At 41.7% G+C, this 144,179-nt stretch overlaps 6 protein-coding genes and 1 long non-coding RNA gene across 19 annotated transcripts in view; 5 read left to right on the top strand and 2 right to left on the bottom strand.

The window, feature by feature from the left end:
* The window catches only part of fyb1b (FYN binding protein 1 b), a 10,032-nt gene extending 7,796 nt beyond the window's left edge, over nt 1–2,236 (top strand). For 6 of the 7 annotated variants that reach the window (XM_071350212.1, XM_071350210.1, XM_071350209.1 and 3 more), the window contains 7 exons: nt 175–215; nt 331–412; nt 769–868; nt 954–1,116; nt 1,211–1,244; nt 1,398–1,429; nt 1,604–2,236. In XM_071350212.1, the coding sequence (XP_071206313.1) occupies nt 175–215; nt 331–412; nt 769–868; nt 954–1,116; nt 1,211–1,244; nt 1,398–1,429; nt 1,604–1,626 (475 nt within the window). In that variant the 3' untranslated portion in view covers nt 1,627–2,236. Of the gene's footprint in view, nt 1–174; nt 216–330; nt 413–768; nt 869–953; nt 1,117–1,210; nt 1,245–1,397; nt 1,430–1,603 lie in introns of those variants that run through there. The other variant, XR_011668762.1, reaches the window with a different exon arrangement.
* Nucleotides 2,237–7,942: 5,706 nt separating this feature from the next.
* LOC139543791 (uncharacterized) lies at nt 7,943–9,081 on the top strand. Its single transcript, XR_011668761.1, has 4 exons — nt 7,943–8,080; nt 8,642–8,696; nt 8,801–8,899; nt 8,997–9,081. It is a non-coding gene; the product is annotated as an uncharacterized lncRNA (long non-coding RNA).
* A 5,506-nt stretch (nt 9,082–14,587) lies between these two features.
* On the bottom strand, nt 14,588–29,825 carry LOC139543789 (rod cGMP-specific 3',5'-cyclic phosphodiesterase subunit beta-like). The gene is made up of 22 exons (XM_071350205.1): nt 29,301–29,825; nt 28,388–28,540; nt 27,916–28,005; nt 27,607–27,747; nt 23,041–23,115; nt 22,854–22,918; nt 22,311–22,377; nt 22,123–22,170; nt 21,861–22,010; nt 21,447–21,590; nt 21,284–21,349; nt 20,743–20,889; nt 20,444–20,551; nt 20,207–20,316; nt 19,641–19,728; nt 19,402–19,502; nt 18,791–18,898; nt 18,601–18,664; nt 18,410–18,484; nt 18,002–18,085; nt 17,633–17,756; nt 14,588–17,514 (listed from the first exon to the last, which is right to left on the bottom strand). Exons 1-22 carry the CDS (start codon nt 29,769–29,771, stop codon nt 17,489–17,491), a joined length of 2,505 nt encoding a protein of 834 aa, XP_071206306.1. The 5' UTR covers nt 29,772–29,825; the 3' UTR covers nt 14,588–17,488.
* Nucleotides 29,826–35,627: 5,802 nt separating this feature from the next.
* Nucleotides 35,628–40,407, top strand: LOC139544629 (purpurin-like). The gene is made up of 3 exons (XM_071351947.1): nt 35,628–35,665; nt 35,985–36,298; nt 40,250–40,407. The coding sequence occupies exons 1-3, from the start codon at nt 35,628–35,630 to the stop codon at nt 40,405–40,407; spliced, it is 510 nt and encodes a 169-aa protein (XP_071208048.1).
* Nucleotides 40,408–50,112: 9,705 nt separating this feature from the next.
* On the top strand, nt 50,113–58,225 carry LOC139543788 (sulfate transporter-like). The gene is made up of 3 exons (XM_071350204.1): nt 50,113–51,735; nt 52,839–53,486; nt 53,710–58,225. Exons 2-3 carry the CDS (start codon nt 52,893–52,895, stop codon nt 55,231–55,233), a joined length of 2,118 nt encoding a protein of 705 aa, XP_071206305.1. The 5' UTR covers nt 50,113–51,735; nt 52,839–52,892; the 3' UTR covers nt 55,234–58,225.
* A 550-nt stretch (nt 58,226–58,775) lies between these two features.
* Nucleotides 58,776–75,516, top strand: LOC139543786 (protein regulator of cytokinesis 1-like). 7 transcript variants are annotated; one of them, XM_071350198.1, is made up of 15 exons: nt 58,777–58,981; nt 59,584–59,716; nt 59,814–59,936; nt 60,058–60,291; nt 60,469–60,639; nt 60,759–60,908; nt 61,212–61,362; nt 62,990–63,126; nt 67,282–67,377; nt 70,174–70,326; nt 70,785–70,886; nt 71,226–71,327; nt 73,273–73,377; nt 74,749–74,817; nt 75,281–75,516. In XM_071350198.1, the coding sequence occupies exons 1-14, from the start codon at nt 58,965–58,967 to the stop codon at nt 74,812–74,814; spliced, it is 1,740 nt and encodes a 579-aa protein (XP_071206299.1). In that variant the 5' UTR covers nt 58,777–58,964; the 3' UTR covers nt 74,815–74,817; nt 75,281–75,516. The 7 variants fall into 7 exon arrangements, with proteins under 7 accessions (XP_071206301.1, XP_071206299.1, XP_071206300.1 ...); XM_071350200.1 differs by having other exon boundaries at nt 58,776–58,981; nt 71,238–71,327; nt 74,749–75,516; XM_071350199.1 differs by having other exon boundaries at nt 71,235–71,327; nt 74,749–75,516.
* Nucleotides 75,517–76,539: 1,023 nt separating this feature from the next.
* On the bottom strand, nt 76,540–124,649 carry LOC139544627 (5-hydroxytryptamine receptor 4-like). Its single transcript, XM_071351945.1, has 6 exons — nt 124,645–124,649; nt 124,426–124,572; nt 123,091–123,291; nt 114,592–114,745; nt 112,587–113,170; nt 76,540–76,726 (listed from the first exon to the last, which is right to left on the bottom strand). The coding sequence occupies exons 1-6, from the start codon at nt 124,647–124,649 to the stop codon at nt 76,669–76,671; spliced, it is 1,149 nt and encodes a 382-aa protein (XP_071208046.1). The 3' UTR covers nt 76,540–76,668.
* Nucleotides 124,650–144,179: the final 19,530 nt, after the last annotated feature.

Genomic DNA, 144,179 nt, shown 5'->3' with positions numbered 1-144,179 from the left:
AAATCATTGTAATTGTTGGCATTTGTCTACTTTCTGTGTGGTTGTTCAATTATCTGTGTTGATTCATGTCCATTTGATCGAAATTGACCTACAGCACAAGCAATCAAATCAAATTACACAAGAGACCAGGCATAACATGGACTAAGATTTGAATTAAGTTTTTGTCATTTTCAGAGTACCTCCACCTTCCCAGTTTGATCAGGAAGGAAATACTGGTAAAGTATTATGTTTAATATCATGGGTGACTGTGTGCTCTGTGTCAGTGGGATTACAAAAACGTACATTTTCAATGTTTTTACTATTCTTTCTTTGTATCTCTTGCTGTTATAGAACAATCGGCTGAGGTCATTGATGAGGAAATCTATGATGATGTGGATGTCACTAACTTCCCTCCGACTCCACCTGTCAGCAGGTAATGAGAGAGAGAGAGAGAGAGAGAGAGAGAGAGAGAGAGAGAGAGAGAGAGAGAGAGAGAGAGAGAGAGAGAGAGAGAGAGAGAGAGAGAGAGAGAGAGAGAGAGAGAGAGAGAGAGAGAGAGAGAGAGAGAGAGAGAGAGAGAGAGAGAGAGAGAGAGAGAGAGAGAGAGAGAGAGAGAGAGAGAGAGAGAGAGAGAGAGAGAGAGAGAGAGAGAGAGAGAGAGAGAGAGAGAGAGAGAGAGAGAGAGAGAGAGAGAGAGAGAGAGAGAGAGAGAGAGAGAGAGAGAGATAAGAATGTCCTAATCCCCCACTGGGAAAAATGTTGATAATGTCACATTTCTTCTCTTTTCAGTCTCCCACAAAGTAAAACCAAGGATAAGGCTGAGGACAAAGATCCTAAAAAGCTAAAGAAATTTGAGAAGGAAGAGAAGGATTTCAGAAAGAAGTTTAAGGTAAGTAGTATATTATTACAATTTACATAGATTTGACATTTTATGTATTTGTTTGACCCTCAATCCTGTTCTCTCCCACCAATAGCATGATCGGGAGATCCAGGTATTGTATCAGGTGACCATCGTTTCCACCTTGGCCAATAAGAAGTGGAGCAGTAAAGATCTGCCGTTGAGACCTGGGGAGACTGTGGATGTCATCGTTGAGCCTGTGGACAACAAGCTCATCTGCAGGAACATGGAGGGCAAGTGTGAGTAACAATGAATCCACACATAGGCATTCTGCAATAAAACCATTTTTGCAAGGGGGCTAACTTTAATGATCTTCATCTCTCTCTCCTTTAGTTGGCTACGTCTTGACTAGCCATATTGTAGTAGAGTAAGTACCACACAAAAACAGATCATTCAAAAACAGATCCAGAAATACACAACATCTAAAGTATGTTATTGACCAGTTCACTAAACTGCAGAGAAAATGCTTAGATATGAAATGCCCTAAATTTGATATAAATGATCTGTTTTGCTTTTACAGAGATTCTGATATCTATGACGACATTGGTGATGGTACGTTTCAGACTTTTGACATGAAATAATGGCATTTATACAAAGATCAAGTGATCAACTATATCAATTTATTCTTCCAATATGGTGCTGATATGTTCTTTATGTCAGAGGATTTTTATTTATTTATTATTTCTATCATTTCTAGTGAGCCTAATAATTCACATTTCTTTGCAGATTGCATCTATGACAACGACTGATCACTGTGTGCCAATATCTTGTTTTTTGGTTTGTCTCTTGTTTTACATCAATCTTTATCTTATTTATTGTGGTTATTTTTGGGGTGATATGACATTTTCATTCAAGAACAATACAGTCCACAAATTCAGTACTTTCTCTATGTTTTCCCTTTATGAATAACTGTGACTACAATGTATAGGCCTAAATTACATACAATGTTGCATTTGTATATTGAAATGTAGGTTACATTACATGGCTTTATCACATTGAATACTTATATTCTATATTTAACAAGACACATTACACACTGATTGACAACAAAGGTGTGATGATGATGAGGATGATAAACTTAAATAGTCATCATAAATTAATTTACTATGTGATGCCAAATAAAGCATTTCAGATCAGTTGTCATAGTTGGCTGGTTATCACCTGACAGGTGTGTTACCTATGTCATATTGTACTGAAAGTCAGAGGCCATGACAACCTTAGAGTTTATGCGATAGGTCTGACCTTTCTGACTGAGAGTGTGAGGGAACAAATGCCTTGGTTTCTTAAAAAGCCCATGTCATAGAAATGCATCTGATTCACATAATAACAAATACAATAAAATAAATGATTTGCCCTTCATTGTTGCATTTTTCTGCATGAAATTCATGACTGCTTTCTCTGAATAATGATATTTGCTAGAATGGCAGTATTTCACTGGGACTCTATTTGCCTACAACACACACAGGCTACATAGTCTATCTAATGTTTTCTTTAGATAAAAAGGAATGGTGATTAAATTAACCCCTTGTGGGAACCCACTGAGCTCTATGTGGTATTAAAAAAAGATGTATGTGCATTCGATTTGATCTGCTATCAAAAATCACTGAACAAGTTAATAAGAAACATCTTATGAGTGTTTGGTCAACGAAAATTGTTATTGTTAATTTGCTACGTGAGGCTTATTTGATCAAATAGAATATTCAAATATTCAAATTCCTAGTTCTGTGCACTGATATAAGTGGATGCACATGGCACACACCTACTCTCATTGCCTGCTGCACTCCTGCTTGGATTCCACCTGGCGATCTGTTCACCGTCTGCCCTGGCCTGTCTCCCCTTGTCTGGTACCCCCATCCCACTCACCCCTCTCTCCCGAGCATTCGCTCGCCTCCAGCACACACGCACTGTTGGGGCGAGTGACTCTGAACTTACAATGGCTAGCCCAAAGTCGTTATATGTATATTTTTTTAATCTTGTGCATTTTGCTATTTTCCTCATGACTCCTGCATACTTTGTTGGCTACAAACTTTCTTTACCCAACCGTGGGACAGACTATGTTTGTTCCCACACTCGGGACTCTGACTCTCTATTGGTTACACAGACTTTTGGCCTCCCATCCTATTCTAACCACCTCTCGCCGGCTTTGTATTCATGTTACCTGATGAAATTGCTGTACAATATGATCTTGTTGCCATCTCATGCACATTCAGATGTCTTAAATCAGCACTACAGAGCTCTCCCTGTACTATGCCGTGCCTTGATTGTATTACTGTTTATGATATCTGGAAATGTGCATGTACACCCTGGCCCACCTACTGTTGCTAGCGTCAATTCTGACTTGTGCTCTGATATCTGCTTCACTGTTTTCTGTTCTCGTAATAGCCTGGGTTTTCTGCATGTTAATAACATTAGAATGTATCAATTGAAAGTGTGGGTTCACAGCTCCAATCCAGATGTGTTGGTCATTACTGAGATGTGGTTAAGGAAGAGTGTTTTGAATACTGATGTTAACCTTTCTGGTTATAACCTTTTTCGGCAAGACAGATCTTCCAAAGGTGGGGGAGTGGCAATCTGTACCAAGGATCCCCTTCAGTGCTCGGTTGTCTCCACCAGTCTGTCCCCAAACGATTTGATTTGCTGGTTTTAAGCATTAAACTTTCAAATAGCTCTTTGTTGACTGTTGCTGGGTGCTATTGTCCTCCATCAGCACCGGACTGTACCCTACCTGCCCTAAGCTCTCTCCTGGCCCCTTACATTAAGTCTGAATTTGTCCTGCTAGGTGACCTAAACTGGGACATGCTTAAACCACCTGACCAAGTCCTAAAGCAATGGGACTCCCTAAATCTTTCTCAGATTATCACCAATCCCACAAGGTATGACTCCAAACACCCAGAAAATCTCAGTGAAACAACCTGTCCTGATTTGTCATAGACTTTAATGAGCAAGCCTTCCTTCATGAACTGGCCTCTGTAAAAGGGTATAGAATCAGCTTGATCCCCTCTGTCGAAGACGTTTGGACCTTCTTCATTGATATTTTCAGTGGTGTTGTTAACAAACACACCCCCATAAAGAAAATGAGAATTAAAAACCGGTTCAGCCCCTGGTTCGATCATGATCTTGCAGCGTTACTCCACCTCAAGAACTGCATTTGGTGAAAGGCTCGGCACACGCATACTCAGACTGACTGGCTCTCGTTCAGGCAAATGAGAAATAAGTGCACTCAGGCTATCTGCAGTTCTCTCTCTGTGGGTCTAACCCCAAGAAGTCCTGGAAAACAGTTAAAGACCTGGAGAATAAACCCTCCTCCTCACAGCTGCCCATGTCCCTTAAAGTTGATGTGGTTGTTACTGACATGATGCACATGGCTGAGCTCTTTAATCACCACTTCATTAAGTCAGGATTACTATTTGACTCAGCCATGCCTCCTTGCCCGTCCAACATTTCATCATCTCCCACCCCTTCTAATGCGACTATCCCTGATGCTTCTCCCTCTTTTTCCCCTGCCCCGCTACAAAGTTTCTCCCTGCAAGCAGTCACTGAGCCCGAGGTGCTAAAGGAGCTCCTTAAACTTGACCCCCAAAAAACATCTGGGTCAGATGGTTTAGACCCTTCTTTAAGGTTGCTGACCCTATCATCGCAAAACCTTTCTCTCCTTGCTGGGGAGGTTCCCATTGCTTGGAAGGCAGCCACAGTTCATCCTTTATTTAAAGGGGTAGATCAAGCTGATCCTAACTGTTATAGGCCTATTTCTATTTTGAACCTGTTTATCAAAAGTGTTGGAAAAACTTGGCAATAATCAACTGACTGTCTTTCTTGATGTCTATATTATTCTCTCGGGTATACAATCTGGTTTCCGCTCAGGTTATGGATGTGTCACTGCAACCTTAAAGGTCCTCAATTATGTCACCATTGCCCTTGATTCTAAGCAATATTGTGCTGCTATTTTTATTGACTTGGCCAAAGCTTTGATACGGTAGACCATTCCATTCTTGTGGGTCGGCTAAGGAGTATTGGTGTCTCTGAGGGTTCTTTGGCCTGGTTTGCTAACTACCTCTACCAAAGAGTGCAGTGTATAAAGTCAGAAAAACTGCTGTCTCAGCCACTGCCTGCCACTGCCAAGGGAGTACCCCAGTGCTCAATCCTAGGCCCCACGCTCTTCTCAATTTACATCAACAACATAGCTCAGGCAGTAGGAAGCTCTCTCATCCATTTATATGCAGATGATAGTCTTATACTCAGCTGGCCCCTCACCGGATTTTGTGTTAAATGCTCTACAACAAAGCTTTCTTAGTGTCCAACAAGCTTTCTCTACCCTTATCCTTGTTCTGAACACCTCCAAAACAAAGGTCTGGTAAGAAGAATGCCCCTCTTTCCACAGGTGTTATTACTACCTCTGAGGGTTTAGAGCTTGAGGTAGCCACCTCATACAAGTACTTGGGAGTACGGCTAGACGGTGCACTGTCCTTCTCTCAGCACATATCAAAGCTGCAGGCTAAAGTTAAATCTTGACTAGGTTTCCTCTATCGTAATCGCTCCCCTTTCACCCCAACTGCCAAACTAACCCTGATTCAGATGACCATCCTACCCATGCTAGATTACAGAGACATAATTTATAGATCGGCAGGTAAGGTTGCTCTCGAGCGGCTAGATGTTCTTTACCATTCAGCCATCAATTGGCCACCAATCCTCCTTATAGGACACATCACTGCACTCTATACTACTCTGTAAACTGGTCATCTATGTATACACGTCGCAAGACCCACTGGTTGATTCTTATTTATAAAACTCTCTTAGGCCTCACTCCCCCTTATCTGAGATACCTACTGCACACCTCCTCCTCCACATACAACACCCGTTCTGCCAGTCACATTCTTTTAAAGGTACCCAAAGCACGCTCTTCTTTTCAGTTCACTACAGCTAGCGACTGGAACGAGCTGCAACAAACACTCAAACTGGACAGTTTTATCTCAATCTCTTCATTAAAAGACTCAATCATGGACACTCTCACTGACAGTTGTGGCTACTTTGCGTGATGTATTGCTGTCGCTACCTTCTTGGCCTTTGTGCTGTTGACTTTGCCCAATAATGTTTGTACCATGTTTTTGTGCTGCTACCATGTTGTTGTCATGTTGTGTTGCTACCATTGCTGTGTTGTCATGTTTTGCTGCCTTGTTATGTTGTTGTCTTAGGTCTCTCTTTCTGTAGTGTTGTGTCTCTCTTGTTGTGATATGTGTTGTGTCCTATATTTATATTGTATTTTTAATTTTTTAAATCCCAGGCCCCCGTCCCAGCAGGAGGCCTTTTGCCGTTTGGTAGGCCGTCATTGTCAATAAGAATTTGTTCTTAACTGACTTGCCTAGTTAAATAAAATAAATAAATAAATACATTTCAGCCTACTTTGAAAGAAAACAACTTTATATCCGAGTTGTGCCTATTGTTTACGGGTATCTACCCTCTCATTGGCTAGAATTCCCCCACCTGATCTCGCCTTCCTTCTTTGAGGACATATATTTCCATTGTAGAGCGGTCACTCGACTATCTTGTCATTATAATAGATTGTCTTTCTTTGACATCCTCAAACCCAGATAGGGGTCTTACAGGAGAGGAGCAGGCGTTTACATTCCTGAACTTGATGTGAAGATATGTCAGATGAACTGTCAGTAAACTCAGTTGAACTGTTGGCGATAGTAGCTGCCCTCTAGTGGGTGGAGGATGCTCAACCTGACAGAATTATATTATGCTTAATTTCCCTGTCTGTATTGAATAGCGTATCATCTGGCAAATCAAAAAGGAGTGACCAACTATTGGAGGCATTAATGTTATTATCGGGAATTGAGAGACTGGGTCTAGTTGTGAGATTCTGCTGGGTCCCAGCTCACTTGGGAGTGGGTGGGAGTGAAATAGTAGACCAGGTAGCAGAAAAGGCTTTAAAACAAGATAGAATTGGGTAGAAGTGGGTAGAGGTGAGGCCAAATGTAAGATTAGAGCCATTATGATAGATGTGTGGCAGAAGAGGTGGGACAACGAGCCCAAAGGCCGGCATTTGCCCTCCAAAGAAAGGTTGGTGGAACAAGATTCAATGGTCAGATTAGGAAGGAAGAGATGGTGCTGTTTGCTCAGTTGCGTCTAGGGCATTGTACATTGAACTCGTCATTAGATCTGTTTGGCAAGCATGGGAATGGTTTGTGTACGGAGTGTATGGTTGATGACACAGTGAAGCATGTGTTGATGTATTGTTGTAAGTACCGGTATTGTTGTAAGTACTGGTATGTGGAAGAGAGGGAAAGATTGAAGTGTAGGGTTATTGAGGTTGGACGAGGATGTGGAGTTGGAAGGGATTTCAAATCAAATCAAATTGTTTTTGTCACATGTGCCGAATACAACAGGTGTGGACCTTACCGTGAAATGCTTACTTACAAGCCCTTAGCCAACAATGCAGTTCAATAAATAGAGTTAATAAAATATTTACTAAATAAACTAAAGTAAAATAAATAAAAATCTATCAAAAAGTAATTCAAGAAATGTACATAACAATAACGAGGCTATATACAGGGGGTACCGGTACCGAGTCAATGTGCGGGGGTACAGGTTAGTCGAGGTAATTTGTAAAGTGACTATGCATAGATAATAAACAGCGAGTAGGAGGGGAGGGTCAATGCAAATAGTCTGGGTAACCATTTAATTAGTTTATTTGTTCTAGACTTGACTTGGCGCTCAGGTACTGTTTGCCGTGCGGTAGCAGAGAGAACAGTCTTAATTTTTGGGGCCTTCAGCTGACACCGCCTGGTACAGTATATAGGTCCTGGATGTAAGGAAGCTTGGCCCCATTGATGTACTGGGCCGTATGCACTACCCTCTGAAGCGTCTTACGGTCAGATTCCCGAGTAGTTGTCATACCAGGCGGTGATGCAACCGGTCAGGATGCTCTCGATGGGGGATGGGGAAGGGTTTGTTAGAAATTACTAGGGCTCTTTTTTATTTTCTTAGTAGTACATGATTAGATAGGAGGGTTTAGTTTATTTGAATGTTTATGTATTTATTAATTTAGTCTGTAAACTGTGATAGACTACACACTAGGTGGCGGCATGCACCTCTAACTTTTGTTTGCGACGCCCATCATATTATAGAAGAAAAAGAAGAAGACTTCCTCAATTTCTCACTAGCAAAATGGTTCCCCCAGTTGCAGTCTCGCCTGTCATCAAGGTAAATCTATATTCGTTTTAATAACTTGTGTTGTACTAACTCATTTGAATGCATATGGTGAATACAGCAGGTTATTTTATGTCATGTTTAAATCAGACGTCTAGCTTGTTAGTAAGTTTAGCTAGCTAGCTTCTAACATAAATGTTAATCGAATGACATTGACTGGTTCAATTCAATGAGGGTTAGCTAGCCAGCTAAATTACGATATACCTGCCATAAAGATAGTATAACGAAATAATCCAGCCAAAATTGATGTTAATATGTTACTTTGACCCAGGTTTAATAGTTCAACTCACTAGTCTATAATAATTCTGAGGCAAGGTCATAGTATTGGCTACTTGCCGAGTACGCTCGCTAACGTGCTAACGTATTAGCTAGCATGGCTAACTCCAGGTCATCTCACATGTAGTCTAACGTTAGCGTGCAAGACACGAATTAAATCCTCTGCCAAAAGACGATTGAAAGTCACTCAGCATAAATAGATAGTGGTCAAGGCAATCGCATACGTTTGAGCTGTGTAGCTAAGTTAACTAACTAACTAATCAATTTTCTTTATTTCAGACGGCCAGGTGGTCATTCTTGCTCATTGGCATGTTTTATGGCAAACAAAGATATGGTAAGTAGCTTACTACAAGATATACGATTGTTGTAATGTCACCTGAGGGTATTTTGAATGATCATTATTGCAATGTCACAGTGTCATTGCTGTATTTCCCTTAGACTATCTGAAGCCAAGAGCAGAGAAAGAGAGGCTTGTTGAGGAGGCAGAGAAGAAGATCCGAGAGGAGCAAGAGAAAATTGCCAAAGCACTTGCAGAAGGTAAATAAAAAAACTAATCAGAATGTTAGGAGGGATGCAGTGAAGATGTAACTGAGGAAATGTTGTGAAACATGTTTTTCTGTTGTTTTTTTTACAGCCTCTGAAGACACCATCCTGAAATGAACTGCCTATGGATTGTGTTTGAAGAATAATGAAATAAAAAACATAAGTCATTTAATGTATTAAATAACTATTCTTGGATATATCTGTTAAGATAGTAATGTGTTTTGACATCCAAATTACATTTTTAATATATATAAGCCAGATGTTTCCCAAATATCCTATATGAAACCTAGCTGAAACATTTAGTATAGTTAGAGGCGTTAGTCTCAAATCTGAAAATATTTGTGTATACCCACCCTTGTTTTTTTCTACTGTGTAAATTGAGTGAAATAACTATAAAAGGTACATCTGGTTCCCAGGTGTATATGTTAGGCTTGGGTGGTATACCTTATATGGGTATTTGGAAAAAGCAATGGGATGGTTTGTCAATACAATACCATCAACTATTTATTTGAAGTTTGTCAATACATTTTAATATTTGTAGCTACTGTTTGTTACACTACATGACCAAAAGTGATCAAACATCTCAAACCAAAATCATGGGCCTTAACATGGAGTTGTTCCCCCCTTTGCTGCAATAGCAGCCTCCACTCTTCTGGGAAGGCTTTCTACTAGATGTTGGAACATTGCTGTGGGAACTAGCTTCCATTCAGCCACGAACATTAGAGAGGTCAGGCACTGATGGGCGATTAGGCCTGGCTCGTAGTCGTCATTCCAATTCATCCCAAAGGTGTTCGATGGGGTTGAAGTCAGGGCTCTGTGCAGGCCAGTTAAGTTCTTCCACACCGATGTCGACAAACCATTTCTGTGTTGACCTCGCTTTGTGCATGGGGACATTGTCATGCTGAAACAGGAAAGGGCCTTCCCCAAACTGTTGCCACAAAGTTGGAAGTATAGAATCGTCTAGAATGTCATTGCATGCTGTATCGTTAAGATTTCCCTTCACTGGAAGTAAGGGGCCTAGCCTGAACCATGAAAAACAGCCCCAGACCATTATTTCTCCTGCACCAAACTTTTTGGCACTATGCATTGGGGCAAGTATCGTTGTCTTGGCATCTGCCAAACCCAGATTTGTCCGTTGGACTGCCAGATGGTGAAGCGTGATTCATCATTCCAGAGAACGCGTTTCCACTGTTCCAGAGTCCAATGGCGGCGAGCTTTACACCACCCCAGCCAACGCTTGGCACCGCGCATGGTGATCTTAAGCTTGTGTTCGGCAGCTCGGCCATGGAAACCTATTTCATGAAGCTCCCGACGAACACTTATTGTCCTGACGTTGCTTCCAGAGGCAGTTTGGAACTAGGTAGTGTGTTGCAACCGAGGACAGACGTTCTGTGAACTTGTCTACCACATCGCGGCTGATCCTTTGTTGCTCCCAAACATTTCCACTTCACAATAACAGTACTTACAGTTGAACGGGGCAGCTCTAGCAGGGCTGAAATTTGACCAACTGACTTGTTGGAAAGGTGGAATCCTATGGCGGTGGCACAGCTCTTCGGTAAGGCAATTCTACTGCCAATGTTTGTGCATGGCTGTGTGCTTTATTTTATACACCTGTCAGCAACGGGTGTGGCTGAAATGGCCAAATCCACTAATTTAATGGAGTGTCCACATACTTTTGTATATATAGTATATTACCTTCAGTCAACTTGTGCAATACCTTAGATGAAGCAGATTGGGTTCTTCATTTCACCATAGTTCTCCAGTACAGTTAAGCCATCACGTGTTTGTACAGTAAATAACACAACCGGGGAAAGCGAGCTGGTGAGTCCATAGCGTTCTATATCTATCGGCGAGTCAGTTGTGCGACGCACATGAGATGAAGTTACACTTGTATGCAATTCACTACTAAATGTTTGCCATCAGTTATCTAATAATGGCGATCTGCCAGAAGTCAAAGAGCTGTGCAGCTGCCATTTTCTCCCCCTGTGCTTCCTACTAGTGTTTTTCTCTCCCATCTGCTCCGTACAGGCCTACACATGCTGCTCTTTCTTCAAAGGCATGCATCACAACTTTGGTAATTTGCATAATTTCTCTCGTTCAACTTTCTCTTGTAAATGACCACACTCACCGAAAAGGACATTCGGTAGCTACTAGCTAATCCTGTATGACTTGATGAACTGGATTCACCTACCATTGCAATTAGTTTGTTCGTTTTTGCTCGTTAGCATTCAGCTAACAGTGTCTGTGATTTGAGCTTTTATTGTCTTTTTAGTGCCCTCTTGTGTGCTATGCCAGTAATACCATAAATCCTGGTATGAGAGCAGGACAATATGAAAATCTCTGTCACCCTGCCCTTCACTGTGAGATGACCGGAGTATGGACTAGGCTGTAATCCAGGCCCAGTATAGCATAAATCCCAGGATTCAGGTCATAGGCCAATCTAAGAAAGTGCTGAGTGAACATTACTGCCACACACCCTTCGACCCAGGTTTAACACACAATAGACATATACCTGGTCAATTTGACATTACATTCATGAATATTCAACATGCAGTTTTTTGTTGATAATCTGAAAGCATTTCGTTGGGAGGTTTTCTTCCACTTCTCCCTGTATGCTGCCCTGTAATCCTTAATGACAAGCAGAACAATGGCAGAATTTTACTTATGTTATGTAGGCTAATAACACTGTTTAATGTTAATTAGGCTTTCTCAATGCTATTAGTGAGCTATATCGTGACAATGGTTGTGTGTGTGTGTATATAAAAATCTGCAACAGCCATAAAAAAAGATGGCTTAAAATGTGTTCCTCTGTACAACTCGGTACTGCAACTGTGCCATAATAATGTATATGGGTCAGAAGATTGGTGGAAACTGCTGAGAGTTAGTGCTGGCTAAGAGGCTTTATTTCCAGATGAGTCATGAGCTGGATACTGCCTGGAGATGACGGGAATTTCAGCAGCAAATTATACTGTGGAGCTAATATCAAGACAATACATTCCCAAAATAGAAAAATGATTCACATTGACCAGGGGTGATTTAAACCTTGTTCACATTGGCAGTTTGAAGTGACTAATCCAATGATTTTGCATATCTGAGTCAAATCTGTCTATTTCAAGCCATATTTCAAACCACCTTCGGGGGTTTAAAGTCAGATGTGGATTCCTGGCCATGCGACTTGTCTGAACGGTCAAATCTGATTTATTTGCCCTAAAATGTTTTTTAGACATATTTGGCATATCTTGTTGCTTGCTAGCTACTCTGTTGACAGTTTGATAAGAACATGACATGGTAGCTACCTAGCTTGTTAATTGTTTACAAACATCCTGTCGGGCTGTATCACAGCCTGGTACAGCAACTGCACCGCCCTCAACCGCAAGGCTCTCCAGAGGGTGGTGCGGTCTGCACAACGCATCACCGGGGACAAACTACCTGCCCTCCATGACATCTACAGCACCCGATGTCACAGGGAGGCCAAAAAGACAACCACCCGAGCCACTGCCTGTTCACACCGCTATCATTCAGAAGGCGAGGTCAGTACAGGTGCATCAAAGCTAAGACTGAGAGATTGAAAAACAGCTTCTACAGTTGGAGTCGGAAGTTTACATACACCTTAGCCAAATACATCTAAACTCAGTTTTTCACAATTCCTGACATTTAATCCTAGTAAAAATTCCCTGTTTTAGGTCAGTTAGGATAACCACTTTATTTTAAGAAGTGAAATATCAGAATAATACTAGAGAGAATGATTTATTTCAGCTTGTATTTCTTTCATCACATTCCCAGTGGGTCAGAAGTTTACATACACTCAATTAGTATTTGGTAGCATTGCCTTTGAATTGTTAACCTGGGTCAAACAATTCAGATAGCCTTCCACAAGCTTTCCACGATAAGTTGGGTGAATTTTGGCCCATTCTTCCTGACAGAGCTGGTGTAACTGAGTCAGGTTTGTAGGCCTCCTTGCTCGCACACGCTTTTTCAGTTCTGCCCACAAATTTTCTATAGGATTGAGGTCAGGGCTTTGTGATGGGCACTCCAATACCTTGACTTTATTGTCCTTAAGCCATTTTGCCACAACTTTGGAAGTATGCTTGTGTCATTGTCCATTTGGAAGACCCATTTGCGACCAAGCTTTAACTTCCTGACTGATGTCTTGAGATGTTGCTTCAATATATCCGCATAATTTTCCTGCCTCATGATGCCATCTATTTTGTGAAGTGCACCAGTCCCTCCTGCAGCAAAGCACCCCCACAACATGATGATGCCACCCCAATTCTTCACAGTTGGATGGTGTTCTTCGGCTTGCAAGCCTCCCCCTTTTTCCTCCAAACATAACGATGGTCATTATGGCCAAACAGTTACATTTTTGTTTCATCAGACCAGAGGAAATTTCTCCAAAAAGTACGATCTTTGTCCCCATGTGCAGTTGCAAACCGTAGTCTGGCTTTTTTATGGCGGTTTTGGAGCAGTGACTTCTTCCTTGCTGAGTGGTCTTTCAGGTTATGTCGATATAGAACTCGTTTTACTGTGGATATACATACCTTTGTACCTGTTTCCTCCAGCATCTTCACAAGGTCCTTTGCTGTTGTTCTGGGATTGATTTGCACTTTTCGCACCAAAGTACGCTCATCTCTAGGAGACAGAACGTGTCTCCTTCCTGAGCGGCATGACGGCTGTGTGGTCCCATGGTGTTTATACTTGCGGACTATTGTTTGTACAGATGAACGTGGTACCAGGCATTTGGAAATTGCTCCCAAGGATGAACAGGACCTGTGAAGGTCTACAATTCGTTTTCTGAGGTCTTGGCTGATTTCTTTTGATTTTCACATGATGTCAAGCAAAGAGGCACTGAGTTTGAAGGTAGGCCTTAAAATACATCCACAGGTACACCTCCAATTGACTCAAATTATATCAATTAGCCTACCAGAAGCTTCTAAAGCCATTACATAATTTTCTGGAATTTTCCAAGCTGTTTAAAGGCACAGTCAACTTAGTGTATGTAAACTTCTGACCCACTGGAATTGTGATTAAGTGAAATTATCTGTCTGTAAACAATTGTTGAAGAAATTACTTGTGTCATACACAAAGTAGATGTCCTAACCGACTTGCCAAAACTAACCGACTTGCCAAATCTGCTAACCATGTGTATGTGACCAATAAAATTTGATTTGATTTGAACACCTTAGTGAATGAGCTGGAAAGATAAACGGCTACTGTGGCTATCAAAATTTTGTTGGGGGGATAAACTTATCCTTTGAGCCTTGAAAAGAGTTCTCACACTGTGATTAGGGAACATTCAAAGCAACTGGGAAATGTCCATGGCGGGCTTTGTTGTCACATAACTTGCTACAACTTCTGTGTGATAGGAAGCACGAGCACCACCACCAATCAGCCTACACCACCGTGCACACCCGTCGTTACTATGATAACTAGCTTAGCCATGTCAGCAAATGACTGCTGTCTGAACACACACATCTGATTTGGTCACTTGTAACTTCCTGTTTGGAAAGTCAGTATTCCAAAACAAAACTGATTTGAGAATTAAGGCCTGCAGCATGAACAAGGCTTTAGATACTGTGGCCCAACCTCTGTCCATATCTATGAAAACAATAGGATACAATGGATATTTAAATTATGTTTCCTATTATATAAAACTAACAAGATATCATTAGACGAAATGCATCCTTAAAAATAAATGTACTTTATTTTGGTCATTGTAGACAAAACACATACATTGAGCTTCAGAATTTGTCATATCTACGCTAAAGTATTTTTAACAGCAAATTGTGGAATTAAAATGTTTGTTGCAATGTTTAATGATGTGGAATTGAAAAGATAAAGCACATACATACTGCTTCTAATAAAAGGGTCCTTAATATTTCCCGTCATGCTATAATGTCGGCACAGATAGAACATAACAGTAATGTTGCACTGACACTCATAGAGGAAATTAAGTGTTAATCATCTGGAAAAAATATACTATTATTGAAATATATTTACAGGAGAAGACTATTTACAATTGACTCCATCTATAAAAGCATAGGTACCCCATTGACAGTGGGGCTGCTGTAAGAGCATGATTATCCTCTGTTCACAATGAACACTAGGAGATTCTATGGATCCAGTGAGTAGGCTCAAGAGTAACAGAATCAAGGCCACTGGCTTCAATCACTCTACCGAGGGATTGGACTTTGACCGCTATTCGCAGTGGACTGGACCATATAAAAATCCATCCAATATTGTTAGATATACATATATTGAGACATACTGTATCTTGTTTTTACCCTAAAACGATGTCTCTTTCAAATATTCAAAAATAAACAGTGAACAGTTGCATGGAGAGAACGATGGGTTTGTCAAAATGAAGCATTTCTAGTTAACCGTTGATAGCCAGGGACAGACCTTCCTGAAAATGTCAACTCCTTTCTCTCCTATCTCAGAACAATAAATGATCATGTACACACACAGAAAATATACTTGTTTTCAACTGCCTGACTGCAGTCATTCTATAACAGCACCTCTTACATTGCTGTACTAAAAGTACTACACCCCATTATTTCACCCAACACAGCATGGGACAATAGTAATATACCGCAAAACCATCACTTAGCATCCCACAGCAAGGGGTCACATTACCTTGTAATGAAGTGGAACCATAAAACATACTTCTTATGGCATATGTGGATGCTAGCCCTATACCCTAGTATTGCATAATATACTTTTGATTACCATTTAAAGTAACTGTCCAGAGAAAATCTCACTTAAAAGCTCATTCTGTTAACTCATACTAATAATGTTGTTGACTCGTCCTATTCTCGTACTCGTGTTCAAAGCATGAATAAAAGAAAAAATACTTAAACCCCAGCTCAAAAATGCTTGCTATTTCCTCATTTAACATGTCACGTTGGGTCATTGGCTGAGCTGGCCAATCAGCTGTTTACTTGTCATTCATATTTTTATGACCGGTATATGCCACACCATTCTGTTGTTGGGGTACGCCCACACCCTTCAAATGCAGAAAAGCTTATTTTTAACTACCATTTCTTGGAAGGAAAACTATTTCACTCATTTTGTATTTAATTATAGGTCATATTTCATAGAAATCTGGAAAAACTGGACAGTTATGTAAATGACGACTGACTGGAAGGAGTAAAGAACAATGTAAGTCACGGTTATTACACTGTTATTATAACATACATAAAAGTCAAGTTGGATCCTTGATGAATCCACCAACATTTTGTAAAGTGTTATTTAAAGGTAGACTCAGCGTTCTGACGTAGATGTAGAAAGTAAACACCATAGTGGGTCAATTTCCGCAACAACTAAGAGTGTAGAAGCGCGAGGCTCAATTTAACAGCATGAAGCAAACCCAGGTACAGATACGGTATGTGACCGTGTAAGACCGGGATCTTGCATCTCGCTCATCTCTATCTGTGGTGCTCATCTCTATCTGCGGTGCTGCTCGTGGCAACGTAATTTCGTTGAGTCTACCTTTAATGTGATAACTCTAAAAACAAGCCTACTTGTTTTAAAAACCTATGTCCTTACAACAAATAACAGCGTAAAATATTAATGTAAAACAAAAAAGTATCCCTGTGCATTTCATACAGTATTCTGTACAGAAATGTTAGTTAAGAAACAGTAACCTGTTTTAAAACGAAAAGCAATCATAATAAGCTACGTTTATACCCGGGGTGCTAACATGTGTCCTTTGTTCTGATCTTGTCCACATTCTGATTTTTCCCACAATTTTAGACAAATGCAGTCATAGGTCAGCTCTTCCTGACCACCTCCAGAGTGTCGACTGACCTGCGCAGAGAAGCCATTTAAATAATCATTATTTTGGCCTCTGAAATCATTGACAGGTGGCACCATTGACTTCTGCCATGTGTCTTCAAATAAATAAATATTATTTGGAAAGAATATCTGGGAAATAATTGCATACATGTAGGAACCAGGAAATCTGGTCACAATGCAGACACAGTGGATGGATAAGAGACACACTTTAATACCATATGTCTGAAAATGTGGCCACAATCAGAATGTGGACTAGATCAGGACAAAGAACGTATGTTGGCACCTGGTTTAAACAGGGCTTTAGTGTCATATTAATGACATTATACATACATATGGAAACATTTTAGAAGTTGTTGACTTCTTGTTCCTTTAATTGGTCAATAAAAACCTTCAGGAACCTACTGTACATACGTTAAAAAAGTTAGTACAAACAAAAATTAACTCCACTAAGACCATGAAGGATTCCTCAGAATGTCGTGAAGCATAGTGAAAGGGGTAACTTCCAAAATGTGGATATGCCAATGCAACTAATGATAACTGCTCTTCAGTTGAAGGCAGGAAATTGACTGTTGTGGCCATAATGTGCCAACATGGGTCTGGAACCAGAAGGTCCAACGGCCTTGCTGATAAGGAGTCCCTCTGGCTCTTCTCTAAAGTTCTGATGCTGTGAGGGGAGGCTGTCCTTCCACAGCTGTTCTGAGGTGAGGCTGGTCCTGCCCCGGCCGGCAGTAAGACTGTGTGGCTGTGATGTATCCTGGAGTGACCTACCTCCAAAACAGGTCCTGAGCTTTAGCACACTGAGCACGTCTTGGACCCTTTACATAGCAAGAATACAAAAAAACAATACATGTTTAAGGATAATCTGTATTACTTTTAATGCACAGACAAAATGCCCTCTAAACTAGAGAGCCATAGTATATCCTCCACTCTGACCTGACTGGGCTTTCAGGATGGCCTGTTGTGCCTCGTACTCTTCCTGCTTGGCCTTCCACTCCTTCCTGTTGTTCAGCATGCCATCATACATCGGCTGGATGGCCGGATGGAAGCGGGACAATTCCTGACGGATAAACAACAAAACAAAAACTTGAGAGCTCTATTTCTGTCAGTCTAACCAAATAATGCTTGTCTGAATGGCAACGATTTGTGCATTTGGTCATTCTACACATCCAATAGAAGGTATGCCAACTATTTCACCAAACACTAAGATCTATTGATTCATGGTTTACTTTGTGCTTAGCAATAACTGTGAAGCTGAGTGATGTAGCTAGTCTGAAGGAGTGGTAGTACATGCGGTAACGTTACCTTGTAGACAAATGTGCAGACAAAGTCAATGAAACCACACTGCAGCTTGGGCAGTTCACCAGCGCAGTTTCTGTCCATCATTGTCTGGATGAAAAGGAGGGAGAAACATGGTTTCACACACACACACGCACAAAACAAAACGTAGTTCTTCATCAGGAATCTTGGATGTGTAAAAATGTAGGTGGATATCCGAAGAACAGGCACACACACACACACACACACACACACACACACACACACACACACACACACACACACACACACACACACACACACACACACACACACACACACACACACACACACACACACACACACACACACACACACACACACACACACACACACACACACACACACACACACACACACACACACACACACACACACACACGTTGATATACTCACAATGGGTTGTTTTTCAAGAACTTCTCTTTCCAAGTCACCCTGCACCCAGAACTCAGCTGCTTCAGACAGCGCCACCTGGAACGAAGCCAGGTAGTCCAATGTATTTCACTATATTGGATAGCTTTATTCACTTACAGAAACACACAAGCATCTGCTAAAATGTCGTATATATAATCAAGGGAGGTTCTCACCTTGCTTTGTACCTCCCATGGCTTAGTGAGGGCTGACAAGTCACATGCTGTCATCATCATGGCCCTTTGAGTGGAATTATTGAAGGTTCAGCATAAAATAGAAATGCTAAAATAAGATCCAATGTGCATGTTATAATCCTACATATTCCCCTATCACTACTATCCTCCCCCTACCATGAACTGCACTCACAGGACAATCTCCTTCCTGGTAGTCTCCAGCGACATCCAGTCCACCCACTTCTTCTCATCTTCGTAGGTCTTTGATAGGTCGACAATCTTCTGGAACATTGTTCGCTTCCTGGTGACATTGGAAAATGTCCAAACAGAGATTTATACATTCAGTTAAAGTTATAAGCAGTGCATTGTGAAATCTTGTTCCCTCAACTTTACAGGACGAAGTAGGCTTGATCGTCGTATCTAAATCCGTGCTTTAATATGCAGAAAAAGAATCCACATTGACAACAATACATTCTTCCTAAGATCTGTATGGGGAATACAATATGTATTGCAGTTAAGTAAATACAGATGTAGGATTTTAATTTGATCACTCTTTTGTTGCGGAGAATTTTCCTGCACAGCACGAAATGCAAACTTGTAGTGAATTCAAGCTTTATAAAGTCTTCTAAAGTTTGTAATTTCCACTTTAAAATGTCAGACTAGAATTTCCCTGACAAATAATGTATATACCCCTACAAAAAATATGCATAAATTATAATACACATAATAATTAATATTTTCTGTTGCTGCAGGATTATTTTCCTGCTGTAGCAAACTTAATTGAATTGGAGTTGCAAGTCTTACTTGAAATAGAGTTGCAAGTCTGTTGCAATGATGGCAATGTCCATAAGGTGGATGGCATGCTCGTTCTGTCTTCTGTTGAGATTCTGGTAGATATTCAAGGACTGGGGGGAGGATGGAGGAGTTAGACTAGAGCATGTGATCAACATGGAAGCATAAAGTACAAATAAATAAATAATTGACAAAAAATGTTCTACTGTAGTAGTGAATGTTTATGGCTGAGATACATAACCCTTGCGTACCTCGTCTGCCAGAAGGAACTTGCTAAATTCTAGATGATGCCTCTCCAGGACGGATGAGCCGTGAAGCTTGGCAAGTGGGTTACCAGATCTGTTTGTGAGGGGAGACCAGACCAGACACTGTAAAGAGCTCATCATAAGCCATTCATCACACAGAGCTAATCAAGGTGCTTCTCTACATGCTTGGCCTCAGTTATGACAAGAGAGTGAGTAAAAGAAGAGACCCATAGATAATTTAAGGACTGGTTGCACGGATGTAGGATCCTAATTTGATCACTCTTTTGTTGCTGAGAATTTTCCTGCACTTTCCTGCAATTTTCCTGTGATTTACATAAATTCACTGAAAACCCACACTAACACACCCACACTAACGCACACTAACAGTATTGCACTTTTCATGTAACATACTTTTGGCCAGCTAATAGCCTAACCACCGATCAAGCAACATAGTGGACTAAATCATAATCATTATGTTGCTGTGACAATACTGGTCAAATGAAGATCCAACATCAGTACCAACTTTCAGAAAGCAGCGTAAAAAGAGAGCAGCGATTCCCAGGAATACTCACTTCACCTGGTAGAGGTTGTTGGTGCCCCTGTGGTCGATATCATGGAGGAAAGCAGATGTGATCATTGCCATCACCTCCAGATCTGTGTAATATCTCTTCATGTTCCCTGTCTGACACAACAAAATACAGCAGTTTGACTTTCAGAATTAGAGATCTTTCAATCATGTCTTCAGTTAAGTTTTTTTGTCAAGTAAGAAAACATGTTAAGGTACATTACTGAGGTGTAAGCATTCCTACCGTCAACAGTGTGAACATGGTCTGTCCGACATTGAAACCGTGGCGCCAGTTGTGATAGGGCATTTTCCTGTAGCCTTTGCTGACAGAGTACATGAAGCGTACCAGAACCTGTTGAAGTAAATAAAGATGCCTGTTGGTTTTCATAGGATTTGGAAGTGGATCTGTAAAACTTTAGAGCATATACAGATAGTATGGGAGAGTAATAAAGTAACTAATGACAAACTGCACAGAAATTATTCAGAATTAACACTTTCCCGGCACTGAAAGATGTTGCAGTACAGATCATGATTGCAACAAACCTCCTGTGGAACCTGGAACTTCTTGACCACTCCGACCTCATAGTACATCTGGATCCCACACATCACCAGCTCCAGCTCTGTGCAGTCAAAGTCAGAGAACCCGAACTCGTAGATCTCAAACTTCTTGGGGCCGGGCAGTTCTTTTTTCTGTGTGATAATGCATGATTATTATGGCATTATTAACAAAAACTAAACATACAGATGTAGGATCTTAATTTGAGCTAGTTTGCTACAGCAGGAAAATAATCCTGCAGCAACAGGACATTTTAATTATTATGTTGATAATAATTAATAGGCATTTTTGTCGGGAAAAGCAAGCCTTTTTCAACCTTAAATACACTACACGTTTTACATTTCCTGCTACAGGGTGATCAAATGAAGATCCTATATCTATACAACCATATACATCTAGCTAGAGCTTTCAAATGCAGGCCTACTGTTCCAGTACTTAAATGTATACTCTAGTGACTAAATCAGAGATAATTCTACAACCTCCAGATTATGACCAAATTATTACTCTACAAAAATAAGGTAGCAATACCAGAATCTGCAGGAACTCATCCTCTTCACAGTCACAGGGCTCTCTGTTGAAATACTGTCTGGTTTTCTAAGATACATAAAACAACAATGAGTGTGAAATATTAAAACAACACTTCTCTTGCAAAGGAGGTTAGATCTGTGTATATCTGTGAGCAAGGCTTCACCAGGATATTCTGTATTTCGTCATCACGGCACTTGACGTGGTAGAGCACCATGTCCTGAGCTATGTCTTTCCGGTTCTCTATCATTTTCATCCTGTCATAGGTGTCTGTGTTGAGGTGGGACCAGCCCAGGAAGTTAGTCATAGCCTGGGGAGACCGACAGAAACAATGTCATTCAGAGTAGGTTCACTCAGAAGCCAACATGGGTAGACAGACAATCACACTATCATTCAGAGTAGGTTCACTCAGGTCAATGTGGTGAAGAGAGTGGGAGGCATTTGACTGCCACAGTGCATTGTATAAATTAATGGTCTACACAAAAAATACAGAGAACAAGGCTTTATAGAGCCATTTGACTTGATGACTTGTCTGTGAAGACAGGAGTTGTTGAGAAGACAGTTGTGTGCTGTAAAGTACCTCCATTAGCTCCTCATCCTGCTGATCGAATGGTTTCCCATCTTTCCTGTTGTAGAATGTAGCCACGCCCACAATATCTTCTGTCATGTTGACGATTGGCATGGACAGCACATTCTTTATGGTCCAACCACTATCATCCAAGGGTTCTGACTGTATTATGGGAAGACACAAGGTAAATGGTCAACGGGAATTATGCAAGTTGCTAAACTTTTTGCTAAAACCACATACAAGGATACTTGATTTTATAAGGAAGCAAATGTACCTGAAACTTGAACATCTCCTCTGTTGCGGGATTTATGATGTTACATATCTAGATATTCAAAATAAAGAGTACAGCATCAACACACATGCAAATCATGGCAATTTGAACATTGCGTTATTTTCAAGTCAATTCCAAATTCTGAGAGCATTTCGAACACTTGCTATTGGAATGCCAGTTAAAAAACTTACAAGACCAGTTTCGGCCACATATGTGGGAAGTCCAGTACACAAAACCCAGTGTTCTGGAGTGGGAGTCCTGTTGACAACACAGTCAGACAACACACACTGATTATTCCGCTATACAGTATCAAACACAGACCTGGATTAAAATACTATTTGAGATATCTCAATCACTTTAACATACATTCAAAGTAAGTATTCAGAAATATTATATTTGAAAAGACAAGTAGTTGAACATTTTAATGTGTTTGGAAATACATTTGGAAAGAATTAGAAAGATGTGCATACACAGACTAAAATACACTCCCTTGCGTTTAACCCAGGTATTTGAAAATCCTCTAAAATACAATTTGGTAGACTTTTTGGTCTTTACAAATAACCATTCAAATACTCAAATACAAGTACTTGTTTTGGGCGGTGTATTTAAAAATACTCAAATACACAGAAAAAATATTTATAATACCAACTACTCAAATGCACATGTATTTGAACCCAGGTCTGATAATACAGGGTTGAAACTACTTCAACTGTACATAAGTGAGATAAACGTACGCGATAACTTTGATGTCCTCTTTTCCATGCAAAATATAATCAATGACTTTGTAGAATATGACTTCCTAGAATCACAGATAACAAAAAAAATTATAATCACACACCACAAATGCAAAATTGTAGAAACAAAGGCAAAAAGGTAAAGACCAGTTCATAGGATAATAAGTAGATAGTTGTGAACACTTACTCTGCCATCAGGGGTAAGAGGTCCAGAGTAAGGGGGCTGGTCTCCCATCAACACTGGCCAGATGTCAAAGAACTCCTATAGGAACAAAGCAATAACACAGACGGATTGTCAGACACAGCATATTAATAATATTACAGAGCCTCAGTGGCGGTTCTAGCTTGTATGGCTCCCTGGGCAAACCCCCCCATTAGTAATGTACAAAGTTAGAGGTGCGCCCATTCCCCCGGTCCCCCTACCTCAGGCTTCCAGTGGGGAGACCTGAGGTCAACCTACCCAAGCCTCCCTCCCCATCTCGTACTTCTGAGTGGGAGACCTTCCCAGGCAGTAGCCTGCCAAGCTCACAAACTAGAATCATGGCGCCCACTACCACAGTCCCACACGGTGACATGATATCATTGATGTGATGTGCAAATGAGCGATAGAAAACCGATCGCGTAAATGTCACCATTCCAAAACATTTTGTGCGGGTCCCCGGCAAGATGCCGTCCTGGGCGGCTGCCCATGGAGCCTATACCTAAATCAGGCACTGCAGAGCCTTCAGAAAATATTCATACCCCTTGATTTATTCCACATTTTGTTGTTTTACAGCCTGAAATCAAAATGAATTAAATAGATTATTACACACAATACCCCATAATGACAAAGTGAAAACTTGTTTTTAGACATTTTTGCAAATTTACTGAAAATGAAATACAGAAATATCTCATTTACATAAGCATTCACACCCCTGAGTCAATACATGTTAGAATACCTTTGGCAGTGATTACAGCTGTGAGTCTTTCTGGGTAAGTCTCTAAGAGCTTTACACATCAGGGTTGTGAAATATTTGCTAGACAACCATTTTCAAGTCTTGCAATAGATTTTCAAGCCAATTTATGTCAAAACTGTAACTCAGCCACTCAGGAACATTCACTGTCTTCTTGGTAAGCAACTCCAGTGTAGATTTGGCCTTGTTTTTTAGATTATTATCCTGCTGAAAGGTGAATTCATCTCCCAATGTCTCGTGGAAATCAGACTGAACCAGGCTTTCCTCTAGGATTTTGCCTGTGCTTAGCTCTATTCAGTTTATTTTTTATCCTGAAAAACTCCCCGGTCCTTAACGATTACAAGCATGCCCATAATATGAAGCCTTGTTGCCAACAGGATGCATGTTTTGGAATATCTTTATTCTATACAGATGTTGTTCTTTTCACTCTGTGGATTAAGCTAGTATTGTGGAGTAACAACAATGTTGCTGATCTGTCCATAGTTTTCTCCATCCTCCTTACTGAATGTCATAAAAATGTAAATAGTGAAACATTAACAAGTTATCCTTTTTAGATAAAACTATACTAAATATATTCACGGCACCAAATAATTGATTAAAACACACTGTTTTGCAATGAAGGTCTACAGTAACCTCAACAGCACTCTGTAGGGTAGCACCATGGTGTAGCTGGAGGACAGCTAGCTTCTATCCTCCTCTGGGTACATTGACTTCAATACAAAACCTAGGAGGCTCATGGTCCTCACTCCCTTCCATAGACTTACATAGTAATTATGACAACTTCCCGGAAGACATCCTTCAACCTATCAGAGCTCTTGCAACATGAACTGACATATTGTCCACCCAATCAAAGGATCAGAGATTGATTATAGTACTGAAAGTAGGTGTGCCGACATGGCCATACTTGTATTCGTAATCGTATCCGTAACTTGACAGTTGATTGTCGGATCGGATGATACTTGTGATCTGAAAAAACAGAAGTGTTTTAATATGCCTAAATAGATGTTGGCCAAATTCCTGCAAAGAAGCTACAGATTCAGAGCAGCGCGCGGAGGTGTGTGTGTGTGTGTGTGTGTGTGTGTGTGTGTGTGTGTGTGTGTGTGTGTGTGTGTGTGTGTGTGTGTGTGTGTGTGTGTGTGTGTGTGTGTGTGTGTGTGTGTGTGTGTGTGTGTGTGTGTGTGTGTGTGTGTGTGTGTGTGTGTGTGTGTCTGGTCTCAATTTGCTGCTGGCAGTTTGTCACTCCGCATCAGCATTTAATATTTTTTCCCTACCCTTGCCCCACTTGTGAGATATTATGCACATTGATAGCTTGATAGCAAATGTCCTCGCCATGTGATTTATCATAGTAGCAGCCAGGCAGCAGCAATCTAAATGATCAGCTCAAAAAGAGGAAAACTGATCGGGTGAAATTATGAAACGAGTGGATGGAGAAATATAGTTTCCCTCTATCCAATCAGAACCGCAGGATCAACGTACAGCCTGCCCTTCTCTTTATAGACAGCCAGTTGAGTTATTTAGACCACATAGAACCTCGCACATGACTGACTGACATAAGAAAGATGCGTGCTGGCATCTGAAAATTACTTTTTCCCGATCATGGATGAATACAAAAAATACTCTGATCATAATCGTATACAGAAAATTGCCCATATCCGTTATGATACTCGTTTTGTCCGACTACTCGGCACACCCCTAACTGAAAGCGTAAGCTACAGTTAGCTAGCACTGTAGTGCATGTGGTGAGGTGAGTAGTTGAAACAAATAAAGAGAAAGATAATATTTTAACAGTTTTGATCAAATACATTTCTTTAAAAATGAAGGAGAAGCAAGCGAGAGACAGAGAGAGAGCTATATTTCGTTGTATTTTTCTTTCACTTTCACTTGGCTAGCAAATGCTGCTAGCTAGTTTATCCTACTCAAAAACCCGGCTCAAACAGAGCGGGATGCTATGTTAGCTAGTTGGCTATATCTATCCAACACTGGAACTCTTCCAAGTCAAGGTAAGCGTTTGGTTTTATTCATTTATATCCACCAGGGCCTGCCGGTGTAACTGCTAAACTGCTTGCTGACTGTACACTGTACTGCATGATTGTAGCAGGTTAACGAACACATTAGTTCTAGTAGCTATGTTAGCTAGCTATGACGTTAGCTAATATGGAGATAACGATGTAGGCTGTGTGTAGCGTTTAGCGGTTATGATATTACGTTTTTTTTCCTCCTGGTCACAGACGGCTGATGTGTTGTTCACTGAAGTCCACAAGCAAAAGGAAAAGGTGAGAGGAGAGCACATAGATGCAAGAAGGAATTCTACAAGCAAAATTATCATGCTGTTTGTATGTGGCTGCTATGAAGTGAACTGTGTTCGCGTGTGATCAGGAATTTATTAATTCCACTGATTCTGTTGAAAATCGTTTCTTAAACGGAAGCAAATGGAATGAAACAGAGATAAACATACCTGAATTTGTCTAACAGAAACTCTTGTTTGCAACTGTTGGACTAATGATTACACCCTAGATCAGCAAGATGCAGGCAAGAGTGTGCATGGCAGTGTTGAATGTGTCAATCTCTGTCACCTTGACTACTTTATTTTTTCTCTCGACCTGTGCACCTACGTTGTAAACTTTCATTCATAGGCTAGGTTGTAGCAACCTCATGATGGGTAAATGGAACATTTTAGTATCATGTAGTAGCCTAAACCTATCAATGTTACATTGAGTTGGGTGAATGGAATATGAATGACAGTCATCCAATATGCTGTAATAGAAATAAGGCCATGCTCATAAAAAAAATATCGACCTCGCTCATATTAAATGCCACCGACCGCCACTGAACTTCACTATTCTCAAAGGGATATTCAATGTCTGCTTTTTTTATTTTTACCCATCTACCAATAGGTGACCTTAGTTGCGAGGCATTGGAAAACCTCCCTGGTTGAATCTGTGTTTGAAATTCATTGCTCGACTGAAGGACCTTAGAGATAATCAATCGTATGTGTGGGTTACAGAGACGAGGTAGTCGTTCAAAAAACATGTTAAACACTAGTATTATTATGTCACTTGTTAAGCATACTTTTACTCCTGACGTATTTAGGTTTGCCAAAACAAAGGGGATGAATACTTATTAACTCAAGACATTTCCGATTTTCATTTTTAATTAATTTGTAAACATTCTAAAAACATAATTCCACTTTGACATTATTGGGTATTGTGTGTAGGCCAGTGAACAAAAATCTCAGTTTTATCAATTTTAAATTCAGGCTGTAACACAACAAAATATGCTAAATGTCAAGGGGTCTGAGTACTTTCTGAAGGCACTGCAGTGCCATAGGTGCAAAATATTAACAAATACTGCTAGAGCTACAGTATTACTAGAGGAGACCCATAACAACTATTCTTTATGATGACTAAATGGCTGGATCATTCTTGAATTGCGGTGACATTTACTGTACGTCCCTCACCTTTGCAACCATGAAAAACACTTTAAAATCACACAGAGTTACATATCACACATAAACTGTTTATCAATGATAAAACATAATGCAAGTCCTTTCCTTTATATTGCAAAACGTTATGTTTGTGCATGGTTTAAAGTACTTAGGGCAAGCAAATTGTCTCGTTCCAGAAGTGATGAGTGGAGTTGTAGTGACATGTTTTGGGGATTTGGAGATACCTATTATTTTGAATGCAAGAAATTCAACAAAAGTATTTAATATATATTATAGATCAATAAAAACCTTCGAAGGCTTAAGACAATACCACAATTCAAGAATGGCCAGGCTACATGCAGACAGTGTCACCCACCTTCTCCTTGGTCATGTCCAATAGGCCCACAGAGTACCTGTCACAGTTCAGGTACGCCCGCACTGTATACAGGGCTTTGTGGAACTGTCTCTCAATGTCTGTCAGCTCCTCAAACACCTTGTTGGCGGACCACAACAGGACCTATACCCGACAGAAAAACAACCACGAAGGATCAGCTAATAACCAGTTGGTTAATATATCAATAAAGGTGTGAAAGCAACAAAAACAATAGCCTTTTTTTGGGTGTTCACCATATTGTCAGCTACAACTAGTAATTCCTCTGAATATCAGTACAGACAGCAGACTCACCTGTCCTTTTCGAGTCTCACAGTTGTACAGGTAGTTCAGCTGGTAAATCTTCAGGTTCAAAGTGGCTATTCTGAGATACTTCAAAAAAAGCTGGGAGATCAAAAATATGAATTATTGTTAAAGAGAAACACATGCATCGAGGTGTAATCAAGGTGGTAGAGGAAAGACGAGAGGGAGTATTTGAAAACATCAGGTGTGAATGTGACCTTCCTCTTCATTGAGGAAGCAATGGCACAGTTTGTATGTGTTCCCTGTGCTTGTTTGATGGACATGTTTGTGTTCTACAACATCAGTCAGTGTTTATATGCTGCATACGCTTTGCGTAAATAAACTTTGGGAAGGGGGAAAACCTGTTGATTACTCCTCCCCAACTAATTCATGCAATAACCTCCTCTTAGTATTCCCATTGTGATACTGACACATGGACATGTGTAGATCCTATTCTCAGAGAGCCTTCATCCTCAGTACTCACATCCTCATCCTCAGCGGTGAAGTGTGGTCCAGTGGTCTTGTTCAGGGCCATGATCACAGCCACCACATCCTCTCCGTTCATGATGGGCGAGGCTAAAATGTTCCTGGTCTTGTACTCTGTCAGGTCATCAACGAATGAGCTGAAGTGACTGCTCTGAATAGCAGAAAACAAGACAAATCACCGACATCAGAGATCCCACGTGGATGTGTTAAGACGGGTCTGTCTATAAGTCGGTACATGGCCTTGGTTTTGAGCCTTTTTTCAGTTGGCATATCATTATAGACCACAGATTAATACATGTTAACCTCTGGCATATACAAAGATAAAACACAATTTATTAAAGAGATATAACTGCTCAGGTAAGAAGTACACTCCATTATCAAGAGTGAATGTAAATCTGGGCAATGTGAAGTATAATTTAATTTGAACCGTGTTAGCTTCCTGCTGACCCTAGTGTAAACGCCCCAGAACAGGTGCCCTAATCCCAGTTACAACAGGGGGTCAAGGGATATACAATAACTGGATTACATCTGTCAAGAGGATTTATATTGTCTCCAGATATACATTTAGAAGATCCCCACAGTACTGTATAGTTGCGATACCACTTTGTGTGTCACTGTGTTTTAGCAAAAAACACAATTTTAACAATATGCGTACGTTCGGATAGGCACAGATTAAATAACTATTCACTTTTCTCTCTGGCTGAACATAAACGTGATACATCTATTTATTTTGCAATTGTTTGTTATTTTTGGCCGTTGGTACAGCTAGAAGATGATATCATGTAGGAGCGTATGACAAGGCCCTTGTAAAAGACTATTAACACAATCTCACTGGCTCCTAGGCTCTGGGACACTGTCTGTCCTCATCACTACCACAACGTTTATGCTTCATTTCCCCATCTGACTCTTACCTCATTGACATCTTTCAAATTGATGTGTTTCTTGGTCTGGGCCACATTTCCCACCACCCCAAGGTCCAGGGGGAAGACGATCTCATGGTCAGGGTGCACCACACAGTCGTCCAGCTCTGACTCTGTGGTGATGTTGAAGAGACGAGTGGCTAGCTCCGCGATGCCGTTCCTCTCCCGGTACATGAACAGGCTGCAGCGGTCAGCTTGGATCAGGGCGACGATCCTCTTCAGAATCTTAAACACCACTTTCTCCATGTTCACGTTCTCCTGCATTTCTTTGATCAGGTCGAACAGGATCTGGCCTTCCTCTATCTGGCCCAGCTCCTGTAACATCCCAAAATCCACCTTGGACTCGGAGATGCCTGCCATCACAGAGAGGGTCCCCGGTGTGAGCTTCTTGTTAAAGTAGCCCTGGGCGAAAGCCGGGTTCCCATCCAGGAACTTCTCAACATCTTCCTTCGTCGCACTCATCTTGGGTTAGGGATGTACTGGTTCTCCCCCAGTCCCAGTCTTCAAACCACGGTCTCTAAAAAGACGACAAAACCAATTATCTATTGATTACTAGCAAATAAAAAAGAGGGCAAGTTCAAACTATGTAATCCCCAAACTCCCTAGAAAAGAGGGCAGGCACGTTAGTTAGGTCCTGGTGTGAACAGAGGAGATACTTGCAATGGCAGGAGAGGGAGGGCTGAGTCCAATCCCACTGTCATCAGCAAGCTTTTCTCTTAATAGTGTTGAAGGTGAGCCAGGATCTGCTCATGCAAAACTGATCAGGTGATCTCTATGAAGGAGGCCAACCCAGTCCTTTCATTGGCCGATTACCTCCTCTTCTTTCGCCCCTCGCCAGGTTTAGAAAACAAGCCTGAAGGAAAAGAGATCCGGACTCCCTCAAAGCAGTCACATGTCTGAAAGCAGTTAGCCTTAAGATGTCCCCCCGTTTGGTTTGTCTCCAACTGTAGCCTGCTCTTGCCCCAGGCAGGCACCACACACACAAGCTCTTAACTTTCTTATTAAAAAAAGCACTCCTCATTGCTAAGCCCTATTTAGCCAGGCCACTAGTTGATTATCTCAGCACCCCAATGCTGTTGTCCCCAGGCAATACTATTGCTATGGGATCCTTCACAGGCCTCTACTGGTTGTAGCCTTCAGAAGCAGAGAAATATGTGTTAGTTATATTTCATACACATCTGAAGCACATTACATTTAAGCTTTTACATTTGAGAAAAAAAATGAACACAATAGCCTTACTTACTGCAGTATCTGTTATTATCATCCAATTACAATATTACATTTATAAATAGAAATTGTTAAGTGAGAGACAGACATGTATGGGGGTCTATGAGACAATAAGACAAGCCCGATGATAAAATGCCAATAATCTTTCCACCCCGGCTATATTAAGGTTCCTTAACCATCTTATACAAAAGGTCAGCTGGATAATCTCCACATGAATAGATTCATACTATCAGATCTGCTACCTGTGAGTGAGACGAGGCTGGCGAGGGAGGTGTGTCTGCCTGTGTGCATGTGATATGTACTGTGCAACGTATGTGCACATGCATAGGCATACATTTCATTCCTATGAACCTGCGCCTGTCTTCCTTTACGAGGGTGCGTGCTTACAAGCGTTTACGTATGAGTGTATATAAAACAGTATAGTCTCTAATGTTTGTTATTCAATATTACGTTGGATGTAACTACTATTACTTTATTATCAATATTGAATGAATTAAATAGTTCTTTCATCGCAAACCTCAAATGGAGATGAGGGATTTAACCAATGTACACATTTAATGATACTAACATATTAATCCAGCCATTGCAAGCCTTTACATAATCTGTTTGTCGACAATGAACTGTTGACCCCTTGTGGTGCATTACGTCCAGTGCATGGCCCATATTTCACCCTAGAAATACAGTGCAACAACACAACACAAGATGGCAGCCGGCTTATACTCAGGGCCAAGCTAATTGAACTTCTACTGTTAATCACTGCTGCTGAAGCTGACCATGCCATTGATATTCATGCCGCCAAAATTGTATTCAAAAGATTTAGTTTAACCAGTAAATATTAGAACCATAACTTGTTGGTCATTTACCTTCTGTTATTTTTTACTGCCACTGGAATTTTTTAAATGTCAGTTCAATTAATTTGATATGTCAGAAATAGTCGGCAAATGTATGCTCCCTCTCAGCCTCTTCACCTAAGGTACAAATGAAAAAAGAGCAACAACACACCTATACACACTGTAAAACGGTAACCAAAATGCCAACATTGAACACCTGTACAGAAAAGGCTGTGGACGGTCTGACGCAGTACAATATCGTATGCTATCAACAGACGTGCCAAAAATCTTCCATGAAGCCTTAGATCGAGTATGTGTTTCCAAGCATAAATATAGTACAGCCATCAGCTTGGAGTTTGCCAGCACAGTATGTGGCTTTTAAAAGAACTACAGAACAACAAAATAACTCCAGAAGAACTAAAGAACTCCAGAACAACTAAAGAACTACAGAACAACAAAATAACTACAGAACAACTAAAGAACTACAGAACAACTAAAGAACTACAGAAGAACTAAAGAACTACAGAAGAACTAAAGAACTACAGAACAACTAAAGAACTACAGAACAACAAAATAACTACAGAACAACTAAAGAACTACAGAACAACTAAAGAACTACAGAACAACTAAAGAACTACAGAACAACTAAAGAACTACAGAACAACTAAAGAACTACAGAAGAACTAAAGAACTACAGAACAACAAAATAACTACAGAACAACTAAAGAACTACAGAACAACTAAAGAACTACAGAACAACAAAATAACTACAGAAGAACTAAAGAACTACAGAACAATGAATGAACTACAGAACAACAAAATAACTACAGAAGAACTAAAGAACTACAGAACAATGAAAGAACTACAGAACAATGAAAGAACTACAGAACAACAAAATAACTACAGAAGAACTAAAGAACTACAGAACAACTAAAGAAGTACAGAACAACTAAAACGCTCTCAACAACTACTAATGCCTAAAGAGCTATTCAGGAAATAGGCCATAACATTGTGTGTAATGCCTCAGAGTAGTGCCAAGAGTACAGTACACAACGCTCTAACTACCCGGAAGTGCCTTTAATTAAATGAATGGAGAATGAATGAAGAAGGGCTGAGTAGTGGTGGTACTTCTCTGCTGGGCCCGCTAGCCAATCATTCAGGCCCAAGCCTCATGTTCAGCCTCTTGCCATCATCCCCTGTGTCTACAGCCACACGTAGCCACTCCTCAGAGCCAGGTGTCTCTAGAGAACTACAGAAAGTTCCAGACAGCTCCTGGCAAGAAGCACCAAGTATAGGGATTTCACCTTAGAGTGCACATTGTCTTTTACTGGTAACAGGGGGATATGAATAGCCTCAGCAGAAACTCCATTCAGACAGTAAATGCTGGTGGTAAAAATAGACATGTTATGTAAAAACAGGTTCTTAAATAACTAAGATCATGTTGACTCACATGGCACTGCGTACGTGTGTGTGTGTGTGTGTGTGTGTGTGTGTGTGTGTGTGTGTGTGTGTGTGTGTGTGTGTGTGTGTGTGTGTGTGTGTGTGTGTGTGTGTGTGTGTGTGTGTGTGTGTGTGTGTGTGTGTGTGTGTGTGTGTGTGTGTGTGTGTGTGTGTGTGTGTGTGTGTGTGTGTGTGTGTGTGTGTGTGTGTGTGTTCACACAATACAGCTTCGGGCCCTTAGCAAGTCAATTATCAGGACTGATTAGAACAACACATAGAGCACCAACGGTCAAAACATTTGAAAGCAATAGTTTTGACAGAGAGCGATCCGGCTGGTAGATATTGATGGTTAGGGATGCCTCTCAAGTGGCGCTTCACATAACCCTACATTTAATTTCAATACTATTTTAGCCTGCTGGCTGTTTAATCATACTCCAGGATCTCCAAACTAGTCTCAAGGTCTACAAAGCAGTGCTGCTGGTAGTATTCTATCATCAGCAGTAAGGATTTACGTGCTGGAACACAACAGCTAATGCTCATGGAACACAAGAACTAATGCTCACGGAACACAACAACTAATGCTCACGGAACACAACGACTAATGCTCACGGAACACAACGACTAATGCTCACGGAACACAACAACTAATGCTCATGGAACACAATAACTAATGCTCACGGAACACAATGACTAATGCTCACGGAACACGACAACTAATGCTCACGGAACACAACAACTAATGCTCACGGAACACAACAACTAATGCTCACGGAACACAACAACTAATGCTCACGGAACACAAGAACTAATGCTCATGGAACACAATAACTAATGCTCACGGAACACAAGAACTAATGCTCACGGAACACAAGAACTAATGCTCATGGAACACAATAACTAATGCTCATGGAACACAACAACTAATGCTCACGGAACACAAGAACTAATGCTCACGGAACACAATAACTAATGCTCACGGAACACAACAACTAATACTCACGGAACACAACAACTAATGCTCACGGAACACAATGACTAATGCTCACGGAACACGACAACTAATGCTCACGGAACACAACAACTAATGCTCATGGAACACAACAACTAATGCTCACGGAACACGACAACTAATGCTCATGAGTTGTTGTGTTCCAGCATGTGCTGGGGTATGATTTCTCTAATCCTAATGGTCCTTAGTGTTTGGACAATATATCTTCCCATCGTAAGTGTGTGTGTCTTCACAGTTACATAAAGCCCTAATTGTTTTTACGGGAGGCATGGGCGGATTCAGAAGCGAAGCCAGATTATAGTCAGAACATCACCAACCGGATTAACCCGTGATTTAAGCACCTTATTTACTTACAAGAAGTGAAAATAATCAGTACCCTTGTCTGTGTTCACTGTACATAAAGGGCCCCAAACACAAGAGATTCCAAAACCTAACGGACAACCACAAAACACTGAATTCTACTCGCTGCTCATCCTCACTAAGACAGGTAAGGTCCAGCGTCTTGATGGAGAGGACCCATGAATATATTTCATGCTATTATAGGACTTGATTATCTCACTGAAAATGTAAATATTGTTCTTAAATACAGTATGAATTGTTTTTGGAAGATACTAGCAAGCTAAGAATGAGTTTTGCTTTTGTATAGACATGCATGTGTCACACCCTGATCTGTTTCACCTGTCTTTGTGATTGTCTCCACCCCCCTCCAGGTGTCGCCCATCTTCCCCATTATCCCCTGTGTATTTATACCTGTGTTCTCTGTTTGTCTGTTGCCAGTTTGTCTTGTTTGTCAAGTCAACCAGCGTTTTTTTTCTCAGCTCCTGCTTTTCCCAGTCTCTATTTTTCTCGCCCTCCTGATTTTGGCCCCCGCCTGCCTGACCACTCTGCCTGACCCTGAGCCTGCCTGCCGACCTGTACCTTTGCCCCACCTCTGGATTATTGACCTCTGCCTACCCTGACCCTGAGCCTGCCTGCCGTCCGGTACTGTTTCCCCACCTCTGGTTTACTGACCCCTGCCTGCCTTGACCTGTCTATTGCCTGCCCCTGTTGGATTATTAAACCATTGTTAATTACGTGTCTCCATCTGGGTCTTACCTTCATGTGAAATATGGCATTCATTTCTACCTCACAACCCTATGAATATGTAACGGAAAGAGCATTGTACTTTAGGAACTGTAGTAGTGTGTCCTCATTTTACTCCAACGAGGATACACTACTACAGTGTCTCTGGGAACGCACTGAATGTTTACTAACTTAGAAGCAGATCATTTGAGGTTCTCTCGCCTGATCTGGTGAGCATCTTTTCTGGTGTGGTCAGTTCATCCTCATTGTCTCTCTCCCTCTGTCTTCTGTGCAGCTTGAGATCCTCAAAGCTGTCTCTCCTCATTGTCCTGATGGCCTGCGTGGAACACGCCTGGTCTGCCTCCTGCGTGGTAGACAGCTTCACAGTCAAGGCGGACTTCGACCCCAAGAGGGTGAGCTTTGCTACAGTGCACACATTAGGGGTGACATCCCTAGACAGATAAAAACAAGTGAACAAATGTCCGTTTAAACATGATTGGATAAACATGGCTATGATCATGTGTAATGCAAACGCATAAGCGATGACTACAATGATCCACTGAATAGAGTTTTGAGTCTCCTCTGGATTTCAATCCTCATTGTCTACTGTTTGTGAGTTTTTCCCAATCTTCTCTATCTCTGGTTTTCTCTGTTGCAGTATTCTGGGAAGTGATACGCTCTGCAGAAGAAGGACCCTGTGGGCCTGTTCCTCCAGGACAACATCTCTGCTGAGTCGATGATGACGGCACCATGACCGCCTCCTCCAAGGGACGTGTCACTCTCTTCGGGTGAGTAGATCTGCATCATCGTGGAAGAACTCGCATATAAAGCATACATAGATGCTAAAATAATTGTCTAGTTGTAAGGAAGAATGTGGATTAATATCCATTTAATTGGTGCCGAAACGATTTGTCTAATAGACCACAAAATTATGGCACAGACCAATCAAATGTTAATTGGTGGACAGGAAATATAGACAACATTTTACACTGTAAGTGATGGATCACTATATGTGTTTGACCTCTGGTTTTAAGTTGTGAGAGCTAATATGAGTTTGAGTGTGTTGATATGTTCTGTGCAAATGAGTGTGTGTTGTTGTGTTGACAGGTTCTGTGTTGTGTGCGCTGACATGGCTGCCCAGTACACTGTGCCTAACCCCACCAACCCCAGCAAGATGTTCATGAACTACCAGGGACTGGCCAGCTACCTGGCCAGTGGAGGTGACAACTACTGGGTGATTGACACCGACTATGATACCTACGCCTGCCGTACCCTGAAGAACGATGGACGCTGCGAGGATGGTTACTCCTTGATCTTCTCCCGTAACCCCCGTGGCCTGTCCCCAGCAATCCAGCACATTGTCCATGGGAAACAGGAGGAGATCTGCATGGCTGGCCTGTTCGAGCCTGTCCTGCAGTCCGGTGAGTTGGACACTTGTCTATAGGGACACAGCATGAAAACAAAGGCTAACTGAGATCATGTCTAGATAATATCAATGAGCATGAAGGAGAGCATCATAATTAATAAATGAAAGCTAAGAGGGAGCTAAGAGTTGTAGTTCAATAAGGCTTGAAAATGTTCACAACAATCTGCATTATGCCCCAGTGCAGAACAATGTTCTTAGGCAGATATATCTGGTCAGGGGGCATGAATAAGTTATTTTTCTCTTTCCTCTACAGGAGCTTGCTAAATTGTCAGCTCAGCCTGAACCAAATTCCTTAAGCATTCTGGCATGAGATGAGGCGTCCAGGGCTGATGGATAGGTCCAAAGCAGCGCTGTAGAAATGAATATGTGAATGAATGTTGCAAGGCGGGAGAGAAAAGTCTGCCACCCATTGTCTCAAGGAAAGGGTTGCTCAATCGGGTAAAGTGTGAAAATAAATATCTTTGTTAAACAAATCTCTGAGTTGCATCCATGTTTGATCAAGAGCTAAAATTAATTTAATAAATAGTTTCATATATACAGTGAATTCAGAAAGTATTCAGACCCCTTAACGTTTTTCACATCTTGTTACGTTACAGCCTTATTCTAAAATTGATTAAATAAAAAAAATCCTTAGCAATCTACACACAATAGCCCATAATGACAAAGCGAAAACAGGTTTTTAGATTATTTTGCAAATTTATAAAAACAAAAAACAGATACCCTATTTACATAATTATTCAGACCCTTTGTTATGTGACAAAAAATTGAGCTCAAGTGCATCCTGTTTCCATTGATCATCCTTGAGATTTTTCTACAACTTGATTGGAGTCCACCTGTTGTAAATTCAATTGATTGGACATGATTTGGAAAGGCACACAACTGTCTATATAAGGTCCCACAGTTGACAGTGCATGTCACAGCAAAAACCAAGCCATGAGGTCAAAGGAATTGTCCGTAGAGCTCCGAGACAGGATTGTGTCAAGGCACAGATCTGGGGAAGGGTACAAAACATTTCTGCAGCATTGAAGGTCCCCAAGAACATTTTTGGCCTCTATCATTCTTAAATGGAAGAAGTTTGGAACCACCAAGAGCTGGCCGCCCGGCCAAACTGAGCAATCGGGGTAGAAGGGCCTTGGTCAGAGAGGTGACAAAGAACCCGATGCTCACTCTATCAGAGCTCCAGAGTTCCTCTGTGGAGATGGGAGAATCTTCCAGAAGGACAACCATCTCTGCAGCATTCCACCTATCAGGTCTTTATGTTAGAGTGACCAAAAGACCCCTAAAGGACTCTCAGACCATGAGAAACAAGAGATTGAACTATTTGGCCTGAATGCTAAGCCTCACGTCTGGAGGAAACCTGGCACCATCCCTACGTTGAAGCATGGTGGTTTCAGCACCTGCAGGGACTGGGAGACTAGTCAGGATCGAGGGAACAATGAATAGAGCAAAGTACAGAGGGATCCTTGCACAAAAACCTGCTACAGAGCGCTCAGGACCTTAGACTGGGGTGAAGGTTCACCTTCCAGCAGGACAATGACCCTAAGCACACAGCCAAGACAATGCAGGCTTGGCTTCAGGACAAGTCTCTGAATGTCCTTGAGTGGCCCAGCCAGAGCCCGGACTTGAACCTGATCGATCATCTCTGGAGAGACCTGAACATAGCTGTGCAGCGACGCTCCCCATCCAACCTGACAGAGCTTGAGAGGATCTGCATAGAAGAATGGGAGAAACTCCCCAAATACAGATGTGCCAAGCTAGTAGCGTCATACCCAAAAGACTCCAAGCTGTAATCGCTGCCAAAGGTGCTTCAACAAAGTACTGAGTAAAGTGTCTGAATACTTGTGTAAATGTGATATTTCAGCTTTTTTATTTGAATGAGTGTGGCTTTGTTGTTACAGTGTAGCTAGCTTATTTTGAAGCTATTGTGTTGTTGTTTTGTATTCAAATGGTCCCACTCACCAGTCCCACAGACGCCAGATTGCTGATAAAGGCTTCTCCTCACAGAACCTCTTTGTAAGAGCCATGGTTAATAATATAAGTGGATTTAGCTGCTCAGTTGTTATCCACTAGTCTTGGCTGTGAACTGTGAATAATGGCAGAGAGTCCACTGGTCCAGGTCCAGCTAGGTCCAGTCTAGGTCAGTTTGGTCTCTCACTCACACCAGCTTAACTCCTCAAGCCTCAACTCCTGAACCATGCAACCACAGAGATCCTATTAAATGATCATGTTAGTGTTCTAATACAGTATGTAATTCTATGTGAGATCCCAAAGCCTTTATCTGGAAAGTCCCCAGGTTTAATGAGAATATGGTCAACAGACAATGTCACCTTGAGTATTAACAGAATAGCCGAGTTGTAGTTTGGCAATAGGCTAATCAAGCTAGTTATTCAGGAATTGTTTGCTAGCTATATTTTCTCTACAGCGAATGTAATCCTGAGAATGTAAAATACTTAATTTACCAGTACAGTCCCCTCTCTCGTGAACTCTAACCCCACAAAAAAAATGTATATATCATCATTAGCTTGGCTAGCTCATTTAAAGTGGAACTGACAGCGTTTTAATGACTTCACAAATATGAAATAAACCGTAAATCATAATATCAACCAAAAATATCACATTCCCAATTCATGCTACAAAACCAACTTAATAATGCTCTCTCTAATTCTCTCTTTTTTTCTTTCTTTCTTTCTTTCTTTCTTTCTTTCTTTCTTTCTTTCTTTCTTTCTCTCGGAGGACCTGAGCCCTAGGACCATGCCTCAGGACTACCTGGCCTGATGTCTCCTTGCTGTCCCCAGTCCACCTGGTCGTGCTGCCAGTTTCAACTGTTCTGCCTGTGGCTATGGAACCCTGACCTGTTCACCGAACGTGCTAACTGTCCCAGACCTGCTGTTTTCAACTCTCTAGAGACCGCAGGATCGGTAGAGATACTCTGAATGATCTGACATTTACTGACATTTACTCCTGAGATGCTGACCTGTTGCACCCTCTACAACCACTGTGATTATTATTATTTGACCCTGCTGGTCATCTATGAACATTTGAACATCTTGGCCATGTTCTGATATAATCTACCCTCGGCACAGCCAGAAGAGGACTGGCCACCCCTCATAGCCTGGTTCCTCTCTAGGTTTCTTCTTAGGTTCTGGCCTTTCTAGGGAGTTTTTCCTAGCCACCGTGCTTCTACTCCTGCATTGCTTGCTGTTTGGGGTTTTAGGCTGGGTTTCTGTACAGCACTTTGAGATATCAGCTGATGTAAGAAGGGCTTTATAGATACATTTGATTGATTGATGGTTTTAAAAATATGTTATATTTGACTCAACATAAGGCATTGTTGGCAGAATAGATGGATGCAGTTCAATGCATGATTTATATAATTCACCAATACATTTCTTGGTAATCCCAAAAATATAGAGCCCCACAGTGGAGGTGTCATAATACCCATTAAACCTAGCGGTCAAACAGGGAAATGGTTCCAATCGTTTTTCTACCATTCAGTTTTCCCATAGGGAATTTTAGAAACACTTAAAATAAGGGCTGTGTTTTGTGTAGGCTTACCCTGGTGAGACGTTGTAATAACAATGTAAATCTCTCTCGTAAATCTCTCTCGGACAAGGTGACATTTATCAATATTATTGTAGTTTCATGACCAGAAACAAATCTTTAAAGGCACAGTGTTTATTTACTCGGGGTGGAACATGCCTTCACACAGTCTTGATTTGTGGGATCCTTCCCACTATATGATTGATATGTCAAGTGATAAAATCCCCAAATATCAATTAAAAGTTTATGGAAAAACTGCACTTGTCCTCATTAAATATTCTACAGCTGTAACGACATCAATCAAATCAAACTTTATTTATATAGCTAATTTCTTACAACAAACATATTTCAAGGTGTTCAAAGTCATGCATAGAAAGTCATGCGATTCACAATATTGTCTGTACAGATGTGGAATGCGAGTGGAGGAAGCCAGCCGTGCCCAACCAGGTGCAGTCAGTGGAGGACCTGTACCCGGTCGAAGACTACAACCCTCTGACCCGAGAGCCCACAGAGGAGGATCTTCAGTGGCTAAGGAACCGTCTCCGGGGAGGTTCAGTGGAATGACATGTCTCCTTGAACCTGAGCCAGAACAACCACTACCCTCCCTGTCATCACCGGACATTGTTAAAAAACAAGGGCACCTGGGGCATGCAGGCATCCTGGCTGGCATGGTGCTATCAGTCGAGCAGCAGGAGGCTATACGGCAGGCAACAGTAGGACAGTGCATCAACCCCAACTGGCACACCATGAAGAGAGGGAGGTTGACAGCCAGCAATTTTGGAGCAGTGGTTAGGGCCAAGTTCATTACTCCGTCGCTGCTAAAAAGGGTCCTCAGATCACAGTCGTTGGATGGGGGTGTTGTCTGTAAAGTGGGGCACCGATCATGAAGAGGAGGGCATCAAGGTATTCAAAATGGCTACAGGGATGGATGTGCTGGAGTCACGGCTTTGGGTTATGGGGTCCAGGATCCTGGGTGCCTCACCGGATGGTCTGTTGGGCACCACAGCAGTGGTGGAGGTCAAGTGTCCCTATGGTGCAAGGGAACTTACCATTGACGAGGCAGTGAAGTCAAACTATTTCTATAACCAGGAGGAGGGAGGGTTTTACCGCCTCCAGGAAGACCATCCTTACTGGCACCAGGTCCAAGGGCAGCTCCAAATCATTGGAAGGGACTTTTACTTTTTCGTTATGTGGACCACCAAAGCCTCCATCCCCATCCAGCGTAATGACCTCTGGCAGACTCATATTGCTGGACTAGAGGAGTTTTTCAAGGACCACATGAGTGGAGCTTCTGATCAGAGGGAGAATGTTGAGACAGAACAGCAACTATCACAGTGTCGGAGGCATCCACCTCCATGATGAACTGGAGTTCTGGGTCTGGCTGGGTGAGGATTGGAGCGGAAGTGAAGCAGTGCTTGAGTTCCAGGAAAGCTGCCTCTGCCTCAGGGATCCAGTGGAACGGAGTGGAGGTGGAGGTGAGAGCGGTGAGAGGTGCTGCCAGATGGCTGTAGTTGCGGATGAAACGTCTGTAAAAATGTGCAAACCCCAGGAAACACTGTAGCTGCTTCAGGTTTGAAGGCGCAGGCCACTGTGACTGCCTTGACCTTGGAGGGATCCATACGTAACCAGCCCTGTGTAATAATATAACCCAGGAAAGACAAAGAGGAGGCATGGAACTCACATTTTTCAGCTTTAACAAAAAGCTGGAGAGAGACTTGGGAAGGGAGGCAGTCAGAGGAGGAAAACCAAGCAAAGAAGTTTCACACACACACACACACAGAGAGAGAGAGAAAGAGGGAGAGAGCACTGGGGGAGTGGCGGCAGGTTAGGGAGACAGGATGAGCAGTAGAGGACGTGGCAGGTGCAGATGTAACACTCTGGCTATCTACTCCGATTTCAGAGCACTCTCGCGCGCAGAATAACTGATTAATCTATGAAAGCGCAACACCTGCTGAATATGACCGGCGTCAGTAAACATGGGAGAGAAAAATTATAGTTAGTCAAGAAAACTCTAGATTACATGTAAACAGCCTAACCAGCTCTGCTAGGTCTAGTAAAATGGTCAGAGTGAGGTGTTCTCTCATTTGTGTCAGGAAGTAGCTAGCCAACTTTAGCCAGTTAGCTTGGTGCTTGATTGGGACAAGCATGCATTGGCAGGTAAGCTGCAGGACGAGCAAGCTACTTACTATTCCCCATCGTTTATCAGTGAAGTGAAAAGTTTGAGAGGGTTTATCTAATGTTCCTTCGTTAGATTTGAGCTCATCTGGCTCTGGCTAGCCTTAGTTGTTGATCTTGTTGATGTGGATATAGGGAAAGATAGCCTACCTTTTTATGTTTGTTTGATCAGTACGACTGAAATTTAAGAGGACTCCAATGGTATTTGCATAAATCTATTCACCCAGATGCTAAGTCTTTTTGTTCTGTATCTATGGACGGACACAGTCGTTCGATCTAAATGTTCTGTTGCTATACTGGTAACATTCTTATCCCTTGCTTATTAGCTAGCCAACTACGGCTAATTTACAGTCACCTCAAACAGTGCAGCCAGAATAACAACCAAGTAGCTGCCTTTGTTTAAGCTGTTTTCTAGTGACATTTATTTGGATACATCCATAAGAATGAGCTAATGACTCGCATAGAAAATGTGCTCTCTCGTCAGGACACTGTTGTTCAGAGGAGCTAGCCAACAACACAGCGAACACAATCACTTTAAACTGGAGCTAGAAAGACTGCAAACAAGCTGTACTTGTACCTGTTTTCTATTGACATTTATTTCCATAAAAATTATTCAGGATTTCGACTAGCTGAGAAAAGCTGCCTGTCTGTCTGTCTCATCCAGACTCGTTCATTACTATGGGACAGCTGGAGTTGAATATTGAAACGATGTTTCATAAAATGTCGACGAGACAGACAGCAAGGTTTAAACAAATCTCCGCTGCTGAAAACTAAATGCTAGTCTAAAAGAAAGTAGATAATGTCAAGATGCTTTTTATATCTGAGATCGGCCGCTTTCCCACTCTATATTGCTGTACAATTTTCACAAATTCCTTAGTGTATGTTATTCCCAAACATTCTAAGAATTTATGAAAACATGAACATGACCATATCAAAGTGCTCGCTTGTCAGAAAATGTAATCAAAAATAGTCATATTCTTCCTGGGGGTGTATATGAACAGATTTGAATAAGATTTCATGTTGCTAAAATACTGTCAGTTCCAGTTCCACTATAAAGGCTTAGAGGCCTATCTGGGGACCTACAGTGAGGGAAAAAAGTATTTGATCCCCTGCTGATTTTGTACGTTTGCCCACTGACAAAGAAATTATCAGTCTATAATTTTAATGGTAGGTTTATTTGAACAGTGAGAGACAGAATAACAACAAAAATATCCAGAAAAATGCATGTCAAAAATGTTATAAATTGATTTGCATTTTAATGAGGGAAATAAGTATTTGACCCCTTCTCAATCAAAAAGATTTCTGGCTCCCAGGTGTCTTTCATACAGGTAACGAACGGAGATTAGGAGCACACTCTTAAAGGGAGTGCTCCTAATCTCAGTTTCTTACCTGTATAAAAGATACCTGTCCACAGAAGCAATCAATCAATCAGATTCCAAACTCTCCACCATGGCCAAGACCAAAGAGCTCTCCAAGGATGTCAGGGACAAGATTGTAGACCTACACAAGGCTGGAATGGGCTACAAGACCATCGCCAAGCAGCTTGGTGAGAAGGTGACAACAGTTTCTGTGATTATTCGCAAATGGAAGAAACACAAAAGAACTGTCAATCTCCCTCAGCCTGGGGCTCCATGCAAGATCTCACCTCGTGGAGTTGCAATGATCATGAGAACGGTGAGGAATCAGCCCAGAACTACACAGGAGGATCTTGTCAATGATCTCAAGGCAGCTGGGACCATAGTCATCAAGAAAACAATTGGTAACACACTATGCCGTGAAGGACTGAAATCCTGCAGCGCCCGCAAGGTCCCCCTGCTCAAGAAAGCACATATACATGCCCGTCTGAAGTTTGCCAATGAACATCTGAATGATTCAGAGGACAACTGGGTGAACGTGTTGTGGTCAGATGAGACCAAAATGGAGTTCTTTGGCATCAACCCAACTTGCCGTGTTTGGAGGAGGAGGAATGCTGCCTATGACCCCAAGAAACCATCCCCACCGTCAAACATGGAGGTGGAAACATTATGCTTTGGGGGTGTTTTTCTGCTAAAGGGACAGGACAACTTCACCGCATCAAAGGGACGATGGACGGGGCCATGTACCGTCAAATCTTGGGTGAAAACCTCCTTCCCTCAGCCAGGGTATTGAAAATGGGTCGTGGATGGGTATTCCAGCATGACAATGGTCCAAAACACACGGCCAAGGCAACAAAGGAGTGGCTCAAGAAGAAGCACATTAAGGTCCTGGAGTGGCCTAGCCAGTCTCCAGACCTTAATCCCATAGAAAATCTGTGGAGGGAGCTGAAGGTTCGAGTTGCCAAACGTCAGCCTCGAAACCTTAATGACTTGAAGAAGATCTGCAAAGAGGAGTGGGACAAAATCCCTCCTGAGATGTGTGCAAACCTGGTGGCCAACTACAAGAAACGTCTGACCTCTGTGATTGCCAACAAGGGTTTTGCCACCAAGTACTAAGTCATGTTTTGCAGAGGGGTCAAATACTTATTTCCCTCATTAAAATGCAAATCAATTCATAACATTTTTGACATGCGTTTTTCTGGATTTTTTTGTTGATATTCTGTCTCTCACTGTTCAAATAAACCTACCATTAAAATTATAGACTGATAATTTCTTTGTCAGTGGGCAAACGTACAAAATCAGCAGGGGATCAAATACTTTTTTCCCTCACTGTATCTGGCCTGAGAGTGTCTTTACAAATACACTGCGTTCTTCTTGGACTTAGCCAAAAGGTTATATTCAAACCATGATCAGTGATCACCCACTGATGAATAGTTATATCCTAAGAATATATAGATAAAGTAAACATTCACAAAAACCTATTGCATTGCCATATGGTTTCCATTGCCTCTTCCAACATCCTGTACTATTCAACAGTAGTGGTGGTGATGAGCACTCAAGATAGGATACTGCTCCCTCTAGTGGCACATGGTATTCTCATTTCACCACCCAGTGGAACTACCACACTCGTGGCGAAGAATTAATGATGTGCAATATGGAAAATATTTGTTTTATGAATAGCATCAAACCTGTATGGTATGCATTATTTTTCCCCAAACAACTGCTCACACTCTTAAATGCACAACTCCATAACCATAACGAAATTAGTGACCGATTGAACTTAGTGTGAATCAGCATTCTACATAGACCTAAGGTATTCGATGTAGCAACAAATGATTATATGGTTACAATATAACGCAGACAACGGGACTTTACAACGACAATGACCCTGGACATTTGAGCTGGGAAAAAAGCCTACTTTCCCATTAAACAAGTTGAAATGATCTTGGCTGTTAGAAAATGTAATTGTATGCAAGCCAAAGTATTTTTTGCACCTAAGTATCTCTCTTCTTAAGTACGTCAATGTATGATTCTAATTAATGGGACAAAAGTATGTAAAGATCAGAACATGTTGCTAAGACAAAACCCCTAAGTAAGCAAAAGGATCTGGATAAAAAGTTCCTATCGTCAGTGGGCAGATGTCAAAATACTGGTAACAGTGTGTGAATAATTTATAACATGTTTCCTGTCCTCTTGATAAGGTTTAACCACTATTTGCCCATATAATTCCATTATAGTTAATGGGAGTTTACACCTATGTCATGTGCACAGCAGAAATCTATCAGTTTTAGAGGATCATAAATGTCTCATTAATTTGATGCCATCAATCTTGTTTGGATCAAAGGGACGTTCAACGTTCAACGTTGCTGCTCAAGCCAAGCTCTGGTTCACTCAGTTAGTGTGGATTTCAAGGCCAAGAGTTTACCTGCTGTGAACCTGGATGCACATGTTCAGATGGATGAGAGGGTTGCCAATAGGTTACTTTCCCACTCTCTCTGACTAATCCTATTCAAACATTTACATGCTGATGAAAGAAATCAACTCTCTTCAAAGGAGGTTAATGTGTAAAGGACTTTAAATTACTCTCACACCACATGTACTATGAACGCAAGTGAACTGGCATAAAAAAAGTCCCAGCCAGCACTGCAAACAGGACCCAACAATAGAGTAGAATAGAACACCTGGATGTCATTGCTGAGGCAGCCTTCCTGGGGAGATAATAGGGCACTTGGCAGTGACACGTTTGACAAAGTAACAGTGCTAGCGATATGTCCTAGAAAAAGCGATATATCTTTAACAACCTACATAGCACATTCAACAACGTTTATGAGCATTCTGTGCCTTGGAGAAAGCATTCAATCACTCAACCCCATCACACTGACTCTCAGTCCCATCAGTGAATGGATGCCTCAGTTTCCATGGTTATGAACCAGTCCACAAACCCATCCCCCATCCCCTCTTCTCTCTTTCTCTGATTGGAGGATTAGATGAGCGGGCCCTGGATGAGAATGAGGCTCCTCTTCCCATCATCCCTTGCTCCATCCGGCTGTACTGAATCAGGCCTGTGTGTGAGCACAGTGAAGATCTCAGAAGAGGAGGCATGGCTACTGTATCCTCTCACCAGCCTCCACACTCCTTATATCAGAGTGAGTCCCCTCTCCTTCTACACTGTGTTGACTGGTTCTATGCAGCCACAGATGAACCCCTGGAGAGGGGCTTTTGCAGATAAAACGGATACATTTCTAGACTGAGAATGAATAGTACATCAGACAACACCCCGACTCTGGTGTATTTAAAGAGACGGAGTAGTCATCCTCTCATATCTATAATTTATAGTATGCGTCCTATATAGTTACACATTTATAAAACAAAGTATTGCCTTATTAATTAATTGTATAATATATTTCAATGTTCAATTTAAAAATATATTTTTTCATCAGCATGTTGTATTCCTCTCTTCATGTCTTTCACATATACAGTGCATTCGGAAAGTATTCAGACTCCTTGACTTTTTACACATTTCGTTAAGTTACAGCCTTATTCTAAAATTTATTAAATAAATAAAAAAATCTTTATCAATCTACACACAACACAACATCAAAAAAAAAATTGGGCAAATATATACAAAAAAAATCTGAAATACATTATTTACAAAAGTATTCAGACCCTTTGCTATGAGACTCAAATCTGTACTCAAACATGATTAATGTTTCCATGAATCATCCTTGAGATGTTTCTTCACCTTGATTGGAGATCCCCTGTGGTAAATTCAATTGATAAAATCAAATCTAATTGTATTAGTCACATGCGCCGAATACAACAGGTATTTTACCTTACAGTGAAATGCTTACTTACAAGCCCCTAATCAACAATGCAGTTTCAAAAACAAAAAAATATAGATGAGGATGAGAGATAAAAGTAAAAAGTAATTAAAGAGCAGCAGTAAAATTACAATGGCGAGACCATATACAGGGGGGTACCGATACAGAGTCAATGTGCGGGGACACCGGTTAGTTGGGGTAGTATGTACGTACATGTAGGTATTAAAGTGACTATGCATAGATGACAACAAGAGAGTAGCAGTGGTGTAAAGAGGGGAGGGGGGGCAATGCAAATAGTCTGGGTAGCCATTTGACTAGATGTTCAGGAGTCTTATGGCTTGGGGGTAGAAGCTGTTAAGAAGCCTCTTGGACCTAGACTTGGCGCTCCTGTACACCTTGCCGTGCGGTATCAGAGAGAACAGTCTAGGACTAGGGTGGCTGGAGTCTTTGACCATTTCTAGAGCCTTCCTCTGACACCGCCTGGCATAGAGGTCCTGGATGGCAGCAAGCTTGGCCCCAGTGATGTACTGGGCCGTTCGCACTACCCTCTGTAGTGCCTTGCGGTCGGAGGCCGAGCAGTTGCCATACCAGGCAGTGATGCAACCAGTCAGGATGTTCTCGATGGTGCAGCTGTAGAACCTTTTGAGGATCTGAGGACCCATGCCAAATCTTTTCAGTCTCCTGAGGGGGAATGAGGGGTTCTGTCTTGGTGTGCTTGGACCATGTTAGTTTGTTGTTGATGTGAGTACCAAGGAACTTGAAGCTCTCAACCTGCTCCACTGCAGCCCCATCGATGAGAATGGGGGCGTGCTCGGTCCTCTTTTTCCTGTAGTCTACAATCATCTCCTTTGTTTTGATCACGTTGAGGGAGAGGTTGTTGTCCTGGCACCACACGGCCAGGTCTCTGACCTCCTCCCTATAGGCTGTCTCGTCGTTGTCGGTGATCAGGCAACTGTTGTGTCATCGGCAAATGTAATGATGGTGTTGGAGTCGTGCCTGGCCGTGCAGTCATGAGTGAACAGGGAGTACAGGAGGGGACTGAGCACGCACCCCTGAGGGGCCCCCGTGTTGAGGATCAGCGTGGCGGATGTGTTGGTACCTACCCATACCACCTGGGGGCGGCCCGTCAGGAAGTCCAGGATCCAGTTGCAGAGGGAGGTGTTTAATTCCATGGTCCTTAGCTTTGTGATAAGCATTGAAGGCACTATGGTGTTCAACGCTGAGCTGTAATCAATTAATAGCATACTCACATAGGTGTTCCTTTTGTCCAGGTGGGAAAAGGCAGTGTGGAGTGCAATAGAGATTGCATCATCTGTGGATTTGTTGGGGCGGTATGCAAATTGGAGAGGCACACACCTGTCTATATGAGGTCTCACAGGATGACGGCGCTGATGTCAGAGCCATGACCATGCCATGAGGTCAAAGGCACTGTCCGTAAGGCTCTGAGACAGGATTGTGTCGAGTGCACAGATCTGGGTCAGGGTAGTAAAACATTTCTGCCGCATTGAAGGTCCCTAAGAACACAGTGGACTTCAGCATCAGGCATTAAATGGTAGAAGTCTGGAACCTACCAATACATCGTCCTAGAGCTGCAGTCCAGCCAGACTTGAGCAATCGAGGGAGAAGGGCCTTGGTCAGGGAGGTGACCAGTGAACCCGATGGTCACTCTGACAGAGCTCCAGAGTTCCTCTGTGGAGATGGGAGAACCTTCCAGAAGGACAACCATCTCTGCAGCACTCCACCAATCAGGCCTTTACGGTAGTGGCCAGATGGAAGCCACACCTCAGTAAAAGGTACATGACAGCCCGGTTGGAGTTTGCCAAAAGAACTCTCAGACCATGAGAAACAAGATTCTCTGATCTGATGAAACGGAGATGGAACTCTTTGGCCTGAATGCCAAGCATCACGTATGGAGCAAACATGGCTCCATCCCTATGGGGAAGCATGGGGGTGGCAGCATCATGCTGTGAAGATGTTTTTCAGTGGCAGGGACTGGGAGACTAGTCAGGATCAAGGGAAAGATGAATGGAGCAAAGTACAGCGAGATCCTTGATGAAACCTTCTCCAGAGCTCTCAGGGCCTCATACTGGGGTGAAGGTTCACCTTCCAACAGGACAACGACCCTACGCACACAGCCAAGACAATGCAGGAGTGGCTTCAGGACAAGTCTCTGAATGTCCTTGAGTGGCCTTGATCTTGAACCCGATAAATCATCTCTGGAGAGATCTGAAAATAGCTTTGCAGCAACGCTCTACATCCAACCTGACAGAGATTGAGAGGATCTGAAAAGAAGAATGGAAGAAACTCCCCAAATACAGGTGTGCCAAGCTTGTAGCGTCATACACAAGAAGACTCACGGCTGTAATCGTTGCCAAAGGTGCTTAAACAAAGTACTGAGTAAAAGGGTCTGAATACTTATGTAAATGTGATATTTCATTATTTTTTTTATTATACATTTTCAAACACTTCTAAAAACCTCCTTTTGCTTTGTCATTGCTGATTGACGAGGGGGGAAAAAAACTATTTCATCCATTTTAGAATAAGGCTGTAAACGTAACAAAATGTGGAAAAAGTGAAGGGGTCTGAATACTTTCCAAATACACTGTATAGGTTTTTCAATAGGTATTTTTTTGTCTGGAATGAATGGTATACAAACTGATGATGAGCAGTCTTGTGTTGCACATGAAACAATAACAATATACACATTTCAGTAATTTAGTACTGTTACTCTACTGAAGCCTGTTAGAATGCAACGTCTTCAGCCCACCAACAATGGTGCCATTCACACACAGCCAAACAAAGCAAAAACCTAGACGAAGTGAATAACTGATTAGTGAAAAAGCCCTCTTTAGTTTGCATGTAAGCTATTCCATTATAAAAGGCTATATAATATCATTCTACACACAAAGATTACTCCATACATGTAGTTTATTATGTTTACACCGCTTCTATTTCATATTGATGATCCAGACCTTTTGGAGGGTATGTTTCAACTAAACTGGTCAAACAGAGTGATAAGTTATGGTGTATGCCAAGACCTGGCACAAATCAATTCACACACATCTCACAAGACCTCACTGGACAACGTTTGACTTAATTCATCTGCATATTATGTCAAGGGCCATTGTACAACTTCTCCCTCATGGCACAATAGTGGAAAGACCAGACGACACACAGTCTGTCTTGTGATCCCACCCTGGAGTCATGCCATATCACAATGGGATTTCACATGTGATTTCAAGCTCGGGCATTCTTTAATATTGGGTCCACAGATATGACATCACTGCAGGTCACGAGACAGGAACTATTAGCTAGTCACAGATCGATTTCTGTACCATAACACTGAGCACAATGGGACTTCATATAGCAAATTTGGAGTGATGTGCTCCATGGCTTAATTGGCTAAGTCTTAGCCAATGACATAGCTAGAAACCAGGAACACAACTCATAATCTAGTAGTTCATTAATGATGACTAATATGCAATGTAGAAGTAAAAAAGAATGTGTGAACACGTATTTACCTTTAAAGGCAAACCTTACTAAACCCTAGGCCTCTGGAAACAGGACATTCAGTCAAATGCAAATAAAATCTAGTTCTAAAAAAACATGTACATTTCCATATTTGACACATGATGACAGATGTATTAATGTATGTAATACATAATAAACTGAGAACAGGGATCAGTAATCTGGTGTCAAGTCAATAGTGAACGAACCCCTATCTTATTGCTGTGTTGTAAGACAATCACCAAACCAGGTCACTGTGTCAACTGGAACTACTGCATGTTAACAGTTTGTGACCCTTCTTCTTCAGTTTCCGTTTGTGACCCTTCTTCTTCAGTTTCCGTTTGTGACCCTTCTTCTTCAGTTTCCGTTTGTGACCCTTCTTCTTCAGTTTCCGTTTGTGACTCTTCTTCTTCTGTTTCCGTTTGTGACCCTTCTTCTTCTGTTTCCGTTTGTGACCCTTCTTCTTCTGTTTCCGTTTGTGACCCTTCTTCTTCTGTTTCCGTTTGTGACCCTTCTTCTTCAGTTTCAGTTCGAAAATTAACCAGATCCCAGGTTAGGTCTGAATATTAACAGATAGATAAGCCACACCAGCCAGTAAACGATTGACTTTTGTTACCCTATTGCCCGGAACCTAACTAGATTGCCAAGGGAGGCCTTGCTTCCACTTTATGGACAACCCAAAAGGAGACATTGGCCCCACCCCCCCACGCTGTCCAGCCTATGGCAATGATCAGTGTCAGGACAAGGGTCGCCCTTATCGCTATACTCATCCAACATAGACTTGCGACAACACCCTTTTTGTCATTCTACTCCGGGGTAGCAAGAGAGGCATGTGTATGACACTGCCAGAGAGACAGGAGAGACAGGAGAAGAGAAAAGTAGAGAGAGAGCATGTGACACTCACATGTTGGCTGTGAGGGAGAACACTGATAGCGGTGACTATTTTTAGGTGTACCTGTAGGTTACATGTTCCTGACTACAGAACTTTGACACAAAATTTGCATTCCTCTTTGGGTTGGCAGAACGAAGTGTGGGTGAGTTAATGTTTTGCCTCAGCCTGAACATTGGTAGAATAACAAGTAGCCTACGTTTGTAACCTATGTGTGCCATTTCATGCATTTAATGTGTTTTAAGACAGGTAAACATAGAGCATCTAGAGGAGGGTCTAAAAATGATTTTTGACCTAAAATTGCTATTACTATTTGAGTCCCGTTAGTGCAGTTAATACATGAGGGGTGGGTGTTGACTTTGGTACAAGAAGAAGAAGCAGGAATCAAAGCCCATCAGACAGCTGTAATGAGGTTATGATGGGACACCACGATAAGACTTAATCTTCTGTTTACTGCTACCGTAAAGGGTTATCATCCCACCGGGCACAACGTCTTTTGCACGTTGGTTCAACCTAAGTTCATTGAAATGATGTGGAAACAACATTGATTCACCCAGTGTGTGCCCAGTGGGACAGTTATCTACTGCATAGTTTAGGCTTCTGAAGACATGATAAGACATGATGAGATCTATGGTGAATGTCTGGATCACTCATTCATCTCAATCTAGAGATGTTCAGACTGTCCACAGTGGGAAATGTAGGAATTTCTTTCTTTCTACTGATATCATTAGAGGCATGCTTTGATGCTTGATATTTCCGGTTAGGTCGCATTTAAAATATATTGGAGTTTTAGAATGTTTGTCAATACATTGTCTGCGTTTGTCTTTGAATTAAGGGGCAATCTGAGATGGGTTGATAGATGGGTTGCCTAAGACACCTGTATATTTTCACTGTGGTCGTTGAGTAAGTGTTGCCACGGTTATCACCATTCAGGTAAGACCCAGATGCAGACAACGTCAAAGTAACAACAGTTACTCTGTTGTAATCTCTCACAGATCCCGACATGTTTATTTCTTTTCAATGTTTTCATTTTCACTAAATCACTACTTGACTGAACCTCTGTTACAGTTTCAATGATATAATAAATGCATCAAAGTTTAACGAGAGAACTATGAGTAATGCAACACCCCTTGAATTCAAATGCTAGTTGGGAAGGTGTTTAATCATTGTTTCCTTCGGGGAGGACACACTATCTAATGATCAAAGAGTGTCATGATGAGTGAAGATTCTCTGTCTGATTCATTCCAGGAGCTCAGCTAAGCACCCCACCACCACCCCCACAACCCACTCCTTTCAGAGGCCATGGAGGAAGCCAAGGTCACAGAAGTTCCCTACCTGGAGCGGAGGGTCCGGCAGCGGAAAGAGCCCATGACCCTTCTGAAGACCAAGCTGAGCCGTAGCCTGTCCTGCTCTGTGCCCAGGGTCAAGAACACCTTGACTGGGTTCTTCCCTGTGGTGCTCTGGCTTCCCAAGTACCAGCTGAAAGAGTATATCTGGGGTGATCTCATGTCAGGCCTCATCATAGGCATCATCCTGGTCCCTCAGGCCATCGCCTACTGCCTGCTGGCTGGAGTGGACCCTATCTATGGCCTCTACACCTCCTTCTTCGCCAACATCATCTACTTCTTCATGGGGACCTCCAGGCACGTGTCTGTAGGCATCTTCAGTCTTATGAGCCTCATGGTGGGCCAGGTTGTGGACAGAGAGGTGTATATGGCAGGGTTCGAGCTGGATGACACCAAAGCAGCCACCGTAGATGGATTCTTAAATGTAACAGGAGACTCAGACAGCTCAGCCGCCAACCTGACAATAGGCGCCTTCGGCATGGAGTGTGGGAAAGAATGTTATGCCATCAGCATCGCAGCAGCCTTGACGTTTTTGGCTGGGATTTACCAGGTACAGTTTCAACTACGCTGATTGATTCAGCACTCTCATAATTGCTTTCAACATGTAGTGGAACAGATTTCAACATGTAGTGGAACATATGTAAATCAGTTAGACTTGATAACCCATGTCCTAAACATCATAAATTACCTCACATCAAAGATGACTGTGCTGAATATTGACCTTTAGATTAGATTAAATTAACTATCTGATAAACATGGTTGCCTCCTTCCAGGTATTGATGGCTGTGTTCAGACTGGGCTTCGTCTCCGTCTACCTCTCTGCTCCCATGCTGGACGGCTTCGCCACAGGCGCATCGTTCACCATCCTCACCGTCCAAGCCAAGTACCTACTGGGGCTCAAGATCCCTCGCCACCAGGGCTACGGCACTGTGGTGGTCACCTGGATCAATATCTTCAGTAACATCCAGAACACCAACTACTGTGACCTCATCACCAGCGTCATCTGCATCTCCGTCCTGGTGTTGGGGAAGGAGCTCCAAGATCGCTACAAGGATCGTCTGAAGATCCCTCTGCCCACAGAGCTGGTAGTGGTGGCGGGCGCTACACTGGTGTCCCACTTTGTAGACTTCCACGGACGGTACGACTCCAGTGTCTCTGGTGCTATCCCCACAGGCTTCATCCCCCCTAAGGTGCCCAGTTTTGGTCTGATGCCCCGGGTGACCTTCGATGCCATCCCACTGGCTGTGATCAGCTTTGCCTTCACGGTTTCCCTCTCTGAGATGTTTGCCAAGAAGAACGGCTACACCGTCCGGCCCAACCAGGAGATGTTGGCCATTGGTTTCTGTAACATTATCCCATCCTTCTTCCACTGTTTCACCACCAGTGCTGCCCTGGCTAAGACTATGGTGAAAGACTCCACGGGCTGCCAGACTCAGGTCTCCAGCATTGTAAGTGCCTTTGTCGTTCTCCTGGTCCTGCTCTTCTTCGCCCCCTTCTTTTATTCCCTCCAGAAGTGCGTCCTGGCCTGTATCATCATCGTCAGCCTGAGGGGAGCTCTCCGAAAGTTCAGAGACGTGCCCAGTAAGTGGCGCGTCAGTAAGATGGACGCTGTTGTCTGGATGGTGACTATGAGTGCCTCAGCTCTGATCAGTGTGGAGATGGGGCTGGTGGTTGGGGTCGTTTTCTCTATGCTCTGTATCATCGTCCAGACCCAGAAGCCCAAGGTTTCTCTGCTGGGACAGGTCCATGGCACTGTCTACTACGAGGATTTGGAGGAGTATGAAAACCTCATGTCCCTCCCTAAAGTGAAGATCTTCCGCTTCCAGGCCCCGCTCTACTATGCAAACAAGAACTTCTTCCTGAAGTCGCTGTACAAGGCCGTGGGCGTGGAACCCTTCCTGGAGATGACCAGGAGGATGGAAGCAGAGAAAAAATCTGAAAAAATGGCAGCGAAGGAAGCCGGGAGAGACGACAAGACTAAGGGAGAGGTGAATGTAGGGCTGGTGTCCAGAGAACTTGACTTCCACACTATCATCTTAGACTGCTCTGCCATGCCCTTCGTAGACTCCACAGGGATGCAAACCTTCAAAGGGATCATTAAAGACTATAAGGAGGTGGGTGTCACAGTGCTGCTAGCAAGCTGTAATACAACGGTCGTAGATTCTCTCAGACAAGGCTCTTTCTTTGGGAAGGCTGACAAAGACATGGAACGCTTGTCATTCTATACTGTACACGCTGCAGTTCAATTTGCCAATGACAGGGCAACATCTACATTTATTGGTGACTCATTGGTGTAGACCAGAGCCGTATATATCCAAATAAATGGATATGTAAATAAATGGCTCTGGTCAGGGATGGATTGGCCATCTGGCAATTCTGGAAAATGCGAGATAGGCTGGACAATTTTTTTGTTGGGTGGCTTGGTCAAAATTGACACACACACAACATTTTTTTTATATCAAATAAAACAATCAAAAAGGTGACATCTCCGGCGGTCCATGGGGCTGGTAGCCCTTCACACTCACAGCCTCTGTCATCCCCTATACAGGTTGAAAAGGGCAGATTTGGTCACTCATAAGCACCTACATCTGAATGCAGTGGATGTACAGTAATGTACTATATATAATGTCAGAACTCAAGCTCTTTACTTTACAGCTCACTTTACAGCCCTGTGTGGGATTCAACAGACAGTCGTTCTAAACATGTGTACCACGCACAACAAAAAGATGCCCCCAATCTCTCCTGATAATTGGGCTAGTAGTTAAGCAACATTTTTGTGGTCTGAGTGTGGGGATGCTGTAAATTGAGAGGAGTCGATGTGTTCTGACAGATGACACATGGAGGATTATAATAAATACTGCTTTGATGTCATACAAGCAAACCACACACCCATAAGTCCAAATGTTCACTTCACATTTCCATATTTGAAAACTGATGTAATTTACAGTATCAACAATTATGATAGCTATATTTGATGTACAGTTACAAGGATGACAAGCGTCATACCCTGGGTTGTCCTGAACAGAATGTTTGTCATATTGTGAAGAAAATTTGCTGCGGAACACACACTTGAATGACTCCATTCTATGCGCACCAAAATTACAATCTGTTTGTCTGAAGTGCCTTGTGAAAGCCGAACACTGTAAGATCATATTTTATAACTAGTCATGTTGGCAATAGAACAAGCTTTCAAATGATGCCCACCTGACCCAGATTGGGATTTATAATGGAACAACAACAGTAATTGTGTGATGGTGGGGACGCAGGGCTGTGTTCCAAACAAAACACTGTAAGTGTGCTTGCTTCAGTTCCTCAACGGCAAAGCTAGGAGCCCTCAAAAAAGCACCTTTAAGTCGAAGGCTCTTTCCTTGTGTCATAAAAGTGCATTGAAATTACTTAGGTACTGTGCAGAGTTTGGAGAGGTGTGTGTCCACTTGAAGACACCAGTTAGACCTCTCACTCAAACCCTTGTAATAATGTTTGCACCTACCCCAAAATTGCTATGAATATTCGTATCATGTTACTGAGTGTATTCGTTATCAACAAATGCAGCGAAAACTACAGTAAATGTAAAACGCACATGAAATCAACAGCGTAATGTTTGGATTTGTTTGGTCTTGTGTCAGGTGAACTGTTGTGTTCTCACCTTTGGTCTGATCATTTCTTTCAATTGATACCATGGTCATGCATATACTTTTTATATTTCTTCTGTTAGAAACTATCCATATAGGTGTAAAGGGTTAAATATGTACTAAGCAGAAATCTCTCCAACATTTCCTGGTTGCTAAAATTCTAATAGTTCACCTAATTTCAGTTTGTGACAAAATAAGCAAGTATAGTGTAGAGAATCATTGTACAATCTGTGAAATATATTTTCCATAACCAAAAATATAAAAGTATTTTCAGCTGTTTGAAGTTGGTGTATAAAACCGAAAGTAAAAGACACAAAAACAAAATGTAAGAACGGGAAGCATAGAAATGGCGCTCATAGAACAGATCTACTGCTTCTTAGACTTGCTTTCAATAAGAATGACAAATCTATAACTCACATTTCTATCAAATGTGCCTTTGGTTATTCTGTGGGCAAGGGCCGGCCCGCTTTTCTGATCGGCTGGGCTGAGGTCACGCAAACTCACATTCAAGGTCAAACGTGGCATCAGCAAAGAGACCTTCTCCGACTCTGTCATAAGTTATACAGCCAAGATCATGGATTGTAAAAAACGGAAAGGTGTTTATAAACGTAGCAAGAGCAAGTTGTACATTGTCACCTGACTCAAAACGTCCTATTTTTTGCGCGGCTAAACGATTTGGTCAAACAGTAAAGTGCATTATCCTCATGATTCCTGTAATGAAAGTGTCTGCCATGTGCCTGTGCCCTCGCTGGTGTCTGCCTCCGTGATGAGCACTCTCTTCTCCCCCATGCGCTCGATAAAATTTTTTTTTTAAATGCTTTGGAAGCTTTGTGCCCTTCGCCCCCTTCTTCCTGTCGAAGGGAGGAAGGTCTCTGGTTTCTGTAGGTATAATTTGATTTTAAACAACCAACATGTACGCGTTCATGAAAGACTCAGCTTTCGATGGTGGGGTCAACCATTCGGACGCTACAGACAGAAGTTGGCACATCAGTGGCACCGACTTCAGATTATTTTTGGGGGGGATGTCTCCTGGTCGGACAAACACCGCTGTAACTCTGCCTCCTCCCACCACAGATGCGGAAGACCAACACAGGTGGATTGAGACGCAGCCCATGCAAAAAAACAATATCTCTAGCTTAAACAGAAGGATCTTGTTTATTATGCTAATGGTGTGTGTGGGGGGGGGGGGGGGGAGTGTTATTTGAATAATAAAACTAGCAAGCTTTTGTACAGTGATGAATGTGTCAGTGATAATGCTATCCACTGGATGTTTTATAGGGGATTTATGATTGACCATCCAATTACTAATCAAGGGAGAATCAATCTATTTTATGTTTCCTTTTGAGTTTGACCAGGACAGATTCACCATAATATGTTGATGGTGACTTCACCAGTTATTTTGTAACACACAAACTCCAGTTTCTATCCCAACAAGGTGCTGGTATCTAAAGATTTATAATAGAAGTTGATGTTTCAGATGAACTTTTAAAGTTTGGTATCTTATCAAATTATTCTTAAAATCGTATTTTATATTACTTTGTACAGTTGTTGGTGGTTGAATGTTTTTTATATACTGTGCATCTTAGTTATCAATAGAAACAACGGTATTGTATAAAGTATAAGTAAATTCATTGTTTAATAAACTACTACAATACTAGCTATGTGTAATTTAAATTACTAATGATTTTGAGACTATGAAGTTATATTGAATGTTAGTCCTTTTCAGTTGCCAATTCACTTGACAGCGGGTGTCAATGATTAACTGGCAACATAACAGAATGCAGCAATGGAACAATTCCTCTGTGCTCAGCCATTACAGGCTTACTACCGTTTAGTCATTTCACAATTTGCTGTGTCAGTTTGACAGAAATAATCGTTTACTTTGATCATTGGCATGAATTATGCTGACTTTTCATATTGCAGGTTCAAACATCACTCCAGAGCACTACAGACATTGATTACAATGTGAGCTTTCCTGACTCTTTATTCAACATGATTGAATGCATAGACTAATGTGTATCCATCGAATCAGCAACCTCTACCAACAAATAACATTGATATGGCGTGTGGCGTAATTTTATAAAAGTATTTTGACTTACTTTCTGTAGTACTGAAGTGAAAATGCAATGTAGCCTACTGTCCACTTGATGGCGGCAGAGAGCCTCCTGACCAAAGTGAGAAAATGGGAGTGCCATTGGTGAGTGAATAGCCTATTACAGCGCTTCTTGAACAAGGACATATTTTTTGAATTTTTTGGCACAAGCAGCTGAAAGGGTACTGCTTTCGCACCGCTGTAGTGACAAATGAAACTAGCCAGCCATCTACGTCTTTTTGTATAAATAATTGATATTCTTCAACAGCTACCTATTTTTCCTTTATTGTTGTCGGGGGAAACTATGTCAAGTCGGAGGAGGTAAGTTCAAGTTGACTTGGCTTGCTAAAGCATGCTAACGTTAGTACAGACAGTTAGCACCACAGTTATACAAAATCTTTGGTCGTACCAGTTAACTTAGCTAGTTAAAGTTAGCTGCATCAGTGTTTGGTTGATTACAATTAGAAGTTGCTTTCGCAATAGAAATAGCTAATGACATTGCAGCATTGCCCGAGATAGGGGAAATGTTCAAACCGTTGGTAGCTAGCTAACAGAGGACTAACGCTAATCTTTGATACTACGGGTATCATAGCCAACTGTGTGTTAGCGCTGGTCCGGGGTGTTATTTTTACATTCACCCCTAGATGGATTTCCACCTTAATATTGACAGGCTTTTACATACTTCTGCTACTCGCCAAAGTAAAGATGTTGCTAGAGTAATGTTTGCTGACGAACCTTTCTCTGCCGGAACCGCCAAACTAGTTATTATGGTCCATCCGTTGTAGTGCAGATCCAACGCATGCGCTTGGACCAGAGCTAGTCTGGCAGTGAACAAAGTGTTCAAAATAACTAGTTATATGTTTGCTGGCTACCTAGCCAGCATAAGTTACCAAATGTGATTGTCTTGTCACTCATCTCTGCAGTGAAGCCCTGGCTTTCTCGCTAGTGACGGGTATAAACCATGCCATGGCCAGGCTGGTGGGCATCTGGGACAGCATAGGCATTATGGAGGAGCAGAGGGTGGAGCGAATGGAGACGGTGAAGAAACACATTGAGGTGAGGCTTTAGAAAACAGTATATTCAGATGAACTGCATGTTACTGAATCCTCGTCAAGTAGTTAATTAACCAACTCTATGACACTATTTTCCTAAGGGCCTTTTGAATGACATGATCACTGAGGAGGAAGCCTTGAAGCACCGCATCCGGGCCAATATCATCACTTTTCAAAAACAGCTGGATACCTTGTGCCTGGAAATGTCAATGGATCCAAACAAAGTAAGTGGTACTTTAAGGCTTTTTATAATCAACCTCAACAACATTGTTTGCTGCTTCCTTTCCTTGACTCCTTCCCTTCCTTTGTACTAACCTCCTGGTCTCCAACTTGTCCACCTGTCAGATGGAGGAGGGTCTGACAGTCCTCCAGATTGAGAAGAACCTGCGTCTGCGTGTGGAGGTTCTGACCAAGGAGAAGGTGGAGCGTTTGAAGGAGCTACACGGACTGCAGCAGGAGGATAAGGAACTGTGTGTGGAGCTGTGCGTCACCCCCTATTACATCCCCACTGGCAGCATGCCATCTCGCACGCAGCTACAGGAGCTCCGGGAGCACATCCAGACCCTCAGCGAGGAAAAGGTACTGTAATGGCTGCAGGCCATGTTGAAGATTTGGGTTTAGTGTGAATGTCATGTTGAACTTCCTATTGTCTTTAAAAAGCAACATTATTATTCAAAACTGTACATTTGTCATAACTGCTCATTACTGGTATTTTGGAGAGAGAAAAATCTAAACTCTTGTCACTCCATCCTGTAGAAGAGTCGTGCAAAGGTGTTCTCAGGTCTGCGTGAGGACATCAGGAAGCTGATGGAGGAGATGGGTCATGAACCAGAGACTAGCCTGGAGAAAGAGTCTGTGGGCCACGACGAGGATATATTCCTGCTCACTCATGAAAATATCAAAGCCCTCAAACTGCTGCTCTCCCAGGTACTGAAAATAATCTAGCTGCGCTACTAATGATTACTTAAATATTATATTGTAGTCTTTTAGTGTATCTGATGTGACCTCTAGGTCTGGGCCAATAGTATTTGTATCCTTTTGTGTAGATGGAGGTCAAGAAGGAATCACTGACAAATACTCTAGCTGAGCTGAAAGAACAATCCATGTGCCTGTGGAATCGTCTGGATGCGCTGGAGCAAGACTGCAATGTGTTCCAAGAGAGTGTGCAGGGTACCCTCTCTGACCAAATCACACAGGTTGGAACTCTCTCCTCCTTCACCACTGTGTTGGACAACGCTTCACATGCATACCACACACCACTGTTCAAAACAGTAAACCTTACACTATGACTACAATGTTGCCCCGGACTTAGCTAACAAGGGAACAGAACAGAGATGGTGCTAGTACCCCACAGTGTTTGAGACAGTTCTTACCCGGGTAATGTTCATTGGGGACCACTGAGGGAAAACGTGTTTCTTATAGTACCTCCTCGTATCACTGTTTCTGAGCGTTGTTTTCCTTTTTCTTCATACTGAACCTGAACATGTTGTACGGTCCAGTGGCAGGGGGAGGTGTACCGTCTGACAGACCTGCAGAAGACCAGGCTGGAGGATGTGATTGAAAAGGTCAGACAGGAACTAGTGACCTTCTGGGACAAGTGCACCCTGGGCCCTGAGCAGAGGGAACCCTTCAATGCCCACTTCTGTGACAGTGAGTAGAACAACACTATGAAATCTCACTCTCACAGACAAAATACACATACAGTGGGGCAAAAAAGTATTTAGTCAGCCACCAATTGTGCAAGTTCTCCCACTTAAAAAGATGAGAGAGGCCTGTAATTTGCATCATGGGTACACTTCAACTATGACAGACAAAATGAGAGAGAAAAATCCAGAAAATCACATTGTAGGATTTTTAATTAATTTATTTGCAAATTATGGTGGAAAATAAGTATTTGGTCAATAACAAAAGTTTATCTCAATACTTTGTTATATACCCTTTGTTGGCAATGACAGAGGTCAAACATTTTCTGTAAGTCTTCACAAGGTTTTCACACACTGTTGCTGGTATTTTGGCCCATTCCTCCATGCAGATCTCCTCTAGAGCAGTGATGTTTTGGGGCTGTTGCTGGGCAACACGGACTTTCAACTCGCTCCAAATATTTTTTATGGGGTTGAGATCTGGAGACTGGCTAGGCCACTCCAGGACCTTGAAATGCTTCTTACGAAGCCACTCCTTCGTTGCCCGGGCGGTGTGTTTGGGATCATTGTCATGCTGAAAGACCCAGCCATGTTTCATCTTCAATGCCCTTGCTGATGGACGGATCAGTCGTCCTGGTCCCTTTGCAGGAAAACAGCCCCAAAGCATGATGTTTCCACCCCCATGCTTCACAGTAGGTATGGTGTTCTTTGGATGCAACTCAGCATTCTTTGTCCTCCAAACACGACGAGTTGAGTTTTTACCAAAAAGTTATATTTTGGTTTCATCTGACCATATGACATTCTCCCAATCTTCTTCTGGATCATCCAAATGCTCTCTAGCAAACTTCAGACGGGCCTGGACATGTACTGGCTTAAACAGGGGGACACGTCTGGCACTGCAGGATTTGAGTCCCTGGCGGCGTAGTGTGTTACTGATGGTAGGCTTTACTTTGGTCCCAGCTCTCTGCAGGTCATTCACTAGGTCCCCCCGTGTGGTTCTGGGATTTTTGCTCACCGTTCTTGTGATCATTTTGACCCCACGGGGTGAGATCTTGCGTGGAGCCCCAGATCGAGGGAGATTATCAGTGGTCTTGTATGTCTTCCATTTCCTAATAATTGCTCCCACAGTTGATTTCTTCAAACCAAGCTGCTTACCTATTGCAGATTCAGTCTTCCCAGCCTGGTGCAGGTCTACAATTTTGTTTCTGGTGTCCTTTGACAGCTCTTTGGTCTTGGCCATAGTGGAGTTTGGAGTGTGACTGTTTGAGTTTGTGGACAGGTGTCTTTTATACTGATAACAAGTTCAAACAGGTGCCATTAATACAGGTAACGAGTGGAGGACAGAGGAGCCTCTTAAAGAAGAAGTTACAGGTCTGAGAGCCAGAAATCTTGCTTGTTTGTAGGTGACCAAATACTTATTTTCCACCATAATTTGCAAATAAATTCATTAAAAATCCTACAATGTGATTTTCTGGATTTTTTTCACCCCTCATTTTGTCTGTCATAGTTGAAGTGTACCTATGATGAAAATTACAGGCCTCATCTTTTTAAGTGGGAGAACTTGCACAATTGGTGGCTGACTAAATACTTTTTTGCCCCACTGTACATACTGATCGAACCAATCCGTTTTTCCCTAGATAACTTCACAGAGGAGTTGTTGGCGCTGCATGATGCTGCGCTATTGAAGGTGAAGAATTATTACGACCAGGTAAAGCCCTTACTGGAGGCCCTGCAGAGATGGGAGAAGTACTGGGCCCTCTTTCAGGACTTTGAGGTACTGCTGGTATTTGCGGTCAAGCTATGTTTGTGAATGAAATTGCAACATTTTGTAAAATTGTGCACTACTTGGTGCATGTCATCTAGGACTGTCCGCAACAACAAAAGATCTTGACTTCTTTCGACCAATCGATTGGTTTAAATTTAAAAAGGTGTATTTTTCCCTATATAGAAATCAACTAGCCTATATGTAGGCTAATGAGCTTGTCTTATGTTTTAAGCACAGTGATGAAATAATTAAGACACAAATGACTCGAGGGAGCCAGAGATAGCGATAGCCTACCCTCCTCCCCTTGCTGCTGGCTTTCTGCAGTTAAGCTCCTGAAGTTGCTGGTAATAGCCTGTAGACATAAAATAGCCTACATAAAGCTAACAAATAAAATGTAGAAGCCTGCAGATAGAAAATATCTTGACTAAAAATAAATATCCTATAAATAACATTGGCTATGCATGGTTTGTCTGCAAGGAACACTGTATCAACTTGGTCCGGCCTGAAGCTCACGCTAGCAAACTTGCAATATTGAATAAAATATTGTGGGCCCTCAGTTTCCCACACCAATTAGCTCCAGACAGACACGGCTGTGGACGCACAGTTGTAGACAATTTGCGCAAGGGATGAGAAGTAATCAGGTAGACCTATTTTACAACGTTTCCACCGGATCACAGCACAAGTGGTTATTGAAAGAGCTGGAAAATTTTTCAAATAGGCTAAGTTGAGGAGCTATTGTCTTTCTCAATGGATGTAAAAACAAACTTTGTTTACTTGCTGTTTGAGTTGAAGAAAAAATGACCTAGAAGTTCTTACTGACTTTATTGTCCCCATGGGGAAATGTTGTTGCAGTGTCATTTACATGTTTTAAAGTGGCGTTTAAATACTAAACAAAATTGACAATACAACTTTCATAACAGTTACATACCAATAAAAAAAATGTTTTTTAAAGACTAGCCTGCTGGCCTTACTGAGTCTATAGGAACATTAGCCCGAGCTATTTAGGAGGGATATCACCTGGCACAAATGATTGTCTGGTTCTGTTTTTCCTGCTGAGGGGTGCCCTATACCTGTGCCCAGAGGGGAGTAGTTCAAAGTCCGGGTACAGGGGGTGGCTTGGGTCTAAAATGATTTTGTGAGCCTTGCGGAGGGCCCTGACCTTAAAGATCTCATCCAGGCCTGTCTTTTTGACTCCAAGTATCTTGCTTGCTGTGGTGATAATCCTTCTCGGCATATTTCTCTGGCTGACAGTGGCATTGCCAAACCAATAACAAGTTCCACAGTGGTGGTGAGTTAAGACAATCAGAAATACTATCAGATCCCCAAATGGGCACGTTTTATAGGCCTACATTTGCACGCAGGCCAGGTAGCCTAGGCCTATTTCTCTGCATAATCCGGTGTCTGTCCTCAGAGCTACAAACAAAAGACAATTAATAAATTGACAACTCGTTAGTGGTATGAACTAAACCAAAACTTGTTCCTCATAAGCGTAGCCTAGATTGTATGGTCCTTAAACAACGTGTCCACTCCGACAATGAGAAAGGTAAAAGACAGTAATAATAATATATTGATTGCATTAATAGAAATTAAACAAATGTTGTAGATTAGAATGCTAAATGTACTACTGGTGATACTACCGCAATGGACTAGTCCACTGAGACTGGCGTGAATCAGACGGTGTCTCGTGTACCATATGTATTTTTTATTTTTTTTTGTACAAAAATGATATATACACTACCGTTCAAAAGTTTGGGGTCACTTAGAAATGTTCTTGTTTTTGAAAGAAAATGCCCATTAAAATAACATCAAATTGATCCGAAATACAGTGTAGACATGGTTAATGATGTAAATGACTATTGTAGTTGGAAACTGCATTTTTAAAAACATTTTTTTTTAATGGAATATCTACATAGGCGTACGGAGGCCCATTATCAGCAACCGTCACTCCTGTGTTCCAATGGCACGTTGTGTTAGCTAATTGAAGTTTATCATTTTAAAATGGCTAATTGATCATTAGAAAACCATTTAGCATTTATGTTAGCACAGCTGAAAACTGTTGTATTGATTTAAACTAGTTGAGTATATGGAGCATCAGCATTTGTGGGTTTGATTACAGGCTCAAAATGGCCAGAAACAAAGTGCCTTCTTCTGAAACTCGTCAGTCTATTCTTGTTCTGAGAAATGAAGGCTATTCCATGCGAGAAATTGCCAAGAAACTGAAGATCTCGTATAGCGCTGTGTACTACTCCCTTCACAGAACAGCGTAAACTGGCTCTAACCAGAATAGAAAGAGGAGTGGTAGGCCCCGGTGCACAACTGAGCAATAAGGTAAGTATGTTAGTGTCTAGTTTGAGAAACAGACACCTCACAAGTCCTCACGGGCAGCTTCATTAAATAGTACTTGCAAAACACCAGTCTCAACGTCAACAGTTAAGAGGTGACTCCGGGATGCTGGCCTTCTAGGCAGAGTTGCAAAGAAAAAGCTATATCTCAGACTGGCCAATAAAAAGGTTAAGATGGGCAAAAGAACAGACACGGGACAGAGGAAGATTGGGGGTAAAAAGTGTTATGGACAGACTAATCTAAGTTTTAGGTGTTCGGATCACAAAGAAGAACATTCGTCAGATGCAGAAAAGATGCTGGAGGAGTGCTTGACGCCATCTGTCAAGCATGGTGGAGGCAATGTGATGGTCTGGGGGTGCTTTGGTGGTGGTAAAGTGGGAGATTTGTACAAGGTTAAAGGGATCTTGAAGAAGGAAGGCTGTCACTCCATTTTGCAATGCCATGCCATACTCAGTGGACAGTGCTTAATTGGAGCCAATTTCCTCCTCCTACAGGACAATGATTCAAAGCACAGCTCCAAACGTTACAATAACTATTTAGGGAAGAAGCAGTCAGCTGGTATTCTGTCTATAATGGAGTGGACAGCATTGTCACCGGATCTCAACCCTATTTTGTTGTTGTGGAAGCAGCTTGACCGGGTACATAAGAAGTGCCCATCAAGCCAATCCAACTTGTAGGAGGTGCTTCAGGAAGCATGGGGTGAAATCTCTTCAGATTACCTCAACAAATTGACAACTAGAATGCCAAAGGTCTGCAAGGCTGTATTGCTGTTTTGCATTGCAGTCTTATTCTAAAATTGATTAAATAATAATTTTTCCTCATCAATCTCCACACAATACCCCAAAATGACAAAGCAAAAACAGGTTGTTAAAATTTTGGGCAAATGTATTACAAATAAAAAAAGAGATGCCTTATTTACCTAAGTATTCAGATGCTTTATGATACTCGACAAACACCTGTCTATATAACACCTGACAGGGGTAAAACCAAGCCATGAGGTCGAAGGAATTGTCCGTAGAGCTCTGAGACAGGATTGTGTGGAGGCACCGACCTGTGGGAAGGGTGGCAAAACATTTCTGCAGCATTGAAGGTCCCCAAGAATACAGTGGCCTCCGTCATTCTTAAATGGAAGAAGTTTGGAACCACCAAGACTCTACTTATAGCTGGCTACCTCCAGACTTGAACCCGATCGAACATCTCTGGAGAGACCTGAAAATAACTTTTGCGACGCTCCCAATCCAACCTGATAGAGTTGGAGAGGATCTGCAGAGGAGAAACTCCCCAAATACAGGTGTCCCAAGCTTGTAGCGTCATAAAGAAGACTTAAGGCTGTAATTGCTGCCAAAGCTGCTTCAACAGTACTTTCAGTTTTGCATTTTTAATAAATTTGCAAACATTTCAACAACAAAAACATTTTTTTTGCTTTGATATTGTGTGTAGATTGAAGAGAAATTATTTAATACATTTTAGATTAAGGCTATAACGTAAGAAGCTGTAGAAAGGGGGGTCTGAATACTTTCCCGAATACACTGAATATTTTGTTTTTGTTTCCAGCAAATCCTAAACAGATTACATTAGGGCTGACCCCATGTAGTTGACTGGTTGATGGTCAACCAATAGCCTATCAACCAGTTGACTAAATGGGGTCAGCCCTAATGTGATCTGTTTTAGATTTGCTGCATCAACAACAAAAAATCGACCGTAGATACTAGACAACAATCTGCTCATTTTCTGATACAAGTTCAGTGTGTTGCTAATTTTGTTATTCTATATAATTTGACAAGAAAATGTATAATCTATTACTGAAACTTCCCTTTGCAGAAAAAGGCCAATGATCCAAACCGTTTCTCCAACAGAGGAGGAGCCCTTCTTAAAGAGGCCAAAGAGAAGGTCAAAGTTCAAAAGATGCTGCCAAAGGTAAGACTTCATTTGATTTAAGTCATGTCCTTCTATAAATTTGTATGGCGGTTGGCTTTACAGTCTGAAGGAAAGGCAAATACCTTTCATTCATCTCTGACAATTACCTGCTTAAAATCTGTAAGTTGTAGAAATTATAGTCTTTACATTTTTACATATAAAATATGTTTATGAAAAGTGACAGACATGGTTGATGATGGTAATCAAACAAACTCCTGCTAAATTAAGGCACTTTGCAGTCCAGCGTTAAATCACCACAGCTTCTATTCACAACCGCTCACTGGAGCATCCAAAGATCGGTTCAAGGTCATTCTCATATGCTGCTTATATGGTGGTGTCCTTGAAGTTGTAGTCTGGTGTAAAATGCCAATGACGTATACAGTGCATTTAGAAATTCCATCATTCTTAAATGGAAGAAGTTTGGAACCACCAAGACTCTTCCTAGAGCTGGCCGCCCGGCCAAACTGAGCAATCGGTGGAGAAGGACCTTGGTCTGGGAGACCAAGAACCCGATTCTCACGCTGACACATCTCCTGAGTTCCTCAGGCGGTGGGAAAATCTTCCAGAAGGACAACTATCTCTGCAGCACCCCACTAATCAGGCCTTAATGGTAGAGTGGCCAGACGGATGCCACTCCTCAGTAAAAAGCATATGACAGCCCGCTTGGAGTTTGCCAAAAGGCACCTATAGGACTCTCAGACCATGAGAAACCAGATTCTCTGGTCTGATGAAACCAAGATTGAACTTTTTGGCCAGTATGCCAAGCGTCACGTCTGGAGGAAGCCTGTCACCATCCCTATGGTGAGGCATGGTGGTGGCAGCATCGTGCTGTGGGGATGTTTTTCAGCGGCAGTGACTGGGGGACTAGTCAGGATCAAGGGAAAGATGAACGGAGCGAAGTACGGAGAGATCCTTGATGAAAACCTGCTCCAGAGCACTCAGGACCTCAGTCTGGGGTGAAGGTTTACCTTCCAACAGGACAATGACCCTAAGCACACAGCCAAGGCAATGAGCGAGTGGCTTCGGAACAAGTCTCTGAATGTCCTTGAGTGGCCCAGCCAGAGCCCAGACTTGAACCTGATCAAACATCTCTGGAGAGACCTGAAAAAAAACTGTGCAGCAACACTCCCCATCCAACCTGACAGAGCCTGAGAGGATCTGCAGAGAAGAATGGGAGAAACTCCCCAAATACAGGTGTGCCAAGCTTGTAGTGTCATATCCAAGAAGACTCGAGGCTGTAATCGCTGCCAAAGGTGCTTCAACAAAGTACTGATTAAAGGGTCTGTATACTTATGTAAATGTGCAATTTCAGTTTTGTATTTAAGACATTTGCAAATAATGTTTTGTCATTATGGGTGGTGATGCAACGATATGACATTTTTGGCCGATAGCGATATCCGATATTTTCCTTGCTAAAAAACACGATATCGATATTTAAAATTTTAGCGGCCTTTTAAGCATTCTAGCACAGTTAAGTAGTTAACACACACACATGGACGCAGCGGTCTAAGGCACGGCATCTCATTGCAGGAGGCGTCACTACAGTCCCTGTTTTGAATCCAGGCTGTATCACATCTGGCCGTGATTGGGAGTCCCATAGGGCTGCGCACAATTGTACATACAGTGGGGAGAACAAGTATTTGATACACTGCCGATTTTGCAGGTTATCCTACTTACAAAGCATGTAGAGGTCTGTAATTTTTATCATAGGTACACTTCAACTGTGAGAGACAGAATCTAAAACAAAAATCCAGAAAATCACATTGTATGATTTTTAAGTAATTAATTTGCATTTTATTGCATGACATAAGTATTTGATCACCTACCAACCAGTAAGAATTCTGGCTCTCACAGACCTGTTAGTTTTCCTTTAAGAAGCCCTCCTGTTCTCCACTCATTACCTGTATTAACTGCACCTGTTTGAACTCGTTACCTGTATAAAAGACACCTGTCCACACACTCAATCAAACAGACTCCAACCTCTCCACAATGGCGTTGTAAACACATCGTTCGTGGCCGGTGTTTGCTAGTTTGCAGACTTTTGTACAGCTTTGACAGTGCTACTGTATCTTTTTTGACATGCAAAGACCCAAACGGCATTCCATAGTATGTATGTCTTGACGTTAATAGCAGTGACACTATTACTGTGTAACTCCGATAGGGCAACATCTGAAAAATAGCGCACTTGGTAGTGTGTACCGGTGCTCGACCAGTTGGCGAAAGCCAATATCACTCACGACAGAAAACGGTTGATTATCAAGGGCAATGAATTCCATAATCTTGGATTTTGCCTTTTGATTTGTCTCGCTAAAGTTTTCTTACTCTTTCAAATGACTGTTCGACTCGTTGACTGCTCGAGCCACACCTCAGACATTGTGGGCTAGGTTGTGAATGCTGTGTTGCACGTGTAGCGCCAGATTTTACGTGGCGTGATTACGGCATTTACCTACGTTATATAGGTATGCACGTCAGCTTGGACATCGGTTTTGCTCATCAGCGTTAAACTAGACATCAGCCGATACCGATGGTGGCATTTTTAGCTAATATTGTCCGATTCCGATATGTTCACCGATATATCGTGCATCCCTAATTATGGGGTATTGTGTGTAGATTTTATGAGGGGAAAAAACTATTTAATCCATTTTAGAATACAGCTGTAGCGTAAATAAAATAAGGAAAAGGTCAAGGGGTCTGAATACTTTCCAAATGCACTGTAAATGCCAGTGAGAGGTGTGTGTAAAGGCTTTTTACAAAGGAAAAGTGACGTTGTTTCTCCCTGTTATGTGATGTGACCAGTTGGAGGAAGAGCTGAAGAAGGGGGTTGAAGCCTGGGAGAAGGACCAGGGTTCTGCCTTCCTGGTTCAGGGCCGGAGAGTCATGACCTACATCTCCAGCCAATGGGAGGAGTACAAGCAGCAGAGGGACAAGGAGAAAAGTGAACGTGCCGCCGTAAGTCCAGCCCCTCCTAATTCTCACCCATAGATTACCACAGTATGAGTCATAATCCCCATAAACCCTAGCAGTCAAACAGGGAATTGGTTCCAATTGTTTTTCCACCATGCATTTTTCCCATAGGGGATTTGAAAAACACTTAAATGAAGGGCTGTGTTTCGTCTAGACTTACTCTGGCATAATGTTTTGATACCTGTGTAAATCTCTCTTACAAGGTGACTGTTTTTCATCACAAACTATCGTAAAGCCATATCTCTGTTCCCATGTGCAAAAGAACAATTCTAAAACTTGCTGTGTTGAACTTAGATTAAAATAGACTTCTACAGAGTATTGTGGTCAACATGTGTAACTGCCGAATGGCAATGCTGAGAAATGGGGATATGACCATTCTGGGGAACTGATTGTTTGTTACTGACTGGTCTGTGACTGAGGCTTTGTTTGTCTCTGTGTTGAAGTTGCAGACATCAAAGAAGGGGGAGATGACGACTCCATTCAAAACTCCCACTAAGAGGGCCCATGGAGGGATAAACGGCCCCACCCCCAACAAGATCAGAAAGGTACTAGGGCTGGGAATTGCCAGGGTCCGGACAAGCTACGAAGGAAAAATACTGTAGTTTTGGTACAGGGACAGCTGACTAGCACAAACATAATATTGCGATTTTGTAAAAAAAAAAAAAAATCCAGATATGTAGCTGTAGAAGGTACAGTAACTAGCACTTACAGTGGTCCTTATGAGACTAGTTCACTGGCCTCCGAAACCAACTCGACACTTTATTATTGTGGTAACACTTATTTTGATATAATTGCGTAATGTAAGAATCTCTCATTAAGTACCTTACATAGGTGGAACATTTAAGAAATGTGTCACTAGTCTTACATGACCTTGACCCACATAGCCCTTTCAGAAGACTCCTAGCCAGCTTACCAGGGTGCGGTCATCCAGCACCTTCATACGTGTGCCCAGCAGCAAGCCTCCTCTCTCCCAGGTTCAGATGCAGGTACACACCCAGCATTCACTCCAAACTGTGGACCATCATTGGTTCATTGGTTCTTGTGCATGCACACTTATATCCAACTTGGATAGTGAACATCTTCCATTTATATAGCGCGATGACTATTAAGACAACCACTAGGTGATTGCTGTTATAGAGTTTTGCCTATTCGAGCAGTAAGCCACTTTCCAGTCTACCTAGCTTGTGAAAGACACAGTATTGACAGCGAAATCAAAACTTGTCTTTAGAATCTAATCTCTTTCCAAGTTATTAATTCTATTAAAGAGATGTAGAAATACACTGCTCAAAAAAATTAAGGGAACACTTAAACAACACAATGTAACTCCAAGTCAATCACACTTCTGTGAAATCAAACTGTCCACTTAGGAAGCAACACTGATTGACAATAAATTTCACATGCTGTTGTGCAAATGGAATAGACAACAGGTGGAAATTATAGGCAATTAGCAAGACACCCCCAATAAAGGAGTGGTTCTGCAGGTGGTGACCACAGACCACTTCTCAGTTCCTATGCTTCCTGGCTGATGTTTTGGTCACTTTTGAATGCTGGCGGTGCTTTCACTCTAGTGGTAGCATGAGACGGAGTCTACAACCCACACAAGTGGCTCAGGTAGTGCAGCTCATCCAGGATGGCACATCAATGCGAGCTGTGGCAAGAAGGTTTGCTGTGTCTGTCAGCGTAGTGTCCAGAGCATGGAGGCGCTACCAGGAGACAGGCCAGTACACCAGGAGACGTGGAGGAGGCCGTAGGAGGGCAACAACCCAGCAGCAGGACCGCTACCTCCGCCTTTGTGCGAGGAGGAGCAGGTGGAGCACTGCCAGAGCCCTGCAAAATGACCTCCAGCAGGCCACAAATGTGCATGTGTCTGCTCAGACGGTCAGAAACAGACTCCATGAGGGCCCGACGTCCACAGGTGGGGATTGTGCTTACAGCCCAACACCGTGCAGGACGTTTGGCATTTGCCAGAGAACAGCAAGATTGGCAAATTCGCCACTGGCGCCCTGTGCTCTAAACAGATGAAAGCAGGTTCACACTGAGCACGTGACAGACGTGACAGAGTCTGGAGACGCCGTGGAGAACGTTCTGCTGCCTGCAACATCCCCCAGCATGACCGGTTTGGCGGTAGGTCAGTCATGGTGTGGGGTGGCATTTCTCTGGGGGGGCCGCACAGCCCTCCATGTGCTCGCCAGAGGTAGCCTGACTGCCATTAGGTACCGAGATGAGATCCTCAGACCCCTTGTGAGACCATATGCTGGTGCGGTTGGCCCTGGGTTCCTCCTAATGCAAGACAATGCTAGACCTCATGTGTGTCAGCAGTTCCTGCAAGAGGAAGGCATTGATGCTATGGACCGTTCCCCAGACCTGAATCCAATTGAGCACATCTGGGACATCATGTCTCGCTCCATCCACCAACGCCACACCACAGACTGGCCAGGAGTTGGCGGATGCTTTAGTCCAGGTCTGGGAGGAGATCCCTCAGGAGACCATCCGCCACCTCATCAGGAGCATGCCCAGGCGTTGTAGGGAGGTCATACAGGCACGTGGAAGCCACACACACTACTGAGCCTCATTTTGACTTGTTTTAAGGACATTACATCAAAGTTGGATCAGCCTGTAGTGTGGTTTTCCACTTTAATTTTGAGTGTGACGTCAAATCCAGACCTCCATGGGTTGATACATTTGATTTCCATTAATAATTTTTGTGTGATTTTGTTGTCAGCACATTCAACTATGTAAAGAAAAGTATTTAATAAGAATATTTCATTCATTCAGATCTAGGATGTGTTATTTTAGTGTTCCCTTTATTTTTTTGAGCAGTGTATAATACTTCAGGTGGATTCGATAGGTAAGCAGAGAAGGTGTGCTGCATGTTCAGTTTGTTGACTCTGATGTGCCGTGTTTGTTTGTGTCCACTCATTGGCTGTGCAGAAAATGAGGCCCCTGGAGAGCAGCAGCAGTCAGAGAACGCCCCTGCTTGAGTGCAACAGTACAGAGAGGAAACAACCTGTTGACATCAGCTACGCTGACTTCACTGTGAGACCAGACTTTTAAACTATACTCTGACTTCAAGACCAGCTGTTAATTATTTTTTTTTACAAATATTTGTGTAGGATTTTTCTCTCAGCTCTATAGTCAACCAATTACATAAATTCAATAAACATGGCACTTTACAAAACAAAAGCAATTCATACATTCTCATAGATCATCATATATTGTTAGTTGTGCCTTTTAAACTATACTCTGACTTCACTGTAAGACTAACCTTTTAAACTAAACTCTACAACCCTCTTGTCTGCAGATACATTTTGCTCTTTTATAAATCACATTTCCTGCAATTCTACACATTTTGTCATGGGGTGGAGAGAAAATATTAGTTTTAAATCAAATTTCCTGCAATTTATATATTGTTAGACCAGCCTTTTAAACTATACTCGGACTTCACTGTAAGACCATCCTTAAGACTGTGTCACTGTGTACTTCAATAATGAATTTACAGTGCATTCAGAAAGTATTCAGATCCCTTTACTTTTTTCCCACATTTTTATTCGTTACAGCCTTATTCTAAAATTGTCCACCTGTGGTAAATGCAATTGATTTGGAAAAACACCGGTCTGTATAAGGTCCCACAGTTGGCAGTGCATGTCAGAGCAAAAACCAAACCATGAGATTAAAGGAATTGTCCGTAAAGCTCCGAGACCGGATCGGGGCAAGTCTCAAAGTCTAGGCTGGGCCAGTAATCGAGAAGTTGCTGGTTCAAATCCCTGAGCTGACTAGGTGAAATTTGTCGACGTGCCCTTGAGCAAGGCACTCAATCCTAATTGCTCTTGTAAGTCGCTATGGATCAGAGCGTCTGCTAAATGTAAAGTCTCTGAATGTCCTTGAGTGGCCCAGCCAGAGCCCGGACTTGAACCCAATCAACCATCTCTGGAGAGACCTGAAAATAGCTGTGCAGCGACACTCCCCATCCAACCTGACAGAGAAGAATGGGAGAAACTGCCCAAATACAGGTGTGCCAAGCTTGTAGCGTCATACCCAAGAAGACTCAAGGCTGTAATTGCTGCCAAAGGTGCTTCAACAAAGTACTGACTAAAGAGTCTGAATACTTCTATAAATGTGATATTTCTGTATTTTTGTTGTAGAATTGCACAAATATTGAAACCTGTTTTCTTTGTCATTATGGGGTATTGTGTGTAGATTGATGCGTTGGAACTTTTTTTTTAAATAGATTTTGGAATAAGGCTGTAACGTAACGAAATGTGGAAAAAGTCAAGGGGTCTGAATACTTTCCGAATCCACTAAGTTAAATGTTGACCTAAGTTTTTCCTCACTTTCTACTCCAACAGTGCTTTTTTGGGGGGGAGGTTATGATATCAGTTACTGAAATATGTCTTTCATTCCCTCCAGAGTGCGCTGTCCAAAAAGACAAGTGACGCAGTTTTCAATTCCACAGCAAAGGACCCCACGTTTTAAGAGGTGCGTGCACAGTTCACTCCTCAGAGGTTGTGTTCTGTCCACTTGGCACTCTTCACCTGGCTATACGGCCAGTGTTTTGTAATGGTCAGTGAGCATTTCAGGTAACGCAAGCTTCAACGGACAAGTCTTTGATGTCTTGACGCATCTAATTTGAGCTAATTGGTGTTGCTGTTCGAAATCTAACAAATTCTGCCTTTATGTATAGTAATACTTATTTTATACAACCTGCATGGAAGTGGATTGGTCAAAAGGGACTCTTAGTAGAACTTGCAACGTATTGTAATAGTAAAGGTGTGGATGAAACTGTCATAAAGCCATGTTTACCAGTGATTAATATTCTGCTGTCCGGGGCAGGTATTGCACGAGTTTGATACTTTTTTTTTAAAGGTAGAGCCCCTTAGATGTTAGACATGCAGTACTTTAATATTAATTTTAAATGTTTTACTTTTTAATGAATGACCAGGTAACACCAGAGGAAGCATCCTGTTTTGATACAGACCTTCCAGCAGATCTACATGCTACTCTTTTTTTTTATATATATATATATATATATTGCTTTCTTGTAAAGCTACTTCTTATTTGTTTCTTCTGCACGCACACTATCTTGGCAATGTGTTTTGTCTTTGTCCTTATGTCAACATGTGAGTTTTACTGTTTCTTGTATACCTATTAATAAATATGACACCTGTCTTTTACTTACAGTAGTGCATGCATTTTCATACTGGTCCCGCGTGGGATTTGAACTCCACAACCTTGGTGTTGCAAGCAGCATGCTCTATCAACAGAGCTACACGGTGGTGTTTGAACTTTTATCTACAGTATAGCTTAATACACATGAAATGATGGCACGGGAGAGGTTGGCTTTATTCATGATAGGGAATGTTGATTTAGAGCCAAAGTCCTGAGATTGATCCAGACCCTGTAAACGTGAATGAATGATATTCCTCTTCTGCTCCATCAATCCTGGATTGTTTCATTGACCTTGAGTCAAAACACTCCTTTACCGTTGACCGACGAGTGGGATTGTAGAAACCAATTAATTGTCATGGATAATCAAGTTAGTCATTTATGAACAGGGAGAAGAGGATTTTGGCTGTATACTTGCCTCACTCAAACAATGGCATGATGGTCAAGAACGTCTAAATGCTTTCAAGGCAACACAGTATTACACAATTAAAGCTGTTTGCTATTCAACTGTCTCCATTGAAGCCCATCACGTTGTCTAGGCTGCATGATTACAAATGAAAGGCTAGATTAAACAGACCGCAATGAGTTTGAATAATACCCTGATCCAGTGGGAAAGAATTTGTTTAGACATTCAGAAGCACATTACATTTGGTACACCCCAACAATGCAAAACATATATACCTATACATATATACATGGAATATTTGTCAAAAGATAATGTAATGAAGTTGATTGACATATTTAAACATAATTGTCCTTAACACACAGGTCACTAGCAGGAATGGGAGAGACCCCAGTCCACAAAACTGCTTGGCCAACTGATTACATGGACAATAGCTTTTAACTTCATAGGGACTCTTGGAATGTCATTCCACAGGCACACTGGCTTTTGATCGCTTCCTGTATCTTCATTGTCTGAGTCTTCACTTGGGAGGGGGGGTGCTTGACTGGACAGTCCTTTTTTTTGCATCAAATTCCATAAACCTTGATCTGCTAATTCAATAATCAGACTGCAGTCCTCTCAAGTCCTTCAGCTCAGAATCTCAATGTCGTGACCATACGTCCCCATTAATACCTACTGTATTTCACTTGTTCAACTTGTGTGAGACAAGCACCATTATCTCTCTGGGCTATAGTCCACCCATGGAGTCCTGAGATCCTACCTCATTGGATAAAATCTTTCTGCTGTTCAATGTGGCTTTGGTTGGGAAGGAAGGATAATCTAGGAGGAGGAAATGAAAGCTGTTAGTTACCGTTTATAAGTTGATGAGGGTCAAAGTGAAATACTAATGATATCCAATGGAAAGGTGAATCTGAAAAAACACGACTAATGTAGGTGTAGGGAATTTGTATGCACGTGCTGTTTCTCGTGAGTTATAATACTGTTCTGTTTGTATAGAAAAGTGCACTGTAGGTGGCTTCTAGCAGGCAGGGCAGATACTAGATAGTGTTACACAACCAGGTACACTAACAATAGAATAATTGACACATATTTCATGCCTCAAGACATGGATTCTTAATTACTAAACAAAAATACCCCTCTTAGCCAGTGAGAAAACACGTCATATTTGGAATATTGGATAGATCATGTCTTAGGTGGTTTAATCATATGTAGGGTTAGCTGAGTTATGACTGAGCCCCTCAGGCAGCAATAAGGCTCATAAGAAGTGAAAAATAAGTAGGACTAGTGCTGCTAGGTTCTACTGCTGCCCTGCCTGAGTTCCAGGGAGTCTACTGAAGCCAGTCTCAGGAGGCCAGATTTCAGTTGTCCTCATTATCAGACCACCAAAGCCCTCGATGAGAAACCTGAGGGGGAACAAAACAAACAGCGGTGTTCTCTCAGGAGACCCTTTGCTGTCCAAGTAGAGCTCTGTAAGTACTTATCATACTCAGACAAACAATGTCAGATGCCACCTGGCTTAGCCTGTACAGTATTGGAGGTAATTGTCATGTCAGGCATTGTCAGGATCAACTTGACAACATGAAAATGTCACCAATCAAAGTTTGTCACATGAACATCCATCAGTCACATGGATATCCATCAAATTTGGGAACGTGTTATCACTCCTACACCGATGTATGTTACAAGCAAGAATGACAAATGGCTTATGAATTGTCCATAGACAATATTGTAATTGCTTTAGGTCATATTCACACTGCTGATCTGCCATTAAAGCTGTAAGAATGACAAATGGCTTATGAATTGTCCATAAACAATATTGTAATTGTTTTAGGTCATATTTACACTGCTGATCTGCCATTAAAGCTGTAAGAATGACAAATGGCTTATGAATTGTCCATAAACAATATTGTGATTGTTTTAGGTCATATTTACACTGCTGATCTGCCATTAAAGCTGTAAGAATGACAAATGGCTTATGAATTGTCCATAGACAATATTGTAATTGTTTTAGGTCATATTTACACTGCTGATCTGCCATTAAAGCTGTAAGAATGACAAATGGCTTATGAATTGTCCATAAACAATATTGTGATTGTTTTAGGTCATATTTACACTGCTGATCTGCCATTAAAGCTGTAATAATGCCACTGTAATTACTCATTTGTTGTAGTTCTGAAAGTCGCACTCACGAGCCAAAAGGGGTCCCAGAAAATTGCGTACTATGCCACGAATGTGCAGATTTGTGCACTACGTCATTGCTCTCGCTCTCTCTCTGGCGACGGGCTGAAGCTCATTGGTTGAAACTTGAATTTCTAGGGGGCTGGCCCATGTGGTTGGGAAATGCCGCCACACAGCTTCCAAAAAAAAACCAATGGCTTTCAAACTAGGGATTGTGTGGCTAATTGAGGTAAAACAGTACTTATTAGTTCCAGAGTATGTTTTTAATTTACACAGCAACATACCTGTATAAATCTACTGTACCTTCTCTATATTGGTATATTTTGTCAGTATAAAAATGCCTATTCTATACACTTAAATGGAATGAAGGCAATCACAAAAAGACAGTAGCAGAATGATTCTGTACCTATGTCATTGGACTTGTCCACTGCAATTATGTCTCAGAGAGACTTACAGTAGTGAGTGCATACGTTCTCATGATTTTCCTTTTTGTACTGGTCCCCCGTGGTAATCGAACAAAACCCTGGCATTGCAAGCGCCATGCTTTACCAACTGAGCCACACAGGAACACACAAAATATACAAGACATGTTCAATGTTATTTCTAGATTATTTATGTTATGCCCTCTGGAGCCAGCTCAAACCTGAGAGCTGCATGAATGGTATCAGACAGTTATGTGAGACTGACTAAAAACTGAGTGGTCCTCTGTAGCTTAGTTGGTAGGGCATGGCTCTTGCCATGCCAGGATAGTGGGTTTGATTCATGGGGCCACCTATACACACAAAATGTGTGCATGCTTGATTATATATATATATATGTAGGATCTTAATTTCACCCTGTTTGCTACAGCAGGAAAATAATCCTGCAGCAACAGGACATTTGGAATATAATTAATGAACATTTTTGTAGGGGTTGATTAAAAAAATGGTAAGGGGAAATCAAGTCTGAAATTTCAAAGTGGAAATTACAAACTTCAGAAGCCTTTTTAAACCCCATATACTCTACACGTTTTACAATTCGCATTGCAGGAAAGTTATCCTGTAACAGTGATCAAATTAAGATCCTGCACATGTAGGTCGAATTTGGATAAAAGTGTCTGCTTAAAGGCATATATTGAAACAATTTGAATGCCAATTATACATTTCTAGAGCAGCACACTTGTATGGTTCCATTCACCAACAGACAGTTATGATTTATCTTGAGATGTTTATGCTTAAAAAACTAAAATCGCTCTCCATAATGGTCATTCTCACGTTTGACCAAAATGGGTTCTATGGTCCCCCTCGTAACCCCTGAATTGTATTTCATATAATTGAAACACATTGGTGGTGTCACCCTATCACACTAAGCAGTAGATCAGACTGATATCTTTGATTGTAGTGCAAACTCTTGAGAACGAGAAGAAAGGGGGGTGTCCACATTTTTGATAACTGGGAAACCTCCAGCATGTACAGTTTTGAAAGAACATGTGCCAAAATAAACCCACACTTGGTCATGGACTCAACATAAACATGTCAAAAGAAGCACCATAACTAAATACCATGCAGTACATGTCCAATTTGACCTAAATCTTCCAAAATCTATTAAACGGTATACAAGTCCTCAAAAGAGAATGTGTAGTTAACTTGGGGCGGCAGGTAGCCTGGCATTCCCTGATCAAATCCCGAGCTGACAAGGTAAAAATATGTCGCTCTGCCTCTGAGCAAGTCAGTTAACCCACTGTTCCCTGGGCACTGAAGATGGCGGTTAAGGCAGCCGCCCGCACCTCTCTGATTCAGAGGGGTTGGGTTCAATGCGGAAGACACATTTCAGTTTAAGGCATTCAGTTGTACAACTGACTAGGTATCCCCCTTTCCAATAAGTAAGCTGATCCAGTTTATTAGTTTAGATCTTTCTCACTTAAAGAGATTCTCCAGTACTTTTGCATACTTTTAGCCAGGAGTTAAAGTAGTGCTCACGAGCCAAAAGTGGTCCCCGAAAATTGTGTACTACTTCACATATGTGCAGATTCTTTCGCTCTGCTGTGTGTGCATCTTGCTAGCTTTCACTCAAATGGCAAGGGGCTCATTGGTTGGATCTCAAATTGCTAGTGGGCTAGCCCACGTGGAGTAAATGGCGCTTTTCAAACTAGATTAAATACTTATTTTTAAACCTTGAGACAATTGAGACATGTATTGTGTATGTGTGCCACTGAGAGGGTGAATGGGAAAGAAAAAACATTTAAGTGCTTTTGAACGGGGTATGGTAGTGCCAGGCGCACTGGTTTTAGTGTCAAGAACTGCAACGCTGCTGGGTTTTTAACACTCAACAGTTTCCCATGTGTATAAAGAAATGGTCCACAACCCAAAGGACATCCAGCCAACTTGACACAACTGTGGGAAGCATTGGAGTCAACATGGGCTAGCATCCCTGTGGAAAGCTTTCGACACCTTGTAGAGTACATGCACTGACGAATTGAGGCTGTTCTGAGGGCAAAAGGGGGTGTGCAACTCAATGTTAGGAAGGGGTTCCTAATGTTTGGTATACTCAGTGTACATTGTGTGTGGCTAAATTCACTGACTTCCTTGTCTTTGAATGTAACTTAAGCCCTGTTTATACCTGGTGCTAACATGGGTCCTTTGTCCTGATCTTGTCTACATTCTGATTGTGTCCACATTTCCAGAAATGTGTCTACACATAATATTAAAATGTGTCTGTTATCCATCCACTGTGTCTGCATTGTGACCACATTTCCTGGACCCTTCCTATATGCAAATTATTTCACATATATTCTTTCAAAATAATGTGCATTTATTTATTGTAAGACATATTGATTTGATCAGTTAAGGGTGCCAACTGTCAATGACACTACCACATCCATTCCACTGCTAAGCAACAGAATGTTGCTCTGACTATGATTCAACCTTCACTATCAGCCATATCATGGAGATGGAGAAATATCCATAATATCCATCATAGCATGATCACACTTCACACATGTCCTCCACATACTGTAGAACTCAGTTGTGATTACAGCAACATTAGAGAAGATTGTGGGAACAGTATTTCCGGTACAGTCCAGGGCCCAGATTCATAAAACCTTCTTAAGTAGAAATGTCTTCTTAACTGCAATTTTTCCCCTAACTATAGACTTATGAAGAAAGTTAAGCAAAGTTGGTATTCTTCCAAAACGTTCTTGGAAATGTACTTGCGCTATGTCTTATGTTTCTCCTTAAGCAAACATTTAAGAAGAAATGTGATTCTTGAAAATAAAGTTTTGGGATTTGTTCTTAATTTCCAGATAGTTTAACCCTTGTCTTAAATGCAGGGCAGTGAGAATAAGCTCATGAAAGCAATTGAACAAAGTTAATCTGAAAGTTTCAGTGTTGATTTTTAAAAACCCAAGAACATGTTTTAGAACAGTAATCTCTGTAGGAAATATGCTAACATGATTGCCATTGCTAGCTAGATAGCCAGATAAATCGGTTGACTAGCAACAAACTTCCTAAGAAGATTCGTATGAACATATTTGAGAAGTTCGTAAGAAAATGATTAAATCTTAAGATATTATTGAGAAATTGCACATACAAAATTTGTTATGAACTTATTTTTTCTTCTTAAGAAGCTTCTTACGTTTTCGAGTAACAAGTGTTTTGTGAATCTGGGCCCAGATGTTTATTATCCACTATCCTCCGTGGCAACTTCAACATGTCTCTGACGTGGATTAAACCTGAAGCTTAAATCTGATACACATGAGGTCTACATCAACGCGACCATTTGAACATGTTCATGGGAAGGTTTTATTGACTAGTTTGCTGTTTAATTTCATCTTGATTCCTCGGGCGCTGGTCCACATGGTTGTTCTTGCCAACATATAATGTGATCAGTCTTAAAGTATAAACTCTGAAACCTGGAGGACTCTGGGTGGAAATCAAACCCAAACACTGGACCTGAGACATGTACTAGGCAGACATGAGGAGCCATGGAGATCACATGTTGATTGGCTTAATAATAATAATGTTTTTCTTCTGACATGACATCAAAGAATGTTGAAATTGCGCTACAGTATATGATACAAACCACTTCTACCTTATTTCACAGGGGTCAGAAAACAGAACCTGGCATGAGTCCCTTGGGTACTCGAGTATGCTGAATGTCTTACTGCCAAAACATGCTACGAAGGATTTGTTCTGCCTCTAAAAACAAATAAATAACATTTTTTAAACTCTATCAAATGCCAAAGTCCCAGATAGTTACAAATGTAGTACAACCAAAGCCCATCTCTGGTGCAACTTGTCAGGGAATATTTGTACAAATGTAGTACAACCAAAGCCCATCTCTGGTGCAACTTGTCAGGGAATAGCAGCAGGCAATATTTGTACAAATGTAGAGCCATGGTACATTTAACAACTGTTTATTCCCAGACCAAAAAAGAACAGAACAAAATATGTTTTTATTTTTTACCTTTATTCAACTAGGCAAGTCAGTTAAGAACAAATTCTTATTTAGCCTACACCAGCCAAACCTGGACCAATTGTGTGCCACCCTATGGGACTCCCAATCACAGCCAGTTGTGATACAGCCTGGATTTGAACCAGGGTGTCTGTAGTGACACATCTAGCACTTAGATGCAGTCCCTTTAGACCGCTGCACCACTCGGGAGCCCAGGTACCCCAAAGGAAATTAAAATACCAACTTTCCAATCACCAGACCATTTTTCTGGGCTTTATGCCACCGGTACAGTAGGTATGTTTACGTGCCCCCCAACCGATTGTATTTTTTTGTTTGTTTATCTGTGTTGTTTTAAAATATTTATTTTACTCATTTTGTACATAATGTTGCCGCTACCGTCTCTTATGACCGAAAATAACTTCTAGACATTAGGACTGCGATTACTCACCACAGACTAGCAGAATCCTTATTCTTCTTTCACGACTCTGACGAGCCCGAGGCGGAGGATATACGCTTCCTCGGGAACAGGCCCCGACAACCGTGATCTGCGTGAAGATGAGGCGGAGAAAGAGAGGCCAGAGAGCGGGCCGCCTTCTGAGAACTCAAAGGCAATCGAATAAACCCCCACTTCGCTCAATTCTGCTAGCAAACGTGCAATCTTTGGACATTAAAATAGATTAGTTACGGGGAAGATTAAACTACCAACAGGACATTAAAAACTGTTACATCTTATGCTTCACGGAGTCGTGGCTGAATAACGACAATATCAACATACAGCTGACTGGTTATACGCTGTACCGGCAGGATAGAACAGCGGTGTCTGGTAAGACAAGGGGCGGCGGATTATGTATTTTTGTAAATAACAGCTGGTGCACTATATCTAAGGAAGTCTCGAGCTATTGCTCGCCTGAGGTTGAGTATCTCATGATAAGCTGTAGACCACACTACCTACTGAGAGAGTTCTCATCTGTATTCTTCGTAGCTGTTTACATACCACATCAGTCAGAGGTTGGCACTAAGATAGCATTGAATGAGCTGTATTCCACCATAAGCAAACAAGAAAATGCTCACCCAGAGGCGGTGCTCCTAGTAGCCGGCGACTTTAATGCAGGGAAACTTAAATCAGTTTTACCAAATTTCTATCAGCATGTTAAATGTGCAACCAGAGGGAAAAGATCTCTGGACCACCTATACTCCACACACAGAGATGGATACAAAGCTCTCCCTCACCCTCCTTTTGGCAAATCTGACCATAATTCTATCCTACTGATTTGTGCTTACAAGCAAAATTAAAGCAGGAAGCACCAGTGACGAGATCAATAAAAAAAGTTGTCAGATGAAGCTACAGGACTGTTTTGCTAGCACAGACTGGAATATGTTCCGGGATTCCTCCAATGGCATTGAGGAGTAGACCACATCTGTCATCGGCTTTATCAATAAGTGCATCGATGACGTCGTCCCCACAGTGACCATACGTATATACCCCAACCAGAAGCCATGGATTACAGGCAGCATCCACACTGAGCTAAAGGCTAGAGCTGCCACTTTCATGGAGCGGGACTCTAACCCGGAAGCTTATAAGAAATCTCGCTATGCCCTCCGACGAACCATCAATCAGGCAAAGCATCAATACAGGACTAAGATCGAGTCGTACTACACCGGCTCTGACGCTCGTCGGATGTGGCAGGGCTTGCAAACCATTACAGACTACAAAGGGAAGCACAGCCGAGAGCTGCCCAGTGACACGAGCCTACCAGATGAGCTAAACTACTTCTATGCTCGCTTCGAGGCAAATAACATTGAAACATGCATGAGAGCACCAGCTGTACCGGAAGACTGTGTGATCATGCTCTCCGCAGCAGATGTGAGTAAGACCTTTAGACAGGTCAACATTCACAAAGCCACAGGGCCAGATGGATTACCAGGACGTGTACTGCGAGCATGCGCTGACCAACTAGCAAGTGTCTTCACTGACATTTCAACCTCTGCCTGTCCGAGTCTGTAATACCAGCATGTTTCAAGAAAATGCACTACAGAGGGTAGTGCGAACAGCCCAGTAAGATCCCTGGGGCCAAGCTTCCTGCCATCCAGGACCTCTATACCAGGCGGTGTCAGAGGAAGGCCCTAGAAATGGTCAAAGACTCCAGCCACCCTAGTCATAGACTGTTCTCTCTGCTACCGCACGGAAAGCGGTACCAGAACACCAAGTCTAGGTCCAAGAGGCTTCTAAACAGCTTCTACCCCCAAGCCATAAGACTCCTGAACATCTACTCAAATGGCTACCCAGACTATTTGCATTTCCCCCCCCCACCCCCTCTCCACACCACTGCCACTCTCTGTGGTCATCTATGCATAGTCACTTGTAATAACTCTACCTACATGTACATACTACCTCAACTAACCGCACATTGACTCTGTACCGGCACCCCCCTGTGAATGTTGTTATTTTTTTACTGCTGCTCTTTAATTTCTTGTTACTTTTATCTCTTATTCTTATCCGTAATTGTTTGAAACTGCACTGTTGGTTAGGGGCTCGTAAGTAAGCATTTCACTGTAAGGTCTACTACACCTGTTGTAGTCGGCGCATGTGACTAATAAGACTTGATCTGATTTGATTAGGTTCTACAATATACGATGCTGATAGATGAAAACACTGACAACTGAAATTACCATCCGGATCAGCCTCCTCTGATCCCTGATATGTGTTTATTGGATTGAGGATGAGACACACTGTTACATTTTCCAAAAATGTGGTCCTCAACTCAAAACCTTGATCATAACCAGATGACCACCAGTATGGTCAGAGCAGGACAGGAGTGAGAGGGACTGTGTGAGCGAGAGGGTGGTCTGTCTGAGGAAGTGGACCCTGCTATTGAAGGAGCCTTGCTACAGTCCCTTCAGAGAGTATTCACACTGCTTGACTTTTTCCACATTTACAGCCTGAATTTAAAATGGATTCAATTGAGATGTTTTGTCACTGGCCTACACACAATACCTCATAATGTCAAGGTGGAATCATGTTTTTCAAAATATGTACAAATTAATAAAATATGAAAATGAAACATCTTGAGTCAATAAGTATTCAACCCCTTTGTTACGGCAAGCCTAAACAAGTTCAGGAGAAAACATTTGCTGAACAAGTCACATAATAAGTTGCATGAACTCCCTCTGAGTGAAATAATAGTGTTTAACATGATTTTTGAATGACTACCTCATCTCGGTACCCCACAAAATTATCTGTAAGGTCCCTCAGTTGAGCAGTGAATTTCAACCACAGATTCAACCACAAAGACCAGGGAGTTATTGGTAGAAAAAAGCAGACATTGAATATCCCTTTGAGCATGGTGATGTTATTAACTTACGCTTTGGATGGTGAATCAATACACCCAGTCACTACAAAGATACAGGCGTCCTTCCTAACTCAGTTTTCAGAGAGGAAGGAATCCGCTCAGGGAGTTCACCATGAGGCCAATGGTGACTTTAAAACAGTTACAGAGTTTAATGGCTGTGATAGGAGAAAACTGAGGATGAATCAACAACATTGTAGTTACTCCACAATACTAACCTAATTGACAGAGGGAAAAGAAGGAAGCCTGTACAGAATAAAAAATATTCCAAAACATGCATCCTGTTTGCAACAAGGCACTAAAGTAATAGTGCAGAAAATGTGGCAATGCAATTCACTTTTTGGGGCAAATCCAATACAACACATTACTGAGTACCACTCTCCATATTTTCAAGCATAGTAGTGGCTGCAACATGTTATGGGAATGCTTGTAATCATTAAGGACTGGGGAGTTTTTCAGGATAAAAAAGAAACAGAATGGAGCTAAGCACAGGCAAAATGCTAGAGGAAAACCTGGTTCAGTCTGTTTTCCACCAGACACTGGGAGAAGAATTCACCTTTCAACAGGACAATAACCTAAAACACAAGGTGAAATCTACACTGGAGTTACTTACCAAGAAGACAGTGAATGTTCCTGCGTGGCCGAGTTAAATCTGCTTGAAAATCTATGGCAAGACCTGAAAATGGTTGTCTAGCAATGATCAACAATCAATTTTACAGAGCTTGAAGAATTTTGAAAAGAATAATGGACAAATGTTGCACAATCTAGGTGTGGAATGCTCACAGCTGTACTCGCTGCCACAGGTGCTACTACAAAGTATTCACTCAGGGGTGTGAATACTTATGTAAATTAGATATTTATGTACTTCATTTTCAATACATTTGCAAAAATGTCTAAAAACATGTTTTCACTTTTTCCTCATGTGGTATTGTGTATAGATGGTTGAGAAAAAAAAATATTGAATCCATTTTGAATTCAAGCTGTAACACAACAAAATGTGGAATAAGTCAAGAGGTATGAATACTTTCTGAAGGCACTATCTCAGCAGGTAGACAAATCACCACAGGTTAGCTCACTGGAGGGATCTAGGAAGCATCAAGCATCAACCAGGTCTGGTAAAATGAAGTAACACAAAATATATGTTATATGTGAAAAATGTTAATAAAAATGACTGTTCAAGTTTCAAAACATGCAGATAAATTACACATGAACACTACACTTTGTTCATAAAAGCTTCCATTGAGTCCATTTCAATTCTATTCTGTGCAGTAAACAAACACCTGGCTTGACTAAAGTTTGCAGAACCTAGAGGGGGTGAGTTCTGAGGTTAAAATAAACAAGGCAACAGTTAACATGTCATCCCCCACGAATTATGTTATCGTGTGTGACCACAGGTTATCCATTATATTGACCAGATAGTCAAGTGGCCAGTCTAACAATGAAAATATATTTCTTCAAAAATGGAAGGCAGTTCGCCTGGGAACCAGTCTCTTTTGGTAATCCACTCCCTGTACTCCATGTCATGTGTCAAAGACTTATAGTAAATAATGGATACTTCTTAGAAAGTATTAAACTATCAAGAAGAGTGAAACAAGGTTGTTCACTATCGGTATATTTATTTATTATGGCCATTGAAATGTTAGCTATTAAAATTAGATCTAACAATAATATCAAGGAGCTAGAAATCCGGGGCTTAAAAACAAAGGTGTCATTTTACGCTGACGACTCATGTTTAATTTTAAGCCCACAATTTGGATCCCTGCACAGCTTCATAGAAGATCTAGATTATTTATCTAATCTCTCTGGATTACAACCAAATTATTATAAATGTACCGTATTACAAATTGGATCACAAAAAAAATACAAATGTTACATTACCGTGCAGCTTACCAATAAAATAGTCTGACTGTGTCACGTCTACTCCCGCTCCCCCTCTGCGGTGCTCAACGTCGCCGGTCTACTAACCACCGGTCCTGGCAACCCAACATTACGCACACCTAGCAACCTTCATTACGCACACCTGCGCCTCATCATTAGGCACACTTGGACTGATTACTCCCCCTTTATCTAGCACTATGTTGTCATCACCCATCAGGCAGTATTGTTTCTGACTTCATGTTCAGATGCTACTCTTGTTCGTGTATTCACTCTATGTTCGTTCTTATTAAACTGACAGACTGCACATGCTTCCTGACTCCCTGCATCTTCATTACAGAATACTGCTTCACAAAATGGAAGCAGCAGCCAACCAAGGCATATCCCAGATGGTCGGTGAACAGGGAGACCTACTTCGCCAACACCACAACCATCTGGCCCAACTGGAGGCGGATATGGATAAGGTCCTCCGCGATCTTCAACATCTAGATCTTCCTCAAGGGGCGTCACCTCCAACAAGCGGAGGATCCTATACCGTGAGTCGAGCCAGCACCCCAGCCCATTCAACAGTCTGCCCAGGTCAGTGATGCCCGTCTGTCCCTCTAGGACAAATATGATGGGACTCCATCCAAATGCCGTGCCTTCCTCCTCCAGTGCTCCCTCTATTTCGCTCATCAAATGGGAGCCCCCACCACCGAGAGGTTCAAGATTGCCACGGTTATTTCCCTGCTGACCGGGCGAGCATTGGAGTGGGTTACAGCCGTCTGGGAGAGAGGTGAGGAGGAGCTGGGTTCCTATGAGAGGGTCATGGCTCTGTTCAGAGGAATCTTCGATCATCCATCGGAGGGCAGAGAGGGGGTGAGCACCTACTACAGCAGGAGGGCCAGACCACTAGGGAGTATGCCCTCACCTTCCGTACAGTGGCAGCATCCAGCGGATGGAATGAGCCAGCACTCTGCACCTTATTCAGAAGAGGATTGCGCAAAGAGGTCCAGATGGAGTTGGCATGCTAAGACGACACACTCTCATTGGACGCACTCATCGCGATGGCCATCTGTTTGGATAACCTTCTTCGGGAGCATCAGCAACCCCATCGCCTCTCTCACTCCTTCGTTGACCGTTCTGAGTCAGAGCCTGAACCCATGGAGGTAGGGGCCACATGCCTTCCCGCTGCTGAGCGACGCCATCAGAGACAGCTTGGGCTCTGTCCCTATTGTGGTCAGGAGGGGCACCAGCTTCAATGGTGTCCACTACGTCCCAACCTGGGAGCCACTAGAGCAGAGGGACGGCCCCGTGATCATCCGTCTCCTGGAGTAGGTGTGAGTATTTCATCATCACTCTCCACCAAACTCTTTTTAGTCCCGATTTCACTCTCTGGCTGTCCCTCATGTGTTGTTTCTACAGCTCTATTGACCAGGCCCTTGCCTCCTCCCTGAACATAACATCATACCTGCTCTCCTTTCCGGTTCAAGCACTGGATAACCAACTACTGGGATCTGGGACAATCACACACATCACAGCACCACTCACCATTACCATGGGACCCCTGCACCAAGAAAGCCTTCCCTTCATCATCTAGGCACCCGTATACAAAGTCCTACTCTGCCCCCCGTGGCTCCAACGCCACGACCCCACCCTCTCCTGGTCGAGGATGGAGATCACTGCCTGGGCACCCGGATGTCGGAAGACCTGCTTTCCCTTACCCTGTGGTTCCACGTCAGTTGAGAGTCCTGTGGTTGCCCTCCAGGCCAACATCCCGGAGGTTTACCAGGAGCTCAGAGAGTTGTTCTCCCTAGCCCACGCCACCTGTCTCCCTCCTCATTGCCCCTGGGACTATGTTATCGACCTGCTAATAGACTCTGCGCATCCGCGCAGCTGCGTCTACCCCCTGTCGGTGGCAGAAACCAAGGTTATGGAGGAGTGCATCCAGGAGGCTCACCAACAGGGATTCATCTGCCCATCCACCTCCCCTGTGTCGGCAGGTTTCTTCTTCGTGGCCAAGAAGGAGGGGGGTCTACATCTGTGGGGCCCGGTTTTTTACTAAGCTCGACCTGCGTAGTGCCAACAATTTGATCCGCATCCGGGAGGGGGATGAATGGAAGACGGCCTTCAGCACGATGTCTTGGCACTACGAGTACTTGGTGACGCCATCAAATCAAATTGTATTTGTCACATGTACTGAATACAACAGGTGTAGACCTTACCATGAAATGCTTACTTACAAACCCTTAACCAACAATGCAGAAAAATATGTGTTAAGTAAAAAATAAGAAATAAAAGTAACAAATAATTAAAGAGCAGTAGAAAAAATAACAATAGTGAGACTATATACAGGGGTACTGGTACAGAGTCAATGTGCGGGGGAACCTGATAGTCGAGGTAATTAAGGTAATATGTACCATGTGGGTAGAGTTAAAGTGACTATGCATAGATAATAAACAGAGACAAGCAGCACCGTAAAAGGGGGGGGGGGGGGCAATGCAAATAGTCTGGGTAGCCATTTGATTAGCTGTTCAGGAGTCTTATTACTTGGGGGAGGAAGCCTTTCGGTCCTAGACTTGGCGCTCCGGTATCGCTTGCTGTGCGGTAGCAGACAGAACAGTCTATGACTAGGGTGGCTGGAGTCCTTGACAATTTTTAGGCCCTTCCTCTGACACCGCCTGGTATAGAGGTCCTGGGTGGCAGGAAGCTTGGCCCCAGTGATGTACTAGGCTGTTCGCACTACCCTCTGTAGTGCCTTGCGGTCAGAGGGCAAGCAGTTGCCATACCAGGCAGTGGTGCAACCAGTCAGGATGCTCTCGATGGTGCAGCTGTAGAACCTTTTGAAGATCTGAGGACCCATGTAAAATCTTTTCAGTCTCCTGAAGGGGAATAGGTTTTGGTGTGCTCTCTTCACGACTGTCTTGGTGTGCTTGGACCATGCTAGTTTGTTGGTGATGTGGACACCAAGCAACTTGGAGCTCTCAACCTGCTCCACTACAGCTCGTCGATGAGAATGGTGGCGTGTTCGGTCTTCCTTTTCCTGTAGTCCACAATCATCTCCTTTGTCTTGATCACGTTGAGGGAGAGGTTGTTGTCCTGGCACCACACGGCCAGGTCTCTGACCTCCTCCCTATAGGCTGTCTCGTCATTGTCGGTGATCAGGACTACCACTGTTGTGTCATCAGCAAACTTAATGATAGTGTTTGGAGTCGTGCCTGGCCATGCAGTCATGAGTGAACAGGGAGTACAGGAGGGGACTGAGCACGCACCCCTGAGGAGCCCCTGTGTTGAGGATCAGCGTGGTGGATGTGTTGTTACCTACCCTTACCACCTGGGTGTGGCACGTCAAGAATTCCAGGATCCAGTTGCAGAGGGAGGTTTTTAGTCCCAGGGTCCTTAGCTTTGTGATGAGCTTTGAGGGCACTATGGTGTTGAATGCTGAGCTGTAGTCAATGAATAGCATTCTCATATGGGTGTTCCTTTTGTCCAGGTGGGAAATGGCAGTGTGGAGTGCAATAGAGATTGCATCATCTGTGGATCTGTTGGGGCGGTATGCAAATTGGAGTGGGTCTAGGGTTTCTGGGATGATGGTGATGATTTGGGCCATGACCAGCCTTTTAAAGCACTTCATGGCTACAGACGTGAGTGCAACGTGTCGGTAGTCATTTAGGCAGTTTACCTTAGTGTCCTTGGGCACAGGGACTATGGTGGTCTGCTTGAAACATGTTGGTATTACAGACTCGGACAGGGAGAGGTTGAAAAATGTCAGTGAAGACAGTTGGTCAGCGCATGCTCGGAGTACACATCCTGGTAATCCATCTGACCCTGCGGCCTTGTGAATGTTGACCTGTTTAAAGGTCTTACATCGGCTACTGAGATGCCTTCTGGAGAACTATCTTTACGGAAAAGCGGAGAAGTGCCAGTTCCATCAGGCCGTCCTCTACTTCTTGGGATATCGGATCGGCCCGCAGGTAGTGGTTATGGGGGAGAGGAAGGTTGATGCAGTCAGGTCATGGCCAGTCCCAACTACCATAAATGGACTACAACGGTTTTTGGTGTTTGCCAACTTCTACTACCGGTTCATCAAAAACTTCAGCTCCATCGCCTCTCCGCTCAACTCTCTCCTCAAAAAAAGTGGCCTCCGTAAGTTGGTGTGGAGTCCTGCAGCCGATGGGGCCTTCCGCCTAGTGAAAAGGCGTTTCACCTCGCTCCATTGCTGCAACACCCATATCCTACACTGCCCTTCGTGGTGGAGGTGGATGCCTCAGAAGTGGGTGTGGGGGCCATCCTGTCACAACATCTAGGTAATCCACAAAAATGTTATCCATAAACTGTCTCCTGTAGAAAAGAACTATGACATCGGTGACCGGGAGCTCCTGGCGGTGAAGTTGGCATTAGAGGAGTGGAGACACTGGCAGGACTGCCATGGCCTTTGTTACTGATCTCCCCTCCTCTGACAGTTTCACCACCATTTTGGTGGTTGTGGATAGATTTTCCAAATCATGTCCTTTTTATCCCTCTCTCTGGTCTCCCTACTGCTCTCCAGGTCGCTGAGGCACTATTCCAGCAGGTCTTCCGGCATTATGGCCTTCCGGAGGATATCCTCTCCGACCGTGGTCCCCAATTCACATCACGGGTATTGAGAGCCTTTATGGAGAAGCTCGGGGTCATAGTCAGCCTCCCAGGAAAACTTTCTCAGAACCTCCCTGCAACCTAAAAATGTACATTCCCAGAACAGGTCTAATGAATTTATTTCAATTGACTGATTTCCTTATATCAGCAAAATCTTTGAAAATGGTTGCATGTTGTGTTTATATTTTGCGTATATATACTGTATTCTAGGCTCATCTTATATAAAATTACTGCTGTACAGCAGTTTTCTATTCACATACTGTCCGCACTGTCTATGCACACAATTCACATACATATACAGTGCCACACCGCTTGACTTTTTCCACATTTTGTTGTGTTACAAAGTGGGTTTAAAATGGATTTAATTGTAATTTTTGGTCAACAATCTACCAAAAATACTCTGTAATGTCAAAATGGAAGATACATTCTAATATTTATAAAAAATGAATGAAAAATAAAACTAATATATCTTGACTAGATAGTGCCTTCAGAAAGTATTCATACCCCTTGACTTATTCCACATTTTCTACATTCTGAATTCAAAATGTATTAAATATATATATTTTTCTCACCATCTACGCACAATACCCCATAATGACAAAGTGAAAACATATTTTTAGACATTTTTGAAAATGTATTGACAATTCTATACAGAAAATAAATTAACAACAGACTTTCAGCATGCTTATAAGGAAGGGCACTCAACATGTGCAGCACTAACACAAATGACAGATGATTGGCTGAAAGATATTGGTAATAATAAGATTTTGAGAGCTGTTTTGTTAGACTTCAGTGCAACTTTTCATATCATTGATCATAACATATTGCTGAAAATAATTAGGTGGTATGGATTAACATTCTCTGCCTTATCATGGATGGACAGTTATCTATCCAATAGAACACAGAGGGTTTTCTTTAATGGAAGCCTCTCTAATGCAAATTTGGTTGAGTGTGGTGTACCGCAGAGCAGCCAGCTTGGACCATTATTGTTGTCTGTGTTTACTAATGACCTTCCACTGACCTTGAATAAAGCCTGTGTGTCCATGTACGCTGACAACTCAACAGTATACACGTCGGTGGCAACAGTAAAATAAATAGCTGATGCCCTCGACATAGCGCTCCTATCAGTTTTAGAATGGGTAACTAGCAATTGGCTGGTGCTAAATATTTGAAAAATTAAAAGCACAATTTTTGGGACAAATCACTCACTTAAACTTTAACTGGATCTATTATTGAATCTGTTACATAAATCTGTCGATGTGCCTTTGAGCAAGGCACTTAACCCTAATTGCTCTTGTAAGTCACTCTGCATGAGTGCATCTGCTAAATGACTAAAATGTAAAATATCCAATTTACATGTGTATTCACACCACTGAATTGATACATGTTAGAATCACCTGTGAGTTGTGAGTCTTTCAGGGTAAGTCTCTAAGAGCTTTGCACATCTGGATTGTACAATATTTGCTTCAAGCTCTGTCAAATTGGTTGTTGATCATTGTGAGACAACCATTTTGATGTCTTGACATAGATTTTCAAGAAGATTTAAGTCAAAACTGTAACTCAGCCACTCAGGAACATTCACTGTCTTTTTGGTAAGTAACTCCAGTGTAGATTTGGCCTTGTGTTTTACGTTATTGTCCTGTGGAAAGGTACATTCATCACCCAGTGTCTGGTGGAAAGCAGACTGAACCGGGTTTTCCTCTATGATTTTGCCTGTGCTTACAGTAGCTCCATTTTATTTATTTTTTACCCAGCCACCACTATGCTGGAAAATATGGAGAGTTGTACTAAGTAATGTGTTGTATTGGATTTGCCCCAAACATAACACTTTGAATTCAGGATCTTCATTCTGTCAATTCATTTAGTATTGTGAAGTAACTACAATGTTGTTGATCCATCCTCAGTGTTCTCCTATCACAGCCATTACACTCTTACACTCTTTCACAGCCAAGTCACCATTGGCCTCATGGTGAAATCCCTGAGTGGTTTACTTCCCCTCTGGCAACTGAGTTAGGAAGGATGTATGTATCTTTGTAGTGACTGGGAGTATTGATACACCATCCAAAGCCTAATTAATAACTTCATCATGCTCAAAGGGATATTCAGCATCTACAAATAGGTGCCCTTCTTTGTGAGGCATTGAACCACCACCCCTGGTCTTTGTGGTTGAATCTGTGCGTGCAATTCACTACTCAATTGAGGAACCTTACAGATAATGAGGTGGTCATTCATAAATCATATTAACCACTATTACTGAACACAGAATGAGTCCATTCAACGTATGTGATTTGTTAAGCACATTTTTACTCCTGAATTTATTTAGGCTTGCCAAATCAAAGAGGTTTAATACTTATTGACTCAAACATTTTCTACAAACCAAATTCCACTTTGACATTATAGGGCATTGTGTGTAGATTAGTGACACAACATCTAAATGTAATACATTTTAAATTCAAGCTGTTACACAACAATATGTGGGAAAAGTAAAGGGATGTGAATATTTTCTGAAGGCACTGTATATGTTTATTTTGTACTCTGGTCTGGAAGGTCATGTCCTGCAATGTTATCCATTTTGCCATGGGGGTTTTGTACTGTGTATTTAAATACTGTATTCTCAACATCATGCATCATTCTGCAGCGATATGACATCCCATCTGGTTGGGACTATCATTTGTTTTTCAACAGGACAATGACCCAAAACACACCTCCATATGTGGGAACTCCTTCAAGACTGTTGGAAAAGCATTCTAGGTGAAGCTGGTTGAGAGAATGCCAAGAGTGTGAAAAGCTGTCATCAAGGCAAAGGGTGGCTACTTTGAAGAATCTCAAATATAAAATATATTTTGATTTGTTTAACACTTTTTTGGTTACTACATGATTCCATATGTGCTATTTCATAGTTTTGATCTCTTCACTATTATTCTACAATGTAGAAAATAGTAAAAATCTAGAAAAACCCTTTAATGAGTAGGTGTGTCCAAACTTTTGACTGGTACTGTAGCTCATTCTAATATTTCTACTACTGTACAATGCATTTTAGGTACACTGTTTATACACAATGCATATTTATTTATATACTGGATTCTTGACATAGCTTACTCTAATATATCTACTGCTGTACATATCATTCTTAGTATAACTGGTGTAAATTCATCCGTTGTATATACATATAGATCGCATTTGGATTACTGTTACACTGCTGTTTGGATTGTTAATTGGATTCGTTCTGACATTTCTAGATAATGTTTTGTATTATTTGTGTACTTGTTTGACATTTAACTGAATTGTTAGGAGCTAGTAACATAAGCATTTAGCTGCACCGGCTAGAACATCTGCTAAAAGTTGTACACAACCAATAGATTTTGATTTGATTTGTCAAATGGTACAGGGGCCATGTTACATCATGAATAAATGTTGCTTGTAAAACAAGTTCCTAGTCGCAGCTGTTATTATCTGAGTACAAAGTATGACACTTTGCAAACTTTGTTTACAATTTCATTAAGAATGAATTATGAGTGTTGATGTGAAGGTGTATCATTTATAGAATGCATTTGATCTTTGTTCTATGGAATGTTTGTCCAGAGTTAATTGTGTTGCGGCACAATGCGGAGGAGAGCTTGACTTAAATCAATTATCAACGCTCTATCAACAACTGTCAAAGCAAACACGCTGATATGGAATGCTCATATCAAGGCTAATTAAACGTAAATAAACCTTCAATAAACTGAATTCCAACTTAATCAAAACCAAGAGGTGATACAGTATCTGAACAATCAAAAGGTCTTGTACTGAAGATCACTGACTCTTCCAGACGTTACCGCGGACTGACCAAATCAAGTGTTCACATACTTCAATAATCCACTCACATTGCTATTCCGTACTGTTCGTCAGTATTACTCAGTGTTAATGGAACAGTGCATATTTATACTGGCAATTTGCTTGAAAGCAAAATCCTCCAAACGCAGATCCTGCCAAACGCCTGTCTTGAACTGGGACGGGAAAGACTAATCAATATGATAATTTTGGACAGATCTGGCAGTATCACCACCTTGGATAGATTTGAACACTGACATCAGATGATACACATGAGATGATGTACCAGTTGTTTTGCTGTTACTATACAAACAAACATAATGGAAAACAACTTTTTTGGTTGTGAGTATCATTCTGAAAATACATGGGACCATGTCACTGAGCAGACATTTATTGTAATCAAATTAGTCCTGCAAGCTGGAGAAGAGACTGGAACCTTTTCCAGGTTACACGTGTTACAATGATGATTACTGAGATTGTCAAAATACAAGTCTACCACAAAGCTGCTCTTCTGGAGATGAAACCGACTACATTTCCAGAATTAGCTAGATATTTCAGTATGCTGTATTGGACAGACACGAGAGGCAAACCTGAAAAACAACGGATGTTTTCTAGGACTAATCAATGTGACTGCCTGACAGCCGTAGCCAACAGACTGACAGGGCTGGCCATCAACCTGAGATGAGTTGATTTGGTGCTTCATAGACAAAACTTTACCCAGTTTGACCAAAAATGGAGATATCCTTCTAGGAAATGGATCACTGTAGCAGGTGATATCGGCACACAAATGGGTATTTTCTTGGTAAGTCACCATGGTGATAAACACTGATGGGAAGGTTGATAATTGGGAGACAAATTGTTCAGGACAGCCTCACTCAATCCACTATTGGATTTGATTCATTCTAGTGGTATATCCCAAAAAATGATCTCACTACCAACAGTGCAGTTGACTGCAAGGGCCGTAATACTATGGGTGGGATTGTATATTTACTTTTGATCTCACACTCACAGGTTCTAACACCCAATATCCCTGATCAAGCCAGAACATAAATAATACCTTTCATCTCCTGATTCTCCTCATACATAGAAACAAGTGGAGACAGAGTTTCCCATGTACAGTAATGTAGTCAAGTCAGAGTAGATATAATAGAACTGGGCAATGTGATTCCAGAAGGTAACTTACCCTCTTCATGCAACCTAATTTCACTTCCATACAAAGAAAATGTATTTAGGCGTTCAGGTCAGCAAAGTACAGCTGCTGGTGATTAACATTGGCAGCACGAGGGTACAATATACAATAGACTGCAACACACCAGTCTCTACAGAACACCTTCTACACTAGACAACAGAAGCCCAAAGGGTGACCACCGAACCAGACCTTCACAGCGCTATCAACATGTACATTTCATTAAACATTGTAGATATTTGCAGGATTTCCCCACGTATATATATTGCAATGTATAGACTTGTTGAATTCTTTGTCACACACAACATAGTATAGGCACGTGTCTTTTTAAAATATCAGTCTCTCTAAACCACGGAGGCTGTTAGTTGACATTTTAGGATGCTACAACGACTGGGTTCCAGATCCATACTGCTAACATCTGCAGATATACATACACACATGCACAAACACACACAGTGCACACAGCTAAACACCTGTAATGTACCAAAGGTAAAAATGTGTATAGCACTTAGCCTGCTTCTTTCGTGAGCTTCTTGAAATGCCTCAACCCTTCTGTCTGTCTACCTGGAAGGAAGGTTAATAGTAGTGTGCCAAATGATGTAGTGATTACATTGAACATATCTTCTATTCTGTTAGGCCTATCCTTTACCACAATGAAGACCCACAACACAAAGGATGGTGATCATCATTGTTGTATCAGTTCATGACTGCAATGTTCATGGGCAAAGCTAATTGTGACAAAAGAAGCATCATGAGAGAATCACAAAGAGTCCAGGTCTGTTTGAGCTGAAGAACATTAAGCCCAGTGTTTCCCCAAGGATTGGTAGTGGTACTGTAGTGATAGTGGGTGTGGCCAATTGCACAGTCTCCCACCAAAGATTTTAAAGGCCCTACTCTTGGCTGCAGAGACAAAATGTTGCTGTTTTAAAGCTAATTTCCTTTAATTTTTTCATGGGCCGGAGAGAAAAATGTACAGTTTTAAAGTTGGTTTTCTGCAATGCTACACATTTTATCATGGGCTGAGAGAAAATAAAACAGTTTTAGAGCTAATTTCCTACAATTCTACACATTTTAAAGCTAATTTCCTTATGCTATCAGTGACTCAAACCTTACAACAAAATAAATGAAAAAAGTTCTTAGTAGCTAGCTAACTTTTTTATTTGGATCCCACGATGCAGTTGACATCAGTTACTGGGACTGCTAGCTTCTGTCCAGTGATCCTGCCAACCAAGGACGGGTCTGAGGAGCTATTTGGGCTTGCAGCTAACCTAGCTGCATATCAAGCTAGCGGGGTTTTCTTGAGGGCTTGAACACAGCCAGCGACGCGGTTAGCCATTGTGTCTGGGACTGCGGATTGACCCGGGTTTGTGGCTGTCTAGATCCCTGATGTTTGTTGTTTTCAATCTTCCCTGTGACTTGCTCTGTCTCAAACTGCGAGGAGTAACAGAGTAACCTACGTTGCTAGCTACCATGACAAAGACCAAAGCCGGCGGGAATACCGTTGAGGACAGTGGTGTCTCTCTATCACACGTGAAGGATCTTTTAACAAACTAAAAGAGTTCTACAAGCAGTTGTTACAACAACAAGGAAATAGCTTAAAGTGTTTTGTCCAAATACTGGTAGATTCAACTAATAAAAGAATGGACGACCTGACCAGCGAGATCCAGGACTTGAAGAACAGTTTGCAGTTCTCCCAGGGTCAGCTCGATGAGTTGAAACAGGAGAACGGCAAGATGACAGCAATCTGTAAGTCATTGAGAGAGGACATCAGTTCTGTATGTGAATCCATGATAAAAATGATGGATAAATCAGACTATCTCGAGGGACAATCAAGGTGAAACAACATGGTTGTGGACGGAATTGCAGAATCTTCACATGAGACCTGGACGGAGTCTGAGGACAAGGGAAACGATCTCTGAGAAACTGAAGATGGACCACAGGAAGATTGTGGTAAAGTGGTAAAATTCCTGAGGTTCAAGGACAAGGTAGCGGTTCTGGAAAGAGCCAAGAACTTGAGAGGAATGTATATCTTCCTCAACTATCCTGAAGCTGTGCGCCAGAAGAGGAAAGAACTGATCCCAGCCATGAAAGCTGCCAGAGCGTGTGGGGACATTGCTTACATCCGCTATGACAGGCTCATTGTCCACCCTCCCTCCCAGAAGCCTGGAGGGGATGAGAGAGCCAAGCCTATGGGTTCGTAGTTTCAACCCCGCTACACACACACACACACACACACACACACACACACACACACACACACACACACACACACACACACACACACACACACACACACACACACACACACACACACACACACACACACACACACACACACACACACACACACCAATTGATTAATGGACTACTGAATGTTTATTTTTGTATCTTGCATTGTATACTCTTTTCATTATTATGTATATCTCTGATAAGCTACCCAGGAAAGGGCTGAACATAGCCCATATTAATATATGTGGCCTTAGAAATAAGGTTAATGAAATCAACAACTTGCTAACATCAGATAACATTCATATTTCAGCCATTTCTGAGACTCATTTTGATGATACAGCAGTAGCAATAAAAGGATATAACATCTATAGAAGAGACAGAAATACTTATGGGGGAGGTGTTGTTGTATATATTCAGAGCCATAACCCTGTAATGCTTAGAGAAGATCTTATGTCAAGTGTTATTGAAGTGTTGTGGTTGCAGGTTCACTTGGCACATCTAAAGCCTTTTCTTTTGGGGTGTTGCTATAGGCCACCAAGTGCTAACAGTCAGTTTCTAAATAATATGTGTGAAATGCTTGATAGAGTATGTGATGTAAACAGAGAGGTCTACTTTCTTGGGGACCTGAATATTGACTGGTTTTCATCAAGCTGTCCGCTCAAGAGGAAGCTTCTTACTGTAACCAGTGCCTGTAATCTGGTTCAGGTTATTAATCAACCTACCAGGGTGTTAACAAACACTACAGGAACAAGATCACCCACATGTATCGATCACATTTTTACTAATAATGTAGAACTCTGTTCTAAAGCTGTATCCGTACCCATTGGATGCAGTGATCACAATATAGTGGCTACATCCAGGAAAGCCAAAGTTCCAACAGCTGGGCCTAAAATAGTCTATAAGTGATCATACAAAAGATTTTGCTGTGACTCTTATGTGGATGATGTTCAAAATATTTGTTGGTCTGATGTGATTAATGAGGAGCATTCAGATGCTGCACTTATTATTGATAAACATGCACCTGTTAAGAAACGAACTGTTAGAACTGTTAAGGCTCCATGGATTGATGAGGAATTGAAAAACTGTATGTTTGAAAAAGATGGGGCAAAAGGACTGGCTAATAAGTCTGACTACACATCTGACTGGCTGAATTACTGCAAATTGAGAAATTATGTGACTAATCTCAACAACAAGAAGAAGAAACTTGATTATTAAGCCAAAATCAATGATATAAAGAATGATGGAAAAAACTTTGGAGTACTTTACATTAATTTATGGGCAGGAAGACAAATTCAACTCCATCTTTCATCGAATCAGATGGCTTATTCATCACAAAACCATTTGATGTTGCCAATTATTTTAATGATTACTTAATTGGCAAAGTGGGCAAACTTAGGCAGGAAATGCCAACAACGAACAGTGAGCCATCATATTCATGCATAAAAAAACAAATAATGAAAGAAAAGCCTTGCAGGTTTGAATTCTGTAAAGTTAGTGTGGGAGAGGTGGATAAATAATTGTTATCGATCAATAAATGTGTTCGTATTATAAATTGTATTTTAATGTTTAAGGACTCTGGAAGATTAGTCCAAATGGGGACTAAAAGAGATCCAAATCAAATCAAATCAAATAATGACAAACCTCATGGCATTGACAACTTAGATGGAAAGCTACTGAGGATGGTAGCTGACTCTAAAGCCACTCCTATCTGTCATATCTTTAATCTGAGCCTAGAGGAAAGTCTTTGTCCTCAGGCCTGGAGGGAAGCCAAAGTAATTCCGCTACCCAAGACTGGTAAAGCGGCCTTTGATACTATTGACCATGACCTGTTGTTGAAAAAACATACATTATGTGTTATGGCTTTTTTAGTGTGGATTCAGAGCTATCTATCTAATAGAACTCAAAGGGTTTTCTTTAATGGAAGCTTCTCTAATGTCAAACATGTAAAGTGTGGTGTACCGCAGGGCAGCGTTCTAGGCCCTCCACTCTTTTCTATTATTACCAATGACCTGCCACTGGCGTTAAACAAACCATGTGTGTCCATGTATGCTGATGATTCAAACATATACTCATCAGCAACACAGCTAATGAAGTCACTGAAACCCTTAACAAAGAGTTGCAGTTTGTTTTGGAATGGGTGGCCATTAATAAACTGGTCCTGAACATCTATAAAACTAAGAGCATTGTGTTTGGTACAAATCATTCCCTAAATTCTAGACAACAGCTGAATCGGGTAATGAAAGGTGTGGCTGTTGAACAAGTTGAGGAGACTAAATTACTTTGCGTTACCTTAGATTGTAAACTGTCATGGTCAAAACATACAGATTCAATGGTTGTAAAGACGGGGAGAGGTTTGTCCGTAATAAAGAGATGGTCTGCTTTTTTGACACCACACTACAAAAAGCAAGTTCTGCAGGCTCTAGTTGTATCTAATCTTGATTATTGTCCAGTAGTGTGGTCCAGTGCTGCAAGGAAAGACCTGGTTAAGCTGCAGCTGGCCCAGAACAGAGCGGCACGTTTTGCTTTTAATTGTAATCAGAGGGCTGATATAAATACTATGCATGCCAGTCTCTCTTGGCTAAGAGTTGAGGAGAGACTGACTGGATCCTTCTTATTTTTATAAGAAACATGAATGTGTTGAAAATCTCATTGTTTGCATAATCAATTTACACACAGCTCTGACACACACACACTTACCCCACAAGACATGCCACCAGGGGTCTTTTCATAGTCCCCAAATCCGGAACAAATTCAAGAAAGCGTACAATATAATATAGAGCCATTATTGCATGGAACTCCGTTCCATCTCATATTGCTCAAATAAACAGCAAACCTGGTTTCAAAAACAGGTAAAGCAATCCCTCACGTCACAACGCCTCTCCCCTATTTGACCTAGATAGTTTGTGTGTATGCATTGATATGTAGACTATGTGTGCCTTTAATTTTTTTTAATGTAGTTCTGTCCTTGAGCTGTTCTTGTCTATTGATGTTCTGTATTATGTCATGTTCCATGTTTTGTGTGAACCCCAGGAAGAGTAGCTGCTGCTTTTGCAACAGCTAATGGGGATCCTAATAAAGTACCAAAAATACCAAATATACACATGGTTGGGGAGTAACGGATTACAAAAAAACGGTATCTGTAAACCGTTACGTTACCAGCTAAAATATTGTAATCAGATTATAGATACTTATTTTGAGGATTAAATTTCAATTCAGAAAGGATGTGCGGGAAAAAAATCATTGACACTTCTCTGTTTTCTAAATCTAAAAGTAACTGAATGTAATCAGATTACGTTACTGAGTTTGGGTAATCCAAAAGTTACGTTACCGATTACAATTTTGGACAGGTAACTAGTAACTGTAACAGATTACATTTAGAAAGTAATTTACCCAACCCTGAATTTACAGTGCCTTCAAATAGTATTCAAACCAAGACTTTTTCCACATTTTGTTGTTGTTACAGCCTGAATTTAAAATGGATTACATTACCATTTTGGTCACTGGCCTACACACAATGCCCCATAATTTCAAGGTGGAATTATGTATTTCAAAATGTTTACAAATTAATTAAAAACAAAAAGCTGAAATGTCCTGAGTCAATGAGTATTTAACCCTTTGTTTATTACAATCCTAAATAAGTTCAGGAGTAAAAATGTGCTAAACAAATCGCATAATAAGTTGCATGGACTCACTCTGTGTGAAATAATAGTGTTTAACATGATTTTTGAATGCTTACCTACGTACTATCTGTACCCCACATATACATTTATCTGTAAGGTCCCTCAGTCGAGCAGTGAATTTTAAACACAGATTCAACCACAAAGACCAGGGAGGTTTTCCAATGCCTCGCAAAGAAGGGCACCTATTTGTAGATGGTTAAAAACAAAAACAAAGCAGACATTGAATATCCCTTTGAGCATGGTGAAGTTATTAATTACACTTTGGATGGTGTATCAATACACCCAGTCACTACAAAGATACAGGCATCCTTCTTAAATTGTCGGAGAGGAAGGAAACCACTCAGGGATTTCACCATGAAGCCAATGGTGAGTATAAAAGAGTTACAGTTTGGCTGTGATACGAGAAAACTGAGGATGGATCAACAACATTGTAGTTACTCCCCAATACTAAATTACTAAATTAATAACCTAAATTACAGAGTTAAAAGAAGGAAGCCTGTGTAGAATACAAATATTCCAAAACATGCCTCCTGTTTGCAATAAGGCACTAAAGTAAAACTACAAAAAAATGTGGCAAAGAAATTAAACTTTTTGTCCTGAATACAAAGCGTATGTTTGGGGCAAATCCAACACAACACATCACTGAGTACCACTCTTCATATTTTCAAGCATGGTGGTGGCTGCATCATGTTATGGTTATACTTGTCATTGGCAAGGACTAGGGAATTCTTTTGGATAAAAATAAATGGAATAGAGCTAAGCACAGGCAAAATCTTAGTAGTAAACCTGGTTCAGTCTGCTTTCCAAAAAATGCTGGGAGACAAATTCACCTTTCAGCAGGACAATAACCTAAAACACAAGGCCAAATATACATTGGAGTTGCTTACCAAGATGACATTGAATGTTCCTGATTGGCCTAGTTACAGTTTTGAATTAAATCGGCTTGAAAATCTATGGCAAGACTTGAAAATGGCTGTCTAGCAATGATCAACAACCAACTTGACAGATTTTGAATAATATTTTAAAGAAAAATATAGCAAATATTGTACAATCCAGGTGTGAAAAGCGCTTAGAGACTCACAGCTAAAAAACGTACAGCTGTTATCGCTGCCAAAGGTGATTAAAACATGTATTGACTCAGGGGTGTGAATACTTATGTAATTTTAATATTTCTGTATTTCATTATCAATACAATACATACAAAACATTTCTAAAACCACATTTTCACTTTGTCATTAGGGGTTATTGTGTGTAGACGAGTGAGACAAAATTATATTTAATCAATTTTGAATTTAGGCTGTGGAATAAGTCAAGGGGTATGAATACTTTCCGAAGGCACGGTATATTTATCGGCGTGGAGACAACAATTTGTACAATTTGCTCGCCACTGCTAAAAAAATATAGGGGAAACACTGTTAAAACTCTCACTATGTTGTTCAGCAATTTACAAGCCCTATACTGTAGCTACCTGGGCTTTTACAACCTGAAATAACTACACTTCACATCATCGCATAATATAGCAATATCACCATCTTCAAGTCTGCCTCAAGTTAACCTCTAACACAATGTTCTAGCATCTTGAAAGCATTCCACCATCTTGCCAGAAGTAGCCTCCTCTTGTCATCACTGTTGCATCCAAGATAAAAGCATGGATGGATTATGTTTTATCTAAAATGTCTATATCTAAGTGATGTAACTATAGCATCCATTTTGCACCAGGACATACGCTTTCCTGTGTATAAGCTCTCTTGGTGGCAAGGTGACGAGTCAATACAACCAAATGGAACCTGGCTAGACTGGGAATTCCACAAGGTTAGGATAAAAATGTGTACTCTATAGGTGCCATTGAATCTTTATTGCCCACAAGGGTTGAGAGCAGTGGAGGCTGCTGAGGGTAGGATGGCTCATAATAAAGGCTAGAACAAAGCGAATGGAATGGCACCAAACCATGTGTTTGATGTATTTGATACCGTTCCACCGATTCCACTCCAGCCATTACCACGAGCCCGTCCTCCCCAATTAAGATGCAACCAACCTCCTGTGGCATGAGAGAAATACATTTGTAAAGTAATCAAAGGGGCTTACAAGAAAATGACTAATTCGAGGCAGAAAGGAGTTTGAGCACTTTAATCCATTGTTCAGGATGAGTAAATCACCTGTACTTACCCTGAACAATGGATTAAAGTGAGCAAATAAGAAATTGATCTCTGCCTTTTTTGTTGAGTGCTCCTTTCTGCCTGCAATTAGTCCTTTTGGAAATGTTTCTTGGTAAGCCCCTTTGACGGATTTTTGTCATTGTTGTCAAGCACCCCTACTTTTCTTTGTTTGCTGTTGCTCATTTGTAAAGTAAATACATTCACTCTCAGTGTGTTGGTTCACCACAGAGACATAAGTGCCTCCTACCCCAGCTAGCACATAACGTTCTGAGAACCATATGTTTCTTATAGCTTCGTGAGAGTATGGTTGTCCTCTGGTTATGTTGCCTGCAACCTTCCCAAAATGTTATTGGAATGGTGTAGGATAGTTGCTTGGCTTTGGAACATCCTCAATACATTTAAGGAACATGACAAAATGTGTTATTACTTTAACAGAATGTTTCCTAAAAGTTCAAACATGGTTACATTTAATTCATTTTTTTGGTATTGTTCTAGGAATGTTCTCCAACTGGTTTGGAATTGGGAATGTTCTCAAAGTTCAAAGAACGTTAAGAAACAACGTTGTTCTGTTGGAATTTTGGTACTTCAGAGTAACATTTCCTACAGGTTTCCTTATGGTTCTATTTTAAATGATGTTCTCAGAACGTTCAGAGAATGTTAAAGTGGAACTGACAGCATTAACCACTTTGCAGATATGAAACAAACAGACAATCATAATATCAGTGAAAAATATCAAATTCCTACTTTATGCTACAAAACCAACTATATAAGAGGTTTGAAATAGGTTCTACTTTACTCAAAATTCCATGATGTAAAGTAAGGCATTGTTGGCAGAATAGATGGATGCAGTTCAATACATGATTAATATAATTCACTAATACATTTATTCGCTTTTTTCCAAAAAATGTATAGCTGTAAATCACAGCTGGCCCCGTAGATTGTTTGCTGCCTCCACCCATTCGGGCGGGATGCACTGTTTCAGGGCAATGATCACAAGTCAGTCATAACGTAGTCATAGCGTGGCTAGTAGGCTAGCATACATGTCAAACATAAGGCCCGTGGGCCGAACAAGACACAAAAGCGAGTCAACAATTGAGTCATCTATTTTATCAAATTATAGCCTGATGTCCTGGCAACGGTGAATTCAACTTCAATTGCGCTGCACAGCGGAAGTGTACAGACACATGCCACAGTCCTAGCTAGGCTACTAAAAACTAAGCCTGCAACAAAACAACATGCAGAGGAGCACTACGTAGGCCTATTACAGGGTGAGGAGTGAGTTTCACACATCCCCATGTGCTACATTCACCCCTCAAACGTACTTAACAGTGACCCCAGCACTGAACTGAGCGCAACTGTAGATCCGAGTCACTAGGAACCACTGTAAAGGACGTCATGCTGTTTGCTTAGGGAGTACTACCTCCTCCCGATTTGGCCCATATCTGGCGCGAACTCGGGACCTCTGCCTTAAAAACACACGTGACCGCACACCTCAAGCGTAGCCGATCGCACCACCTCAAAAGCTAGCTAATGAGGCAAAGCAAGCGGGATACTTAAGGCTGAGGAGTAAGTTTCACACATCCCTATGTGCTACACTAGATTCTCAGAAACATATATCTTCGTTCCCAGAACCAATGGGAAACCAAAAATGTACGCTACCATTACTTCCAAGAAACCAAATGTGCTAGCTGGGACTGCTCTCAATATGGCCACCAACACTACTTCCTGTAGCAACTCCACTTTCAAATGCAGATTTGTGATCTAAACCCTAACCAACCTTAGCACTGCTCAGCTTCAGCCGTTTGCAAACAAAGAGGCTGAGGGTGTGTGTGGCTGCTGGAGCCTGACACAATCCACAAAAATATCCCTTAAAAAAAGCGCACTACATCCCTGTCAACAGCTCTGCCCCATTGGGACACGTTTCTGCATTTGACATTCCTAGATTACAATTTTAGGGTGTAGGTGAAAGTTACTGCAGAATCTGTTAATCTAATGAACACTCTAAGTTATTTTACCTCAGAGCTTGAGCAAAAACTGTGGACAGTCTTCAATTGAGTAGAGACATGGTAAGAGGAAGTGATGGAGAAGAGGGCCACAGGTTATTTTAATCATACTATGACAAAAATAATCAATCTCTAGCATTCTGTGCATTTAATTGTGCTTTTTATGCCTCTTAAAATGTAAATACAAAAAGTATGTGTGTATATATATATAAATTCATTTTGAATCCTTCCCTATTTGCTATGTGAATAAAACCAGCGTGCTCAGCGAAGTGCATCAATGAACCAAGGCTTATTAATGTGTGAACCAAGGTGAGATCCGAGCGCAACAGAGTGGATGGTAGTCTGTGTGGGAACCAAGGTGAGATCCGAGCGCAGCAGAGTGGATGGTAGTCTGTGTGTGAACCAAGGCTAAACCTGCTTTTCAGCCACAACTTAATTCTCTGTGTATATTATGACCTTGTTACACAAGGCTTGGTTTTTGACGTGTAATGTCCTTATGCCTTTTTCCTGCAGATTACTAAACACACACTCTCTATCGACACTTTGTTCTGCTGCTGAAAGCAGCTTCAGAATAAACCAATACAAACTAGAGCAGCTAAAGCTACTAAGCAAAAGGAAATCCATAACAAATACTGAAAACAATGGATGCACAATTCAACACAGAATGGATTTTGACCATCCTATGTAGGCATTATAACATAACTAATAAAGTGTTATTCAACACCCTGAAACCTCATGGAAAGAGAACCAGTGCTCTATACTATGAATCAGGTTTGAGGAGTTAGCGAGGTCTACGGAATACAAATTAGGAACTTCTTAATTTCTCCTCCCCAGGCCTCCGCCTCCCCTAGCTCAATCAAATAAAATTGTATTGCTCACATGCGGCAAATACAACAGGTGTAAACTTTACAGTGAAATGCTTACTTACGAGCCCATTCCCAACAATGCAGAGTTAAAAAGTAAGACAAACATTTGCTAAATAAAATAGGAAATAGTAACACAATAACAAGGCTGTATACAAGGAGTACCAGTACCGAGTCAATGTGCAGGGGTATGATGTAGTTGAGATAATTATGGTAATACAGTATGTACATGTGATTATAGGGGTAAAAGTGACTAGGCAATCACTGAACAAAATATAAACACAACATGTAAAGTGTTGGTCCCATGTTTCATAAATAAAAGATCCCCAAAATGTTCCATATGCACAAAAAGCTTATTTCTCTAAATGTTTTTGCATACATTTGTTAACATCCCTGTTAGTTAGAATTTCTCCTTTGCCAAGATAATCCATCCACCTGACAGGTGTGGAAATTCAAGAAGCTGATTAAACAGCCTTATCATTGCACAGGTGCACCTTGTGCTGGGGACAATAAAAGGTCACTGTTTTTGTCACACAGCACAGTGCCATAGGTGTCTCTATGACTACGGAGTGTCCACCAGAGCTGTTGCCAGAGAATGTAATGTTAATTTCTCTAGCATAAGCTGCCTCCAGCGTCGTTTTAGAGAATTTGGCATTACGTCCAACCGGCCTCACGTGCATGACGCCGTGTGGGTGAGCGGTTTGCTAATGTCAACATTGTGAACAGAGTGCCACATGGTGGCGGTGGGGTAATGGTATGGGCAGGCATAAGCTACGGACAAAACAAAAGAAGCATTTTAACAATATCAGGAATCAAGGTAAGACCCAAGTGCAGACTATGTGAAGTAACATTATTTTAACCACATGGGCAGGCAAACGAGGCCAAGGTACAGGACGTCAGGCAGGCTCAGGGTCAGGTCAGGCAGAGGTCGGTAATCCAGAGGTGGAGCAAAGGTACAGTATGGCAGGCAGGCTCAGGGTCAGAGAAAGGCAGTGGTCAGGCAGGTGGGTACAGGGTCAGGACAGGCAAAGGTAAAAAACCAGGAGGACGAGAAAAAGAGACTAGGGAAAAACAGGAGCTGAAACAAAACGCTGGTAGGCTTGAACAAACAAGACGAACTGGCAACAGACAGAAAACACAGGTATAAATACACAGGGGATAATGGGGAAGATGGGCGACACCTGGAGAGGGGTGGAGACGAGCACAAGGACAGGTGAAACAGATCAGGGCGTGACAATCGATGGCAATTTGAATGCACAGAGATACCGTGGCGAGATCCTGAGGCCCATTGTCGTGCCATTTATCTACCTCATGTTTTAGCATGTTGCTAATATCTCTCTGTCCTAACATTTTTCCTTACTAGGAACTAGAACTAGAGAATATTTTCATAATGTCCTCCCAAAACATTACCTGCCCTATCCAGTCTACTTCCTCCCTTTTCTGACAGCTGGAGCAAAAGTCCTTCCACCCTCTTCCATGACTGTTATCTACAAATGCATATGGAGCTTGTGTTTTAATTTACAATGATAAACATCCAGATACATAGCTAATAAGACGTTAGCTAGCTGATGATATTTGATTTACTTAGCTATACAGTGAAGTTAGCTAGCTAGCATCTCATCATACACAGTGGTCTACCTGTATGCTAGCTAATAATAATATATACATGTATATTATATATATTTTTTTTTCAAAATGTATTTACTTCCATGAATAAGTTCTCCAGGTGCCTCTGTTTTTGGAATCCTTATAAAAACGACAATCTGCAAACTTTCCGATTTTTTTGGTCTCCAAAAAACCCTACCTCTCGCAAATATTATGTCATCATCCCCTTCATTTGAGGAAGAGGACTGATTAAATATTTTATGAATCAAATATTTTTGTTGTTTGTAAAAAATAGTAACGTTAAAATAACTACCATATTACACGTGTAATAATGACAGCATTTGCTTCCCAAACTATACTTTTTTCACAAGACTGTTTTGGACATTTGCAAAAGGCAAACTGACAGCCACAACCAACCATAGACATATTTATCCATAGATGTAAGTTTCTATTTAAGACAAAACTGTCAGCCATTCATAGTGTACCCTGGAGTTTAACAGTCAAATTGACAGGGTTAGAGGTTCCAAAACCCTTAAATGGATTATTTCTATGGCCACAACACAACAAGCTGTTCCTTCAACCTGGTCTCAGAGCATTTCGTATTATTCTGTACCTAAATCCGAGACACTCCATTTAGTTTGATATGTTATGTTTTGTATGGTATGTATTCATTTCGTATGACATGTTACAAATTACAATTCATATTATATGTTACAAATTTGCTAAACTTACAATATGTTATGAATTTGCAAAACGGATGATATGTTACGAATTCTAGCTAGGTAGCTAGGTGGCTAACGTTGCCTAGGCTAGGAGTTAGCTTAAAGGGTTAGGGGAAGTAGGGCTGTCCCCAACTAAATAAAATCTTGGTAGACTGAAAGTAGTCTGTTTTTTCGACCAATCGATTGGTTGACATTTTCACTATGTGACTGACTACTGACCACTTTAATGCTAGAAGAAAAAGTATCTTACGCAAAATCCATAATGACTTTCCAACAGCTTCTGTTCTAGTTGTAGTAATTTGATTCTGAGAGGAAAAAATATCATCTGCTTTGTGTCTCAGACATTTTTTAATAGAGAGACGTTAGGGTGTCTCTAATACCGTTTGTTTTTCTGCCTACTACATTACACAAAAATTAATCCAAGGAGTAACCACTACTACTGTGAATACGGCCGCAGAGTTACCACTTAAGAATGCAATGTTATTTTCCAAAACGTAATAAAATAGAAACAGATGGACGGTAGACTTGTAACATTTTGTATGGAAACAAAGTCATAATCATTATGTGAAAACCTCAAACAATAACAAAAGGCTAAGTCAGAGAGAGAGACTTCTCTCCAGGGTCTCTCTCTCTCTCTCTCTCTCTCTCTCTCTCTCTCTCTCTCTCTCTCTCTCTCTCTCTCTCTCTCTCTCTCTCTCTCTCTCTCTCTCTCTCTCTCTCTCTCTCTCTCTCTCTCTCTCTCTCTCTCTCTCTCTCTCTCTCTCTCTCTCTCTCTCAACATCCGGCACCTCATCCGATTTCAAAAGGGAAACATAATCATAAATTGACAATCCAGGATATAGTCACATCAATTTTGCCCCCTTTCCCCCCTGTGTATCCAGTAGTGTTGATGAGGTCATATAGGCGCGGGCTGAGTGGCCTAAGTGCCTTCCTCACACATGGGCCTCTGAGTCTGGCAGAAGAGTACAGCACTGCTCAACGTGCCCAACCAAATTGGGTATGGAAAACAACAGGGTATAAGAGCAAATCTAAATCTCCCTAATGATGCCCCATCCTTTACTTGTCTTCACTTGATGATAACCTATTCTGGCTTCCTGGTTGTCTACTTAAACATGAGACATTTTTAAATAACACACATTCAACAGTTAAACAAACTCAAGCTTCTGATTCAACATGTTGAAATCTGATGTAAATATTCATTCTTTGATGACCCTGATTGGAGAATAACCAGGTTTTCTCTTCAGACCTCAAACTGTCACACCCTGATCTGTTTCACCTGTCTTTGTGTTTGTCCCATTCATTTTTTATGTTTTTATTTAACATTTAACTAGGCAAGTCATTTAAGAACACATCCTTATTTACGGCCTACCCCAGCCAAACCCTGGGCCAATTGTGCGCCGCCCTATGGGAATCCCAATCACGGCCGATTGTGATACAGCCTGGAATCGAACCAGGGTCTGTAGTGACGCTTCTAGCACTAAGATGCAGTGCCTTAGATGTCAAATCCTACCGGTGTGTTTTCCGTGTTTCCTGTGCTCTAGTTTTTGTTTTTCTTAGTCTTCCCATTTCTGACCTCTGCCTGTCCTGACCCTTATCCTGCCCGTCGAGCTGTACCTGCATGACTCTGAGTTGGATTAGGACTCTTTGCCTGCCTTGACTTATCTTTGGCCTGCCTTCATAAGGCATTGCAGTAACAAAAACGAGAGCACAGGAAACACAGGAACACGCTGGTAGGACTCGACGGGACAAGCACAAAGACAGGTGAAACAGACCAGGATGTGACACAAACGTCTTGGGCAATATCTCATCTCAGATTAATCAAAATGTATTAGAAGTAAGATAGGGCACCAGAGACTCAGCTTAACCCACCTACCTGAGGGAACATTATGTGTCTGTGCCTGAGAGAGAATGATCTTAATTCAAGGCTAAATGATAAAAGGTAGGACACGTGTGGGGGGTCCAGTATCAGTTCCTTACCTGAGTGCGATGGAGGTCCCGTTGACAGATCCAGAGTAGCGTCTGGTGGGGCCGTAGCTCCCCTGGCGTACGTATCTCTCACCACCACAACACAGTACCATGAGGAAGGCCCGTCTGAAGGCCCTGTTCAGGAAGGCGTAGAGAAAGGGGTTAAGGCCAGAGTTAATATAGCCAAGCCACAGCCAGGCGGTCCACATCTGCCAGGGCACACTGTAGTGGATGAAGGGGTCCACCACGTTGGTGATGAAGAACGGGGCCCAGCAGAGACAGAAGCAGCCCATGATGACAGCCAGGGTCTTGGCAGCTTTGGTCTCTATGCGCATGCGACTGGAGCCCTGCTGCTCGGAGCTGAGGTAGTGCTGGGGGGGCGCCGAGTAGTGGGCGGAGCCTGCCCGCTGCAGCGTGCCGATCTGCCGCGCGTGGCCCATGGCGGTGATGTAGATGCGCTGGTAGGCCAGCACCATGAGGCCCAGGGGAACGTAGAAGGCCACGGCGGAGCAGATGAGAGCATGCGGACGGTTCACCACGAATACACAGTTGGTCTTGTTGCTGCTGCTGCTGCTGCTAAACTTCCTCTCCTCAATCTGGAGACAGACAGCATGCAGAGAGAGAACAATCAATGAACAAGCAGATCCACATACAGTAAGAGGCATGTGCGTTCTGTTGTATCCACATCCACATATGGAATAGTGACACGCTTGTATCCCCTTCAAGCGAGAGTGTAACGATTGCTTAATGTCCATTTACTGACTCTCTTAAAACAAACTATGAACGGGTAGACGTTGACATATAGTATTATTTGTGTTCATAAACTGGTAGCTGTGAATTGTGCTCAGCACTGACTCCAGTGTTTAGATCTCAGTGCGCTTGGAATTTTCTTGGGTGTTTATGTCTATGTAAATGGTAGTGGTAGCTTTAGCCTAGGATGGTTGAGTGCACTTGGACGGCACTTGCACTGAGAGAACAAAACATTAGAAATATCTGCTCTTTCCATGACATAGACTGACCAGGTGAATCCAGGTGAATGCTATGATCCTTTATTGATGTCACCTGTTAAATCCACTTCAATCAGTGTAGATGAAGGGGAGGAGACAGGTTAAAGAAGGGTGTTTAAACCTAGCGACAACTGAAACATGTATTGTTTATGCGTGCCATTCAGAGGGTGAATGGGCAAGACAAAATATTTAAGTGCCTTTGAACAGGGTATGGTAGTAGGTGCCAGGCACACCGGTTTGAGTGTGACAAGAACTGCAACAATGCTGGGTATTTTCACCCTCAACAGTTTCCGTGTGTATCAAGAATGGTCCACAACCCAAAGGACACCCAGACAACTTGACATAACTGTGTGAAGCATTGGAGTCAACATGGGCCAGCTTCACTGTGGGATGCTTTTGACACCTTATAGTCCATGCCCCGACAAATTGAGGCTGTTCTGAGGGGAAAAGGGGGTGCAACTCAATATTAGGAAGGTGTTCCTAATGTTTTGTACAGTCAGTGTATATGGATAATTTGAATTTTGTAAACAATAATCAGTGTCATCATTTGACAGAGATACGTTTTTTCAGATGTCAAAGGTGAAACAATGAGTCATAGTGCTATTTTTAGAACTAAAAGAGTTCTTTGTTTGCTCTCCCCAAAGAGCTTGATGGATGAACAGTTCATGATCTGAGCAGCTCGAAATCAGCACTTTGTCCAAACATTAAAAACTATTCAAACATTGTTGCTGAAAAGGGCTGTGAATAGTAGAATTGTTTTATGACTACTACAACACCATTCTACGAACTTGAAATGTTATTCAAATAAAAAATGTAATGCTTGTTGTTTTAACCATGTGTCCTTCACTTAACATCGGTCCACATTTTCAAGGATCAACAAAACAATTCATGGTAGTTCAAAACATCTAGCATATAAATGATTTAGATCAAACGACTTAGACTACAGAGCAAGACTGTCTGTAGTAGAACCATCAGATAGACAGGCAGGCCACAGCTGCTTACAGACTTACAATGTCCTCTATGCCGATGGCATGCCAGCTTTGCATAATGGGAAGGAAGGAGATGAAGGAGGCGATGACCCAGCATCCCCCCAGCATTAGGGCCACTCTGACGGGAGTCATCTTAGTCCTGTACACCAGCGGCTGGCAGCAGATCGCATAGTACCTACAGTATCAAAATAATATAACAACATTATAACAACATCAACATCATAGATTCAACTGAGGACAAAACCTGTAATCTACTGATAGTGGTTTTCTGAATAATATTTATATCTACAGGCCACAAGTATCTACCTGCTATGTACATACCAAAATATTGGCAATGATGACTCATTCCTTATTCCTTATTCATTAAGGGCTTTATAAATACATTTGATTGATTGATTGATTGATACCTGGCACTAGGTTATTTTGACCCAGCAGTGGGTTGGTTTTTACTCTTGCTGGGTTATTGTGATTCATGTATTTTTAACCCAGCAGAGGGTTATTTATTACTTTATGGCTGGGTTATCATTATTTGTATTTTATTTGTATTTTTATTTACCCAGCAGTGTTCATTTCTTAGTTTCTTGCCGAGTTATCTTTTTCTACCTTCTCTCTATTACAGAATCTGCAAATGTTCTTAAAGTACAAATACTTCTAACAATCAAAGTTACAACGTTACTACACAAATGTTTATTTTTCAGCTCTTAATTTCAACTACAAAATGAAGTCATGCAAAAGATAAAAAAACAAATAAGGAAGACACAAATCAACCAACATTTTAGAAGCACAATCCACTATTTGAATATCACAGCAGTCCTACCAATTAAAGCTGAGGAATGGGGCTGAAGAAAAGTAACCACCCCACAGCCCCTACCAAGTATACATGTTAAACATGATTTTATGTCAAACAACAACAACAACGAAACATAATGTCTTCTGCTCCAGAGCCTGCCCATTCATGATGGTGAATGCCAGGGAGTAGAGGTGATTGTCCCTGAGAGTCACAACGAAGGGTTCGGGTCTCTTGTTCTTTTGGTCTCCTGGCAGAGTTATTCAGACATATTTGTAACAACCTGGGGATTAGAGAATATTATAAATGTTGAAAAATGATCACGACACTTTTGCACAAGCCTGCGCACGCATGCACACACACACACACAAACACACACATACATGCAAACACAAATTGTGGCCTTCCCTATTGCTCAGAACATGCTCTACTCCTATACAGTCTATTGCTGTGTGCAGGACGTTAATCTGCATTGAGTTGAGTCCAGACCCTTTGTGCATGGTTTACAGTATTACATATTAAATAGAATTCAATATTCCACATGTATACTTACAGTATGACTTTCGGGCATCATCAATGCTTGGGCAGGCAGTCTTCTTTCCAACTTGTCACACACGTCTTTAGTATCTGTATCTGGGGAATACAGACGTAACAAGATTTTAGGGGGCAGTCAAAATGGACAAACGTGGATAAACATTTGAGATACTACTTTCATTTCCATTTGTAGCTGCCTGCACTCTGTACACTGGTGGTGGGATAAGTACTCTCAGGGCCATGCCGCCTTTAGTATCTGGGGGACAAAGACATGACAACGTTTAAGTGGAGAGTCTAATTGGATAGTTTAAACTTGGCTGAACAATTGAGACACTCCTTTCATTTCAATTTGTAGCTAGCTAGCTATAGCCACCTAACGTTAAAGTAAATGTGCCTGCATCCAGACTGAGACTAGCTAGCTAGCTAGCTAGCTAACTCATGGAAATAATTAGGCAAAAAACCATAAAGTAACTGACCCAACATAAAAGCATGAATTATAAGCTTGCCAACTACTGTAGCTCCCAACCATGTTCATTTTACTGCAATGGGCACACACAGAATGTTTCTTGGTACAAATCTACTTTGAACAAAAGTATACACCTTACACACATGGGTATGGGCTTAAAAAAAAAAGATACCTGCAACATGTCAGATATAGAATTGAAATGTATTTAATTTTAAGTTTGCATCCCAATACTATACTTGATATATATCATATAAGACTGAAATTGAACAGAACCATTTGACATAGAAACACCAGTTAAGAAAACCCAATGTTTATTAATTATGAAATTATGAAAAATATGAATAATATTCCACCCATGAGGCCACTAGAGGGTGATTTGGTCATTTGACTACAGGAAAGGGCTACATTAACTCAGAGACAGGGAATACTCCTAGCTAAGTAAAATCTAACGTTTGGTTAGCTAGATAGCTAGCTAAGATAAGTTAGCTAGATACCTGAGGGGAAACAATGCCGCACACAGTAGGCCTACAGAAGACAGGTTTTGTACAGGCACTGATATATCTTCAACAAAAACCTTACATTTCTGCTTTCACACACAGCACATGAAAATAGCTTGCATCATGTGATGCAAAACACAGCATCATATGATGCAAAATGGCATTATACAGGGGATGATTTCTGTATTTTGAAAGTTACATATCTTGAAAACTTGAGTGCTGACAAGCAAAACATTTTGGGACTATGTCGACAATCGACTAATGAAACAAATACCAAAAGATAATTTTGGGGTGGAATTTTCCATCAAAACATTAAATACATGACACAAAATCAACTACTTCTATCAAAACATACAACAAAACATACAAATATGTTACACAATGGCCCATTAAATACAGTGCCTTCAGAAGGTATTCACACCCCTTGACTTTTTTCACATTTTGTGGTGCTACAAAGTGGGATTAAAATGGATTTAATTGTCATTTTTTGTCAACGATCTACACAAAATACTCTGAAATGTAAAAGTGGAAGAAATATTCAAAAAAAAAAATGAAATTCATGAAAAATAAAACACTAATATATCTTGATTATATAACTTTTCAACCCCCTGAATGAAAACATGTTAAGCCGAAACCACACAGACAGACGTCGCCAACGGCGTCAAAATTTGCATGCGAGAGTAGAGAGAGTCAATTCACATTACACTGCCGAGTGTATGCCAACTTAATGGTCATGAGAATCCAAAAATAAACAGTTGTAATATGTTATGTTCGCTTTGTGAATTATTGTTGTGTGTTCCTTTTGACTCACCTTATACTGTATGTCCTACGGGAGCCCTGTACCTGCCTCCTGTTACGTCAGCTCACAAACATGAGGAGAGTTGCAGCTAATGCACCCTAGGAGTTGATATAGAATTTAGCTAGTCTCATTCTTTCTACATAGCAGTATTCCCTCTTGAACAGAGTTCTGCAAGTTTCCCAGTCGTAGCCTGCATAGGCCGTATGCCTGTGCTCAAAATCAACAAAGGTAGGCATGACATTATTGTTTTTAAATATGTATTACTGGCACTGGCAGCTAAACTTATCAACAAAAAATAGACAGTTTTTAAAAGTCCAGACATAGCAATTCACAAACAGTCTATTTTCTGGCAAATTTCCGCTCACTTTACCAGCATTGCTTCGCGTACGCGTAAGAAAAATTGACTTGCTTTCTAATTTGAAGTGCATGATGCCATTGACGGCATTGATGCTCGCGCCACGTCTGTTTTCTCTCATTCACTACCGTGCATTCTATTTCCAGCGTGTACGCGCTCATTCACGCCGTAAACAATCTAAATGCTTTTCGTTTGATTTGGGCTTTAGAATCACCGTTGGCAGCGATTACAGCTGTGAGACTTTCTGGGTAAGTCTCTAAGAGCTTTCCACACCTGGATTGTGCAACATTTGCCCATTACTCTTTTCAAAATTCTTCAAGCTCTGTCAAATTGGTTGTTGATCATTGCTAGACAACCATTTTCTTGCCATAGATTTTCAAGCATATTTAAGTCAAAACGGTAACTAGGCCACTCAGGAACATTCACTTTCTTCTTGGTAAAAAACTCCAGTGTAGATTTGTCCTTGTATTTTAGGTTATTGTCCTGCTGAAAGGTGAATTTATCTCCCAGTGTCTGGTGGAAAGCAGACTGAACCAGGTTTCCTCTAGGATTTGCCTGTGCTTAGCTCCATTCTGTTTCTTTTTATTCCTGAAAAACTCCCCAGTTCTTAATGATTACAAGCATAACATGATGCAGCCACCACTATTCTTGAAAATATAGAGAGTGGTACTCAGAAATGGTTGTATTAGATATGCCCCAAAGATAAAACTTTTGTATTCAGGACAAGAAGTGGATTGCTTTGCCATATTTGTTGTAGTATTACTTTAGTGCCTTGTTTTAAAACAGGATGCATGTTTTGGAATATTTTTATTCTGTTCAGGCTTCCTTATTTTCACTCTGTCAATTAGGTTAGTATTGTGGAGTAACTACAATGTTGTTGATCCATCCTCTTTGTTCTCCTATCACAGCCATTAAACTCTGTAACTGTTTTAAAGTCGGTTTCCTTCCTCTCCGGCACCTGAGTTAGTAAGGTAGCCTGTATCTTTTAGTGACTGGGTTTTATTGACACACCATCCAAAGTGTAATTAATATACGTAACTTCACCATGCTCAGAGGGATATTCAATGTGTGCTTTTTATTTTTTACCCATCTACTAATTGGTGCCCTTCTTGTGGTCTTTGTGGTTGAATCTGTTTGAAATTCACTGCTCGACTGAGGGACCTTAAAGATAATTGTATGTGTGTGATACAGAGATAAGGTAGTCATTCAAAAATCATGTTAAACTCTATTATACTTCTGAACTTATTTAGGCTTGCCAAAAGGGTTGAATACTTATTGACTCAGGACATTTCAGCTTTTAATTTGTTTTACATTAAAAACATAATTCCACTTTGACATTATGGGGTATTGTATGTAGGCCAGTGAATTTTGTATTAATCCATTTTAAATTCAGGCTTTAACACAACAAAACGTGAGAAAAGCCAAGAGGTGTGAATACTTTCTGAAGGCACTGTACTAACTACAACTATCAATATACCCTAACCTGGTTAACCCTCTTTCATATGTCTGTGCCATTTGTTGATACTATAATTATAGCATGCACCATAAAAGGCAAGTAAATTATATTATCACAGCATGGGCTGTATCATTTTTTCCTTAAATGTAATTCAAGAGCATGAATATCCAGAAACAAAAGGCTTTATTTGACCTTTTTCCATTTTAACTGAGAGCTGAACTATCTTCTTCTATGGGTCCCTCTACAGTACCTCACCTTTGTCCTTTTCCTTGGCCTCTTACTTGGTCCATTCTTGCAAACAGCAACTCAGATTTGACCTCTTTTATGCATGAATAAGGACTGATTGCTGATTGAAGAAATTGTGCATATAAGTTTTGCACACGTGCGGAAGAGGTTCGCATTCATGGGAATAATTTGTATCAGCTGTCACCAAATGTTTAAATTTTGTTTTTCACGATTTACTCAAATGGCACCTTTTATAGAGAGTTGTGTTTACTGTTTTTCAATAATGTGCTTAGCATTTGCATTGTGTGTGAAAGCAATGAGAAATGACTTAGAGATCAAGTGGACTCCAGTTTCATTAAAAGTGTCTTAGCAATCGAGAAAAACTGTAACCTGAATGCATGATCAGTAACGTTAACTTTTTACTCACAGCTTTCAGTCAGCCACAACGCCTTTCCCATTGGTCCGTCAAAAAGTAATTCCACTCAGTGCCTGGCTGCACTGGTAGACTTGCTACAGCTGCAACAGTCCTCATTCACGAGCTTGCCGGAGAAGTTTATTCTTCTGGATTTGGCGGGAAAATTAACTCACTCACTGGCTCATCATATGTCTAGAGTACCAGTACCGAGGTGATGTGCAGGGGTACGAGATAATTAAGGTAACTATGTACATATAGTAGGGGTAAAGTGACTCGGCAAACAGGATTTTTTTACTTTCACAACAGGAGTGTGAAAGTGTCTGTGTGACTGTGTGTAGTCATTTGATTAGCTATTTAGCAGTCTTGTTCAGCAGTCTTATGGCCTGAATTCTTGGGAGCATGTACTCTACAAATTGTGTTAGTTTCAGTGATCGCGTGCACGCTGGAGCCGCTTCTTCTTGTTTTTAACTGATAAGCGGGGAACCCGTTGGGGTCGTGGTCGTCTGCTGCAATAGCCCATCCGTGAGACGGGCGCGTCTGGCACCGACGATCATGCCACGCTCAAAGTCACCTAGGTCACTCGTTTTGCCCATTCTAATGTTCAATTGAACAGTAACTGATTGCTTCAATGCCTGTCTGCCTGCTTTATATAGCAAGCCATGGCCACGTGACTTACTGTCTGCACGAGCAAAGTATTTTTTGAACGGGGTGGTGTACCTAATACACTGAGTGTATGTCCAAACTCTGAATCAAATAGGTTTCCCCAAAATAACATGGTCGCTGTGGTAAAACGTTTATTTTGATTGCCGATCTTGTGCATTTATCAAGATTTCATCAGGTAGACTGACTTCAGATGTGTCATGTAAACAAGATTATTAGGAAATGGTTCTTCTTCCACATAACATGTAAACGTTTAAATCAAACTATTATATTATTCTGACTAGTCAGAATTATTGTTGTGTGCCAATCGTGTTCTTATTGGTCAGTCACCAGTAGACCTAGACCCTGTCACACTGAACAAGCCAAGATGTCCGACAATCGTTTACAATGTAAGAATTTTCCCATGGCGTGGAAACTTTGTCTGGGACGACAAAATCGTGGCATAAGACGGCTAAAATCGTACAGTCTGCAAAGGCCTTTAGATGGCTGGATGTCTTAGACATTTATTTGGGCTTTCCTCTGCCCCTTCACAACTGTGTGGGTGTGTGTGGACCATGTTCATTCCTTTGTGATGTGGACACCGAGGAACTTGAAACTCTTGACCATCTCCACAGCAGCCCTATTGATGTGGATGGGGGTGTGCTCATCCCTCCGTTTCCTGTAGTCCATGATCAGCTCCTTTGTCTTGCTGACATTGAGAGAGAGGTTATTGTCCTGGCACCACACTGCCAGGTCTCTGACCGCCTCCCTATAGGCTGCTTCATTGTTGTCGGTGATCAGTGATACCACCTATTTGGCATCAGCAAACTTGATGATGGTGTTGGAGTCGTACGCGGCCACACAGTCGTAGGTGAACAGGGAATACAGGAGGGGATGAAGCACACACCCCTGAGGGGCCCCGTGTTGATGATCAACATGGTGGATGTGTTGTTGCCTACCCTCACCGCCTGGGGTTGGCCGGTCGGGAAGTCCAGGATCCAGTTGCAGAGGGAGGTGTTCAGTCCCAGGGTCCTGCGCTTGGTGATGAGCTTGTAGGGCACTATGGTGTTGAATGCTGAGCTGTAGTCAATTAAAAGTGTGGAATGCAATAGAGATTGTGTCATCAGTGGATCTGAAGGGCCGGTATATTAATTGGAATGGGTCCAGGGTGTCTGTGATGTTGGTGTTGATGTAAGCCATGACCAACCTTTCATAGATATAGATATGAGTGCTACTCAGATTTAGTCATTTAGGTAGGTTACCTTGGCATTGGCATGGGGACTATGGTGGCCTGCTTGAAACAAGTTGGTATTACAGACCGGGTCAGGGATAGGTTGAAAATGTCAGTGAAAACACTTGCGAGCTGGTCAGCGCATGCTCTGAGTACACATCCTCGTATTCCATGTGGCCCAGCGGCCTTGTGAATGTTAACCTGTTTAAAGGTCTTACTCACATTACCTATGGAGTGAAAGATCACACAGTTGTCCGGAACAGCTGGTGCTCTCATGCATGGTTCAGGGTTGCTTGCCTCAAAGTGAGCATAAAAGGTATTTCGCTTTTCTGTTAGGCTTGCGTCTACGGGCAGCTCGCGTCTGGGTTTCCTTTTGTAATCCGTGATAGTTAGCAGGCCCTGCCACATCCATCAGAGCCGGTGTAGTAGGATTCAATCTTAGTCCTGTATTGACGCTTAACCTGTTTGATGGTTCGTCGGAGGTCATTGCGTAATTTTGTATAAGCGTCCAGATTAGTGTCCCGCTCCTTGAAAGAGAGGCAGCTCTAGCCTTTAGCTCAGTAAAACAGATTTCCGATTCGGATTTGAGTTTTTAAAACGAATTTTCTGCAATTATACACATTGTGCTATCATATGCTATCTGAGGGGGTGACCTACAGGGGGCCCACAAACTCCCCCAAATTTAAAAATAATAATAATTTGTTGAGGGCCCACTGGAGGTCGGGGGCCCGGGGCACGTGCCCTGCATACCTGTTCGGTAATCCGGCCCTGGTCCTGTGGAGAAGCATATATTAGATTTGTGTTTGGAGCGAGGGGGTGAGCTAGCAGGTGACTTACTCCAGTGACTTTTGACTGTATGGGGCAGGTGCAGGACAGGACAACATATCTGCTCATGTATCAGCCATGACAGGCTGCCATGTGCTTAAGGACAGAGAAGGACAGAGAGGTGCTAGAGAAGGGCCCTCCAAGACATGTGCTAATGCTAACACACAAGCTGGGTGTTAGGCTGAATGGATGCATCAAGGTGACTGGGCTGGTGGGCGTGGCAACAGTTTGCAATAGTTTTGCAATGATTACCAAAGTGAAGGGATGTTTTTCACTATGTTCATTGCTCACCTGTCCAGTGCTATGCAGCACAGGTGTAGGATAGATGCAGTGGTCAGAAACACATCCAACGAGGTCCTGACCAGACAGAAGATCTCCCCATACCTCCACTGACCTGTGGTCAGCTCAATGGCTGCAAATGGCATGACAACCACAGCAACCAGGAGGTCTGCAAACGCCAACGACACTATGAAGTAGTTGGTCTTCTTTTTCCTTGAGGGAGAAGGGGAAAAATTGCATTTTCATTCATTTCCAGAAAGGCGCATGAGTTGAATGCAAAGATAACGATATTTTTTATCTAGCTTTTAAAATGATCGACTGATCTGCACTAGACAGAACAACCTTTTTTTTCTCATAACTCTTTAAAACCATACCGCAAAAACATAGAACATGACAGAAACAATGCCAGTGTCTAATGTGAGAACAGCTGCTTCGTTTGTCACCCAATAGCCAGAAGGTGGCATATTCATCAGTCTGTCAATCACACATGTCCTACTTCAATTCAATTCTGTCCAATATTTTTCTGTACATGACTTCATATGTCATTTTATAGAAAACAGTGTGCTTAACAAAAGGCCCATATGAGAATCCCCTAGAAGCAAATATACAGACTTGTTGACACACAGCAATAAGATAATGTTCTCTAGAGATGGTGGGACGCAGGATGTAAACACAACTATACTATCTATCTCTGTGCTAAAAAGCACACTCTAAAGCAGTGGTTCTCAACTCTAGCCCTTGAGTACTCCCAACAGCACACATTTTTTGTTGTGCTTTAAAGGGTTCCCATTTCCTCGTTTGAGCACTTAGGCGTTTTCTCAATTGGATTTGCTCCTGCGTCCTCTCTCCTCCGTACTCTCACCTCCTTTTGAAAAGGGTCAAAGGTAATCGAGGAGAGGCGGCGAGGAGTGCTTGTATGAAATGAGACTCTCCTTCTCCACTCGCACATCATCAGGAAAATTACGTTTGCAGGGATGGATCCCAAAATAAATGTGTGAAGTGATAAAAACAAATTCAGTTAGTTGTGCAAGACATTTTATAGATAAAACAATAAGTAGAACATTGTTTTAGAACGTGTGCATGGTTTTCTCCTTCGACAAAACAAAAGCTGATTCAAAGGTGGTGTGGCAGATTTCAAAACTCTTCCGCGAAGGACACATGACTTTCCTCAATGAAAGGTGGCTATCGAGGAGGGGAGGACACTTTTCCGTTCGCCACTCGACCACTTATTGGTTTCCGGAGCACGGAGGAGAGAGGAAAGAGGGTGGAGCATGGACATTTGCCCAAATTAGAAAAATCCTTTGATTTGACAGGACGTGACCTACATGTAACAGGAAGTGGGCTTACCGAAGATGTCTGTCCTTGCAGAGCGCCACCATCACCAGCAGGTTTCCCAGAACAGTCATGATGATGATGATGGAGAGGAAGATGGTGAGAATGACCCTCTCCAGTGAGTTCAGCACATGCTCCATGTTTACCACGTCATCGACTGAACTACACAATCAAACAATTACTGTTATTAAGGTCATCATCATAACATCATTGGAATATGACTGATAATCATACGACATGTATGAATGAAGACCTTTCATAACATTTAAAAATATATATTTTCAATAACAGAGAGCATTTGATGTGTGGGCTGTGTCGCCTCTAAATGGTATTTAGTTTAGATGTTTCATATAGACCATCATATCTCAACAATGAATTATGTTCCCTCAGGAAATAAAATGAATTTAAATGAATTACTCATGTTCCACTGTGTGTTCGTACTGTTCAGGTGGGTGGGATTCTGTGGCCATCGCTGTTCATCTGCATAGAGGTTGCTAAAGGAGAGTCCTCCACACCAGTCGCTGTGGCCCTGAGGACAAACACAACCAGGCAGTTCATCACAGCTCTAATACTAACACTGTGAATTGTTCACATCTACAGCTTTAAGGCTGTATGATGTTACAGCTGTAATACTGTACGATGTTACAGCTGTAATACTGTTTGATGGTACAGATGTAATACTTTATGTTACAGCTGTAATACTGTATGATGTTACAGCTGTAATACAGTATGATGTTACAGCTGTAATACTGTACCATGTTACAGCTGTAATACTGTATGATGTTACAGCTGTAATACTGTACGATGTTACAGCTGTAATACTGTATGATGTTACAGCTGTAATACTGTTTGATGGTACAGATGTAATACTTTATGTTACAGCTGTAATACTGTACCATGTTACAGCTGTAATACTGTATGATGTTACAGCTGTAATACTGTACGATGTTACAGCTGTAATACTGTATGATGTTACAGCTGTAATACTGTATGATGTTACAGCTGTAATACTGTACCATGTTACAGCTGTAATACTGTATGATGTTACAGCTGTAATACTGTATGATGTTACAGCTGTAATACTGTATGATGTTACAGCTGTAATACTGTACCATGTTACAGCTGTAATACTGTATGATGTTACAGCTGTAATACTGTATGATGTTACAGCTGTAATACTGTATGATGTTACAGCTGTAATACTGTACGATGTTACAGCTGTAATACAGTACGATGTTACAGCTGTAATACTGTACGATGGTACAGATGTAATACAGTATGATGGTACAGATGTAATACTTTATGTTACAGCTGTAATACAGTACGATGTTACAGCTGTAATACAGTACGATGTTACAGCTGTAATACTGTACGATGTTACAGCTGTAATACAGTATGATGGTACAGATGTAATACTTTATGTTACAGCTGTAATACAGTACGATGTTACAGCTGTAATACAGTACGATGTTACAGCTGTAATACTGTACGATGTTACAGCTGTAATACTGTATGATGTTACAGCTGTAATACTGTATGATGTTACAGCTGTAATACAGTATGATGGTACAGATGTAATACTTTATGTTACAGCTGTAATACAGTACGATGTTACAGCTGTAATACAGTACGATGTTACAGCTGTAATACTGTACGATGTTACAGCTGTAATACTGTATGATGTTACAGCTGTAATACTGTATGATGTTACAGCTGTAATACAGTATGATGGTACAGATGTAATACTTTATGTTACAGCTGTAATACTGTATGATGTTACAGCTGTAATACTGTATGATGTTACAGCTGTAATACTGTACGATGTTACAGCTGTAATACAGTATGATGTTACAGCTGTAATACTGTATGATGTTACAGCTGTAATACTGTATGATGTTACAGCTGTAATACAGTACGATGTTACAGCCAATGACAGACTGGACAAAAATAACCAAGTGCTGTGTGTCTGACTGGCCTAGGCGAGTGGGCTGCCGGCCCACTGCCACTGCGGTTGGGTATTACATTTGTCAGCCTCTCTCTCCCAGCCAATTACTTTTGGTCCAGTCCATTCTAACTTTACCTGGGCCCTGCCCCTTTCCCATCTCTGTTAAGTGGTGACATTTGGATAAATAGTGCAGTGGAGCAAGATGGACAAACAAAATGAGAAAAACGTAAAGGTGGTGCTGAAAAGCGGAGAGAGAGAGGTTGAAGTCCCTTGAGGCTGATGCAGCCAAATGTTTTAAAAGAACAAATTATTAATTTGGCGCCGTTACCAGTCAATCATCTCAGCCTAGTGAGCCTGAAGGCACTGGCAGAGAGAGGAGAGAGAGCAGAGAGAGCAGCCCATTGAGCCTGAAGGCACTGGCAGCAGAGAGGAGAGAGAGCAGCCCATTGAGCCTGAAGGCACTGGCAGCAGAGAGGAGAGAGAGGAGAGAGAGCAGCCCATTGAGCCTGAAGGCACTGGCAGCAGAGAGGAGAGTGAGCAGAGAGAGCAGCCCATTGAGCCCAGCGATACCAGTTCAACTGTTAGTCAAGGTTTTGCAGGTGAAGCGATAAGCGAATAGCAATAAGATAAGCAATGTTTGGGTTTGGGTTTGGCTAGCTGGCTATTTAGCTATATCGGGTGCCTTTTGTTGAAACCAGCGCTCGTCAATGTCACTTTTCGCGAACCGACCAATCACAGCCTGGATGGGGCGGGACATTAAAAAAAGGTTGACGTGCTACAGGAAACTTTTGAAATGTTGAACTCAAGTTAGTACTTGGCATCAAATTAGAGACTAAACACCAATGTAGACCATTTTTCTTGCACAAGGATTTAATGACGGAACAAAACCTACAAAAATTATAAATGTTGGATGTGTATTTCTTAAACTGCTGTATTGTCCAATTGGAATTAATATTAGTGGTATACAGTATACTATTATATGAAATTATATGAATATATATGAACATTATATAATTAATATATTAATATTATACTAACATTATACGATTATGTTATAATATTATACTAATATACAAATGTATACTAATTACTCATCCAGGTCGAGGATAATGCATCTGCAGTGGACAGATGTAGATAGAGCCAAAGCCAGGATGCCACTGCCAACCAAATTTGTGATTATTTTAAAAGGCCGAAGTCAGGGGACCTAGATATGTTTTTTCGCTTCCACCCCCAACAAAAGTGTGAAAAGTCTGTGGTGCAGAAGGTTTTTCTTTTATAAAGATGGGACCAACAGGAAGTGGCTGTCATACAGTGAAGAGAACCATGCTTTCTTCTGCTTCATTTGTATGGCATTTGCAAAGCCCACCGAGAACAGCCCTTTCATGAACGGAATGGCAGACTGGAAGCATGTCCATCAGAGAGTGGAAGAGCATGAGAAGAGCGTTATGCATAGAGGTCATGCTGAGGCCTACTTTCTAAGGTCCTCCAAAGGTAACATTGAGAGCCTGCTCATCGGCAGTCAGATGTCTGCTCATGGAGAGCAAGCGTGCAGAACAAGGCACGTGCTAGAGAGCATTATAGACGTTGTTAAAGTCATAGGCAAGAGGGATCTGAGCTCCAGAGGAATGCAGTCTGAAGCAGCTTATACGTTAGATGACAGCAGCATTGACCATGGCAACTTTTTAGAGATGATCATTCTGCTGGGAATGTACGACCTGTGTATGAAAGCATAGAGTCATAGAGTCCTGCATAGTGTCTGGGTCAAGAGGGGGCTCTAATCCCTCTATTATCAAAGATTACCATCGATAACGTCATTACCACCATCCAACACACAATGCAGGCCACCATAGCAAGTGAAACCCAGGAAGCTGGTATGTTTTCAGTCCAGATTGACGCTACGCAGGACATTACAACACAAGATAAATGCTCTGTCATAGTCAGATATGTGACGAACATCATCCAAATGCGAGGCATCCACTGGACAATACTTTGTCCAGGTACTGAGTGAGGTACTGGAAAACATGAAGCTTGACATCAGCAAGTGCATTGGCAATTCCACTGATGGAGCCTCCAGTATACAGGCATCCCTGCCCTGCTCTCTGCAAAGTCCACCAATCAAGTGCATGTGTGGTGCTATGCACACATTTTGAACCTTGTTTTGGCAGACACAAAAGAGAGTGTCTTGGCAAGTGGGTCACTTTTTTCTCTCGATAACAACATAGCTGTGTTCTTCCGTGAATCCTACCAGAGGATGAACATTTGAGAGAAGGAGAGCAAGGACCCAAGACACAGACGTCTTGCTCCAAGTGGAGAGACACGCTGGTGGGATAAAGACAGTGCCTTAAAGAAGGTCTTTGGAGCTTTTGGAAATCCCGATGAGGGGCTGTATGTTGATGTCCTTCTCACTCTTTCAACCATACAAAATCAGAAAAACATCCCCACTACTGCACGCGTCAAGGCACAAGGATACATTGAGGGGTTGCTGAAGTATGAAACAATACTTAAAGCTCAGATATTCCTCTGAATATTTCAAGTCACCTCACCAGTCTCAAAATATCCTCAAACAAGTGGAATGGACATTCTGTCTGCGCATCGTATGGTTGTGTCTACAGAGGAGCAGCTGAAAGGGATGGCAAGAGATTTGTCAGCTGCAGACACATTTGTTCAGTGGGCCAACAGGAAGTTGCAGGAACGGGATGAGGAAACAAAGCTGGTATTAGAGACCACTCTGCCAATGAAAAGGGCTTGAAAGAAGAAAACCATGCCTGGAGAGATTGCACAAGATTATACTTTTACTGGGGCAGAGAGTGCATACAGGATTGGTGTCCATAATCAAATTCTGGATACAGTCATAGATAGCATCCATCTGCGATTTCTGAGTAATGACACTGTGTATGCCAACATGGCTCTTCTGGACCCTAAACACTTTAGTCAGATAACATCCAGTGCCAGTGGCCTTCCACAGACAGCCCTTCAAGAACTAAGCAAATGTTTGATCAAATTTGACAGCAGAGCAACGGTGGCCAATTTACAGAGTGAGCTCATGAGTCTGGCAGAACAGTGGACAAGGTTAAAACAATTGAGATTTGAAGAATACACAACCAGGACTATGGAGGATCATGGACCTGAAGGAAGTGAAGACGAGGTGGAGATGGTGAACAAGAGCTGTTCATCTTGCAAGGACTGTCCAGCGTGTTGCTACCGTATTCTTAGTCAGTACAACCTATTGACTGACGCATACCACATCCTGGGCCTTGCTTACGAGTTCCTACTTACCCTGTCAGTAACCCAGGTAGCTTGCGAGCAGAGCTTCTCTACTCTGAAATTCATCAACAGTAGACTCAGGAGCACTCTAGCTCAACAGCACCTGGAGGCTTTTATGCTCATGGTTACTGAGCGAGATATTTTAATGGCCCTGGACAGTGACCTGGTTATAGATGACATTGCTGAGAGAAGAGAGCTGCTGCAGGAATTGTTAATATGTTTATTTTAATTTTATTCTATGACACCAGTCTTTTCACCAACAAATGTATTCCTGTATTATTTATTTCACTGGTCAGATTGCTGCCAGTGCCATTGTGCCAGTATCTGCTCCTTTTAGCCAGCCTCCTCCTAAGAGCAACACGTTCCCCTTGTTCTATTTTACATATATTTTACTAAAGTTATTGTTTTAAATATTGTTCATTAATCTTGTTTACATAAAGTGTGGCGTGGGTTGTGTGGGTGGTGGTGTATCGCTGGGGGGGTTTTGGTCAAAATGTCCAGGGCCAATTTTCATTCCTAGTCCGTCCCTGGTTACAGCTGTAATACTGTACTATGTTACAGCTGTAATACTGTATGATGTTACAGCTGTAATACTGTACCATGTTACAGCTGTAATACAGTATGATGTTACAGCTGTAATACTGTATGATGTTACAGCTGTAATACTGTACCATGTTACAGCTGTAATACTGTACCATGTTACAGCTGTAATACTGTACCATGTTACAGCTGTAATACTGTACCATGTTACAGCTGTAATACTGTACGATGTTACAGCTGTAATACTGTAAGATGTTACAGCTGTAATACTGTATGATGTTACAGCTGTAATACTGTACGATGTTACAGCTGTAATACTGTATGATGTTACAGCTGTAATACTGTACGATGTTACAGCTGTAATACTGTACGATGTTACAGCTGTAATACTGTACGATGTTACAGCTGTAATACTGTACCATGTTACAGCTGTAATACTGTACCATGTTACAGCTGTAATACTGTATGATGTTACAGCTGTAATACTGTATGATGTTACAGCTGTAATACTGTACGATGTTACAGCTGTAATACTGTATGATGTTACAGCTGTAATACTGTACGATGTTACAGCTGTAATACTGTATAAAGTTCATGTCATAATCCACTATATCTAGTGTGTGTGAAGTTTCCCTCATGTTACAGTATGATGGTTCTATGTCAACATATTTGAGAATATCCCTCTATGGTCCACATTTGGCCTTGATATAAGACAGCTACAGTAGATTACAACTACAGGCTGAGAAGGGATTTCCGGATGGAGATCAACAAGTATGGTCTGAATCCCTCAGACATTGACGAAGCAATTGTGAAAGAGCAAACAGAGGGCAGTGGCTGCATGTGTCTGCACACAAATCTCCCCTCCGCACAAAGCTTAGCGGCTCGACAACAAACAGAGACACACAAGCACACGTGCACACTGTGCACCCACACACACCTTACAGAACAAACACAACCCACACACACCTTACAGAACAAACACAACCCACACACACCTTACAGAACAAACACAACCCACACAGCCAATGGAATAACAAAATATCTGCTCGATCTGTATTTAATCACATAAAAGAGAGCAGAGAAAGCTTTTAGACAACGCCACCATTTTCTTTGACACACTATTTCTCTAGAGGTGTCTAAATTTCCGAACATAAATGTGTCATCTTTCAGACAGGGAGTTTAGTTAAACAGGAAGGTTCCCCTACACAACACGAGGAAGGGAGACGAGTTTTGGCACATTATTATTAACAGGGAGTCCTCTGTGGCCAAATTATATCTCAGCCTCCGAGGAGGGGGGGGGGGGGGGGCAGTGGGTCCAACTCACACATGACTGCATTGCCTGTAGCCCCTGCTGGGTAAATACATGGGGACAGTGAGAGTGATGTGGGAGTATGCCGGGATCCAAGTGGGAAAATACATGAGAGGACTACAGTGTTCGCCATTCTAGAAGACTCCTCATTCTAATATAGATCACATCCTAAGCACTGCTCTTCAAAAGAAAAGCACACCTCCCATATTGTACAACATTTCTCCATAATCTGGTAGGCTTCAGTACTCCATGAACAGCTTCTGATGGAATGACGGACTATTCCAGAGCAATTATATGCTCACAAGTTACATTTATAAGCATGTAATCAAAGTGGAATGACTGTCATTCTATTGTATTCCATGAAATACAACTCTGGTTTGCAAGGCAAGTGGTAAAGAAATGTATAATCGTTTGACACTGTCCTCACAAATCACAGTTTGAGATTCATTTATCCTTGGCCCTACACTAGAACATAAAGGACACCTCTTACAAAGAGGTGTCCAGGAACACAAACATTCATGGCGATGCCATCACAGCTTTTTCACAATGCTTACTCGGGGTCCTCAAAACACTCTCTGGGAATATCTTTCATGTATGGCTTCTATTTTGTGTTCAAATACCTCAGAGAAGAATAGTTAATTTCCCATGAATAGCTTGTTGGAGAGTCAAAAGTCCTCAGCAATGCACTGCAATAGTTTAGACATAGGAATGTCAAGCAGAATGCACTGCAATCCTGTGAAATAACTGCAAACCCAGTGCACTATCTTTTCATGACCACAAACCAAAAGGATTACTAGTAAATTGATAATGACCATGTGATTACAGTTCCCTGGAAAGTTTGTGTAACCGACTCCATTAGAGGTCGACCGATTAATCGGCATGGCCGATTAATTAGGGCCGATTTCAAGTTTTCATAACAATCGGTAATCTGCATTTTTGGATGCCGATTATGGCCGATTACATTGCAATCCACAAGGAAACTGAGTAGCAGGCTGACCACCTGTTATGCGAGTGCAGCAAGGAGCCAAGGTAAGTTGCTAGCTAGCATTAAACTTACCTTATAAAAACAATCAATCTTCACATAATCACTAGTTAACTACACATGGTTGATGATATTACTAGGTTAACTAGCTTGTCCTGCGTTGCATATAATCAATGCGGTGCCTGTTAATTTATCATCGAATCACAGCCATCACCAAACAGGTGATGTTTTAACAAAAGTGCATTCGCGAAAAAAGCACAATCGTTGCACGAATGTACATAACCATAAACATCAATGCCTTTCTTAAAATCAATACACAGAAGTATATATTTTTAACCCTGCATATTTAGTTTAAAGAAATTCATGTTAACAGGCAATATTAACTAGGGACATTTTGTCACTTCTCTTGCGTTTATTGCAGGCAGAGTCAGGGTATATGCAACAGTTTGGGCCACCTGGCTCGTTGCGAACTAATTTGCCAGATTTTTACCTAATTATGACATAACATTGAAGGTTGTGCAATGTAACAGCAATATTTAGACTTAGGGTTGCCACCCGTTTGATAAAATACGGAACGGTTCCGTATTTCACTGAAAGACTAAACGTTTTGTTTTTGAAATTATGGTTTCCAGATTTGACCATATTAATGACCAAAGGCTCATATTTCTGTGTTTATTATATTATAATTAAGTCTATGATTTGATATTTGATAGCGCAATCTGACTGAGCGGTGGTAGGCAGCAGCAGGCTTGTAAGCATTCATTCAAACTTTACTGCGTTTGCCAGCAGCTCTTAGCAATGCTTAATACACAGCGCTGTTTATGACTTCAAGCCTATCAACTCCTGAGATTAGGCTGGCAATACTAAAGTGCCTATTAGAACATCCAATAGTCAAAGGTATACGAAATACAAATGGTATAGAGAGAAATAGTCGACAGGTCATAATTCCTATAATAACTACAACCTAAAACTTCTTACCTGGGAATATTGAAGAACTGGGAATATTGAACCACCAGCTTTCATATGTTCTGAGCAAAGAACTTAAACGTTAGATTTTTTACATGGCACATATTGCACTTTTACTTTCTTCTTCAACACTGTGTTTTTGCATTATTTAAACCAAATTGAGCATGTTTCATTATTTATTTGAGACTAAATAGATTTTATTTATGTATTATATTAAGTTAAAATAAGTGTTCATTGTTCATTCAGTATTGTTGTAATTGTCATTATTACAAATATATATATATACACTGTATATATATATATCGGCCGATTAATCGGTATCGGCTTTTTTTGGTTTTCCAATAATCGGTACCGGTATCGGCGTTGAAAAATCATAATCGGTTGACCTCTAGACTCCATAGAATGAGCCAAAGTGACAAGAATCTGGGGACAGAATAAGTGGTGCTCGTTTTCTCTCCCCTGAATCTGTAAACTGTCCCCTGGCCATTCTAATAGAAATTACTAATCCAATTGAAAAGAAAAAGAAAACAAATTTCTACCATGTGTTTCAAATTCCCAAGACAAAGGAATATGAGCATTGTCATTATCAATTACAAGACTCAAGATAGCTTTAGTACGTCCTAAAAAGTCTGAATTGAATTGATCATGCAGATGATCATGCCATGAATGCAAATTAAATGTACTGTAAAAGCCTTGAATGAATCCCAAACCATTTACCAGTGCCTCCATATAAATAATTTACAAGTAAATACTCCAAAACAACTTCACACATAACTTCACACATCGTGCTTTAAGAGGTCTGTCATGCTGTGGATTTACATGTGGGGAGGAGGAGGGTCAAATCTGGCCACAAATATGATACCCCTGTAGTGCTCTCATTGCTCAATTAGTGATGGTCCTGCTATCATATTCACAACCTATGGATTTCAGAATACACTGATAGACATTTTATTGAAAATCTTAGAACTGCATGTCTTTGCATCATATAGTTAAACAGAACTGAATAAATAAAATCCTATTATTTACTACTAAAATCTAGGAAAATAACACTTGTCGCCTTCATTCATTTTCATCCATAGTCCCAGGATGTAAAATCTGGGCATTTCACTTTCCAGTGTGTTCAGGCATACTTCTGTCCCAACACATTCAGGCAAGGAGCCGAGTTTAACCCAAACAGACTTGCGGGAAGGGAAATTGAAGGGAATTTGAGAAATAGCATACTTGTAAAGTTTGTTTAAGAACCAATATACATGGGCTCCTTGTCAAACTTCTGTCCCACATTCATTTGTTACAAAGTGAGAGAATAAAAATAAGTAAATCAGAGATCCCTGATATGTTAAACCCCTGCCACCATCACAATCCGGAGTTATTGAGAAAGACCAAAACAGATGAATTGAATTACAATACATTACATAACATTAGTGGAGGAATAAGAAAAAAGTTATGACAACTGTCGCTCGCATAATCAGATCTGACACCTTCCCACACTGGCTGTCTTTACTGTGTGGCTGTTGAACAGGCAAACAGGTTAATATTCTATACACCTCCACTGACAACATGCCACAATTTGTTTAGTTTAGTTCATTTTAAAGTACGGAATATATCATCTAACCATGCTATAATCTCAGCCACAGTAGTTTATTACAGTAAGAGTAAGTACTGTAACTGTAACAGTAGGTTGACAGTAACTGTACATATGTAGGATCTTAATTTGAGCCAGGTAGGTACAGCAGGAAAATCATCATGCAGCAACAGGATGTGTAAATTGTTATGTGGATTATAATTAATGTTAAAGCTCCCAATTCACTGCTTTATTGACAACGTTTCAATCGATTGAAACGTTGTCAATAAAGCAGTGAATTGAGAGCTTTAACAGTATGCGGCGGGCCTTCTTTTTATATGCTAGTACTCTTATTTAGCCCAGCTCCTATGTTTTTACGGTTGTGCGTATGACCACAAACTTGATTAAAATGTATGGACATTTTTGTAGGGGTTGACACATTTTTCGTAAGGGAAAATCAAGTCTGACATTTTTAAGTGGAAATTACAAACTTCAGAAGCTTTTTTAAATCTCTAATACACTACAATTAAAACATTTCCTGTATTGCAGGAAAGTTCTCCTGCAACAGGGTGATCAAATAAAGATCCTACATCTGTACCAGTAGTTTGGACAGTGTGTTCTACGTACCGTATGTTCTATGTATGTTCTCTGACATTTACTCTAATGGCTGACAAATTGGGCTTCTCCACAGTAATCCAATCGTATCATCTATTCTAATTCACATGACAAGCATTTCAAAGCCTCTCATTTTCTCCATAAATAACACCATTAAGAAGACTTTTCCATGTGCTTAGGGAGACAATTTAACACGCTATTCAAACCAACGACAGGGACAGGATGCAAACCCAAACTCTCATTCCGTGCAAAGAAACATGTTTTATGAATTGAGCTATTTAGATGACTGTAATGATTTGTGAAGGAGTAAGTGACTATGCAGGGCCACTCAGAGGAGTCGTTGTGACGCCTGTGATGGGGGGGGTTAACGGAGAATGAATACAGACACACCAGGCACCATGGAATAAAACAGCTATTCGCTACCATCAGGCAGCTGTGGATGTGGTTTTCCCTCTATTCGGTGGAAACTGACTAAATCTCCATTCTCTCATGGCACCACATGGCACCACTGTCAAGATCAATGATAACTAGATGCTTGGGCTAGGCACTGTAACTGAAGCTATTGAGAGTATGATACGTTGTTGGATCACACTTCTGCTAATAGCCTCTAATAGACACAACATCCTACAGTATACTACTTATCAGGATGCGGATACTTTTAACATGGAACAGAAGTGGAGCTTGGAAGTGGAAACACCCTGAAACAGAAAGATACTAAGGGAAAGTAGTAGCAGAATCTTATGGGCATGGTACACTGGAGCACTAGTAGAGACAAAGACTCATAATATTGTGTGCAGCCACCTGGAAGGCACAGCGCTATATCTATAGCCTAGATACTATCTTCCCAATCATGTCTGCTGGTGCCTTAAAAGAGAAAAGTTCCTAATTATACTATACCTATACATGCAAACATCCTCTTGAGAGTATTTCAGCAAGGCTATACATGATGCTTTGGATATGCATGAAATGAAACAAGATTGGTCACAGCATAAGCATGCCTCCTTGGGGTTAACGTTACATCATCACTGGAGCTCTCCTAAACACTGCAGACCTGGTAGCAGCTAACCTCTGTGTGTGTGTGTGTGTGTGTGTGTGTGTGTGTGTGTGTGTGTGTGTGTGTGTGTGTGTGTGTGTGTGTGTGTGTGTGTGTGTGTGTGTGTGTGTGTGTGTGTGTGTGTGTGTGTGTGTGTGTGTGTGTGTGTGTGTGAGAGAGAGATCAAGAGAGAGCGAGAGAGAGAGAAAGCAAAAGGAAGAGAGAGAGAAAGTGTGTTTACTCTGTGCTGTGAAATGGATGTGAATGTTTGCCATTAACGGTTCAGTACTTTCTAGTCTCTTTTTACCTCCATTTAGATTCGGGGTGTTGGTTTAGCTGCGGACCAGCCAGCCTGATCTCTGCTCTAATGAAATCCACAAGGTGTAACACTATAAAACCCAGCAAGGTGTTATATATACCAACCCAGTAAGTGATAGGCTACTGTTTACTAAAGGGTGATAAAGTAACAAGGATCGAAGAAATAATTACATTTAACGTGTTGATGAAATGAGCCTGCAGACCTTGAGCCTCATTTTAATATCTGATGATCATGGCATATTAATTTCCACACATTATTTATACTAAAAAGTGCTTTTTGTTCTAAGCCTACTATTATTTTAATATAGCCTACCAAACAACAAACACTTGGATTTACACCTGGAGCAAACTCTGCAAATAGCACTGCTGGGTGATTTAAAAAGTAATAGTCAATCGATCAATATTATAATAATACTCTTAGCAAAACATGTTATATTTCATGTACAATCTGTAGAAACTATGAGAATTGAAAGGTTCAGAACTTGTGTGAAACATCACAGCACAGTTGAAAAATATATGGCAAATAGAAATCAAAACTGGATGGTGTTCAGAGATAGATTGGAGGGGTTGAGTGGAACTGAAGGGTAGTACTAAAAATAACAAGATAATTCATGTAAAATATACTGTGTCCGTAAAATGCACAGTTGAAAAATATATGGCAAATAGAAATCAAAACTGGATGGTGTTCAGAGATAGATTGGAGGGGTTGAGTGGAACTGAAGGGTAGTACTAAAAATAACAAGATATTTCATGTAAAATATACTGTGTCTGTAAAATGTATATAGTATGTACATTAGTTTAGTCCAATTAGGGGAGGGGTGGTAGGGTTAGGGGAAAATAAAACATTAAAATATATTTAAACATCTATACAGTATATATATATATATATATATATATATACACTGCTCAAAAAAATAAAGGGAACACTTAAACAACACAATGTAACTCCAAGTCAATCACACTTCTGTGAAATCAAACTGTCCAATTAGGAAGCAACACTGATTGACAATAAATTTCACATGCTGTTGCGCAAATGGAATAGACAAAAGGTGGAAATTATAGGCAATTAGCAAGACACCCCCAAAAAAGGAGTGATTCTGCAGGTGGTGACCACAGACCACTTCTCAGTTCCTATGCTTCCTGGCTGATGTTTTGGTCACTTTTGAATGCTGGCGGTGCTCTCACTCTAGTGGTAGCATGAGACGGAGTCTACAACCCACACAAGTGGCTCAGGTAGTGCAGTTCATCCAGGATGGCACATCAATGCGAGCTGTGGCAAGAAGGTTTGCTGTGTCTGTCAGCTTAGTGTCCAGAGCATGGAGGCGCTACCAGGAGACAGGCCAGTACATCAGGAGACGTGGAGGAGGCCGTAGGAGGGCAACAACCCAGCAGCAGGACCGCTACCTCCGCCTTTGTGCAAGGAGGAGCACTACCAGAGCCCTGCAAAATGACCTCCAGCAGGCCACAAATGTGCATGTGTCTGCTCAAACGGTCAGAAACAGACTCCATGAGGGTGGTATGAGGGCCCGACGTCCACAGGTGGGGGTTGTGCTTACAGCCCAGCACCGTGCAGGACGTTTGGCATTTGCCAGAGAACACCAAGATTGGCAAATTCGCCACTGGCGCCCTGTGCTCTTCACAGATGAAAGCAGGTTCACACTGAGCACATGAGCACATGTGACAGACGTGACAGAGTCTGGAGACGCCGTGGAGAATGTTCTGCTGCCTGCAACATCCTCCAGCATGACCGGTTTGGCGGTGGGTCAGTCATGGTGTGGGGTGGCATTTCTTTGTGGGGCCGCACAGCCCTCCATGTGCTCGCCAGAGGTAGCCTGACTGCCATTAGGTACCGAGATGAGATCCTCAGACCCCTTGTGAGACCATATGCTGACACATGCACATTTGTGGCCTGCTGGAGGTCATTTTGCAGGGCTCTGGCAGTGCACCTCCTTGCACAAAGGCGGAGGTAGCGGTACTGCTGCTGGGTTGTTGCCCTCCTACGGCCTCCTCCACGTCTCCTGATGTACTGGCCTGTCTCCTGGTAGCGCCTCCATGCTCTGGACACTACGCTGACAGACACAGCAAACCTTTTTGCCACAGCTCGCATTGATGTGCCATCCTGGATGAACTGCACTACCTGAGCCACTTGTGTGGGTTGTAGACTCCGTCTCATGCTACCACTAGAGTGAGAGCACCGCCAGCATTCAAAAGTGACCAAAACATCAGCCAGGAAGCATAGGAACTAAGAAGTGGTCTGTGGTCACCACCTGCAGAATCACTCCTTTTTTGGGGGTGTCTTGCTAATTGCCTATAATTTCCACCTTTTGTCTATTCCATTTGCACAACAGCATGTGAAATGTATTGTCAATCAGTGTTGCTTCCTAAGTGGACAGTTTGATTTCATAGAAGTGTGATTGACTTGGAGTTACATTGTGTTGTTTAAGTGTTCCCTTTATTTTTTTGAGCAGTGTATATATACAAAAATATATATGGGGAATTGGAAATGATGCAGACAATTACATTGATAGAAGCCACAATCTATCTTCAATATTAAAGCTGATCTACCCCCTAAAAAATAAAACACTTGGATTTGCCATTTAATTGCCATCAAGCAATTAAATGCAATGTTAAGTTATGGACACTAGGCTAAACTGTTCAATGTCAGTTTGTATGAAAACTGGGTTAAGAAAAAGAGTGCACTTTAATTGACAATGCTATGCACAAAAAGCGCAAGTGAAAAATGTTACCGCTCTGTTCACAATCAAATTAGCTACCCGATCACAAATAATAAACTGAAAGTAGCCTATGCCTAATCACGGACACATAATAATAAATGCTAGATAATTATCTCGATTATAACATGCATTAAGTAGTTAATAAATATAATAAACAGTCTATACAATTCAGGGTTTGTATGGGGTTTTTGTGTACGTTAACAACCAAAGTCTGATAATGCCTACTTCAATCATAGTCGGGTATATGAGTACATTTGCTGAAAGTCTCGTGCGTAATTGTGTTATGCACAACGATATTGCCCATGAGAATATCCTCAGGCTGTACTAGTACTACTACTGCCATCTCTTCAATTGGGTCATATTATTTACGATATAACCAATTCATTTTCAGTGTCTGAATAGCTACATAAACCCTCAATGCTGCTGAGGTTTTCCAAATTTGATGTCAAAGTTTTCCTCACCTTTAGGGGTCGGCAGCTCGGTTTTCGGGTTTGAGCAGCTCCCTGGGTTGCTATGGACTCTCATATTCCATAGGTGTCACGGATTAATTAAACACACCAGGCAATGGCCATTGAGTGCCATAGGAGCGGGAAAAGTACATGCCATGGTGCGCGAGCCGATGTGAAGGAGAACAGATGAGTGGGTCACAGTTTGCAAATGAACTAAATTTCATTTCATTTCTACCGCTAGGCGGTAGATGGGAAACCGGCTTTTAATGCCAGTTTCTCTCGAATGAGAGAAAAGGTTGACTAGACCGTCCCCATGTGGTTCCAATAAGGAGACACTAGGAGACCACATCTTTCCCCCTGTGAGCCACATTATTGTGTCAAATGCTGGAGACTTAGATTAATTTTTGTTTGGACAACTGTTACTTTGATGGCCAACTTCATTGTCCTCTTTCCCTCCATGCACTGACATTACTCGGCTCAGAATGTGCGTAGGTCTGCATCTTCAAATAATACAAAGTAGATGTTCAAACAGTTTTAGAGTGATTTTGCAACCATGGACACTTTTGGCATTTCTTATTTTAAACAAATATGTTTCATGAAATAAACTTTTATCAACAGAGATATTTTGTAAGGAACCATAAACTGGTGTTGGCTGTGACCATTTTATTCGACAATACATGGATTTTTCACAAAACACAGATGACACTGCAGATGACATTATCATCACATCATAAACATTTAATTTTAGTTTAAAACTGAACGACAAACACAACGGGTTTTGGAGTTATTGGGTTTATCTGTCTATGGGGTTTGGTACTACCACATTAATAAACAACAGAGTAATGGTACATTGCATTAGTTGTTAAAAAATAAGTGGGTGGAAATGGATATCTACAATATCATTGATTGCTATAAAGACAGTAAAATATCATTTGATAAGCTGTATTGAGCAGGGGTATACCCATTTTATACAGAAGTTAAACAAAAAGTTGCTATTTTCTGATAGTAATAACCTTGAAACCATCATTTCTGACACATTTTGTGGTGGTAATGACAGTGTTGGTTATGACAATTTGCAAATATATAATGATTTAACTTAAATGAGGTTTACTTGGTTAATATGATCAGCTATCATTTTATAAATCCCAACCACAACATAATGAGATATATTCTTTCAAATAGAGGACAATAGAGCCCCACTGTCACGTTCCTGACCTATTTCTGTTAGTTTGTTGTATGTGTTAGTTGGTCAGGACGTGAGTTTGGGTGGGCATTCTATGTTGTCTGTTTCTATGTTGGTTTAAGGGTTGCCTGGTATGGCTCTCAATTAGAGGCAGGTGTTTGGCGTTCCTCTAATTGAGAGTCATATTTAGGTAGGTTGTTTCACAGTGTTCGTTGTGGGTGGTTGTCTCCTGTGTCAGTGTTTGTCGCACCATACGGGACTGTTCGGTTTGTGTTGTACATCGTCATTTTATGTGTAGGCTATTTTCCCTGTTCGTGCGTTCTCGTGTTTAATGTAAGTTCGTCGTTCAGGTCTGTCTACTCCGTTTGTTGTTTTGTTAGTTTATAGTGAAGTTCGTGTTTTCGTCTTGTCTTTAATAAATATTATGTGTTCACAACCCGCTGCGCCTTGGTTCCCTCAATACTCCTCCTCTTCGTATGAAGAGAGAGAGGAACGCCGTTACACCCACAGTGAAGGTGTCATAACACCCACACCCAAACCTAGCGGTCAGACAAAGAAATGGTTCCAATCGTTTTTCCGACGGGGGATTTTAGAAACACTTAAAATAAGGTCTATTTTGTGTAAGCTAACCCTGTGGGAAAAAGCTAACGTTTTGATAACCATGTACATTTATTTCGGACAAGGTGACTTTTATCAATATATTCGGCTCTACTTACTCTCAGATTGGAAAATGCTAATTAGCATCAAAGCAGACTACAAATCCTTCTGCACATCATCTCTAGCTGACACCTTTACTAACAGGTATTGTGTCAATTTAAAACTTGCCCAAGACAGTTCACAGAATTGTCAATTTAAAGAAATGTTGCCAATTTATTCATTAATGCATTTAGCTAACATTTAAATAGTTAATCCAGAGATTCTTACCTTTGCCTCGATTTTTCTCATCCAGATCATCATGATTCTTTACTTATCATGAGTAAAGAATGGCGCCAGAGGAGATGGCTGCCGTTTTACGGACTTCTAACCAATTGTGCTATTTTATGTTTTTTTTGCGTTGTTTGTAATTTATTTTGTACATAATGTTTCTGCCAATCGTCTCTTATGACTGAAAAGAGCTTCTGGATATCATAACAGTGATTACTCACCTCGACGCGAAGGATTTACTCCAGATACCTGACCAGGTCGGGGTGCCTTGGGAGAATTCGTTGGCAAGTGAGGAACCCTCCTCTACCATCTTTCCTATTGGCCAATGTGCATTCATTGGAGAATAAACTGGATGAGCTCCATTCAAGCCTATCCTACCAACGAGACATTAAAAACTGTAATATCTTATGTTTCACCGAGTAGTGGCTGAACGACGACATGGACAATATACAGTTGGCTGGTTTTTCCAAGCATCGGCAAGACAGAAACGCTGTCTCCGGTAAGACAATGGGTGGCGGTCTGTTTCTGTTTGTCAATAACAGCTGGTGCACGAAATCAAATAATAAGGAAGTCTCAAGGTTTTGCTCGCCTGAGGTAGAGTATCTCATGATAAGCTGTAGACCACACCGTTTACCAAGAGAGTTTTCATCTATATTTTATGTAGCTGTCTATTTACCACCACAAACCGATGGCACTAAGACCGCACTCAACGAGCTCTATAAAGCCATAAGCAAACAAGAAAATGCTCATCCAGAGGCGGTGCTCTTAGTGTCCTGGGGACTTTAATGCAGGGAAACGTAAATCTGTTTTACCTCACTTCTACCAGCATGTGATATATGCAACAAGAGAGAAAAAAACTCTAGACCACCTTTACTCCACACACAGAGAAGCGTCAAAGCTCTCCCTCGCCCTCCATTTGGCAAACCTGACCATAATTATATCCTCCTAAATGCTGCTTACCAGCAAAAATTAAAGCAAGAAGTACCAGTGACTCGCTCAATACGGAAGTGGTCAGACGACACAGAGGCTAAGCTACAGGCCTGTTTTGCTAGCACACACACATATGTTCCGGGACTCATCCGATGGCATTGAGGAGCATACCACATCAGTCACCAGCTTCATCATCATCGATGACGTTGTCCCCACAGTGACCGTAAATACGTACCCCAACCAGAAGCCATGGACTACAGGGAACATCCGCACTGAGCTAAAGGGTACACCTGCCGCTTTCAAGGAGCGGGACTCTAACCCAGATGCTTATAAGAAATTGCACTATGCCCTCAGATGAACCATCAAACAGGCAAAGTGTCAATGCAGGACTAAGATTGAATCGTACTACACCGGCTCCAACGCTCGTTGGATGTGACAGGGCTTTCAAACTATTACAGACTACAAAGGGAAGCACAGCCGAGAGCTGCCCAGTGACACGAGCCTACCAGATGAGCTAAATTACTTCTATGCTTGCTTCGAGGCAAGTAACACTGAAACATGCATAAGAGCATCAGCTGTTCCGGACGACTGTGTGATCAAGCTCGCCATAGCCAATGTAAGACCTTTAAACAGGTCAACACTCACAAGGCCGCAGGGCCAGATGGATTACCAGGACGTGTACTCTGAGCATGCTCTGACCAACTGGCAAGTGTCTTTCCTGACATTTTCAACATGTCCCTGGCCGAGTCTGTAATACCAACTTGTTTCAATTAGACCACCATAGTCCCTGTGCCCAAGAACACTAAGGTAAACTGCCTAAATGACTACCGACCCGTAGCACTCACGTCTGTAGCCATGACATGCTTTGAAAGTCAGGCCATTGCTCACATCAACACCATTATCCCAGAAACCCTAGACCGACTCCAATTTGCATACCGCCCCAACAGATCCACAGATGATGCAATCTCTATTGCACTCCACACTGCCCTTTCACACCTGGACAAAAGGAACACCT

This window comes from Salvelinus alpinus, chromosome 18, assembly GCF_045679555.1.
Source record: "Salvelinus alpinus chromosome 18, SLU_Salpinus.1, whole genome shotgun sequence".
NCBI classification, from domain to species: domain Eukaryota; kingdom Metazoa; phylum Chordata; class Actinopteri; order Salmoniformes; family Salmonidae; genus Salvelinus; species Salvelinus alpinus.
The sequence above is the reverse complement of the archived record's forward strand: the minus strand, read 5'-3'. Positions and strand labels throughout refer to the sequence as shown.

Bases quoted from the DNA above. Each gene is read 5' to 3' on its own strand.
- LOC139544627 (XM_071351945.1), bottom strand. The intron at 123,292-124,425 runs GTAAGCCCACTT...TTCTCCCTCAAG, and splicing joins TGCAAGGACAGACATCTTCG to GAAAAAGAAGACCAACTACT. The intron at 76,727-112,586 runs GTAAGGAACTGA...TCCTCCTCCTAG, and splicing joins GGGACCTCCATCGCACTCAG to ATTATCCTTCCTTCCCAACC.
- LOC139543788 (XM_071350204.1), top strand. From the start codon at position 52,893: ATGGAGGAAGCCAAGGTCACAGAAGTTCCCTACCTGGAGCGGAGGGTC. The intron at 53,487-53,709 runs GTACAGTTTCAA...GCCTCCTTCCAG, and splicing joins TTTTGGCTGGGATTTACCAG to GTATTGATGGCTGTGTTCAG.
- LOC139543786 (XM_071350198.1), top strand. The intron at 63,127-67,281 runs GTACTGCTGGTA...TTCCCTTTGCAG, and splicing joins CCCTCTTTCAGGACTTTGAG to AAAAAGGCCAATGATCCAAA. The intron at 70,327-70,784 runs GTAAGTCCAGCC...TCTGTGTTGAAG, and splicing joins AGAAAAGTGAACGTGCCGCC to TTGCAGACATCAAAGAAGGG.
- LOC139543789 (XM_071350205.1), bottom strand. From the start codon at position 29,771: ATGAGTGCGACGAAGGAAGATGTTGAGAAGTTCCTGGATGGGAACCCG. The intron at 19,729-20,206 runs GTGAGTATTCCT...CCTCACAAACAG, and splicing joins AACAACCTCTACCAGGTGAA to ATCTGGTAACCCACTTGCCA. The intron at 18,665-18,790 runs GTGAGTGCAGTT...TTCCACTCAAAG, and splicing joins ACCAGGAAGGAGATTGTCCT to GGCCATGATGATGACAGCAT.
- LOC139544629 (XM_071351947.1), top strand. From the start codon at position 35,628: ATGACCGCCTCCTCCAAGGGACGTGTCACTCTCTTCGG. The intron at 35,666-35,984 runs GTGAGTAGATCT...TTGTGTTGACAG, and splicing joins GGACGTGTCACTCTCTTCGG to GTTCTGTGTTGTGTGCGCTG. The intron at 36,299-40,249 runs GTGAGTTGGACA...TTGTCTGTACAG, and splicing joins CGAGCCTGTCCTGCAGTCCG to ATGTGGAATGCGAGTGGAGG.